The sequence below is a fragment of the Rosa rugosa genome, chromosome 1 (genome assembly GCF_958449725.1).
Source record: "Rosa rugosa chromosome 1, drRosRugo1.1, whole genome shotgun sequence".
NCBI classification, from domain to species: Eukaryota; Viridiplantae; Streptophyta; class Magnoliopsida; order Rosales; family Rosaceae; genus Rosa; species Rosa rugosa.
Genome location: NC_084820.1, coordinates 3,278,923 through 3,386,920, shown reverse-complemented (window position 1 = coordinate 3,386,920; position 107,998 = coordinate 3,278,923). Strand labels below are relative to the sequence as shown.

Below are 107,998 nucleotides of genomic sequence, written 5' to 3'. Positions count from 1 at the left end.
GATGCCTTAACGATCACCGATTTGGCTGAAATTTTGTAGAGGTGATCTATACATTGGGACCTAAAAACTGAACGGTTAAGATGTGAAAATATGATCGAAAAGTGGGTGAAAACCTCAAATCCGCACCGAAGGAAAATCTGCGGACGTCCGCAGCTGAGAAGCGCTGTATATATATATATATATATATATATATATATATATATATATATATATATATATATATATATATATATATATATGATGACGACGACGACGACGACTGAGGCCTGAATTAAGGAGTGGTTTATTTATGACTTGAGCATGACGACTGATAGGGTCTATATATGCTCGTATAATCATATAGTTGCTCAACATTATTAGAGTTCAGGGCTTTATCGTCTCTTGAAGACATTTATATGAACATTAACCTCTTGCAAATCACGTAAAATGCGAAGCTCTTCAATAATTACTTTATGAAATCAGATATAACATGAAAATACAAATACAAATGATCTTTCAAGATTAAATTAAGTATAGGCCGGATATATTACTTTATACAGTATCGGTTATTCTTCGAATGAGGTTTAGTGGGTATTTACTCTCTAGTAGCAGCTCGTTGAATACAAAACTTTTCCTCAGCAATCTTTACTATACCAAAAAGTTTGAATTTAATTTATATCAGATGATCAGCAAAGTGACCGCTTAGAGAAATACATTAGCATTAAAATTAAAAAGAACAGGTAAAGGAAGAGAATATCATAAAGCAGGTGAGCTGAGCTGAGCCATTACAAGAAAGATGGAAAATAACAACTGCATATGAACAATTTTGCTTTCTCCGAGCTCGTCAAGTTGATAATTAAGTACTTTCAATTAGTACATGATTATAAAATCATCCATGTAAAGTATTTCTGTTTAATAATTATATTATCTTAACGCAAATTCACCAATTAAGCGAACTTGCAGATAGGGAAATGAGACTTATTGTGTGCTTGAAATTAATACAGACTTCATTGAAAGGAAACACTGTCCACAAACCACATTTTGCTCATATTAATCTACTTAATTAGCTTCATCCAGTTTCAAACAAAAAAGGTGTTGGAAAATTTAACATTAAATTATTAAATTTCCATAATTTGTGGATGAATAATATAGTGAGAAGGTGTGAAGTTGAATAAATGTAAATGACTATGCAATGAGAAGTCATGACGTACTGTTCACAAAAGAGATAACTTTTGGTGAAAAGTCATCTCTCCTCCAAAAGTCACCTTACATGTATAAAACACTTGCTACACCATATTCTGAATATCACTTCTTGAATTCATCTTTCATCCTCTTCTTTTACATTTGAGTCTTTCCTAGTGTCTTGAAAACCAATTGAGTCTTTTTAAGAGAGAGTTCATATAATCTAAGTTCGATGTTCTTGAGGTTTGAAGTGCTATTACCACAAGAAGAAGGTCGTTGTATCCTGGGAGACGTTTGCCATTAAAACCCTTTAAGCACCGATGAGGATGCAATTTCGTCTTAAGGACATAGAACCAAGTTCTAGACTCGACCATATTGTTTAAGGTTTTTCTAACTTTTATTGGTTTACTTTGATTTGAATTATGCTTTCTGCCTTTTACTTGATCTGCATAAATGAGTTCTTGATTTTATTATAAATATAGCAATTAGACCATATATTTAACAACAAAAGGAAATTGGACAACCATAATTCAATGGTTACTGATAAGACATTGATAGATAATACCCTAACAACTGACGAGCTGCTACAAAGGCAAAAAATACTTAGGGGTTTGCAAAAAACCCCATGATTAACTTGCCACTCTATCATGATATCAAGAATGTAAGCAATATATGACTTGCTAGTTACATAACTCTTATGCGACTGGAGCATAATCATAACCACCATCGTCGTCGCCGCCGCCGTCTTCCATAGAGGCCGCCGGAGCATAGTCATAGTCAGAATCATCATCGTCGCCATCGCCTTCCATGCTTGCTGATGCTGCCGGGGCATAGTCATATCCATCATCACCATCGTCGTCTCCATCTCCATGCTTCTTCCACCATGAGATTGAGGCACTCTTGAACTTTGAAAGGGCAAACATTTTCTCCTTCTAATTTGGACTGCTTGGAGGGTTTGGAGGTTGGTTTTCTAAGAGTCTGAATTAGGAGATGAGGGAAATGGGAGCTTTGGTGTTTATGATTCGGATTGGTTATGAAATTGAAGTTCATGGATGGCCATATATATAGAGGGATGATGCTGCTTGGCGTGTTTCTCCCCAGTGAAGTCGTGTGCTGAGAGTGTGGAATTGTGCTGGAAGAATGTGTTAGCCTAATGCATGTCCAACGTTTCACTTTATATAGCTAGTCTTTGGAAGCATCACATATTTCAATTTGACAAATTTTTATAAAATCATAGATTTAACGGTCGAAAAATTTGGAACATGTACGTATAGCATTATAGTAGTTTTCTACACAAATGCAATATTGTGTGGAATAACTACTTCTTTTTTTTTTTAGTGATCTAAGATGTGCACTTTTTCAAACAATGAGTTTTCTTTACTCTTGGCTTCTTGCACCTTGAACATTTTTACAAATATTTTATCATCATAGATTTCGCATACGCATAGGATGTAAAGATCTTTTATGACCAATAAGAAGTTCAATTTGACTAGTTGTCTACATTTGCTCTTTCTTTGAATTTGCTCTTAATGCGATATTTAATTTGAGGTCATGTGTTCGAGATTCATCAAAGGTAGAGAGGAGTAACCACCACAGGTAGTCGAGTTGGTAAGAGCCTCCAGGTGTGGAACCCCCATACCCGGGTTCGAATCCCGCCGACGCTTATTGGAGTTAAATCTCAATATATTCTTGGTGGCCAGGGGGGAGGAAGCGTTCTGACAAGATCCCCCGAGCACAGATTAGTCTCTGGGCCTAGGAATCATTTGAGGAGATGATTGAAACAATCAAAAAAAAAAAAAAAGGTAGAGAGGGGTGGGGTTAAAAAAAAAATTTATACCTGATGGACAATGATATTGTTGTTTCTCTATCATTTTAATAAGGTATTTGCAAACGAGGAATTCTACCAATCTACCATTCATTTAAGTGTACATGAAGACATTGTAGCCACTAATTTCAGAAATGAACATCAACCAATCAACTTGTGGCTAAGATGTTTCATAGCCAAAAAAGCAAGTTGCAATGCATGGGCACGCACCAAACCAACAGAGTCACACGCCCACCACAACCACCAAATGGCTAGCACACAACTTTCCGACCAAGTTTTCAGGCCAATCCCTGCCGTGTGCGTCAGTTTGCGGCGACTGAGCACCACCAAACCGAATAAACTACCATGCCACCCACGTCCCAAAGCCTTGAAACACAAACACTTGGGGCTTCAAACAGCGCAGAAGTACTACTCAAAGTGGGCTGTTAGACTTAGCTTAGTAGACCAAAGCCCGGCAAAATCAACCGTCGACATGGAACGGTTAGTCGATTTTCTGTACCAGGATTTAGTGCACTTGTTTGATGATCAAGGAATTGATCGGACGGCGTATGATGAACGTGTGAAATTCAGGGATCCAATCACCAAGCATGACTCTATAACTGGCTACTTGTTGAACATTGCCTTCTTGAAGACAGTCTTCACTCCCAAGTTCCAGTTGCATTGGGTCAAACAGGTAACAGTTTAAGGTTTTGCTTAGTTCTGTGTTCTTTCTCTTATTAGATTAACTACTAGATTATTGGGAATTTTAGGCATTGAATTATTGATTATGTTGACCAAATATAAGAATCTAACTGGGCAGTTCAGTGGTTTTCAACTTTTCATAGAATGAAATGATGTAACTTAGAATTTTGGATGATGCATAGCTAAACCCTACATTAATAAAGTTTTAGGGAACCTGTTTTAATATGACTATGTTGAAGATGAAAGAAAATTGTGTATGTTCCTATTCTCATTTATGCTGCATATATATGTTGGATGATGATATGATGTTGACAAGTCAAAGTCAAACTAAAATATTTCATAGTTACTGAGTATTGATATGAGTTCTATACTTCTATTGTTGTTTGATGATCATCTGAGGAAAAGATATTTGATTGCAGTCTCAAACTTTTTAGTTTAAAGTTTTCAATCTATGCATATTCATGTTGATGTCCGCTTAAACATTGTAGTGCTACTGTTTTAGTTTACTGATTAAGTTGCTATATAGTCAGGACCATATGAAATCACTACAAGGTGGACTATGGTTATGAAATTCATCCCTCTGCCTTGGAAACCAGAATTGATCTTCACTGGTACTTCTGTTATGGGAATCAACCCTGAAACCGGGAAGTTCTGCAGCCATGTGGTAACAATCATCCACCTCATGACTCTTCATAGAACAATATATATGATAGAGTGTATTGTCAAAAAAATGTTCATGTATCTATAATGTACATGTAGGACTTCTGGGATTCCATAAGGAAGAATGACTATTTTTCTGTAGAAGGTTTGTTAGATGTATTCAAGCAGGTATTGGCAGACTCGATCATTATTCACTTTCCATTATCATGTATAGAGATTCTTTCTTGCCTTAGTCTCTTCTTGTATGTAAAACCCTGCAGCTGAGGATTTACAAAACTCCAGACTTGGAAACACCAAAATATGAGATACTAAAGAGAACAGCAAATTATGAGGTGTGTTCTCCTTTCAGTGAATGGCCAATGTTGTATTCATTAAAACTTGGGCTTTTAGACTCCATTCTCTTAAGTTAATTCAATTCCAATGAATGAATAGCATTACATTTGAAGGTCTTTTTGTCTATAACTCAATTTGGTTGGAAGGTTTTATTGTTTTAGTTAGTTGATTCCTGGATTGGTTCTACAGGTAAGAAAGTACTCCCCTTTTATAGTGGTAGAAGGAAGTGTAGACAAGCTGTCTGGATCAGCTGGTTTCAATGATGTTACTGGGTGAGTGCTTGCGTTACAGCTTAGCTAATCATGTGCTTTTAAAAAAATAAAAAATAAAAATAAAAATTTTGAACTTTTGTTTCTTCTCTTTGATGATATGGAAAATGGAATTTGTTTAGGTACATCTTCGGAAAGAACTCGAAAATGGAGAAGATACCAATGACAACTCCAGTGTTCACAGAGGCATCTGATGCTGAATTTTCCAAAGTATCCATCAAAGTATGTCTTCCACTAGACAAGGATTTAAGCAGGTGGAGAATTAATAGATGTTAGATATATATTGTACTTACATTGTCCATGTGTTAATAAAAAAACGTGTGCTGTGACCAGTTTACCAGATCCTAATGCAGAAACAATTAGCTTGAAAAAAATGGAAGAAGGCATTGCTGCTGTTACCAAGTTCAGTGGGAAGCCTACCGAAGATGTTGTTCGTGAAAAGGAGAAATTGCTGCGTGCTAGTCTTATTAGAGATGGTCTCAAACCTAAGGCCGGTTGTATGCTTGCTCGTTACAATGACCCCGGCCGAACTTGGAGCTTTATACTGGTATGTAACATCAGTCTGATAATGTGTTCTCAGATATCCCTAATTTTGTATGATATATGGAGAAAACTTCACCAAAGAAAATTCCTACTATTGAAACTTCATCTAATAAGTTACAAGATATCTACCTTTTGACATTGAAGCTTTGAAATTACTGCAAGCAACCGTTTTTGAAGAAAATTTCAACAATTGAAGCTTCATCTAATAAGTCACAAGATATATATCTACCCTTTCGCATTTTGAAGCTTTATAATTACTGCAAGCAACCCTTATTCAAGAAAACTTGAACTAAGAATTGACATCTATTCCGTTTGTTCGACTTTGGCCTGATTTTTAATAGCCCTAGTAGTAGTAATCTTGCTAGCTGTTCCTTGTACTGCCTTCTAGGCAAAGCAAAACCAGTAGCAAGTAACCTTGATCATTAAGCTTTTGTTTGTACTTTTAGTTATCTTTTGGCTATCAAATCCTAGAGAGTTTTGCTTTCTTCACTCTAACGATTGAGTTTTGATTTTGTTTTGGTGCTGATTGCATTTTAGAGAAATGAAGTGCTGATATGGCTGGAGGAATTCACATTGGAGTAGCATGTTCAACATTGCCTATTGTTCAACTAACTTTCCTCTTGTGTCATTTTTCTCCAACGCAAAGTTACTACTGTAAGATTTCTTTTCCTCTATTAAAGTTTGCTTTCCTGTAACCAACTTTGACCAGAATTGCATATGCTTGATACTTAATGCCAACTTAAATTAGTTAGTAACATATCCTTTTCAACTCTTCAAGATTCCATTTCACCCTCACCATTACCTCATAAAACAGTTTGGAATCAAATCTTTCTAAACAAACAGACTTAGAAATTTCCTCATTATTGAAGTTGGTTTGTTCTTTCTGTTATTAGAAGATCATAGCTCATATCAGCCATAGATTGAGTTGAAGAACAGCTTAGCATGTGGAGTCAGCTGACAAGAGGGACAGATCAGGGACAGTGATAGAGAGTTGTACCCTTTATATCCATGTGAACAACTGGTCATCAACCTCGTCGATGGTCCCTCCTCTAAATTGCCTGCCCTATTGTACAACAATACTAGCTAGTTCACTTTTATACCAGTCAAATATAATATAAGCTTCTGGCTTTGTTCTTGACGGCTCCTTAACTGTAATGGGCGGCGCAATTTTATTGTATTTCAATACTCTTCTTGAATCTCACTTCTCATATTTAAGAGAGTTTCTATTGGACCTCTTAATCTACTCACTAGACCTCCCTCAATTTTTAATTATTCAATGACATATGTATCCTTATACAAAAAGACTGTTAAAGACAGCAAACTAATAAGGAAAATATTTTTTTTCTCTACAAAGCTTTATAATAATGGAAACACATTTATAGTACTTTAATTATTAATTTCCATTTTAGTTCTCATTTCATATTTCTCATTTTCTTTGTAAAAGCTTTTAAAAAAGAAAAAATCAAGAGAAAATGCATTTAAAATTACTTGGCGAATTATATAAAAATAAAACTATGATAAAAATGTTTTTCTCTTGGGCTTGAGGATCATGAAACGGGGGATAGAGAGCCCTCATGTAAACTAACCAAATAAGTTTGTAAAGCGCCATATAAGACAAAAATAAATAATAAAAGAATAGAGCGTGAACAAATTTAATATTGCAACCTATCTAAATTCCAGCATGCAACCATAAACCATAAAAACTAAGCTTTGAAAATCCATAATTAAGCATGAAATAGTAGGCTTGAAAAACCCCTAATAAATTTATTTTAATTAGTTACACTATCTTTTTTCAATAATTATCTCTTCTTCTTTTTTTGAACAATGTCAAGTTTATTTTGTGGTAAATAAATAATTATGGGAGCACTAACTCATCTTTAATGCTCCCAAAAATTTTCTTTTATGAGTAAGGTTAAGTTAGGACCTGAGTTTGATTATGGCTTCTCAAAATAGTTTGCAAGTTCGCTATGTTAGTAGGCAGGCCAATGTAGTGGCCCATACGTTAGCTGCTCACGGGGGTAGTTTGATGCAGGATTGTTTTTATGTTTCAGTTTCTAGTTTTTTAGCAGCTGCTATAGCAGCTGAACTTCCAGTGGTGTAATCTTTAGTTTTTTCAATAAAGGGCTTACCTCCTTCTCTAAAAAAAAAAAGTTAGGAATTTGAAAGAGGTTTACTTAGCAAATTTTACTTTTTAAAAAGTAAATAGGAGGTGTAAAGAGATGAGAGGTCAAATGAGCAAATATGGAGGTCCCAATAGAAAAACTCCATATTTAATGAGGGTTTGACATTTTCTTTTCCAATCATCATATTGATCATACCATTTCTATCGTCACTATATTTGTTTCATTTTGAAAAGCAAAATTAAAGGGAAGAACATTTGAGGTATTATTTTCACATATACCAAAGGCCAAAGGATTTTTACTTTTCCCTATTTTTGATAAATATAATGACGGATTTTTTTTTTTTTTTGAATAAGGGAATTATCTTCATATAATAGAAAGACTCAAAGAGTCGATTACAATCGTATTGTAATACATCCAGAAAAGTTCTAGGAGTATTAACAAATGATTTGAAATTTGTGCTAGCCTCAAGCCAAATAGATATAATGACGGATTTTTTGTAACTACTAACCACGAAAAATGAAGAACAATTACATTGTTAGTATCTGATTTTTTATATTTTTCTTTTATATTCGTAATTTTCCAAATAGATATAGACTTAAAATTACGGCATCTTTCCTAGCACTACAATCCCTTCGGAAAAAAAAAAAAAAAACACTAACAAATAACTATATTAGTTAAGTAGTGCGAGAGGATTCGAACACTTGACCACGTGGGAGCAAATTTCGATTAAAAGCTATTCCATCCAACTAAAAATATATCACATCAATATTGGCACATGATTCATGTACTTGTAGACTTAGTTGTTGATGTCTTTTTGGTATATATGTCTTGATTCTCCTCCTCTTAGGCCACGTTTGGTTCGCGGAAAAGAAGCATCAGGAAAGGCGTTTGGGATGCAAAAGGAAGGGAAATTGTTTCCTAAAGGAAGGGAAAATAAGGGGGAAAGTTGTTCCTTCCAAATCTCAAAAGAATCACTTTCCCCTATTATTTTCTTGCATTTATTATTCACAACGTATTATTTTATTACATTATTGACAAACTTTTAACAACTTTCCTGATAACTTTCCTTAGAGCAACTCCAACAGCTTCTCTATAATTTTTGTATTATAGGGAAGCAAAAGTCAAAGCTTTAAGCAATTTTTCTTCTTCAACTCCAACAGATTCCCTAGTTTACAGCAATCTCTAAAATCTCCAAATTCTTCCTTAAAATTTTAGAGATTGCAGTAAATTTAGGGAATTTTGTTTTCTCTCTCCTCAGTTTCCCTAAAATGGAGAAAGTTATAGGGAATTTGTTGGAGCAAAAGAGGCTCGTTTTTCCCTAAAATAGAGAAAAACTAAAATATGGGGAAACTGTTGGAGTTGCTCTTACGTTACCAAACATCGGAATGGAAAGTTGTTGGGAAATGAAATTTCCCTTCCCATGGGAAAGACAAAGAAATTAATTTCATTTCCGTGAACCAAACGAGGCCTTAGATTCACATAAAATGGAAAAAGATAAAGAAAACACGCAGAAATTAGAAAAATCATAAACCAATCACATAGTGTGTTAAGGTTGGTCGAGCGGTCTAATATAAAAATTCATGTCTAGCATTCGAGTCCCAACTCCCATCAATTTGTGGTCAGTAGGTTTGGGGGGCCTTCAACTTCGTGCGCCTTCAGTAGAAGATTCAGTTTAACTTCATTGTAATATCCTCTTAAATCTCGGTCCGCATACTGACTAGGCTTACGAACGTCGCTGAGGTAGCACACCCTGATAAGTCATGACTCAAAAATTCCAAATGAAATTGCCAACACGCAAGGGACAAGTTGCATAAATTTATTGAAGAGAATAATAATCAGAGAAAAAAAAAAAAAAACAGTAGGAGTGTGATAAATACATATATGTGAAGCAGGAGGCTTATAGAGTTTAGAAAAGTCAAAGGTGAAGCTGCTGGCGCCGGCTTTGTAAACGCCGAACCACCACGCGTACACTTCGCCGCTTTCATGGTTTCCCTGCACCTTCTACACCTCATCATCTTCTATTTAAAAACCTTTACAACCCCTCTCTCTCTCTTTCACGCGCTCTCCTATTTTTAGTTTAATATTTCACTTCAAACTTTGAACCTCTCTCATTACCTTTTGCCTCTTCTCTCTCTCTCTCTCTGGTTCTCGTTGGCTGGCGACGACATTCCTCTGAGATCTGGTGGTGGGTTTCGGCAATCAAGGTCAGTCTTTTCGATCTGGGTTTTGCCTCATTATGAAGCTCGCAGCTTTTTTCTACAACGTTCTGTTTTGTATCTTGGAGTTTTGATCTGTTCTTGGATGTGTGAATTTGTATGGATTCTGTGAAAAGTTTGTTTCTTTGTGTGAGACTTTTTCTGGGTTGTGTAGCATTTGTTGTTAATCTGCTGATATGTTTGGAAAGAACCATGCTTTACTGGAAAATCTGATCTGGGGTTGTAGTGGATTGTGTTTAGCTCCAACTTGTAGGGATCAAAGTGTGAAAGAGATGAGCTTCTGTTCTGTTTCCCCGTTTTTTGTAATCTGTATTGGTGCTGAGATTGGGACCATTAGGTGTCATGAGTATGAGTTCTTTCTGCCTTTTCAATATCTCAGTGATATGTAGCTGTAAATCAGAGAGAACCCTCTTTTTGAAAAGCACCATTGGCTTTCCAAAAGTCATTTCTGGTTGGATTTCAATTGAAAAACTATTGCAATTTGCCTTTATGTCGTGGAAAACCACTTTCTACCATTCTTTTTGGTCTGTGGTAGTTTATCTTCTTTGATTAGAATTGTCTATTAATACATTGGTGTTATGATTTTGTTGTGCATTTGATCTGATTCAAGCTTTTGTATATTTATCAGGGAACAATGGCGGAGCCAAAACCAGATACACCCTTGATCCCACCATCATCTACACCCTCATCCAATCGGAACCTCCCCGACTTCAAAAAATCCATTAAGCTAAAATATGTGAAGCTTGGTTACCATATTCTCATCACCCATGGAATGTACCTCTTTCTTTCCCCCCTCGTGGTTGTTATTGCTGCCCAACTCTCAACATTTTCGCTCCAAGATCTTTATGATCTTTGGGAGCATCTCCAATACAACCTGATTTCGGTGATTATCTGCTCGACCCTCCTGGTGTTCCTATCCACTGTCTACTTTCTTACACGCCCTCGCCCTGTGTACCTTGTTAACTTCTCCTGTTACAAGCCAGAAGAAACTCGAAAATGCACCAAAAAGATCTTTATGGAACAGTCTAAGATGACTGGTACATTCTCAGAGGAGAATCTACAGTTCCAGAGAAGGATCCTTGAGAGATCCGGCCTTGGTGATTCAACATACCTTCCAGAGGCTGTACTCAACATTCCTCCAAATCCGTCAATGAAAGAAGCCAGAAAAGAAGCTGAGGCAGTGATGTTTGGTGCCATTGACGAACTTTTTGCCAAGACATCTGTAAAACCCAAGGACATTGGAATATTGATTGTCAACTGCAGTTTGTTCAATCCAACTCCATCTCTTTCTGCCATGGTTATCAACCATTACCAGCTTCGAGGGAACATAGTCAGCTACAATCTTGGTGGAATGGGATGCAGCGCAGGTCTCATCTCAATTGATCTTGCTCAAAAGCTTCTTCAGGTGCATCCTAACTCTTATGCGCTGGTTATCAGCATGGAGAACATCACATTGAACTGGTACTTTGGGAATGATCGCTCAAAGCTTGTTTCAAATTGCTTATTTCGGATGGGAGGGGCTGCTATACTTCTTTCAAACAAAAGCTCAGACAGAAGAAGGTCCAAATACCGATTGGTTCAAACTGTCCGCACGCACAAGGGTGCTGATGACAAGTGCTTTAGCTGTGTTACCCAAGAAGAAGATGATGCTGGGAAGATTGGTGTTACTCTATCAAAGGACCTGATGGCTGTAGCAGGTGATGCTTTGAAGACCAATATCACCACATTGGGGCCTCTTGTTCTTCCAATGTCCGAGCAGCTGCTTTTCTTTGCTACATTGGTGGGTAGGAAACTCTTCAAGATGAAGATCAAACCTTACATCCCAGATTTCAGACTTGCTTTTGAGCATTTCTGCATTCATGCTGGAGGAAGAGCCGTCTTGGATGAATTGGAGAAGAACCTGCATCTATCTGATTGGCATATGGAGCCATCAAGGATGACACTATACCGATTTGGAAACACCTCAAGCAGTTCTCTCTGGTATGAGTTGGCTTACACAGAAGCAAAGGGAAGGATCAAGAAAGGAGATAGAACATGGCAGATAGCTTTTGGGTCGGGATTCAAGTGTAATAGTGCTGTGTGGAAAGCTCTCAAGAGCATAGATCCTGCAAAGGAAAAGAGCCCATGGTTGGCTGAAATTGATCAGTTCCCAGTCGATGTTCCAAGGGTGTCAACCTTCTAAATTTCTAAGTTGGTCTTCCCCCATTCTTATGCCACTACCATTTTGGTGGCTTTTGCTAGATTTTTTCTCTTCTTTTCTTATTAATGAGATGTTTAGAATTGGTTTTCTTTCTTTTCCATGTCTGAGGTTCTAGGGAGGGATTTCCTTGTTTCTTTTAGGGCAGATTATTCGGTGGTTTTAGGGTGGAGTGCAGTGAGTATGGAGAGGGACATGTATTTAGTACAATTGCATTTCGAGCCTTTCAAATAGTTACTGAATTTGAACTGATGATGGAATTGATTGTTGGAACTAAATGATTTTGTCCCGCATAATTAACATTCTGTTGTTGAATCATGGAAACTAATATCTCCAGAGTTTTGCAAAAAGTTTATAGATCTCAATGACATCGGTACGGTTTTCACCTTACAGGTTTCAGAATGAAATAACTACATCTAAAAATCTAAATCGAGAATAATTAGGCCCTCACCAACCGATTTATGCAAAAAGAATGGTAATGGTAGTCCAAAACATGCCCTTGATACCGGGGATGACAATACGACATTATGACAAGGTTCCTAACGTGAGCCTAAGATTAAATAAGTAAAGAAAACGTCTTCCGATCACATTATCCATTACAAATACTATCAGACATGAAGATTAACTAACAAATTAAACACAAATCTAAGGAGAGTCTTCTCATAGAACTTTGGCCATTTCCATTACTCCTTGGTGGACTTGTTGATAAGTGACTTGTGAATGTGAGGGATGACACCTCCACCAGCAATGGTACCTTTAATCAGAGTATCAAGTTCTTCGTCACCACGGATTGCAAGCTGCAAATGCCTGGGAGTGATACGTTTCACCTTCAGATCTTTACTGGCATTGCCTGCCAACTCTAAAACTTCAGCAGTCAGATACTCCAAGATAGCTGCAGAATAAACTGCAGCAGTTGCTCCCACTCTCCCATTAGCTGTGGTCCTTTGCTTCAGGAGACGGTGGATACGACCCACAGGAAACTAGAAATTTTGTCATCACAGAATAAATTAGTAAATGACAGATATCCAGCAACTCTAGCGATGAAAAGTCCATGAACTGACTTGAAAATAATATAAAGACAGAGATTCAAAATCTTAGAGAAGTTCAAAACATCACAGCAGAAGCTGTCTTTACAATGAAGGTCTTAGATAGGTATATTATGAAAAGTTTCTAGTTTACAGTATTCCCAGATAATTGAGTTATGAATTTAGTTAACTATAGGTCGTCTATTGGAATATTCCCATCACAGTAAACGTTCCTTCACCATTAGAGAGTCAACACATGAAAATAAATCTGAATCTGGAGGTTGCAGGTAGATCCTCCCACTCTAACATCATGATCAATCAGTAGGTTCATCACCATTCCAAAAACTTATGCAACTAACATCTTTCATATTCCGACATTAATTATATTGTATTAGCTCAAACCAAGAGATACCAAACATATATCAAACGTATGGTAGAGAACTACACATTAAGGTAGGAATTTAAAAACCCGAAATTGTTAACTAAGCCTAGCGTTTAATTCATGTTTACTGAGACACATGAAGCAAGCAGAGTCTATTCCAGTCTTCTAGATATTCTAATCTTATCGAAACAGTTACCCCCTGAAATTTCATAAACTACATCAATTTCATATGTTTCATGGTTAGCTAGACACTTGAAACTTCAAATTCAACACTCCAATGTATCTAGCTATCTAAATCTCTTTCAAGTCCAAACTCTTCCATTGGATTTCGGTTCTCCCAACTAACAACATGGTTAAAAAAACTAAAAAGATCCTAATTACATCCTCCCTTTTGGTTTTTCTCTAGTAAAAACTAAATCTTTGAGGTTAATCACCAAAATAAGTAAAACCCAATATCAGCACCAACAAAAAGCTCCAATCTTTATCAGATTAAAACCCCCAAAATCAAAACCCACATGGTAATTTCGAAACCCTAACTCGCAAAATTGAGAAAGAAGAAGAAGAAGGCAAATCACCTGAAGGCCAGCTCGTGAGGATCTCGAGGTGGGTTTCTTCTTGTCCTTGTCTTTATTGTTGCTGGCACCTTTGCCCATAATCAAACCCTTCGCGCCCTTCCCTGACATCTTTTCCCGCTAAAAAATTTCCCCCAAAGATTTGATCTTTTTGATTCGAGGATTACAGAGAGAGCTTCTCTTCTCTAGAGAGAGAAACCACCCAAAGAGCCTTTTAGAGAGAGAGAGAGAGAGAGAGAGAGAAACAAAAATCCCCAATTTCACAAATGGTCGGCCAAACCTTTAGAGGCCCCTACTTATTCACCCCACTTTGACTAAAATACCCCTCACTTTTCTTCCAATTTACGATAACTAGCACTCTGATGGTTTTATTCGTTTTCTGAATCTAGAGGTCGGTTGACCATTGACCGCCTTTTGCTTCATCACATATTTATCCAACAAATAGGCACCCGAATTTAGTTTCCTTAATTTTTCTTTGTAGGTTATGTTATGATCCATAATTGTTATACAAGAAATTAAAACCAGAAGCTGACAAGTTCGATTTTATAGGTAATCTGAACAAGCAGTAACAAGAACATGGTCTATATCTCAACAATGCATAAGTGAGAACTAAAAGTTGTACAAAAAATTTGTTTTCAATCTGTCTATGTGACCAAGTAGTAATTTAGCCAGGATAGATCTGAACTGTGCCACGCACGGCTAATACACTCTCTGGACAAAGTCACACGTTCACTGCTGCTGCTGCTGCGGGAGCCTCTTCCTTCTCTTTTGACTTGGCCTCGTCAGAAATTTGGAAGCCCTCAATCTTGCGAGAGACCTCTTCCACAGGTGGCTTCACCTTTCCGACTGCCCCATTTGCTGCCTGTGCCTCGCTTTCTTCGTGAGTCAGAGGACCGGTCTGCCATATTCTGATGGTGCCATCTTCAGATCCAGAGGCATATGACTCCCCTCCTGGTGAAAAACGAACGCAGTGTACAGGACCATGGTGACCCTTATTGCAAGCTGCATTGAGTTGCAATAGATAGTATTGGTAAAGGATCAGGAATGGAAACACAACATAAAATCCGAGGACAGACACAAGGTATAACTTTAACTGACAAGGAGTATAGTCCATACTATCACAGATTAAACATGTCATACTCCTCCAAGAAGATTCAGAAAGAAAGGAATGTTGTTTGGATCACTTACCAATCTCATCACCGGTATGGAAATCAAAAACATGAACCCACATGTCTTCACCACCAGCAATGAACTTGTTCCCAAACTTTGGTTCCAGCGAAACTGATTCTACTGTACAAGGCATGTTGTAGCTCTTCACCAATCCAAAGCTGAAAGCAAGTAAAGGGCATAAGAAAACTGAGCAGAAACTCTGAAAAATAGTGAACACTATAACAAACTCATAACTTACTAATTTGCATCCCAAAACTTCACTGTAGACCCATCAGCAGTTGTGATGTAACGACCATCTTGACTGACTTCAGAGCTAGTTACAGATGACTTGGTATCAAGTGTTTGAACTATTTTCCCAGTTCTTACATCCCATAATCTGTACGTTTACCAATAACTACCAGTCATTTTATAGGAAAAAAATACGTAACTAAATAAACAATGAGTCAATATAACATCAGATGATTTCGTAGAAATGCATACCTGACACCCCCCATATCAGTGCAAGAACTTAAAATGGTCTGATCACTGTGGAGCCATGCAGCGGTTCTAACCGAACCAGGGGATTTGTCCACTTCTCTTGGAGGGGCATCTGGGCGGTTCAAATCATATATACGTATAACTTTCTCTACTCCTCCAGTAAGCAAAAGGTGTGTATCCTATTACCAGATTAAGAGAATAAGATTAAGATACAAAAATACCAAATAAGAAAAGGCATGTCATACAAAATGAGAATTCCAGCATAAATCTCATAAACTATTGATATTCAAACTAGCACTAACTATGATGGCGTCTAAATATTATCATAAAGCTTTAGCTGTTGATGCATGACAGCTGAGGCCCATAGAAACATTCAAAGTCTACCTTTATATTAAAATCCCTCTTTGTATAGCACCAAAGCCACTAGGAAAACATTTTCAAATTAAAGGTAGGCAGATAGCTACTCAATGAATTCAATATCAATCACTGAATACAGTGGAATACACATTAAATTCTACATTATCACATTTAGCATGACTTTCATAACAGATAACACTACACTAACTACAGAAATGGAAAGAGCATAAATTGTATGTTCATTATTCTGTAAGTTCATTTCACTTCTACGGAGCTATCGTGCCAAGAAGATGACTCTACCTCTGAGAATGCACATGCTCGAACAATGTGCTTGTGTTCAAACGAGTGTAGCACATCTCCTGTTAATGCATCCCAAACTTTCCTGCACACGCAAATAACATATGTAAGAAACAGAATTATGGTCTTAATTTTCAGCTAGCATACAGCAAATAAAAGGAAAGCTATTGACCACATCATCTAACAACACAAAATATTGGGAAATTAAAAGACAAAGCCATACGCAGAGAAATCTGCAGAAGCAGTGGCAGCCCTTAGAGCATTAGTATCCAAACAGCAACTCCAGACTGCACCCTTATGTCCTTCAAATGTTCCAATCCAATCTCCGGTCTCTCCATTTCTCAGCATGGGACTAGAATCTAACAACACAAGCAGGCAAAACTTAGGTTTTCCAACTAAATGACTTCAATAGATTAAGTAACAATTTCAATCACAAACCATTAAGGACCAGCTACACAACAATGATTTTAACACCTCATATAATCCAATACCCTCCTTCGTCAATATCAGAAACTCACTACTGTTCAGTACACACTAATAGTGCAATAAATTTCAACTTCTAGTAGCTCTAAGGTTCCTAAACGTGACTTAAACCACTGATCCATAACATTTTCTTTCGGCTGGGACAGCTGGACCATATATCCTAAAAACATATCTCATCACAAGTTTACTTAATCTATGAGAACTTATGATCACACAGACTAGCCAAAACACTAAATCCAAAGTCTCCACCAATCTACATCCAGACTCCATTGCAGAAACAAAAACCCCATCACCTTATACACAAATGATAGACATTTACACAGCATTATACAAAGTAACAGAGGACTATTCAAGCATGTATTTCAATCCAAACACATATACAGAAAGACTGAATCTTCGGATATCGAAACACATACCCTTACTGGCACTGATGAGGAAGAAACCATCGGGAGTGATCGGACTGTAAAACAGATCCACGACCGGCCGGGAATGGCCGTGGCAAACCAGCGGGACGGCCACCTTCTTCTTCTCCATAGCTAATCCGAAACCCAAAAAAAAAAAAAAAAAAAAAAAAGATGCTTTCTTTTTCGTGATCCGAACCTAGAAGATTGAAAGATTCAGAAACCCTAACCCTAATGGAGTTAAATTGCCCTAAAAATCAAAGCTTTGTTAATTTGGGGATTTTGTGCAGAGAAAGAGAAATTGGAAATTGGCGGTATTTGGACACAGGTGGGAAGACGAAAGAATGAGAAGTTGAAACAAATCCACACCTCCTAACCCTCAACAATGGCTGGCTCTGATTGGAATCAAAATCTAAGTACAGAGAGGAAAAACCTAATTTGGAAATCTAAAAGGAAAATGTTAAAAGAGAACAGACTCACAGAGGGCTAGGCGCAAAGACCATGTTTGGCCACTGCTTTACATTATATACACACACACTCACTCTTGGGCCTTCTATTAAGGCTTCTTTCTTAACTGGTCCAACACAGCCCACATTACCCACTCATGTACATGAGTGTCTCTTCTTCTTCTTCTTTTTTTTTTTTTTTTTTTTAATGACAGAAAAAACTAACAACAACTAAAAAACAACGTCTCCACAAACGCCCCTCTAAGCTGATCCAACTGAAATGCTAGGACACTAAAAGGGGTAAACAAAAGAGCCAGACATAAGGATTATTAGAAATCTTTGGCAGCTCATCTAACTGATCTGCTATGAAATTGGCCTCACAATGTGTCGGAAAAGAATCGATTGAAACTGAAGAAAGAGGGAGTTCAGATAAAAAGAAAAAAAGCTGGTGGATTTCAGATAAAAAAAAAGAGAGTAAAGCTTGTGAGTTGTGGCCTGTTCCAACCTCAGATTGCGAATTTCACGAGTTTAAATCTCAATGTTATTTCTAGTTAAAGAGAAAGTGTGCTTGTACTAATACCATGAAGGATGTAAAAATAATGAAATTTATGACAGTTGTTGCATGATACGGATCCTAACATACTAAATTCTTTGTTAAGGATGTCGAATTAGAGTTAAATTACAGTTCTCTTAGTTAAGGACTTCGGTTCATAAAGATAAATAACACGTGTTATGCTTTAGGGTGCGGCTATTGTCACCCTACCATTTTCTTAGTTCACCCTACAAATATTTGAATTATTAAAAGACTATGTTACCCAAGTGCAAAATGATTAATAAGTACAGTAATTTTCTAAAAGCCAAATCTGTAAGGACAGCTAAATACATAACCAATTAAGTAAATAGAAAGACTACTTAATTTCTCATTAGATAACATTGATCTTCATCTTCTCCACCCAAATTTGAATATTTTACTATTTTTTGGTCTTTTTATTATTGACTCCTCATCTTTAATTCATTATTCAATTTGCAAACCATTAGTGTGAACTTCATCAAAATCTTTGCAATACCCTTTGTGAACACTGATGTAAAAGTATAAAACACCCAAAAAAAAAAAACAATCTCTTCTTCATTGCTCATAGTTGTTAACTTACTAATCTTTTGACATGGATTGAAATAGATGAACATTGAAATAAATGGACAAATAAAAAAAATGGAAGTAAATCAGATTATGATTTTATGAGGAAACTTTAATATATTTTAGTTCTTTTATTGGTATAAATTAAATGAGAGATTTTAGTTAAAAAAATTCTTTTTTCAATTGGATATGTCATATAAGGATATTTTTTAGAATGAGAAATGGATTAGATAAGTATATTTAATAATAGAAATTAAAATGTAAGATGTAATGAGCAAGTAGGGTGAACAAAAAAAATGGAAGGGTGGCAATAGCCGCACCCTATGCTTTATTGAAAGGGAGCAACGATTCCTGATCTTTTTATTTTAAAATAAAAATGCATTTATATGTGAATTCAAATAAATCCGTAACAGTTTTATTCATTTGTTAGCACTCTAGAAAAGTTGTCTGATTCATAGATTCAAGATATGTGAAAGCCAAGAATGATGATATTTTCTAGTCAGGTTCTAAGATGAGGGCCCATGAATTTATCACCTTAAGCTCACTCGGCTATCGACTAGTATCTCCTTCTCATCCCTTCTCTATGAGTTTTAGTAGTTAGAAATATTTATTTCCTTTTATTTTATAGTTATTAGTTTTTCTTTATCAGTAATTCTCGACTCATTCGCATACTTCGCTCCCACCCTCAAAACCTAACCTTCCATTATATGCAAGTATTTCTAGTCTAAATAACAAATCATACAACAAGAATTTCAAGTTTTCAACTTCTTTGAGATAAAAATTGTCTTTAATTATTTACCACATAATGTGGTAAGGTTGCCCGAGCGGCTAAGCATGAAACTCCCATATCTAGTGTTCAAGTTCCACTAACCTTCAGTAGATGATTAGTCTGACTTTATTTGAATACTGACCGTATAAATTTACTATATACTAATTCTCAACGCACTGTTCATCGGCTTATGAACAGTGACGGCTCGAGCCGAGCCATTATGTGAAAAGTCTATTTTGCCCCTGCATGCTATTTCACACCTGGCGTACTGCTCCGTGCTATCGTGTCTTTGCTTCTTCGCTCCACACAGGGGTGGAGAAAGAGAGAGAGAGAGATGGCAAAGGAAGTGCTCCTGTCTAGCGTCTCAAAACGTCGGTGTCTTTCTTCTTCGCTCCAGAGGTAGAGAGAGAGAGAGAGAATGAGGGGAATTGAAATCGATGCTTGAGGTAGAGAGAGAGAGAGTATCGGTGCCCAAGTGGGAACAGCTGCATGTTCCGTCCCAGATTCAAATCGACGGCGGCCATGGCTGTTGGGATGAAGAGTCGATCTGTTTTTAGGTCCAACGCTCCACCCATCAATTCATCAAGAAGGTATTAATTGTTGAAGTGGTCTAATTGGAAACATTGAAATTATATTCTTTTTTTTGTTTGATTCAGGATTTTGTGGGTGTTCAGAAAGCGGAGAGTTCAGTGAAAGAGCTCGGTTTCAATCCCAGTGGCTGTTCTTGACCTTGATAATGAAGAAGGTACAGATCATTTTGGGTTTTTTGATTTCTTCCCTGTTTTGAAATTTAAATGCTCAAATTCTTCCTTTCATTGTTCTTTTGTACTGAAATTTGAGTATTTTGATGGGCAGAGTGAGAACGAGAAGATAGACCTGAAATTGTTGTTGTGAATGTAGAAAAGAAAACAGGAGAAGATGAGAAGAAGGGTGAAAGGTCTGGTGCTTCGTGCTCAAGCTCGGATCTTCCTTGCATGGATAAGCTCAGGGATCAGATTTCTTGAGAGGTATGGGCTTGAACTTTATCAACAAATCTTCATATATGATTGATTTAGGATCTTTGATCATTGTTTATATGTCAATTATTATGGTTTTTCTTTGATAAATTCAGTATTTACTGGTGATTTTTTTCCCCCGGATTAGTGATTGGATCGACCAGTTAAGGAATATGATGGCTAACGGCGGAGAGGGATCTGGTGGCGATATTCAAGGCGGTGAGGGAGAAGGAGAGGAAGAAGAGGTGGGCGGTGGAGGAGGAGAAGAAGAAGAAGGAGGCGGAGGTCAAGGCCAAGGAGGAGGCCAAGGTGGTGGAGGAGAAGAAGGACAAGGAGGAGGAGAAGAGTGGAAAGAGAGGTATGGATCATGAGCTTTTTGATTTCAAAGATATAAACTTTTTGTTGTGTTTAGTTATATGGTATGATGTTGTGATTTTGATTGATTGCTGGGGAATTAGGAATGAGGTGTGTAAATTGAAATGTTCATTTGGAATTTTACTGAAGAACAATGTGTTTGTATAGTGTGGAAGATAATGGGATGAAATGTATGAACTCTAGAATTGGTTGGAAATTTTGGTAAAGAACAATGTGTTTATATAGTGTGGAAAGTTTTGAACTTGGAATCTTTTAGCAGATGAGTTGTGGTTTTGCAATGTGATTGTTTCATATGTTTGGATTTTAGGAAATGTGTTAGGATGTAGAGACCGATATGTTCAAAATTCAAAGTGTTAGGGTGATTTGTGTTGAAGATTTTGAAATTGTTGTTCGGTGGCATATTTGGGGGTTTGTAAGAAATTGGTGATTTTGAACCATATGCTTGGGGGGAGAAATTAATGTGACTGTTGTGGTATTGGAATGATGAAGCACAATATATTTGTTGGCATTTTATTCTGTTTCTCATACAAATGCTAATTGTGTTTGCTGCCCCAGGTACATAGAGTATAGTTATATATTCTTGACTTTATAACACTGATTATTTATGTGCAGTTCCAAACAAAGGGAATGGGCTTGATATGGAGAAATACTCATGGACCCAGAGTCTGTAGGAGGTCAATATAATCATTTCAGTGCCTGCTGGAACTAAATCAAGGGATATTGTTTATGAGGCCAAGAAGAACCGTCTGAAGTTTGGACTGAAGGGTCGGTCTCTTATAATTGATGTAAATCTGCTGCTTTATTATTCATATTATTAGTCGGCCGTATATCACAAACAACTAGATATGATATGAATGCATAGAGTAGTTTACTATGGTAACATTTCAAGCATAACTCCAGATATAGTTAGAGATCCTACACATAATCAAAAATAGTGGCAGATTAGAATGTGTGTGCATGAACTATACTAAAACAATGATGGTTCTGGTATATACCCCTTCCATTTATTTCTTTAATTTTGATCCTTCTTAATGGTACAGATGCATAGACTGCATATAGCTGCATTATGCATTAGTGAAAGTACTTGACACCATACAAAACTTGCCTTTCTAATTTAAATGGTATTTAGTAAACTTGGTGCAACTTTTATAACCTACTTTTCTTCGCTTCGCTCAATCATTGGTTTGTAGAGTTTGCTGCATGGTGGCTTGCAAGGAATATATTTATGCTTGAGTGATCACTCGCTTGGGATACTAACTAAAAGTTTTGGAGCCTTAGCAGTTAAATGTTTTGATTATACTTTGGCGTTAGCATGATGTAAAAAGATTTTAAATGTTCTGTATGCAGAATGTGTTCAGTTAATCTGAAATGCAATTTTTATTTTCTGTTGTGTTTTCTTTGCACCTAAAGAGTTTATTGACATTTTATATTACGTTTTGGACTTTTGGGCAAGTAAAAGCTGCATCACTCAGGCTTTAAATTCCCAAATAGTTTGAGAGTATCATACTGGCAATAAATGAGAGGAACATCTATTGAGATTGTGAAAACATCATATGAAAGAGTGATATAAAATTCATTTTTATTAGTGTAATAAGTAACAAAATAAATGCGAGATTGTTTATATGCCTGCAATTTAACAAACATATCATTTTCTATGCGAATTTGGATAGGACAATTATAGTATGAATTGGTTTCAATTGTTTCTTTTCTTTCAGGTTTGTCAACGTCTTCATTCATTTTTTCTGTACTATGCAGCAAAAGATATTCTATCAAGTGTAGGGAAGAAAACGGTGGAGTCCATGGTGCCATTAGCAGAGAAAACTAAAGACATGGCCGTATTTGCAGGTAAGACCACTCTGCATTATGTTGGTCATGTTGCGGTGGATTTGAAAGACAAGGCCGCTGTGGCAGGTTGGACTGTAGCACACGACGGAACTGAGGCACCAGTGGAGGGAACCAAAGCAGCTGCAAGATTAGTTGCCGGAGCAGCAGGGTATGCTGGTCATGAGGCTGTGGATATTGTGTCCATGCCTTTTGAGTGCTGCTAAATATGCTCTGTTGTGGTGACTGGTGAGAAAGCTGAGGAGTTCACTGCTCGGAAGAAGGTAGAGGCGATGAGAGAATATGAGGCCAAGAAAGCAGCTGAAGCAAATAGGCCCAAGGTAGATATGTCATGTCGCCTATAATATGCTTACTGTTATTCATTCTGCAGTTAAACTTTCTGAAAGAGATGGAGAGGAGTAAAATTCTCAAATATATTGAATAAAATGGTTATCTTCTCTTTTCAAAAAAAAAAAAAAAAAGGTTATCTTCAAAGGCCACCAATTACTTACTTACTGATGATTAATTAGTATAAAACTAATTAGTTTATTGCTTGATGTGAACAAGGGTTCTGAGACTACTTATCAAGGAGGATAATCCAAATGCTGGGAGCAAGAGGAGACATGGACGAAACCAGTTCAGAGGGAATCTCAGCATATGCAGAGTGGCAGACCAACTGAAAAAACCAACCAGAAACCGCACAGTTAGAGAGGGAGCGCAAGAGGGCGGTACCTGGGTGCCGGGAACAATCGGCAGGACTTGAGGTGTGATACCGAGAGCTGTTAGTGAGACATTGGTTGAGATAGTTGAGAATACGAAAAACTTTGTTATTGGGTAGGGTGAAAATGGAATGGTTGAGGAGAGCGAGGAAGGGTGGAGCTCAAATGCACAGCAAGGAGGGCAAGAATGGAGCTCAAATGCACAGCAAGGGAAGCAGGGGTGGAGGTCATCTGAGAAGCATGGCAGGCAGGAGGGGAGGTCATCTGTGCTGGTGGTGATGTTACTAGAACATGATCTACTTAATGTTGTAAAACAGGCTAAATCTTTTGTTAATACAATGATTATGTCAACTATATTTTCTATGCTTTTGAATTTAGTCCTTAAATAATGTTGTGTTAGCTCCAAAACCGCGGCAAAGCGCGGGCATACTTTCTAGTGTATTACTAATTCACTAACATAACCGAAAAGAATTCCTCAATTTGCACTAATTCCTAATTTGTGCCCAATCCTTTAAATCCTTCTCCTACCCCTACAAGGGCGTCGTGGCACAACCCAAAGCTGGCTTAACCAAAAAGAAACCCTCCCATAAATAAACAAGCTCTCTCACTTTAGTTGAACCCAAACGACATCAAACTCTGAGAAACCCCCAAATCTCAAATCTCACAGCTTTCGATTTCGATTCGAATAACAACAACAACAACAAGACTAGGGCTTTTGCTTGATCGCGATGGCTGCCGTCGGCGTCGAGACCAAGCCCGTCGAGGCCGTGCCGGAGGACACCTGCTCCGCCAAGCTCGCCGCCTCCAAACTCGGCGAGGGGCTCCGCCCTTACTATCTCCAACACATTCACGAGCTCCAGCTCCAGGTCCGCCAGAAGACCCACAATCTCAATCGACTCGAGGCTCAGCGGAACGAGCTCAATTCCAGAGGTGCGCTTCTATTTTCTAATTGAAAGTTCAATTTTTCGAACCCCTAACCCTAACCCTAACCCTAGTAATTGGTTCTGGAAATTTCAATTCGACTGTTTAGGGTTTGTTTCGATTGGTATTGGTTCTCAATTGAGGCGAATTTTAGATTTTGTTTCTTTAATTTAGTCTGAGTTTAGGGCTTGCTGATATAATTTGATTGGGTTCGTAGCTATTGTTGATTGATTATGAAAAGGTCTGGCTTTTGCTTTCTGTAGGGAGAAATTAGGGCAAAGATTTGATTTTTGGGGTTGGGTTACTGATATCTGGGGTAAAGTTTATATCTTGCTGAATAAGATGAGTAAACAAGTGCACTAGAATTATTCGAGAAGATGTTGGAACCTTTTGTGATCTTTGTTTATGATTTTGCTTTCTTTGGTATATTACTTAACTGAGTTATTGGATTGATCGTTCAATGTTTATGTGTTTTGAACAGTGAGAATGCTCAGGGAAGAACTACAACTTCTTCAGGAGCCTGGGTCCTATGTCGGTGAGGTTGTCAACGTCATGGGAAAGAACAAGGTTTTGGTTAAGGTAAGTTGCTGTGTGTTTTTACTAACAGTGTCATATAGTTTACACTCTTTCTGTAATTGGATAACAATGATATTAGTTACTTGACAGAATTTTGACCTGCTTTGTTTCTTACAATTCCAGGTTCATCCGGAAGGGAAGTATGTGGTTGATATTGATAAGAACATTGATATCACAAAGATCACACCATCTACAAGAGTGGCTCTACGCAATGACAGCTATGTTCTTCATTTAGTGCTGCCAAGCAAAGTAGATCCTCTCGTCAATCTGATGAAAGTGGAAAAGGTTCCAGATTCTACATATGATATGATTGGTGGTCTGGATCAGCAGATTAAAGAAATCAAAGAGGTTTTCTTCTGCACATTCTTACTCTTGAATTTAGATTCTTTGCTTGCTACATTTGTCTAATTTAGCTTGCATTTTGCGATATTACTTTAGTACTGTATATACTACATAGCTATCATTTTCAGTTATCCACCTGTATATACGTTGAGATCTCATATGATATATGCCTAACTAACTAATATCTCCCTCATGCATAAATCAATGTACTTGTATGTCTTCACTCTTACAAATATTGTTTGGATAAATATAAAATATCAACCTTTCAAAAAAAAAAAAAAAAAAAAAAAAAAAAAAAATATATATATATATATATATATATATATATATATATATATATATATATATATATATATATATATATATACGGAGCGGTTCCAAAGAGGACGTCCGCACTATTGTTAAAGTGCGGACGTCGACGCTGCAGCTCGGCTCGGGGCGTGACGGAGCGGCGGAGCTTGCCGGACTGACGCCAGGGGTCGGACGGACGGGTCTGCAGTCGGTGGAGTCGCCGGCGACGTGGTTGCAGCCTTGCCCAGAAACCTGCAGTTGCAGGTGAGCTCGCTACCCAGAAACCTGCAACTCCGACCTCCTCCGACCTCGAACGCTGCCCAGAACCGTCCGCCAAGCCTCCGGCCTCCGTCCGCCAAGCCTCGAGCAGCCGTCGCCGCCTGGAACACCGCCGCTGAGTCGCCGTCCGCACTTTAGCAAAGTGCGGACGTCCGCTTCAGAACCCGCCTGTATATATATATATATATATATATATATATATGTAATGTCGGATTAAACATAGCTTGCAGGCTGACCCTTTTCAGTTTTTTCTTTCTTCTTCTCCCTCTCTTTTCATTTAATCCACAATTCCACATGCATCAAGATCTGCACAACACCTCTCTTCCACAGTTCTGCTTGGCTTTCTTTTCTTTTCTTTGAGCTGCAATTATTGGTTTTATATGACATTAGAAGGATTAAATTGTTCACATATTCCAAGTGTTACTTATTTCTTATAGATGTTACATTATGGTAGATAACTAAGAGCTCATCTAGTAGGTGATAAGATTGTTTCCCTCTTGAGGGTTAATTATCTCTATCATCTCACTGGTTAACCTCAGTCTGTGTTTCAAATTTGGCTTGAATTTAGATTCTTTGCTTGCTTTATTTGTCTAATTTGGCTTGTGTTTATGTGATATTACTTCTGGGCATTCTTTGACATGTCTAAATGATATATGTTCATCTTTGCAGGTCATTGAACTTCCAATTAAACATCCTGAATTGTTTGAAAGTCTTGGAATAGCTCAGCCAAAGGTATAATTATGTTGCCAATTTACTGCCATTTTATTATTTGCTTACCTGGTAGTCACTAATTCCATGGAACTCCTTTCGTACAACAGGGAGTCCTGCTTTATGGTCCCCCTGGCACTGGCAAAACCTTGTTGGCTAGGGCTGTGGCTCATCACACTGACTGTACTTTCATCAGGGTTTCTGGTTCAGAGTTGGTTCAGAAATACATTGGGGAAGGTTCCCGAATGGTTAGAGAACTTTTCGTAATGGCCAGGTTTGTTTTAATCTCTTCTTAAGCATCCTTCTCTTCCAAATGTTGCGCTGTTGACATGTGAATATGCTGCTTGGTTTCAGAATTTTGTTGCTTTTTAAATGAACTTCAGTAGATCCTCAGATTTTATGATGGGACTCTAATTGTGTAGGGAAATTCCAAATTTGAATGAGCTTTCAATTGCAATTTGTATTGTATTGTACACCTAGGATGATTGAAACAAGAGATCTATTTCTTTTGGAGAGTCTCTGCACAATTTAATGCCATTTTCTCAAGAGCCACGTTAAAAAATATAAAACTAAAGCTCTTGATTAGGATATAACACCTTTCTCTACAGCAAAGAGATTATTTGTGGATGGGATCTTTAATCAATTAATAATCTGCTGCTCTTTAGTCCTTATCGTTCTTCCTGTTATATCACCCACCATTTTCTCACATCTTTACTTCTACATTCATACAGGGAACATGCTCCATCTATCATTTTTATGGATGAAATCGATAGTATTGGATCTGCTCGCATGGAATCTGGCAGTGGCAATGGGGACAGTGAGGTGCAGAGGACTATGCTTGAGCTTCTTAACCAACTGGATGGATTTGAGGCCTCAAACAAAATCAAGGTATGCTACATCATGTGGCTTTTGAAAATCTATAATATTTCAGAAGATTATCTTCAATTCTAACCACCACCATTGTATTCCAATTGCACCTTTGACAGGTTTTGATGGCTACAAATCGTATTGATATTCTGGATCAAGCCCTGCTGAGGCCAGGACGCATAGACAGAAAGATCGAATTTCCCAACCCTAACGAAGAGTCTCGTTGGGACATTCTGAAAATCCATTCAAGAAGAATGAATTTAATGCGTGGAATTGACCTGAAGAAGATTGCGGAGAAAATGAACGGCGCCTCTGGCGCTGAGTTGAAGGTATTATCGCGTTTCTTTTTACCGGGGGAAGTCATTTAGGAAGTCGGTGTTTTGTCTGGACATATTTAGATCTAACCATGTTGTTATCTTTTCCTTCTTGCAGGCTGTTTGCACTGAAGCAGGAATGTTTGCACTGAGGGAGAGGAGAGTGCATGTAACCCAAGAAGACTTTGAGATGGCAGTTGCCAAGGTTATGAAGAAGGAGACGGAGAAGAATATGTCCCTGCGTAAGCTGTGGAAGTGATGTGTTAGTTGTTACTGCTTTATCTTGCCAAGTTTTTTAACTGTTGTAAACGCACCAAAGTTCCTTGGTTTGTTTGGGATCTTTTTGGTACAAATTTCAGTGATTACTAGACTTGAATGTCTACATCATCTATTCAGCTTCAATTTCACTTTCCTCTAGTAAACTATTGGATACAGCAATCATTGAATGTGGATGTGATCTGGTTAGTTGGATCATGAATGGAGAAGGCATTGAATTATGAACTGCAAAAAGTCTTTTTTATTCGGTGGAGGATCATTGAATTTCTAAGTTTATATTGTAATATATTCCTGAAACCCCGATAGGAAGCGAAGCATACCCCTCACCAATTTAGATCAGATCTTCATGATTTCTGGATTTAAGAAATGAGTAGTTTGTAGACCATCTCGATAAATATTTCTTAGACTAGATGAAATATGTTTAATAATACATATTTCTTAGACTAAATGAAAGTTCTCTCAAAAATCAAAATAAAATAAAATAAATAATTATTTTATATACCGGCATTTCAAGAGACCTAGCACTTATATTTGTAGTCAACTTTTTATTCTAATAATATAAAAGTGCACTTGTTTGTATCCAACCTTTCTTCACCTATGCACGTCGATGCATAGACTACGACCTTCAATCAGGGAAACAAAAGAGTAAACGTGTAAGATGAGTTCATAACCATGTGGCTTACGCTAACGGCGGAACCCGCGTTATTAGTTGGCCGAGCCGTCAATTCTAAATAAAAATGGATTCCAACTTAAGAAAGGTACTCATTGACTTGGAATAGAATAATAATCACCTCCCATCCAACTACAAAGCTTATCTTCCAACTCCCCAAAACCTTCCGGATTCTGCAGAGAAAAAATGACCAGAACACATCCACAAAATTTGCTATTCCTTTCGTTATTCATCATCCCTTTGTTTACACAGCTTTTCCAAACTTCAAACGGCGACGTTGGCACTGCTGCTCAGTATTCTCCCCCATATCTACGTAAGTTACATCTTAATTTACCTATATATCTTCATGAACCAATTATGTTGTTATGGACATTTCCCTTAAAACAAGTATTGTCCCCTTTAGCCACGGACTGTTATGGAAGCGACTCGTCGCAGTTTCCGTCGAGTAATTTGTTTGCGGCGGCCGGAGATGGAATATGGGACAATGGAGCTTCGTGTGGGAGGCAGTACTTGGTGAGATGCATTAGCGCGGCCGTAACGGGGACGTGTATTCCGGACACGACGATTCAGATAAGAATTGTGGACTATGCTGCCGGCGTTGCTTCGAAGCCATCGGCGGATGGCACCACCATGGTGTTGTCTCAGACGGCTTTCGCTGCTATTGCCAACTCAACGGCTACTTCCATCAACATTGAATTTCAACAGTAAGTAAAAAAGTTAATTTAATTGATAGATTTCATCACATTCATTGAGTTTCACCTAATATGATCTAATATTCTTCAACTTGTCCTTACAGAACAAAAGTACAAAATTGGTAGTGTGATGGTATTATTAATTAACTTGATCCCTAGTTCTTAACGCTGTAATTAATTGAGATGCATTTGGTATATATATAAGTATGATTGTATGAGTATACATTGATATAGCGGTTTCTCCGTCACTTGGTAGCCACTAATTAATTTGTTGCCACCCACTATTGGATCTAAATCTAATGGTAGAGTAAAGATTAGAAAACTAAATTATTAGGGAAAGTTTATGCATTCCTTGGTTTCTTCTTACCCTCGAATTACAAAAGAGATGCAGAAATTTTCTCCAGGTGTGAATATATGGTAGAGAAGTTTATGCACTGAATTTTTTCTTTTTTTATATGCAGGGTGTGATTTGGGTTTAGATTAGGGCTGTCAATTCCGATACGACCCGATAACACGACTCGAAACCCGCACGAAATAAAGCGGGTTGAATCCGCACGATTAAAAAGCGGGTCAGCCGTGGGTCAACCCGCCATGACCCATTTAATAAATGGGTCGGCCACGGGTCAACCCGCCAACACGAAGTGAACCCGTATAACCAAATTATGTTGTACTTCTTCTTGAAATTTTGAACGTTGGGAGTATTTGATCATATGATTAAACAATTTGAAATATTTTGCTTTATAATTATTGGATTTAATTATTTATGAATTATATATAATTATTTATATTTTTCGTCTTGTGGAGTTTTTTGTGAATGTAATCAATTTATGCATTTTTTTAGTTAAATGGGTCATATTGTTAACCTTTAAATGGGTCATTTTGTCTAACACTACACGACCTATTTATTAAATGGGTTAAGCGGGTTGGAAACGGGTAACCCGTTTAATAAATTGGTTGGGTTTGAGTTTAAATTTTTTACACGATTATTAAATGGGTTGAGTTTGAATTTGTCTCTTGCGACAGGACAAATACCTTGACCCGACACGAACTCAACCCGACACGACCCATTGACAGCCCTAGTTTGGATTGTGTTTCATATATTCATCAGCGGAAGGTAACTAGCTGGAGCGATCCATGGCCGTGAAAATGTGTTAAATTTTTGTCAAATGTAATTACGCATTCTAGAAACGCTTTTGATTGGTCAGTAGCGACTTGTACGTTAACGTTTATTAATCGACGGATAGAATTGTCATCTTCAACGAACAAGAAAAATGTCATTTTCATATTTTCGTCTATACAAATAGATTCGTCTACTTTAGTTGTTTGATATACTTTTCTTTAGCGTCACCGAACTTTCCAGGTTACTGCCTCAGCAGCCTCCGCCTTTGGAAGCTTCTGGTCAACTTATGTTTGGTAATCATGGAAATTATGCACGATTACGCGCGTTCAGACTCTTTAATATTAACAAATAAATCAAATTCGATTAATTTGCTTAATCATAATCGAGTTGGTTGAGACTTTGGTATGATGTGGAGATCTGATCAGTACGTGGTTGCAGTCTTGGAAATATCTAGGAAAGGTTAATAATCAGATATATGTCTATTATATAGAGCTCAAGCTTTTTATGATGAGCTTATTTCCAGGCTTGAAAATAATGAACCACGTGAATGTAATCGATCCAAATTAAGAAGGCTCCATCATCATCTAGCTGTGTCAATGTCCATGCCGTTGCAGAGAAATCAATCATGTCTGGAATTGAATCGAGTACGTGGAAATTATTGGCATGCATGGGTCCGTTGAGAGTGAGTAGCAGCTAGTGACGCTCCAACCAGTCAAAAAAGGCAAAGACTCAGGCCATGACTTTAGATGCATTCATACTAGCTAGGGACCAGACTGGTATGCTTCACCGTAGTCAACACGTCCATACCCTACTTCAATTTGTGCTATTGTGAATGTTAGAACCATCTAAGAATTTCAATAATGCTAGAGGTCACCAAATGTACGTGTATCGTATTTGTAATGGTAATGAAGTTTGAGATAGAACTAGGAGGAGGGCTCTCGGTTCTGGGGGCATAATTGCGATCTCTATGGAGATCGTAGATGGCGGAGACGAGTGTTGGTCACGCAGATATGCCGACGAGCCTCAATCGAGTTATTCGATCACCTCTAATGGGTGGCTTTAAATCTGGTTGAAAGTTGAGTGAGGAAGGATTATTGGAAAAAGAGGTGCACATGATGACATGAATCATTCACTTACATATGTTAAAATTCTCATTTTTATAATGATTAAAAAAGTTAATGCATAACATGGTTTCAGTATGCCACCTGTACCGGGAAACATGTCAATCTTGATCATCAGTCACTAGTCAAAACGTATAGAATGCAACGACAAGGACAATTATGATCATTGGTCAATATGAAGTGTGTGGTGATGGCTAAGGTACACGACTGTGGATGTTGAAACTAGTTTCTTGTATTCTAGATTTCTAGCATTTCTGAAACGTATATTGTGCGAAACAAATTAGTACTTCACTTGGCTAGTTAGGACCTTGAGGACGCTTTTGGCTTAGGAATTTGACCCAATCTTTAAGAAATTTTTGCATGTTAATTTCAAAACGCACCATGAATAATCTCTCGCGTGGTGGTTTGTCTTGTTTCCTCAAGTTCCGTCTTGCTCGACGAAGTGAAATTCGAACCACATGCACTTCTATAGTAGCATTATTAATTAGCTGGGGCTAGTACTACATCGACCGCCGGCCTTGAATCTCTTTTTCACACCACCCTTCTCAACATCAATGCCATGCTTTCTGCTACTCAACCTTCAAGCTTGAAAACCCACACCCTCCTCTACATTTACAACATCCCATCTTTGGTGTTCTTCACCTTTTTTCTCTCTTGATTTTGATATATCCCTCGCAACATCTTCCTCATTCCCATATGGGAACATAAATTATAGGAACTGGTGTAGGCCACCATGTCATGAGCCTAAAATGTAATATGTTCCTGCCAGCAAAACACACATTTATCATAGATTGTTTTCCTGTGTGAATGACCATTGGTCGATGATTTATTAAACGTACATAAAACCACTGCAAGTGGCCTAGTGGTTCTTGCTTAGTTGGGTGTGCTCCCTAACCTAGGTTCGAACCCAGAAGCTGTCAAAGTGGTCAGACACTGTGCTGCAATGCATAGTTGGAGCATTTCACATGCGCCGAAGGGTTTATCTTGGGCCTAGGAAGCCTTTGGGTTCCCCTTGACAAAGTCAACAAAAAAAAAAAAAAAAACGTACATAACATATATCCAACTCATTTGGGTCGAAAAAAAAACCCTAGGAGAGATTTTCTCTCTCACCCTAGCTCTCTACGGCGCCCTCGCCTCCTCTTCTCCAAGCTTTCTTCTCTACGTCTCTCGCCCTCAACCCTCACTCAGCCACATGGCCTCCATTGATGCTATCACTGCTAGCTGTGCTGCCTCCCTTGCGCTTGCAGAGGGAGGTAGTGCTCCTGATTTGGGGAGAATTGGTGGCGGCCCTATTCATCGGTTTTCCAAATATTTTCTGATTGGGAAGTCTCTGATCTGCCGACCGGTCAACCCTACGGCCTTCAAGGCTCACCTCTTTTGTACCTGGATAGATGTCACTCTGGTGATGTTGAAGAAGAAGTCAGGCAAGCTACTTGGGAGTAGGAACAAGAATCATCGCCCTAGCAAGAAGTCGAATGTCGTTGCTTTACGACTCTCTTACCCTGCAGTTACTGGTATTGATCCCAGCCCTAGCGACAAGGGCAAGGGAAAGCTTTAGGCTTTTCCAGGTTTCCTTGCCTAATACTAGAAGTTGAGTCTTCTACTACTTTCATCTTAGTTTCTCTAGTTGTATACCAATTGAGGTCTCTAGGCGGTTAGGTTACTACTTCATGGGAAGTTGGTAGGGAGGATTTTCTTTCTTGTGGTTAGGCTCAATAAGTGAGCGAATGTGTTAACAGTGAGGGTCACCTGTCCTTTGTCTGGTAGCTTATATCATTTAGGATTTTGGTGTAAGACAACATTTGATGTACATGCCTTCTGGTCATAGATAAATGAAGGGTTTTTTGCACCAACAGTGTCTGGAGACTTGGGTGACTGACAATATGATACCCGAACTTACAAAGTTATCAAAGTAATACCCAGACTCAATTTTTCTTATCAACGTAGTACCCGCGGCCATTTTCCATCAAGGAGCTGTTAACTTTACCACGTGTGATGCACGTGAGTCGCAAAATGAGGGCAAAAAGACTGATTTACCCTTTATTTGACATTTTACTAATAAGTAAATAATATATACCTATTTACTTCTTTTTTTTATCTTTTTTTTTTTTTTTATCCTCTTCACCTCTCGTCTTCTTCCTCTGCACTCTCGCCCAGTCCCCCTCCCTTCAACTTCCTCTCTTCAACTTTTTCTTTTGATCTAACCAAGAGTTTTAGTGACGCACAAATGGATCAAACAAGTAAGACCCTTTTCTTGCTTCCTCTCTTTCCCAATTTCTGCTTTCAGCTCTTCAATTCTGACCCAAGACGAATTGAAGAAAATCGCCGCCTACAAGGTCGTCGAGTCCGGCATGATCTTCGGTCTCGGCTCCGGCTCCACCGTCAAACACACCGTGGATCGCTTGGGCTAGCTTTTACAACCGGGAAAAGTTCACAACATCATCGGAATTTCCGAGAACTACCAACAAATCATCTCTCCTAGAATTTCATTATCCAACCTCGATGACTACCCGGTCATCGATCTCGCTATCGACGGTGCCGACGAAGTGGATCCCCACCTCAACCTAGTCAAAGGTCGCTGCAAGTTAGAAATTCGTGCTGGGTTCAAGAACATGAACGAATCAAGGATTGCTGAAATTTTCTTCTTTTGCTTTTTAGCCGGGTTCAAGAACATAAATATGATGAATTTCTGGGTTCAAGTGTTGCAATCTAGTTGTTTTCTTGTCCTTTGAATCTCGAATGTTTGTTTTTGTGTCTAATCTTGATGCTGGGGGTGTCTAGCCTTGATAATTTGGATGATAGACTGAAAGGGGAAGGTTTTGGAATTGAAGGAAGAGTTGGACTCTGAATTTGTTAGTGTCCTCAAGTCCTTGAGGTTGGATGTGGAGATAAGATCAAAAGAATCAATTGAGCAAACTTTGCCCTCAGAAGTCAAGGCCAAGATTGAAGTCAAGACCAGATTTTTTTCTGCTGGGTTCAAGAACATGAATGAATCAACATTGTTGTGATTCTTTTTTTGCTGGGTTCAAGAACATGAAGATGAAGAATTGTTGGGTTCAAGTGTTACCAACATGAATCTGCTGATGTGGTAGCCTTTAATGGAATTATTATAGCAGATCTGTTGATCAAATTTACTTGATTTTGTTGTTTGAGTTGTACTGTTGATCAAATTTTCTTCTTTTTTTGTTCTTTAAGTTTGTATCAATTGATTGGAACCCTAGAGAGAGAAAGATGGCATCGTAATGGTTTGCTGGGTTTAAGAAGATGAACTTGAATGGGTTCAAGAACATCAACGTTTGCTGGGATTCGTTTTGTTTTTTTTTTGTTTTGGTTGCTTTTTTGCTGCATTTAAGATGATGAACATGGTTGATCAAAAAAAAAAAAAAAGATGATGAACATGGAGTTTCGGGAGGAGAGAGAAAAACCAATTATTTTTAATTTTGAATTTATTTATTTAGGGTTTGATGGAGTAAAAAAGTCTTTTATGCCCTCATTTTGCGACTCACGTGCGTCACACGTGGTCAAGATTAACGGCTTCTTGATGGAAAATGGCCGCAGGTACTACGTTGATAAGAAAAATTGAGTCTGGGTATTACTTTGATAACTTTGTAAGTTCGGGTATCATATTGTCAGTCACCCAAGTCTCCAGACACTGTTGGTGCAAAAAACCCATAAATGAATGAAGTTATCTATTTTCTCAAAAACTCATTTGGGTCGAAAGCAATATAGGTCACCCTATTAGTACCCTCCGGAAGTTCTTGGTCCAGTATATATATTATAGGTCATCCTATGTTCCCGTCTTCCCGACCCAGTTTTCCACCCCCTTCTACCACCATTTGTTTTAGTTCTTCTGTATTCAACTCCCAAATCAATAGCCTAGCTCCGGTCGTATCGCGGACCTGATCACACACCTTACGCACCAACTGCAGACGTCCTCGATGCAAGCCAAGGCGATAAGGTTTAGGATAAGGAACATCATCATGCTGATCAAATTCAATAACATGAAATTGATAGCATTCATTATCACCATTGGCAGTAGTACTCTTGTTGATGGTCATCACCGGTCCCATTCGTAGCATTCCAATATAGCACTCCATCGGTAGCAACGCCAAATTCAGACCCAAGATGGCCAAAAATAAAGCCTTGTCGACATGACACTACTGAGTCTCTCCATTCACCAGTCTCACTAGAGAAGACTTGAATGTTAAATTCGAAACAATGTTCACTCGGCTCATCAGGAGGAAGAATTCTCACAACCCTGCACTTATACTTGGCATTAGTTTTAATTACCTTCCTTTCTTCTTCTTCTTCTTCTTGTTGTTGATCACTTTCGACGACAACAATACTGTTTTCTTCTTCCTTATAGTAAGGCTCACACATGAATCCCACAGCAGGCTCTAGAGGGCAGTATCGAGGTGTGGGAGGAAGTCTAACCGGTTGCATGGTCCGTGGATTGCCGATGTAATAATCACAGTGATCTTCATTGTCTGTGCAGCAGAGAACCAAGTCATTCCATGTAGCTAGCACTCGTGGAACTTTTTTCATCGAATTGAAGAAACTCTTCATTCTTGGAAACACTTCTGTGTTAAGGAGTAGTTCATTCCTACATTCGTTTATAATAGTACCAAGTATTGCGGTTTGCTTTTTTCTTTGGAGCCACAGAAAGCGGCCAATGAAATAAGGATCCGATATGAGAGTGCACCAACTCTTTGAAACACGCTTGCATCAATAAACAAATTTAGAGCTGGGCAGTCGACAAAGGATTTCAACTAATAATTCTTTTGGGATATCATAAACAGTGGTTGATAATGCTCTTTCTGCTGCTATTATTGTTTTTGATTGTCTCAAGCTATGAGAGGAAGCTGGTTCTGATATTCTGCTGCATATTCTTTTGCTAGCAATATTTCTATCATCGCCTCTCATTGAACTTGACATAGTATGATTATCTCTTAAGCTTGCAACTCAAGATTTTTCTCTGAACCTTCTCTTTTAAATTTTCAATTGATCCACAAATTAGTTGTTTCTAGCATCCTATTATAGACTTTTAAATTTTCAATTGATCCACAATCAATCCCTTTTGAAATAGGATTTAGAGTCATAAAGGATAATTCTTTACTTTGAAGGAAAGGCTCCAAGAGTTCTAAATCGGGTAGGAAACTGTAGGAAAGTATCCTGTAATATAATTGTAATTGAATTAGGAGATTACTGTTTGGACCCAAAATGAGCATTTTTGCCTGACAAGGTACGTCTTTGAGAAATTGAGCCAAAGTCAGTGGCTTAAGCTATATATTGTCGACAAGTTCGAAATATATATTTAGAGGCTAAATAAAGCCTACTATGGAAGCATGAAAAGTCAACTTTAGCACATTTTCCTACTTCGGCTAGGAGAAACCGAGATAAACAAGGAAGGAGGGGTGGCAGACTGATCAAATGAACTCGAAATGAGCTGAAACGCTGCAGATCCATTCTAGACAGCTCAAGGATCATTTCTTATGAAGAGTTCCAGAGCTAGTTTTGAGTGGAAGGCCTTCAAACAATCAGTCCCATTTTCTGCAGAAGCAAAACTGGAAAACTGGACCTGTAAGAGGTCCAGCAGCGTTTCCGGCCCAACCACATGGAAGAAAGCTCTAAAAATTTGCCACAATGATTTACACTCATTGTGGATCATTTGATGTGAAGAGGTCGAAGGCCCATTTTGAGTTCTTGGTGGAGATATAGCTGCAGCAAAATTGGAGCAGTAAGTGCTTAAACCTAACATTCCATTAGTGTTTAAGTGCTTAAACCTAACATTCATTAGTGTTTTAAGTGCTTAAACCTAACATTCCATTAATGTTTAAGTGCTAAAACCTAACCCATTATGAGTTGTTTAAAGGCCAAATAGTGTTGCTTGGTAGCCTATATATAGAGGCTACAACAAGTATCAAAAAAGGACAACAACACAAATCAAAACATCTCTAAGATGATCTAAGTTCTCTCTAGAGCAATCTCTCTAAGAGCAACTCCTCTCATTCTCTTTCTCTTATCGGTGATCACACTCCTAGTCCTAGTCTTCTCAGAAGCCGACTTTCAGTGCCACCAAACCCTTTGTCAACGTGCTTCGGTCCTAGTCTCCTAGGGAGCCGACGGTAGTGCCGCGACCACAACGGTTACAGAACCAGCCAAGCAAGGGTAACACCCTAGCAACCCAGCCAAGCTAAAGTCACGCTTTAGCAAGATCTCAATACTTCCCGGTGATTTCGCTCTGCTCAATCTGCAATATTGAGTATCGACTTGTGAACAAGAAAAAACTTTAGCAAAGTCCTCGCCACGAGGCACAAAGAATCCCACGACGAGGTTGGTGCTCTCCTCGTCTACAATCGCTTGATAGAAGTCAGGTCAAGGGACACCCCCGACGACCGCACCCGAACGGTGCTGGCACGCCCGCGCAGAAAAGAGACTGTTGACCAGCTGCAGCAAAATTGGAGCCAAACAATTACTTTAGGAGATTACGTAGGATTCTTTTCCTGTATTAATTACTAGATTGTAGTAATACTAGTCTTGCAAGCTAAGACATCTCTTGTATGAATTTTCACTGTATGTATTAATGAAAATCATCTTCAACCAATATTCTCTTCTTTCATGGTATCAGAGCGGATATCAAAATCCAAACTCATATCTTAATCCTCCGCACTTTACTTCTCGTGCGTAGTTTTTTTTTATTGTTCTTCAAGAAGGCAGCAAGTCTGACATCTCCAAGTTCACCACTCTTTACTTTGAAGGAAAGGCTCCAAGAGTCCTAAATCGGGTAGGAAACTGAGTTGGGTCACAACGAGCCTAACATTAATTGTAATTGATCCAAATTAAGAAGAATCCATCATGATGTGTCTGTGTCAACGTACATGCAGTTGCAGAGAAATCATGTCTAGTGACTCTTCAGACCAGTCAAAAAGGCCGAAGACTCGAGCCATGACTAGTCATCCAAATTATATAGCTAGGGAGCAAACTGATAAGCACGTACATAATCAACACGTTTATACCCTACTTCAATTTGTGCTTAATGCCTTAATTAGAACCATTTAAGAAGTTCAATAATTCTACAGACAATTATGTAATGATAATGAAGTTTTAAGGAGGGCCTGTGAGTTATGGGGGCTATTTGCGTTCATACTGAACTCAATACGTCACAGATGTGCACATATAATAACCTTATATTCGACAAAAAGTAAATTTTATTGATTACACACTAATTCAAAATGTATGAAAATGCAATAACAATGGTTAATGATACTCATCGAATGGTTCATTATCAAATGTATGATGAATTAGTACTTCACTTAGCTAGGAACTTGAGGGAGCTTTTGGCTTAGGAATTTGACCCAATCTCTAAGGAATTTTTGCATGTTTCCAAAAGCGCGCTATCTCGCATGGTGGTTTGACTTGTTAATTTCCTCATTAATTGGGGATACTGCATCCACCGCCTTGAACCTCTTTGTCGAACCACCCTTCACCACATCAATGTCATGCTTTCTACCACTTGACCTTGAACCTTGAAAACCCACACCCTCCTCTCCATTGACAACACCATTCCCATCTTTGGTCTTCTTTACCTTTTTCACTACTCTTGGTTTTGCTCTATCCCTCAGCGCAGCAACCTCGTCCTCACTCCCATTGATCCCAATATTTCTATTAGGCATGGGAATAGAAATTGTAGGAACTGGTGTAGGCCGCCATGGGAGCATAAATTGTAATGGGCGCCCATCAAAAATTTTCTCTCTCTTGGACCATTCTCCTGTGTGAATGTTGCACTTGTAAATGACAGGTTGGTTATAACCTGCTACATATTCATCTGCTGCCACAAAACATATATCCAAATCATTTGGATCAAAACCTATATACCACACCCTAGTAAAACCTATAGACCTCACCCCAGTAAGTATTACTTGGTCCAGTATATTATAAGTTTTCTGGTGTTTCTGACCCAGTTCTCCACCCCCTTGTACCGCCATTTGTTCTAGTTCTTCTTTTTCCAACTCCCAAACCAATAGCCTAGCGCCTATGGGGAGCTCATTATCCACCGTCTGCACCAACTGCAAACGTCCTCGGTGCTCACGAAGGTAATAAAATGAAGAAAAATGAAGATCAAGCTGCCGATCAAGTTTAATAACATGAAACTGATAGCCAAAATCACCATTAGCAGTAGTACTCTTGTTGTTGATCATCAACGGTCCCAACCCAAGCAGATCACCACGCTTATAATCACACCAATATAGCATTCCATTGGTAGCAACGCCAAATTGGGACACAAGTTGGCTAAAGATAACGCCGCGTGGACATGATACTACTGATTCTCTCCACTCACCAATCTCACTAGAGAAGACCTGAATCTTGAATTCGAAACAAAGTTTTTCCCTGTCAATAGGGGGAAGAATTCTCACAACCTTGCACTTATACTCGGCATGAATTTTAATCACCTTCCTTTCTTCTTCTTTTTTATCACCGTAGGCGGCGGGTCTGTCTTCTTCTTCCTTGGGCTCACAAATGAATCCCACAGCAGCCTCATAGACCCATCTCCATAGAAAGATCGGAGGAAGATGAACCAGTTGCATGGTCCTTGGATTGCAGATGTAGTAATGCAGATACGACTGTTTGAATGTGCAGCAGAGAACCAAGTCATTCCATGTAGCTAGCACTTGTAATTTCTTCATCTTCTTCTTGAGTTTGAAGAATCTCCACAATCTTTTGAACAAATCTGCGGTAAGGAGTTCATCCCCATAATGGTTTATAATAGTACCAGGTATTAGGGTTTGGTTATCTCTTTGGAGCCACAATAAACGGCCGACAAAATAAGGATCCGACGTGAGCGAGCGCCAACTCTTTGACACACACTTGCATTTACAAATAGATTTAGCGCAAGGTAGTCGACAAAGGATTTCAACTAATAATTCCTTTGGGATGTCATATATATTGGTTGACAATGATCTTCTCGATGCTAATCGTTTCGATCTTCTTAAGCCATCAGTTGGTGCTGATATTCTACTGTACTTTCTCTTGGTGGCAGGATTTCTATCACCACCTCGCATGGCGCCAGCCGATATTGAACTTCACAAAAACTTGAAAAGAAGAAGAAGGATCGGAATCGGTAACTTCTTTTATTGAAATCTTTGATCTCTCTCGAGGTCTTCTCTAAACTTTCAATTGATATCGTCCTATATATACTCACAATCAGTCACAATAGGATTTATTCCTAAATATTACATTTTCTTTTACGACTAGGAAACTTGTATTATTTTATTTCTAAGTAAGTAAATATTACCTTTTTTTTACTAGGAAACTTGTGGACCAATCTTTATTCCGTTTAAATTTATGGATTGCTCGAAGATTTTGTTCTAATAAAATTTTTACAAACCAACAATTGTAACCCACAAAAAGCCTTGTTATTGACAGGTTTTCGAGAGTTTCTCGTTGGCACGAAATCGCAGCGGTGTGGGAGGGACCCACTTTTGGGGATGTGTCACAGAAAACTTAGTCGGGTCAAGCGGCCCAACATCCTCGGGCGACGAGGCCCGGCCCAAATTTAAATCTTCGTGGGGGCTCATCTAGACTTTCCCAATATAGTAAAATGCCAATGATTAACAGGCGCGCACGGCACGTCGTCTAGGAAATACCGCTATCCAATATTCCCAAACAAACACCTTCGTCTTCCTCAAGTCTCCGGTTTGTGATTTTCTCCATTGATCGTTTCTCTCTGCAGAAATCCAGGTATTAATTTTTTTTTTCCTTCAAAATTGAAAAAAAAAATCTCCATTTTTTTTTCTTGTTGCCTTTGGCGAATTTTGAAGGTTTTTGATTGGTAATTTTGGGGGTTGATTTTAGGGTTTGAGCGGTTTTCTGAGGCCGATCAATGAAGGGGGAAGTGCAGCTAGAACCAGTAGTTGCGGAACGGGAACCGAACCCTAGTAGTGACTTGGACCCTCTGCTCCAGGACGACGACGACGAGTCGTCGTCTCCGGCGAGCTCCAGTGAGATTAGGAATGAAGACCTTGAGAATGGCTCCTCCATTGCTTGTTGTCGCATTTGCCTCGAAAGCGATGCTGAACCAGGTCGAATTTTCGGGTTAAAGATTTTACATTTTCTTCTGATCATGCTGTTATTTTCGGATCTTTGATGAGATTGTGTTGTTTTTCTGTGCTTGCGGATTTGGGAAATGTGAAAGATTGTATCTTGTTGTTGTTTTTGATGCGAGAAGATGTAATGTTTCGCAGAATGATGTTATTTAGAGATGAAATATAGGACCGGAAGAGGCTTGTCCGGTCTTGGTTATGTTGGTGTTTACCTTTTGCAGTAATGTGATCCGTTCGAAAGTTGAAATGTGTATGATCTGATGCTTTGATGTTTACGAATCTTTATCGGCTATAGGAATTGTTCTTTGTAGGTCTTGAGTTTAGCTGAGTTTAGGGTTGAATAGAACCCTGGTTAATGTTTATGTATCTCTAGCACTCAGTTTTGCTGCTTAGCCATATCCGCATATGCAAATGTTTTATTGCTTACTTTCAACCTTTTTAATTTCACAGGGGATGAGTTGATTTCACCATGCTTGTGCAAAGGCACACAGCAGTTTGTGCATAGCTCCTGTCTTGATCACTGGCGCTCTGTTAAGGTAAACAACCTTTGTCTTTAGAGTATCTCATTTCGGAATTTGGTGACTCTTTTCTCTCAAAGAGTGAGGAAATGGTATAATATTTTCTAATTGCCTGAACTTATTCCCCGGAACTCTGCTTTTCTCTTTCTAGGAAGGATTTGCCTTCTCGCACTGCACTACTTGCAAAGCCCAATTTCATCTTCGAGTTGAATCATATGAGGACAACTCTTGGCGTAAAATAAAATTCAGAATTTTTGTGGCAAGGGATGTTTTCCTTGTATTTGTTGCTGTACAAACAGTAAGTGACCATTCTTTGCATTATGTTATATGAAATGGTTTATACTAGATGGTATTCATTTATTTTTTTACTTTCATATTCTGTTGGAGTTCTTATGATAAGCATTCTTCTTTATAGTTGAATGCTTTATATTTAAAACAAGAAAGTGGTAATTAAAAAAATCCCACCCCTCTCTGATTAGTTACCTTCCAGATAATTGCTGCAATTGGTGGCTTTGCATATCTGATGGACAAAGATGGCGCCTTCAGGAATTCATTCAGTGATGGTTGGGATCGTATCTTGTCAAAACACCCTATACCATTTTATTATTGCATAGGTAAACTCTTACACCTTAAAACTGTTAATAAAATAATGTGGTGTAGTTATTTTTCCTTGCTTCATTGAAATGTTTGAATGATCTGGTGCTCACAAGTCTCTAGTATCCAATTAACAACTCAGGATTAAGTTGTTTATATTCTAGATGCTTATAATGAGAAAAGTCATAATACAGGAGATTGTTATACTTCATATACTGCATCGTAAGTGGCAGAATGGTGGATCTTGAGGGAAAGTAATGGTTTCTGACAAGAATAAAGACAATCATGATATCTATCATTTTCTTTCCCTACAAATACAACTACCCCGTTGTTTGAAGTAATATTTGGACATTGCTGAGTAATATCGACAATAACTGTGTTCTGAAGACCTTAACGTCCATTATTCTTTCTGCTACTGCCGAAAGAATGGTCAAACATGTGACAAAAGATCAAAAGGAATCATGTCTATTTCAGTTAAGCCCATCATTGATTACACGAGCATAATAAGGCAGGATTTCAATCATAGCAATGAACTTTTGTAAGCTCGGGTAAGGCTCAGGAGCACCTAATGCATATGGCATACCCCCTCATGCACAAGCAGCTCTGCCGCCTTTTGTCATTTCATCCTTTATAATACTCGAATCTGTGAAAGCTAATTGTCAGCTGTGTTACTCATCAGTAGTGTCAGGGTTCTATTTCTACTAGTTTTGCATTTGTTTTTAATCTCTTGCATCTATTGACTTGTATTGAATTGCTGCTTTGTGCACTTGTTACCAGGGGTCTTGGCGTTTTTTGTGCTGCTTGGGTTTTTTGGGCTTATACTACACTGTTCAGCCTTCAATAGCAATGACCCACGGATGGCTGGCTGCCAGAACTGTTGTTATGGATGGGGAATATTGGATTGTTTCCCTGCGTCTATGGAGGCATGCTTTGCCCTGGTTATTGTTTTTGTTGTCATCTTTGCTATTCTTGGCATAGCTTATGGTTTCCTGGCTGCTACTATGGCTATTCAGAGAATCTGGCAGAGACATTACCACATCCTGACCAAGAGGGAACTCACGAAGGTTAGTTGCAGACACTCAGTAGTTTTCCATGAACTATTATCTGAAAACTATTAACTTCTGGATAATGTATCATTCAGAAATGGAAGAGTGCTTATAATTTATATTTTCAACATTTTGCAGGAGTACATAGTGGAGGATCTTCATGGTTGTTACACCCCACCAAAGTTGGATCCTGAACATGAAGAGCGTCTGAAAATGCTCAAGTTATTGTAGTGAAAGATGAGGCGTTTCAAATTGTCTTTGGAGTGTTTAATGTATCAGAATATGACATCCGTGATGTATATTTATACTCGGTAACAGTAACTCTATAAAGGAGCAGAGAAGGAAAAGAATAGTTTCATACTTGTATTCACTAAAATGTCATTCTGCTCTAGAAAAGATGATTGACCAGCAGTGGTCATAAATGACGTTTTTGAGAGAGAAGTGTCCTAAAGTAACCGCGAGGCTGTAAATTGTGTTGTTCTCGTCGAAACCTTGAACTTCAAAAATTTTCCTGTTAACAATCAAGTTGTGGGACGGATTTCGGTGTTCTTGTTGAAACTCGCGGACCTACTCCCAGGAATTCTTGGATTTCTTGCAATATGAGATTTAATGCCATGCGCCAGCCACTGTTGGTGGAACTCATGACAGACCTATCTTGAAAGATTTGTATATGATCATATAGTTCATATTCTCAAATTTAACAAAAAAAAAAAAAAAATCCCAAGCCATCAAGAAGTTAAAATTGTTTCGGCAGTACAGTAGGAGTCTGAGTAGGAATAGGATTATGGAAATGTCGGTTCAATCTTGTAAAAAACTAAAAATTGGGATGGTATCGACTTAGAGTATGAGACATGTTGATGCATGGTGATGTTGCAAGGTAGAGTAACAAGAGACATGTTTTGACATGGCATGAGCGCCCCCATAACACCTCTAAAACAACTGTCATCGAATATTTTGTCGGCAAAGAGGTTATATTAGTAGAACAACTTTACTGGACAAGGTAATCGTCGCCAAGATTTTTTCTCTTGAGACAAAATTATGTACATTTGCTGTCAGATTGATATTTGCACATCCTGTTCTCTCTCTCTCTCTCTCTCGGACCTCTTTTGGGTCCAAGGTGTTACATCCAAAAGAAACCAAAGAAACTGGGAGTGCCATATGTCATTGAGTAATGATCAACCATCAATGTTGAAAAAGAGGTTACCCACTTGGCCATATCCTTATCTTCTTCTTAATCCACATCTCTACCCAACATCTTAATCTTCTGGTCGTCTGTGGTACCAAAAGTAGGAAAAGGGTAACAAAAATGTTCTTCCCATGCATGTACTACACATCTTTTTTAGTCGGAGCATCTTCGCTATTACATTCTTGACGTTCATCTTGGCCACTGACAAATATAAGATGATCACCATCTCTAATCACCTCTATATCGTCAATTTCAGCTCCTCCATCTTTGCTCAGAACTTTAGCCGGAGTGAAACCGAATTTCTTAGCACCAACCTCGAGTAACTCCTCAAAACTGGCAGGAAGTAATACAAGTTTCCCTGAAACCTCACCCTTTTCAGGGAAACTAATTGTCACTCTAGCAGGGTTAGGATTACTCCCAATACCCTTAGGAGTGGTTTCGACGGTCTCCCTAACTGAGGAGAAGAACAAATCCTTCTCCCCTGTGTGTGCAGCTGACATCATCCCAAAAAGTGAGTTGTGGAAGTTGTTAGTCCTACGCCTTGGGCGGCTTCGGCCCCATGATCCCCCATCTGCTACTAGAAATGCGCCTCCCTGGGAGGGAGGATGGATATTTGGCTCGCTTGTAAATCTCCCAAGGAAGCGAATTCCAGTCTTTCGCTCAGTAGGAATGGTGATAACAGATTGAACTTTAGGCTGTTTACTAGATTCAAAAAGGTTCTTTATCTCTTCATGTCCTTGTTGCTCGGCTAGAGCTCTCGCGGTCCAGCCATGGAGGTCTGGTTTGTCAATATCTGCCCCTTTGTCCAAAAGGAATTTCACAATTTCAATGTTGTCTTCGGACACTGCAACATGGAGAGCTGTGGTTCCATTGCTTCTAGGAGCTGTGACATCTCCTCCATGTTGAACTATTTCATTGAGCAAGTCCAACCTGTTTTGCTCAGCAGCAGTGCAAGCAAAGTGACCAACATCCCCAGCATTCAAAGTTGCACCGTTGTCCACCAGCAGTTTGGCAATCGATTCATGATCGTTCTGTATTGCCTCCCAAAGTGGTACATTTCCCTCCGAGTCTGTAAATCAAAGAACAGAGTTAAGTTCTTCGTTGAATCTCCAGTAAATAAAAAGAATACATGTTCATGCATTCACACAAACGAATTGCAATTGATTTCATATAGTCAACAGGAATAAACAACTCTTACAACAAAACCAGGCCATTATGCATTGACTTCTTAATTTCACCCTATATAATACGAAGTTACAGCTTGTATGTCGGCAGTTTAGGAAAATCATGTCAAAAAAAAAAAGAAAAAGAATTCTGATTTGTTGCTTAGCTCCTCCACAAAGATATGGGGGACTCCATCTTTAAGATAATATAAATTGGGATAAGATTACCAGATCCCCAAGAGACTCAAATAGGTTTTATATTACTAATCAAGTTACTTATTAAAGCATGAAGTGAGACGCAGATGCATGCCTCCCGCGCACTCCTGTGTATTAAAAGCGATGACGAAGTTGTTTTGGATCAGATTATGAAGTCAACTGGTTTTTCTAATACAACTATATTGGTAATAGGTATGATCTGGTATAATATATTAGAACAGAAAATGAAGCAAATCATTGTATGATATAGTTGGTAGATTGATTAGGAAAGTCAACAGACATAATATTTTTAACTTACTCTTAAGGGAAAGAAAAACTGAAGTCAGGTTAGGCCAATTCCCAATGGTCAACACTTAGGACTTAGATCCCACCCACCCACACACACACACAAGACACTAAAACAAATGCATGAGGCAACATGCCTACAAATATTGAATCTGTACTGGAATTTTATACCAATAGAATAGTTCTGGACTTAAAAGACCATGCAAGCAACATCCCAAAAAGTCCACAAACTGGACCATTATTTCAGTACAAGGCAAAGTTCTCTAAATTAAAAAGATTTTTTGTGTTTTATTATATGATTTAGTCTTCTAGGTGGGCAGCTGAAACATTCACAGAATACTCAATAGCAAGCCAAATGCAAGTAATATGATCAACCTTCTAGCACTAGTATGATTGAACTTCTGATAAAGTTTAATAATGATGGTTTAATTATATTGTAAAGGCCTTGGTCGTACCTCTACTGTTAGGAAGTGCTCCATAGTCCAATAGTAGAAGCACACAGTTCTCACTTCCTTGGGATGCAGCTATATGCTGGTTTTACATAGAAAATGTGAAAGTTAATGTTAGAAAATCATATCCAGAATTTTGTATACTAGGAAATTATAGAATCAGTAGCGGAAGATTTCACACACCAGAGCTGTTCTGCCATTATTGTCTGATTCATTTGGATCCAAACCCCGTCTCAACAACTGATGCAACAGCAAGTCATCTCCTCTAATTGCTGCAAAGCATAGACTGAGAGGTAGATCCAGTCTACCACGTGCTAGCATGTTCTCAGTCTCCAGCAAAACTCCCTCCATATATGGATCCTTGACCTCTTTCAAATGCTGCCCCATTGAAAAAGTGTAGCATGTCAAGATCCATTCAAAATAGAAACCGAGGAAATTTTAAAAGGAGGTTATATCATGTTAACAGACCTGGAGGAGGTTATTCATTATTATAGTTCCATCCCCAACATTAGCTTGAACTATGCTTAAGAATGTAGTTCGGTTCAGCCGGAGTAGCTGACTCAATCTTTTGGTCCTAACGGTAAAAAGCTGTGGCCTATAACAGAGTACCCCAATTTCACCAATAAGATCACCAGTTTTTGCCTCACCAATGACCTGCAATATATTAAAATAGGCAGTCAGACTCTTTAACTATCATGGCTGCCAACATCAATGAAAGGTAGAAACATGTCCATCATGATCAGGTATGGGAGTTTACCTGTTCAACTCCATTCTTGAGGACCACTAAATCCTGTTAAGCAATTCAAACAATAAGTACATTATTCAGAAACTAAATTAGAATAGAAAGAACAGGAAAATGAATAGTGCCTGTGAAATTAAAAGGAAAAAAAAGATCAAATTATTACCGCAGCACCAGTGACAAGTATGTAGAAATCTGTAGGTGCTTCATTCTGCAATATTACATCTTCTTTGGGAGGAAAATACTCAGCTTTCATCTCTGAGACCTTTGATTTGAAAAGGAAAAAAAAAAAAAAAGAATCAGCCAAACATTGAAGAACATACTCTCAAAAGTTCACTGTAAGATAAGCATTTAATGGAAATTTTGAGATTGGTTTGAACTTACCAACTGAAAAAGCAAGTCATTTGAAACACCATGAAACAAGTACACCTTATCGACAAGAGAGTAAAACAGATAATGTGAAATACTTGAGCGTATGGCTTTCGGAAGTGAATCAAGAGTCTCTTGTTGCTGGAGTCCCTCTGCATCTGTCCTGAACTTCAGACACAAGTGGGCAAGCATCTGATCCTGCAGGCGAACAGGCAGTTGGTTCCTTTGTGCAAAACTGGAGGCAGCTTGTATGGTATCCCTCTGAAAAAAAAAATGAAAAAAAGAAAGAAAAAAAGGCAACATGAATTATGAGTTATATTTTGTTAATTTTCTTCCAACAAATCTAAAAAGAAAGCAAGAGTTTACTAACAAATTTTCGTGTTCGACTGGTCCCATGGACAACCAAGTTGGTCATATTTCCAATCAAGTATGATGTCAAGCCAAGGTTGAAAAGCATGTAGAATATGTCAAAGATCATCTCCCTTGTATTGACAGGATGCAAATCTCCGTAGCCAACGGTTGTGAGTGTAGTGATAGACCAATAAACTGTAGTCACATATCGAATCCACAGACTTTGATGAAGAAAATCTTCCATTGTTTTTCCAATCCATGTGTTCTTGGGGTCACGGTAACGGGCTGCAAGAAGGTAATAGAAGCATCCAGCACAGTGAACCGCAAACAGGGTGACCTACAGAAAGATCATCCAAATCCCAGTAAGATGGTACAGCATAAGAAGTGCACTTTTCTCATGTTAGAATCATTAGAAATACTTACACAAATAAGTTTTGCACAACGAACCCAAAAGTAATTATAGTTCCTATCTTTCTCCAATCTGTTAAAACAGAATCATGCAAAGTTAGTACAGAGGAAAATTGCACTTCCCCATCCGCAACTAAATTGAAGAAAACCCTGTACCTGGAAAATAGAGCACTAACTCTTCTAAGACGCCAAAGACGGAGCATGTTGAAAAAGCCATATGACCGGAAAGGTTTAGGGGAAATCTTCCTAGCAAGTTCAGTAGGAATTGTGGATATGACATCAAAGATCAACCACGTACTTGCGTACTTCCAAGCAATCTTCTTTTGATCGTCAACAAGTAGATATGTAGCCTTATCCAGGTAAGCCACAAAGAATGTAAGAACAATATCTATAGCAAAGAAGCCATTGACAATATTGTCAATAATGGAGAGTGGTCCCTGTGGCTTGTTAAGAAAGCCAAATTCGAAGGGGGAGACCCAAGCAGTGTAGATGACCAGAACAACAAGAAATGTCTCCCAAATTCTGCAAATAACAATTTAATCTGAGCCGATTTTAGCAACAAGAGTTATCTTTTTTACTCACAGAACAGTCACCTTATAGCTTTGCATCATATTAGTCAAACCGAGTAGAGAATTCCAGAACTAGTAGAAAATCAAAAATCACAGATAACTAATGCAGATTTCAAAACATCATGCATGTCATGGTCCAGTGACAAGCCAAATCAAAACTTGACTTGGTTTCCTTTTCCACCTAATCAGAATTTGCCGAGAAACCAACAAATGAAACCAAACTGATTGCTTTCCATCCATACAAGTCAAAAAGATTGTTTTCGAGGTCTCCAATTTGGAACTGTTGTTCTCTGACTTGGAGAAACCTTCTTTTTTATTTTCAAAACAAACAATAACACTGAATGTCATAAAATATGAGGAACTGATATGTCAATTTCAGTTTGGTTCAAACTCAATATGAAGAGAGAGCAAACAATCTGAAGTCAAAGAATGAAACTATTAGCCTCTAGAATTTTACAGTGAAAAGCTTTTTCTTTTTTTTTTTCTTTTGTTTTTTGAAAGGGAAAAGCTTTTTCTTAAGAACCACGTTTATCAGAGAGCATTAAAGCAAAACACACTTTAAAGAAAAATAAATTAAAAACTGCAAAAGGTACAAGCAGAAACAAATAAATCTTTTTGATCACTGAAAAAGGCAAATCTGAAGATTCAATGTCGTCTTTTCTCAACCGGCAAACGAAAGAAGAATCAACAAGAACTGAAGAAAGCAAAGTAACAAAGAAACTGCAACTCCAATGAAACGAAAAGAAGAAGACAAATATGAAAAAACGAAAAAAGAAAAGAAAAAAGAAACAGAGCACCAGTTGTAACGCTTTCACTAAAACACGAAAACGAAAGCATGCACAGGCGGTCACCGAGTTTTCAATGCCGTTCTTCTCCGAAACACAAAACCAGAAGAAAAGGAAGCATTAAAATAAAATCGCAGTAAACCTGTTTAGTCAAACCAATTATCCAACTACCCCTGAATATAGTAATACATATACCAGTAGTAAATAACTAATCATAAATAAACTGATTCTGAATCGTTCGACGGAAGTATTCAGAGAGAAAACAAGGACGAACCTGTATCGCCGGTCGTAAGGCGAAACAATAAACCGGCCGAGCTTGACTCTCCGATTACTAGACCTGGCGCCGAGCGACGGCAGTATTCCGGTGGAGAGACTGTAGTGGCTGCCGTCTCTGGACAAGTCTAGCTGCTCTTGGCCGCACATTGAAACACCAGTAAACGCCATTGCTGGACCTGAAGCAAAGTTGGTTTGTGTCGGGATTGTTGGTGGCTTTGAGTTAGAGAAAGAAGAGAGCTCTCGTCTCTCTGGGCCTAGCCCCAAAGATCGCTATAAATAAGGTGCTCGGTCTCCTCGAGACTCCTTGTAATATTTTTGGTATATAATAAAACGGTGCGCTTAATTCGGTTGGGCTCGCTACGCTCACACCGTCACGTCTGTATGTTTCTCTGCGCTGGGTGCCAATATAGCCATCGTTTACGGTTGGTTTCTATATCGGACCCGTCCATACTAAATAGTGGTATTGCTAATATTTATCGAGGGTTTTTGACTATTTTGACCCTATGATTTAGAGTTTTGTCTCCACCGCCGTATACCCTTAGCCGTCAAATAAACAATTCAAGAGTTGGAAGTAGGGGTGGCAAGGAGGTAATTTTGTGAGGGTGGAGGTTTTTGTGTAGGATTGGGGTGATGTAAGGATTGCATGATTAATGAGGCTATCTATGGGCTACAGGGAGTAACGGAGGACGGGGTGACATAACCATTTTGGGGGTAAAAAGCACACTACGTGGAGACCGTGTCAAAGCACGATTTGAGTGTCTGAGGAGTTGTCACTATTAGAAAAATTAGTGACACGCGCAGTAAAAATTGGTACCTACGCGTGTACCCCTGTTATTGCCAATTGTTTTGCATGCTGGATATATTATGTAACAATGTCTAATGCGGACATTAAAAGAATTATTACTTTTTAATATAGCACATATATAGAGTTTGGATTTTTGGCTTTACACGAAATGGTGAAAATGTACGTAAGCTATACAGTGTATTATCACAATCGCCTTTTACATTCTTCATATTCGTATGTCTCATGTTAAGTCATAATTCATTAAAAATGCACTAAATATCATCTATATATGTAATAAATTTACCAATGTTTTTTGGTCAATTTCTCTCATAAAAATCGACCAAGAAGAAAAGTAGAGAAAATTGTGCTTAATAATGTTTGAAAATATCGTGGGATATATATCTATGTATATCAACACTAATTCCATTAATTTTCAACTCAATTCTAAAATGAGATCGTTTTGACCAATTTATTATGTTAACGATCCTTTCCATTTTTACTTCGATACCTATCAAACAGAATTACGAAAGAGATATTTCAGAGAATAAGAGAATAAATTAAAAATCACCTTTGCTCTTGTTTCCTTTTTCCATTCTTTGTCAAAACTCTTCTTTACGAAACAGATTCACATTAATTTGCTCCTCATTGAAACGCGAAATCCATCGCTTTCCCTACATAGAAAGAAAATACAAACATACCTGCTGTAAAAAATTTCACAATGAAGTGAAGACATGTCTGAACACCTGTAGAGACATGTCTGCAAAGGCCAAGCGCCTGTGCTAGATGTTCTTTTTACGTAGAGAGAGCGATGGCTTTTACGTCTCAACGATGAGCCAAAGGGAAACGGGCAAGGGCTTAGCTAGCCTAGGGCGAGAAGGGTCAATTGACCCTTCTTAATTTAAAAAAAATCCTTAATTAGTGTCAATTGACCCTTCTCAATTTTTGAAAAATCCTTAACTAGTCTCAATTTTCGAAATTCAATACAAATTTATCTTAATTAGTTTTAATTATCCTTGAACTTTAATGGAATGTAATAATATTTTACACTATTAATACACTATATATATCTAATTAATACGAATCTTTTCAAGGTTTTCTTACCCTATTGATCGATATATGCCCATATGCGCATATTTACTATTCTTTGCTAATATGCTAAATTGAAGTAACACATAATTTTTTCTATATTTTGATCCCAAAATTTATTCAACATGATTTAAGGATCTTTCAATTTCAGCATTAGTACAAGAAAGATTACACCTAAATTTTCTTAATTATACTAATATTTTTTTTTTGGGCAAAAGATTGTGTTATTTTTAGAAGACGACTGGAAATGAGTATATTTGTTAGTTAATAAAGTTTGACCCTCCTAAGTGATATTTTTAGCTACGCCACTGAAAACGGGCGGCCGCAAATTGGAAATAAATTCAAGAAACTAGTTACGAGCATAAAATTATAGCTTTATTTCTGTTTAGTGGAATCCATGAGGTGAAACAGTTGAGTTTAAAACTAGAAGACAGGTCTGAGATTCCATTTATGACTGCCTTGGTAAAATAGACAAGAATAATTTCGTTCATGATTAGCTAGGTTAACTTGGCATGCAAGATAACAAAGTGATGTCCTTGTCCAAGCAAGTCGAATATAACCTCTACACGAGAAGAATTATTATTACTATTAATGTGGAATGCCTCTATATATAATTTGCATTTTGATGCGAGATGAGTCAAAATTATCCAACTGTCAAAAGACTCAAAACTATCTCTGAAAATTGTGTAAGGAATGATTTTTTGTGTTTAAGCTAGGATTTCCAGGCTATCGATGGAATTGAACAGAAAATGACAAGAATGATCGAGTTGGAGAAATAGTACTGCTCGCCCATTCGAGGAATACTTTGGTATTATCTCTCATACTTGGTTTAATCAATTGGTTCTGTAAATGGAAAGAATCGGTTTACGTGATTATCCTAGATTGTAAGAAGTACGTTGATATGTCCCTACCAACAACCTCTGGAATCTTCATACTTCTTGTATAGGAGTTCGGATTATTAATCTGTCATAGTGGATTCACTAATTAAACACTGATCGATCATCATCTAAATGTGGTGCAAGTCATCAAGTTTATTAATTAATATATTTTTTATTCATTTCATAAGAAGAATCACACCCTTGCTCAAATGGCTTAAAATTCAGAGTTGTTACATTCTTGGCTTTTATACGGGAAGCGATTCTAATCACTAGTTCAATGAAAGTTTTAATTATTCCAAAAAAAAAAAAAAATCAAACTCAAGTAGAAAATTTATTTCACTAGCTAAATCAAATAGTCGTGGACAATTATGCTATAGATTGTATAGTTTTTATTTTATTTTTATTTCCACTAATATTATATCAGGCAAAATATTCGTCATCTCATGTGAGGCCATGCAAGTCTGTCGTCTGCATCTCATTTTTAGGTTTTTTTATCGATTTGATTAAATTGATTCATTTCGTCAACGTTGATATAAAGATATAATCGATTAATTCTAACATATCTCAAGTTGTTATTATTCATTTCTTAATTATTTAACAATGCCAGCATGTATATGATGGAATACCATCGCATGCTTTGTTGTTTAATATACAAAAGCCGTCAGGATGTGCTAAATAAAATTATCCTCATTGAAACTATATTGTCTTAGTTCAAAAATTCTTCTCTTGTTTGTTCAAACCAATAATAAAAGTTGTCGAGTTTCCTGTTTTGGCATGAAGGATATCTATTTAGACTTTAGAGTAAAATTATTACTCAATCCCGTATGAGTGCATAATTACATGCATGCATGTATGACATGTGAAATGATTTCTTCCTGGAAACATGATATTATAAAGGGTGCGGCTATTGCCACCTTACCATTTTCTTAGTTCACCCTACAAACATTTGAATTATTGAAAGACTATATTACCCAAGTGCAAAATGACTAATAAGTACACTAATTTTCTAAAATCCAAATATGTAAGAAAAAAATAAATATATAAGTAATTAATTAAATACAAAGACTACTTAATTTCTCATTGGATAACATTAATCTTTATCTTCTCAACCCAATTTTGAATTTATTACTATTTTCAAAAATTTTGCAAAATTCTTTGTGAACACCAAAAGTAAAAATTTAAAACATGAAAAAAAAAAAATCAATCTCTTCTTCATTGATTATAGTTGTAAATTTACTAATCTTTTTACATAGATTGAAATAGAGAACATTGAAATTCCTGATTAAAAAAAAAATTGAAACTGAAAGAAAAAATTTAAAAAAATGGGAGTAAATCAGATTATGATTTTATTAGGAAACTTTAACAAATTTTAATTTTTTTATGAGTATAGATTAAATAAGAGATTTTCGTTAAAAATATTTATTTTCTAATTGGATATGTCATATAAGGATATTCTTGGAAAGAGAAATGAGTTAAATAAGTAAATTTAATAATTGAAATTAAAATGTATGATGTAATGAGCAAGTAGGGTGAACAAAGAAAATGGTAGGATGGCAATAGCTGCACCCTATTATAAATTTGAAATTACAAGTTCATTTTTTTTAAATAACAAAAGGCAAATCAACAGTAAATTTATTCTTCGTGCAACCTGTTTAAATGAAGGAAAAAAAAAAAACGTGTCTATATATATCCTTTAATCTTATTCGAACGATCTCACTGCTGTTAGTACATTGAGAGTTTCTATTGGGACCTCTAAATCTGCTCACTTGACCTCACTCTATTATGAATCATTAAATGACATATATAATCTACTATAAAATGACTATTAAGGACAATGATTATACCAAAAAATATTATATTTATTTTATGTAGACTTTCCAATTCAATAATATTAGATTGTATTTCTTATTATTTTCCTTATCTGTTTTCATTTTCCAATTTCACTACATACTCATTAAAGCATTCATATATATTTAATAAGAATTAAAAATATGATTAAGATCATGTGACATAAAAATGTATGATATATGTTGAACGCATATTGGTGAGGGAAAACAAAATAAATCCTCTTATGATTTAGGACCTAAATCATAGTCAATCTATTATATTTGCAAAAAAAAAAAAAAAAAAAAAAAAAAAAAATCATGTGGTACAAAAAATATAGAAAAAAAAAACATTAAAAAAACAAATGATTTCTTAATTTGTTTTTGTACAGATAAAATAGAAAAAATATATATAAAAAAAAACATAATAGTTCATGGCATTTTCTTATTGATTAGACATTAATTTTTGAAACTCAAGTTTGATTAAGAAATGTATATTTAGTTAAGATTTATAGAGTGATTAATAATCATTGAAATGACTAAATTTTTTATTTTAAAGATAATAATTTGTTTGCAAATTATATGAGTGAGGTTATTTGAGGAAGTTTAGTGAGGTTTAGTGAGTAAATTTAGTCTTTGAAAATTTGATAAGAGGTGTAGAAAGCATAGAGGTCAAGTGAGTAAATTTGGAGGTTCCAATAGAAAAACTCTTACAATCAAATTCGCTTTCGGATAAGTATGTTTGAATCATTTTTTTCTAAAATCAATCAAGAGCTAAAAAATATGAACACATCATGGAGTATTTTAAAACTAACAAGAAAAGATTTTGAATCTACTTGAATCTTGCTAGTTTTGTATTGAAATAAACATCGAACCCCCTTATGGTAAAACAAAACATTCCATGATAAAAACATATGCAATTCCAAATTGATGGAACACATCATAAATTAACTTGCGTACATTTCACTCTCGCGCAAACCCCGGATGTAAGCTATGCACAAGTTAATTATTGAAGCAAAATGGTGATTTTGTTAGTTAAGTGTGAATACGTGATATACACATTTTCAGTTGAACATCCGTGCAAAACTTGTAAGATTCGAAATGTCATCATCCCTTAGTTGATAGATTCTACATCTATCTACTATGAGTCTTCTAGACTAATTAAGAAGAAGAAGAAGAAGAAAAAACTCTACCAGGCAAATCCAGATTGTCCTTCTAAAATATTAAGGGTCGTAATGTTCAAGAACATGACCATTTATGGAACATGCATGGGTGCATATCATATGCTAGAAAGACGTCCTCCATTTTCCCAGGCAAGTCAACGCACGCACGGAATAGAATGGTTGACTTTTCATACCATTGATAAACCCTAGTTGTTGGTTAGGTGTGGAGTGATGGAATACAAGTTGAAGTTGACAATTTATTTCTTCTTTTGTTAACATTATTTTAAATTGGAAAATGATTTGTGGCCTCAATGAGGCCTAAGATTTGTGGCCTCAATCCTAGGTGTCATGCCATGTCACTTACACACATCACCTATTTCCAAATCATGTCATGTAAGTCTTGAGTAAAAAGACTATAGTATCCTTCTAAAATCTAATGGCTCTAAATTATTTTGGTTTTTATCTAAAAATAAAATATATTATTTTATTTTCTCTTTTTCTTTTTTTCGTTATATATATATATATATATAATTATAATTATATATATATATATATATAATTCGTCTAAGAAAAGAGTGTGTGTGTGTAAATATATACATATATATATATATATATATATATAAAATTCATAAAAAAAAATTATATATAAATATGTATATTTCTATATATATATATAATTCGTCCAAATATATATATATATATATATATATATGTATATATATAATTCGTACAAAAAATTTATATATATATATATAAATTTGATGTAGAATTAATAAGGTATAAATATAAATATAAATATATATATATATATATATATATATATATATATATATATTAATGTCATAATTCTAACCCACAAAAGTAAAAAAAAATTTGATAAAAAAGAAAGTCAAATTTAAAATTGATTCCACAAAAATGGAAAGAAAATATATTAATATCTTAATTATAACCCATCAAATCTGGTAAATTGAAGTAATATTCTACTCTTTTAATAAATAAATTTAATAAAATTAATGGAATATTAGTTTCCTTACACTAACAAATTAATTAGAAAAGTAAAAAATTAAATTGGATCCACAAAAATGGAAAGAAAATGTATTGAAATCGTAATTAAAACCTATGAAATCTAGTAATTGAAGAGGTAAGAAAAAAAACAAAATAATATATATTTTTTAGAAGAAAGCTAAAATAATTTAGAGCCATTAGATTTTAGAATGATAAGATGCTCTTTTCACTCAAGAATTACATGGCATGATTTGACAAATTAGTGATGTGTATAAATGACATAGCTTGACACCTAAGATTGAGGCCACAAATCTTAGGCCTCATTGAGGCCCTATATCATTGCCCTTTTAAATTAATGGATTAAATACTTGTTACTCCTCAAACTTTTACCTGAAAAACAGTTCAGTCCCTCGCCTTTTAAATTAAACTGGATAGTCCTTATTCTCTCTAATTCTCACACAAATGGTCCAAAACAGGTCCAAAATGACTATAATACCCCTCACTTCCTCATTTTATTTTATTTTTTATTTTTTTCTCTATTTTTTTAGTTTTTCTCCCCTTTTTTTATACTCTCTCTCTCCCCCTCCTTCCTACGAGCTTGACTGTACCCATTTATTCTCCCCTAAAACTCTCTCAGCTTTCTCTCTCGCCGAAGCCATTCTCGGCCTTGGATCGGAGCTCAATAGTAGGATGGGGAGGTTGGGGTGAGGATTCAAAAGTAGGATGGCTGATGTTTGCTGGGTCTAGTGATGGTGGCAGCGTGGCGAGGCGGTGGCCGAAAGTCGAAGAAAACATGAGCAGAGGCGTCGAAGTTTTGAGGCGAGCCTGTGGAGGCTGGGATCTATGCCATGCATCGATCCTGCCTGGGCTTGAGTCACCTTCGACCCATCTTTCATTTGGTGGTGGCGGTGTTTTGAGTGGCGGCCGGACGCCGCACTTTCTGGCGTAAACCCTTTTTTTTTATTTTTTTCTCGATCTTCAATCCTGGGTTTGCTAGTGGAGTTGGGGAGGTTGGGGTGGAGCTGACTTCAAGAGCAGCTTGTCGAGATTAATCGACCTCAATCGGAGCCTTGGACCTATCAAAATCTGAGCCAGGCGACGTAATTTGGCAGGGGCTTGGCGGTGAGGAAGGCGTAGTGGTGGGGATGGGTGCCGCCGAGGAGTGCGGCGTTGTTTTGAGTGGAGTGGCCCATCAGAGAATAGGGCAGGGCTGTCGCTGCGGAAAGAGAAAAGATGGGTCGCCGTCTGCGGATGAACTCGAAGTCGGATATGAACTGAGAGAGAGAGAGAGAGAGAGAGAGAGAGAGAGAGAGAGAGAGAGAGAGAAAAGGAAAAAATAAAAAAAGAGAAAAAAAAAATATTTAAAAAAGGAAAAAAAAAAAGAGAAAAATAATATAAAAAAGAAGTGAGGGTATTATAGTCATTTTGGACCTGTTTTGGACCATTTGTGTGAGAATTAGAGAGAATAAGGACTATCCAGTTTAATTTAAAAGGCGAGGGACTGAACTGTTTTTCAGGTAAAAGTTTGAGGAGTAACAAGTATTTAATCCTAAATTAATCAATAACCTAAGCAGAACACTAATATCAGAAGAACGAATTTGACTTGGCAAATACTTTTTCCTTTTTTTGAATAATGGCAAATACTTTTATAGAAATGATTCTTTTTTTTTTTTTTGATAAAAGAAATGATTCTTTTTGTTTACTACAAATATATAAATGATTCTAATATATCCTCACTCAGCGAAAGAGGATATCTCAGAAAATTAAAGCTCAATAATGTTGAAAAGTTAAATTTCTTTTTTTTTCTTTTCTACCTATAAAATGATTGGTAGTTTTTTTTATTTTTTATTTATAAACATGAATTTCATTGGTACGCATGTCAAAATGGTCATTACATATCCTTTCGCTGTTTTCTATAGACGGATCAAGAAGTTGTGAGAATCATTATGATACATACGAATATGCCATTTATATTCGAACTAATCGCTTATTTACTAAAAGCTCAAAAAAAAAAACTAACTAGCAAAAGGAATCAAGGAGGCCTCCGATATTCTTGGAGCGATCTCGGAGTACGAAACCTAGGTTTCGTGTTGCTGGCGGCGGTGTAGCTTCGCTCCCCAGACCAGGCAAGGCTGCGGCGCGCTCTCGGGTGCGACGACGGTGTGGCGGCGGTGTGGACTTTGGTCTAGATCGTGGTGGGTTCGGCGGTGGCGGAGTAGTTTCTGGGTTGGTATAGATCCGGATCTACAGTCGATCGTCCGGTGTAGGGCTGCAGTTTCGGCATAGCACCGTGACGGAGAATTCCTGAGTGGGAGAAAGGCGGCAGTGACGCTTCCAAAGCGGGAGTCGATCGGCGAGACAGGTCGGGGTACCGGCTTCCAGTGGGTATTGCAGGGGATCGGATCCTTTCCGACTGGGTCTGATTGTCGGCGCGTAGCAGAAAGCCTGCGGACCCGGGGACGATGATGCAGTGCTGGAAAGGTCGGCCGCCGGAGAGATTGGCAATGGCGGTGATGGGGCGGCAGCAGAATTGGGTTGCTGCTCACTTTATTCAGAGTTGGGTTTGGGTCTTTGGGCCTGGGCTCAAGTTTGAGTTATTGGGCTTTCTGTTATGGGCCAGTAGGGAGGGTGTTTTACCACCTTCATTTGTCACTTAGTGATGAAGGTGGGTCTGGCCTGAGATGTGGACATTCTTGGGCTTTCAGGTCGACTTATGGTCCAGAACCAATCGTTTCGAATCAAGACTGCTACGGGAGTTGGTAATTATCTGGAACAAGATTGGCGTTCAAGCGGCTTATGGATAAGGAGTTGCTCCTATTTGTTGGCTAGGAAGTGAATTTCTATTGGTACCACAATTGCGTGATTGGCTAATGGGAGGTTAGAATATATGATTTTGCCCTAGAAGACTTTGGAGTTTCTTTGTCTATAAGTTCGCTAATTATAGCGAGCTTATCAGTGACTTGTAATGAGTTTGTTTTGCTTAGATTAGGGTTCCGGATTTTCTTACCGGCTATCTTTTTGTAAGTGCAGCTATTGGCTGAATGTCGGGCTATTGATTCTAATGATATCAATTTCTATTCAAAAAAAAAAAAAATCGCTTATTTACTAAAAGCAAGCCTATAACTATGAAAACTCTAAGACATAGCATATAGACATAGTTCAAAACAAAAGTAAAAACTACAATTTATCCTTGTCCTTCAAGCTAGGGCTAGAAGGTTTTTCGAAGTACAATGTGATCAAGCCTTCATCAACATGTGTCTTTTTTGATTTTGGAGGATTTTTATTCTTCGATCCTAAAGACCTACTAAGCTTTATCTTTTTTATTTAGCTAGTCAACATACACTATATTCTTGGCAGCATCACTTCAGAAGACACCAACATCCGTCTCGGTGTTTCCACTAGCTCGGGAGATTTGCCTGTGAATTTTGAAGTGAATTCATGTATTTTCACTTTCTTTGTGGGAGGCAAAGCACCAATATTCTTTAAGTCGGACGATAGAAACTTCAATTTTGTTTTAGAGAAGAGAAGGGAGATGCAGGGAGTCGATCCCCTCTTCATTATTTATTGCACATCCTCCATTGGCACTAGAGCCAACGTTTCATCGTCACTGGTTGATTTCAAGTCTGCACGTCTAATAACAACAAGATTTTGTGTAATAGCCTTAAATGTTTAAAATAGAAGAAATATTTTTTTATTTATTTATATGTTTGGAATTGTTTAAAGAAAATAAATAAATAAACAATACGTAATTGAAATGAAACCTCTAATGTAAGGGAATGAAAAACAAAGGGGGGAAAGCAGTACTCTCTCACCTCGGGAAACCTTAAGGCCTACGCCGTTCGAATTCTCATTCTCGTCCGGCGGCCCCCGGACTTGGGGGTGGGCCTCCGGCCTTGCCGCAGTCATGGGGTTTGCTGCCGGACGGGAGATCTGATGTCCATAGGACTCAGTCGGAGGATTTGCTCTGGTTTTGTCATAAGGTTTCGGCTAGGAGGTTGGCGACGGCGGGGTTCATGCGTTACTGTTCGGTGGCGATCTGTGTTGTTGGGTTCTTGGATCGGCGTTGCCAGGGATATTGATCGATGGCGGTGGAAATTCGAGGCCTGGATCCAGATTGTTTTTCTGTGCTGGTGTACGTCACTGCAGCGTAGCTCGGGAATGCTTGGATCGCCGGGTGATGGTGTGGCAGGGCGATCGAGACGACGCAGGCCGGGTGATGTGTGTCAACAGGAACTTGGCCGGATGGTGATGCACGTCGGGGGAGGGGAGGAAAAGGTGGACTGCACCGTACCGAATTGATAGGCCTGGTGCAATTTCCTTGCTGGACTACCCTATTGGGCCACAAAATATTGGGCTGGGTTCTGCTTTAGTCCATTACTATTTTGGGCTAGGGTTTTGGCTCTTGGCCCAAACCTATGTTTTTAGCTTTTTGTCTAATTACAATTAGTTCCCTTGTATTAGGAACCTAACGAGTGTTTTGTTTTCGCTTGTCTATTTGCTATGTTTTTTTTTCATAGCTTATAGGCTCACTGTTATGCGAGCGATAAGTTCAAATATAGTTGGTCTATCCTATGTATCACTATGGCTCCTCCACGAAGTCTTGCCTGGCCATTGTTATGTGTCAGCGGATGGGTATGTAATGGCCTTCTTGGCATGCGCTATTATCAATGGAATTACCAATATTTCAAAAAAAAAAACCTCTAATGTAAGGTCTCAAATTTAAAGTAGGGGTCAAAACAAATCTGTATGAATGGTCGTAGAACTTTTTAGACACCTAATTTAATGTTTATGAAATTTATGGGTTGGCAGAAAAAGAAAATTTTATCATCAAAAGCAATATGAGATGTTTCAATGAGGGGGGGAGGGAGGGAGAGAGAGAGGTATTATGGCTCTTTCCCAAGTCCACTCTCTTTCTCAGCTCGCTGGCACACGATGTCGCCAGACTATATATTTTTGTGGTTTGACAATGGTTTCGATTAGGATCATGAAGTGATTATGGTCCTTTCTTACCCTTGCAACCGCTGATGGTGATCAATCGAAGACCATAGGGTCATGAAGTGATTATGGTCCTTTCTTTCCCTTGCAACCGCTGATGGTGATCAATCGAAGACCACGGTAAGATCAGATGATCGATCCAAGTATCAATCTTGTAGATTGTGGGCTTTTGTTTCGTTTTCAATAGATATTCTAGATAATAGTAAGAAGAAACTCAATTTGAAGGATTTGAGTTAGATTAACCACAAGATCAATTCATACAACATGATGCAACAAACAACATACATCAACCACAAGATCAATTCATACAACAACATATCAACAACAATTAAACCAGCTGCACAACTTCTATATAAATCTGCAGAATAGCTTTCCTAGTGGAACTAGCACTCCACCTGGATCAATGGCACTTTGGATCCCTGCAGAAACAACTTGACCAAGGTTAGACATCTTGAGCAACTGGAACGAGGATGAACAGCAGCAAAACTGGAGCAAGAGCCTTCTGTATGTCAACACCAAAAGCTTCAGAATGGGGCTGAACTATATGCTTAAAACCGGTGATGAATACAGGGACTTTGCTCCCTATTTATATTGGCCAAAACCACGAGTTGAACTCATCCCATAAGGAGTCCAACACTGCTTCATGTTTATTTAGATAGGAGACTTAGAATTGATCACAAATACTTAATGTAATACAGGTTGATTACTAATGAGTTTCCTACTTCTATTGAGAGATATACACCTCAATAGATAACCAGAATTAGAGTTGTATTGTTCTTCTTGTTATTTCCATAGGATTAAATCGATTGGCTTTATCTTAATGTATTGTCAGATAATGTTAAGTCCACATATTCTAACATTCTCCCACTTGGACTAACATTGTCTGCATACAACACAATCGAAACAATAACCCTATAAAGACAACAAACTGAAGTGTGCACTGAAGTACATAAAAAACTCATAGCTCATTCAGCTTGGTCGATTTGCAGAAAATAATGCAGAACCTCAAATCAACTTTTATTAAATAACCAGGTTGATTAAAGATTACTAACATTATGCACTGCAATCACATAAGCTTAAAGTGATAATAAGAGCACGATTTAGATAAGTATATCTACCTGTAATATCTATTGCTCATAGTCCTACAGAATGACTTTGATAACTCAAAATCTTACAGCAAAACTGAAAACACTAGTGAACTGGTATTTGCTTAACTGAAAACTGAAACTGAATCTGCAAAAATCCTCAATGCAGAAAAGTTCACTTGATAACACACACTGATATTTTAAAGTTCAAAAACTGTAATTTGCAAGACTGCAGAAACTAAAATAATGCTAAAATCAAAAGATACACATATGTGAAATACTTCATTTTATTCAGAATCAGCAGAACCAAAATTTACAAGCAAGGAACAAAAACGACAATTATTGAAACAAGAATCCTATTACATAGAATAAATTCTAAAAAAATAAAATTTGCTCCCACTGAACTCAAGCCTCCAAATCAGATAGAATTCCCATGTTCTTGGTATGCTTCTGAAAACTTGTAACTGATAATGCTTTAGTGAAGGGATCTGCAAGTTGTGATTCAGTGTCAATATTCAAAACACTTATCTCACCATGTTTCACTCTTTCTCTAACACTATAGAATTTTAAGTCTATGTGTTTTGAGTTGTTGGACCTTTTACTGTTTTTACCAAAAAATACTGCAGCCTCATTATCACAAAATATTTTCAATGCATCTGAAACAATTGAATTTAACACTTTAGTATGCATTAAGAAATTTTTGATCCACAAGCCTTCACAGACTCCTTCATAAATAGCTATGAACTCAGCATGCATGGTGGAGGTTGAAATCAATGACTGTTTTATGGTTTTCCAAGCAACAGCCCCTCCTGCAAGCATGAAGACATAACCAAATGTGGACTTTTTAGAATCTGAATAATGACCTGCAAAATCTGAATCAGTATAGCCAACTAGTTCAAGCTTTTTAACTTGTCTGTAAACCAACATGTGAGATTTAGTTTTTTGCAAGTATCTAAGCACTTTCTTTCCTGCAACCAGTGTTCATGGCTAGGATTAGACTGAAACCTGGACAAAATTCCAACTGCAAATGATAAATCAGGTCTAGTGCAGACCTGTGCATACATTAGGCTACCAATTAACCTAGCATAAGGCTTGCTTTCCATATCAGACATCTTCCCCACATTTTTAGAATTTTTGTTTTTAGACAGTTTGTCACCTTTAGTCATAGGAGCATCACCTGATGCACAAGACTCCATTCCAAATCTCTTTAACACTTTTGTGATGTAATTGTGTTGAGATAAGCCTAATAAGCCTTGTGCCCTGTCTCTCTTAATCTCAATTCCTAAAACATAGGATGCCTCACCCAAATCTTTCATGTCGAAATTTTTAGATAGAAAGGCTTTAGTATCTTTAAGCAATTTAATGTCAGTGCTAGCTAAAAGAATATCATCCACATACAGTATAAGAAAAATAAAATTATTCCCAATTGTCTTAATGTATACACATTCATCTACAATATTTTCTGAAAAGCCAAAAGATGAAATCACTGAATCAAACTTCTTATACCATTGTCTAGAAGCCTGCTTAAGTCCATAAATTGATCTTTTCAGTTTGCATACATGATCTTCTTTTCCTATTTTCACAAAACCTTCAGGTTGTTTCATATATATGACATCATCTAATTCTCCATTCAAAAAAGCTGTTTTCACATCCATTTGATGCAGTTCCATGTTATAATGAGCTACTAGAGCCATTATAATTCTAAGGGAAAAATTCACCAACGGTGTCTGGACACTTAGGGGACTTTCAGAATGATACCTGAATTTACAAAGTTATCAATGTGATACCTGGACTCATTTTTTCGTATCAACGTCGTACCTACAACCAATTTCCATCACGGAGCCGTTAAATTTTGCACGTGCGATGCACGTGAGTTACTTAATGAAGACAAAAAGACCGATTTACCCTTAAAAGTTTTTTTTTTTGGTTTCTTTTCTTTCTTTCTTTATTCTTCTTCTTCTTCTTCTTTTTCGGTTTCTTTATTCTCTCCTTCTCTCCTTGCCAACACCACCGCTTTCGGAGAACCCACCATCGAATATGCAGGAAGGAAAATAGGGGAGAGCCACAACAACCTCCACCACCGCGCAACGACGTCGTCCTCCGCTGCTTCTCGATTGGGTTTGGGGATAAGGATTGCTTCTTCCTCCACCGCCAGCGAAATCGTGGAGGCTCGAGGCCACATTCTAAGGGCCACCGGCCGGAAGGACCGCCACAGCAAGGTTTGCACCGCCAAAAGCCCCATGGACCGCCGCGTCCAGCTCGCCGCCCACACCGCCATTCAATTCTACGACATGCAGGACCGGCTCGGATACGACCGGCCCAGCAAGGCCGTCGATTGGCTCATCAAGAAATCCAAGGCCGCAATCGACGAGCTCGACGAGCTTCCGCCGTGGAACCCGAACTCAATTTTTGTTCAGACAACATCTTCTCTGACGGTGGGGATATCCGCCGCGCAGGACAAGCAGAACGCGAGCCTCCATTTCTCGATGGTAGAGGCTCTGAGTTCTTTGTCTGCTAATCGGCGAGGTGCAATGGTGGGTAGCAGCGGAGTGGCAGAGCTGGTGAATCAGAACAGCTCGAATTTTCTGCAGGCGAGGATAGTGTGAAGGCCGAAGTTGTTAATCTTTGTCTGCCTACAATTGCCTCTGATCGGAGTTGGGCTAGAGGCCGAAGTTGTCGGCTAGACCGATGAAGTTACAGATGAGGATGGCGTGGAGGTGGTGTTGCATGTCGGGAACGACGGAGAGGATGGCGGGGTGGGATTGGAGCTGTGATTTGAGAGTGGAGGGCTGGCGGGGTCTGAGTTTCTGATCAATGGTGTATAAAAGGGGGTCGGAGGAGAGAACGAGAGTGGTGGTGGCTAAGTCGTCGGCGACGGCGGCGGGGATGAACTCGGAGTGAGCAACGAAGCCTCAGTGCACAATTTCAATTTGCTGTAGGATGTGAAGTGGGGGGAACCAGAAACATCTGCGGTGCATGAAGGTGGATTGAGACGCAGCAACGGTGTTTGATCGCCGATCGGTAGTGGGAATCGGACGAGCAAGATTATTTGAATCTTGATGATTCAAATCCGGGGAAGAAGAAACCAAAAAAGAAGAAGAAGAAACCAAAAAAGAAGAAGAAGAAATAAAGAAAGAAAGAAAAGAAAAGGAAAAAAAAAAACTTTTGAGGGTAAATCGGTCCTTTTGTCATCATTAAGTGACTCACGTGCATCGCACGTGCAAAATTTAATGGCTCGGTGATGGAAATTAGTCGTAGGTACGACGTTGATATGAAAAAATGAGTCCAGGTATCACATTGATAACTTTGTAAGTTCAGGTATCATTCTGAAAGTCCCCTAAGTGTCCAGACACCGTTGGTGAATTTTTCCCTAATTCTAAATGAGGCTTTAGTTGAAACTGGAGAGAATGTTTATGTATAGTCTATGCCTTCCTTTTGTGTGAAACCCTTAGCTACTAGCCTGGCTTTATGCCTTTCTATATTACCATTTGCATCTCTCTTTGTCTTAAACACCCACTTGTAGCCTATTGGTTTTTAGTTTGGATTTGGTCTGACTAGTTCCCATACTGAATTTTGCTTCATTGACTCGATCTCAGCCTTCATGGCCTTCTGCCATTCTTCAACTTTGTGGCTCTCAACAGCTTGCTTGAAGCTTAAAGGATCATTATCTTCACCTAGGATATCAGTTTCTTGCAATTATACTACAAAATCACTATCTTCTCCATACACTGGTCTTCTCTCTCTTTGAGATGTCCTAGGCTGAGGTGGAATTTGTTCTTCTGCAGGGTTATTTTCTAAATGGACATCATTCATAGGTTCATCTACATGAGGTTCTAAGGCTACTGGTTCTTCTAAAACTTGATTTTGGCTTTGAGTTTCTGTATCTGCATTATTTAACTGAATTAAAGGCAAGATATTCTGTAAATTTTCGTTTTCAGTAATTTCTTCTAACTCTAAAGACAAGTCTTCAAAATTAGTATTACTGTAACCTTCATCCAAAAATTTTGCTTGATGAATTTCAAAAGTTCTGGTAAAATTTTGAGCTGCATAGAACCTATAGCCTTAGATTTCTCACAGTAGCCAATAAAATGGCAACTGACTGTTTTGGATTCAAGCTTCTGTGTCTGTGCATTTGGCAACTTTGCCTCAGCCTTGCATCCCCACACATGGCAGTGATGCAAGCTAGGTTGCCTTCCACACCACAACTCAAATGGTGTCTTGTCTACTGATTTACTAGGTGATCTATTGCAAATATAATTTGCAATCTTAAGAGCTTCACCCCATAAAAATATAGGTAGACCTGTAGTGCACATCATACTTCTCACCATGTTTAACAAAGTCCTAGTTTTCCTTTCTGCTACTCCATTTTGGGTAGGATTATAGGGAGTTGTGTACTGAGCCTTAATGCCATTTTCCTGTAAATAAAGTGCAAAAGGACCCTTTTGCTGGCCTGCTTCAGTAAGTTTACCATAGAACTCTCCTCCCCTATCAGATCTCACTAACTTAATTTTCTTTTCTAGCTGCAATTCAACTTCAGTTTTATAAATTTGGAATGCATCTAGAGCTTGTGATTTTTCTGACAGTAAATAGATATAACAGTACCTAGAAAAATCGTCTATAAATGTGATGAAGTAAAAATTTCCACAGATAGTTTTGTGTTTAAATGGACCACATATGTCTGTATGTATTAGTTCTAATAGGTTTTGACTTCTCACTACACCAAAAACGTTAACACACAACACTTTTTGCACAACGGAAAAAAAAAAAGTGTTGTGTGATGAAGAAAAGTTAATCACACAACATGTTTAGTAAACTTACGTTGTATAAGGTGGTTAAAATTCTGAAGTTTTTGTTTAGAAAGTCATTGCACAACGGTTACAAGAATAATCTGTTGTGTGAATCAAAAAAAAAATTTGCGGCAGATTTCCCTCCTAGATGGACTCAAATTTGGCTCCAAATTCCAACAACAGTTTAGTTATTTGTGTTGTAGGAGTATACTTGCAAATCATCATACAATGGTTTTTAATGTGCCGTTGTGCAAGTAAGTGGCAGAATTTGGAGAAGTCTCCAAAATGACATTCATTCCGCCTCAAAACAAGCAAATTTGGCTTCAATGGTTTGTCATGCTTGCAACTTCCTACAACATAATGAACTATTTCTGTTGCGTGAATCAGAAATGTCTAACGTGAGCGCCAAAACTGGCATTTTAATTGCACAAGCGGGAAATTTTCATCTTTTTGTTCCCTCAGCTATGTAGCAATTCAGACAACGTAAATGTATCTATACGTTGTCTGAGTAACTTAAAAAAAAAAAAAAAAGCTATTGCTTAATGCCTTAGACAACTGAGGGCACATTTAAACAAAGTTGCTTGGCTATTTTTCATAACCTCTCGATCTCTTCTCTCAGGACGCCCAACACTCACAGCTCTCCATCTCTCTCGCAAAATCTCTGTCCTCCTCATCGTTGAACTCTCACGTTCTACTCTCTCTCTCTCTCTCTCTCTCTCTCTCTCTCTCTCTCTCTCTTCAGATTGCTCCTCTCCCTATCTCACTCTTAGTCATCTCTCGCTCACTTCTTCATCCAACTCTCTTCTTTACCCAGAAATCATAGTCTTCCTCTCTCTTTCATTCTGAAATCCCAAATAGGGAAACCCCAATCTTAGATTCCCCGAAATCAACCAAATCTCTATTGGTCGAACCCTCAATCTGAAACCCAAATTTCATTGACCTAACTCTCGTCTCCACAATTAGCTGGATTTACACCGCACAGCCATGGGCCAGGAACTTGATGAAGAACAAGCAGCGCCGCTGGTCATCCTCCGATGGCAAGATTTGGGCGAGTTGCCAGAAAAACGAGCTGATTATTAAGGTTCCCGAAAAGGCGAGAACGGGGGGTGGAAGATGGTTTGCAGAAGATTGCTCAAGAACAGCGGTGAATCTAGGGTTTTGTAGAAGAATACCCGATATCCATTGCTAGTTCCAGGTGAACTCTCTGCGAGATTGCACAATTTCAAGAACTCCCACTGCTTATTTCTGGGTATGATTCTTTTTCATGTTCTTCCTAGCGATAATTGGCAATTTTTGTTCTTTTTCAATTTCGTCAAATCTCTCGGTTTGATAAGCCTTAGTAATCTAATTTCTGTTTTACGAATCTCATCGATATAGATATATTTTTCTACACTTGGTGGAAACAAAAAGGTCAAGAATTTAAGTAGAATATACAGCAAGGCTTCTTGACAAATAACAATGGCAACTTTGTTGTTCAAGATGCATGTGATGTAATATGGTAGAGTTTTTAACTGATGCATGTGATGTAATATGGCAGTTCCAATACATTGAATATTGGAACTGGGTTAACGAGATGATTACTTTGTGGCAATTTAATCTTTGATTGTTGAGAAGAAAAAGGTGATTACTTTGTGGAAGTTGATGTGTGTGTGAAAATGGGGAGGTAAGTTATTCTGTTACTTAGGTTGGACTTGCAAGGATAGGTGTTTATTATATGTCAGAATGGTCACTCAATTCAGCAATTTTTTACATGCCAATGAGCAGAATTAAAAAGTTTCTTTGGCTTCTGTAGAAAACAAGGAAGGGTAGGAGACTAGGAAATGGAGGATTTCAAACATTTTTACCTAAACACTTGGTGATTTAATTTTGCTCCGCTGTTCAAGCCATTCTTTTGCATATATCAACAGAGGGAAAAGGGTTTTTCTTAATGTTATTTGATTTGAATTTTTTTTTTTTGAATTATAAAACACAATTATGACATGATTACTGTCATGTCAAAAGGGTGAACTCATTGTTAAGGTGGTTGAATTTCCATAGAGACAGCTCTACGATATTCAATATGTAGACCCATAATATTATTTTCGTTTGGTGCAGAACGTCTTCAGTTTTGCTTTTGGGCCTAGAGTTAATTCAATTAAAATTATATCTTCTTCTGTTTTAGAATGTTTCATAATAATCACTTTGATTTGTGTTTTGTCTAGAATCTCTTCTTTCTTGCTTCTGGGGCCTTCTTATTTGCTGATCTCGGTGAGTTGTTTGTGTTTTATTTTCTATTGAGAATGGTATTTTTTTGTTTTGATTATGCTAAATTCAGGTCTAATCAATTATTTTTTATATTTTGTTTCTGGTTTTGCTATTCATTCTCTTTCTGCTGCTGTTGCTGCTATCCGATTTGTTGTTCCCCCTGCATGCATAAATTGGCTCTTCCTTGCCTATTTCGGCGAGTTGCTTTTTATGTTGTCTGTTTTTTTTTCTTGGTCTTCATATTTTTGGTTTGAATCCTTTTGAGTTTGCTTATTTGCATAAGGAGTTTGTGTTATATGCATATGGTGTATATTTGAGCCGAGAATAAATTAGTTAGTTGATGCATATGGTGCAGAAATCTCAAACTGCAGAATGTCTATTTGAAATTGCAGAATGGTTGAATCATTCATAGCAAAGTCATTGAAAAGCTATATATTTCTTGGTCTAAAGGTAGCTAGATGTCTATAAATGAGTTACTGGAAAAAACAATATTGGAATTTCTTTTGCTTCCTGATGCTGTCATTTTGTATTATGTTCATAATGTTTTTCATTTCTCATCTTTTTTTGCTAAGAAATTCTAATTACCTATGTGATTTGTTTTATGACTTTGCAGCATTGTTCTTTTACATGGAACTCCAGGGACTAGAAAAACCGCTTTATGTAAAGCATTAGCTCAAAAACTATCCATCTGATTTAACTCCAGGTTCGTGGATGTATCACTTTTCTCTCCATTAAGTCATGTGTTTGTATATTTGTAGAATGCCCGACTCATGGTTTTATGATTTACAGATACCTACAGTCCCAATTGCTTCAAATTAATGCACATTCTCTATTCAGCAAATGATACTCTGAAAATGGCAAGCTGGTATGTAGTCGACACTATCACTAAATATGACTGCTCTTTGTAAACTAAAGTTGGATTTGGACCATGTGCTCTTTGTAAACCAATCTGATAGTTGTTTTGATTGGTGAAATTTACTGTTACTGTGATTTTGTTTTTTCATCTGGCTTGACTATAAATGTATGATGATATGCAGATCAAGCAAATTTTTTAACAGCAAATCGATGCTGTTAAAAAATTTGCTTGATCGAGTTTGGAACCTTCAGATTCTATTCAGGTACCATGCTCTCCCCTTTTCCTTTTGCAGGCTATTTTCTAAGCTTTTTCATCAGATGTAATACAAAAGATCAAAATTAACATTTTGCATTCAGTTAAGGGTCAAGTTCATATATTCAAGCTTTTCCTAATTCCCTTCAACCATGGCATGTGCCCACAAGCCCTTGACTTGGAGTTACAGGACAGTAGTAAACTAGTAATGGTAGGTATCATAATGAACATAAAGTAGAGGAGTAGTAATGAGCTAGATTCCTAAGGATTCATAGAGTCCTTCCAAACTGTACCATTGAAAATAAGATGAGACAAAAAGAACAAATATAGCACTATCAAAACTGAGATTTGAGGATGGCATTGTCAAGCAATAATTCATGTTATTTCTTATCCTTCATTTGGTTTGGAAGACCTCCATCAATACTATGTTGTCCCTCACCTTTGGTTACATTCACCAAATTGTATAAAGTGGTGAATGAGGCCGACAGATGTATGAGTTTAATTTTTGTTGCTAGAATGAGGCAAGATTAATTAGACTACAGAATACCATTTTGATTAAAAAAGCAACTGAATGTGCAGATGGACCGAAAATATGCAATAATGTCATTGTATAAGTTTCATTCTTTAGAGTATTGTTTTTGGCCATTTAGCTTTCTTTCTTATTTTGTTCAGGAAATTACTAAGGCCCTTTATGTAGTTATCTTGCTTCAATTTTTTTTTCTCTCCCTACTTGACCAGCTTGACTTACTAAACCTAATGCTGACTATAATACAAAACAATATCCGTTTCACCGAACTGAGATTATAGATGAATAGAGGAGAAGAGAGATGCAGGTATTACCTATGGATTACTGATGTAGAGATTAGTTATCAGCTTTATCTGATTCGGAGAATTTCTGGTAGTAGTATATATCAATTAGTTATCAGCTTTACGAATCATATCGAATCTCATCGATATACTCATGCATTTCACTTTTGTTTCATACATAAATGATCACTATATCGATTCGAAGTTTGTAAGTAACATTGGCTGGTATATATTAGCATGTATTAATCAAATCATATTAAGAGTGTAGCAAATGACTAATATACAGCTCAGAGATGTATATGACTTCTATTTGGACAACTTGACTTGCAACTTACAATATTTAAATCATAAGCATAACAATTGGATATATGCACTTTTGGATGGCATGCAGAAATTTGTGTTCAGATGGATAGAGAGTAATTTCAACTTTCTGAAGCTTATTTGTTTGTATATAGGTTTTGGACTGGCTTTTTTGGCTGAGGTGTCTTTGGTTGGACATTTGGACAAAAATTGCAAACCACTCGCTTCAACTTTAAAGGTTTGACACCATGGCTGCACAGATTAAGTTCCTGGAATAGTGGGAAGACAAGAGTTTGTATCAATATGTTGGCTATTGAAACCAAGTTCCTGCACAAACTCTATATGTGGCATGTTTTACGTAGTTGTATCAGCTTTTGGGAAATGCTTTTAACATTAAGAGATATATGGAATAGGTTTGATTACTCATTTGAGCATTTGCAATGTGTTTTCTTTCCAATTGATCAACGATCTAGACGTACCATTATTTACGTAATAATGGAGCATTAATTTTGCCTAATTCTGATCACACAATGATCAGGTAACAAAAATGGGACAAAAATACATTGTAATCAATCATATCACACATCGGTTTTTAACGAATCAGTGTCTTCTGATTTACACTCAGACAACAGAATTAATTGAACTCTGTTGTCCTACAAGTTAATCACACAACAGAAGCAATTGAACCCTGTTGTCCTAAAGTTAATCACACAACAGATATAGTCTAAGAACTGAAGTTTGAAGAGAAATCAGACAACAGACAAAATAAAAAAATGTTGTCTGACATGCTTAACATACAACGGTTGCAAACTGGTATTGTTGTCTGAAGACGCCCCTCAACTGTTGCGTAGCTGCACTGGGCATCTGTCGAGCCATCTGCCGAGCTATCACACAACGGTTATAACACATACCTGTTGTCTGTGTGTTTATCACACAACTGTGTTCCACCATTGTCTGATTTTTCATCAGACAACGGCTCACTCTACAACGGTGGGTCTTCAAATCACACAACGATTTTCTGCCGTTGTCTAATAACAAAATTTGTGTAGTGTCTTAAGGCCTTTTTCTTTCTGAAGTTTGTCAATTTCCCTTTAAAACATTCAATGCAGTCATTCAAATCAGTATAATCCAATGCAGGTAAAATTTTATTTTTCTCGAGTGTTTTCAGTCTTTCTTTGGATATATGGCCTAATCTTCTTTGCCATATATTTGCAGACTTATTATTGAACAATGTTCTTTTTGTACCTGTGACAGTGTTATTCTTTATAGTGTTTTGATTATTTTCAATTGACATAATCTCCTGTTGAGCAACAGAACAGTTTAATTTCAAATAATCATGCATAAACACACCACAGCCAAGATAATTTGAACCCTGAGATAACTTTATTCCACTGAAATCAATAATGAGTTTGCAACCAATCTTAACTAAAAGACCTACTGAAATCAAATTCCTTTTCAAGGAAGGAATATAATAAACACTATCTAGAAAAATAAAATTTCCTAAGCCTAAATCAATTTTCAGGGTCCCAATGGCCTTAATTGCTACTCTCGAGCCATTCCCCACACAGACTTGGACTTCACTTTTATTTGGTGTCCTCCTGTTTGTTAAACCCTGCAAGGAATTTGTAATGTGTATAGGTGAGCCTGAGTCTAACCAGTAAGAGTGAGATGCTATATTAACAAAATTAACTTCTAGAGAAAAGACAGAATTTTGAAAAGACTCACCCTTCTTTATCATCCAAGCCTTGAAACCACTGCAATCTCTCTTCATGTGCCCTATTTTCTTGCAAAAATAGCACTTAAACTTAAAAGGTTTCTCAGCTTTATGTTCTGTAGGTTTGCCAGGTACTTTAGTGGTGGTAGTCTTCTTGGCCTTAAGTTGGTTCCTTTTCTTCCATTTAGGCTTCTCAACTAGGTTTATTGCAGTAGCTGGTCTGCCTTCTTTTCTGATCCTCTCTTCCTCTACTACACATATAGAAATTAACTTGTTCAAGTCCCAGTTAGACTCTTGGGCATGGTAGGAGGTTCTCAGGTTACTGTAGGTGTTAGGCAGTGACTGAAGTGCCATATGCACAACCTGAGAGTCTTTAACTCCCATGTCTAAATCCCTCAGCCTCGAGTTGAGGTCAATAAGCTCCATAATGTGCTCCCTCACACTTCCTTTTCCTGAAAACTCCAGCTCATTAAATCTTTTGGATAGTCTAGCAACCTCAGCTTTGTCACTTTCCTGATACTTATCTCCTATGGCTTCTAGGAAATCCATGGCAAGCTCTGGCTCAATGATTGAACCCCTAACAGTGTCAGACATGGAGGTTCTTATCACATTTTTAGCTTTCCTGTTGGAGCTATACCACTCCTTATAATATTTCCTATCTTCTTCTGTGCTCTCAGTGTCTAGCTCTAATGGTTGTTCCTCAATCAAGCAAAGATCCATATTTTGATGCATAGACAGATAAAATTCAACTTGGTTTCTCCACTTCTTATAATTCCATCCATTAAGTAACTGAATTTGGCCTATAGTGACCACATTTAGACCTAAAAACAAAATAAAGAAAATAAGATTTCTGCAGTAAAACTTTTATCTGTGTGTTAATCTTTAAAACAAAATCATGTATTTGAATAACACAACCAAAATAAAGCAAAAGACATAAAATTCAAAAGCAGTCATGAGCTTTAAAATTAGGCAGATACATGATTAGTTTTCATAAAACCCCATAACTGAAATAATATTAAGTGACACCTTTGTGGCATAAAACTCAATATTCTAAAGTTCTTAATTATCATACTGTATTTAACAAAAATCTGTCATTCCATGAATCAGTCTATATCTTTGGACAAGAAAAGCTTCAAGGTATCTAAATAGATGATTGTATTTACATATGATGCTGTTCTGCATTCAAGATTTCACAGTGAACTACTTCTTTAGAAGACAAAATATAAGTGCAATTTTAGATGCAGAAACACAAGTTGCAGTTTTGTAGTTGCTTAAAATCTTTGAAAATTGATAATGAAAATCTGCTTTGTGCAAAATGATCAAAAACAATCTTTCAAGAATTACAAAACTAGAATTAATAACCATATGCTCAGTTTCTGTATGAACTTATTAATTTATGCTATGACAATAACAATACTGCAGATTTTAATGTTGGTAGACATATTTCGAAAGACTAATTTCAGTTTACCCCCCTGAGGTTAGGGGTCGTCATCATGTTAGTCCCTCTAGTTTCAATTTAATCATGTTAGTCCCTGTACTCTCAAATTTCATCATCCGTGTCCAATTTCTACTATTCCGTCCAATTTGGACCATTAAGTCTGACTTTTGAGGGCTAAAATGGTCATTTCAAGACAAAAAAAAAAACTAAATTTTTTTTTTTTTTTTCGTTTTTTTTTTTGTTTGCATTTTTTTTCTGTTTTTTTTTTTGCATTTTTTTTTTTTCTTGTTTTTTTTTTTTTTCTTTTTCTTCGCTTATTATTATTTTTTTTTATAATTTTGTCTTCACCTATACACCACAAGTTATAATAGGTTTATAAAAACAAAAAAAAAAATACTCTAGATAGTTAAAAAGCCGCTCGCTGGTCTACGATATTTGTGATATATCTCCGATAAAGCGAAGAATTTTAGGATATATCTGTAAAATATAATAGGTTTATAAAGTGAAGAATTTTAAGATATCCTCAATAAAGTGAAGAAATATCTATAAAATATGATTAAAAAATAAATACAGATATTTCTACACTTTATTGGGGATATATCCTAAAATTCTTCGCTTTATCGGAGATGTTCCACAAATATTGTAGACCAGCGAGCGAAGAATTTTAGGATATATCCCCAATAAAGTGAAGAAATATCTGTATTTATTTTTTTAATCATATTTTACAAATATTTCTTCACTTTATTGGGGACATATCCTATTATTCTTCACTTTATAAACCTATTATATTTTATAGATATATTTTACAAATATATCCTAAAATTTTTCACTTTATCGGAGATATATCACAAATATCGTAGACCAGCGAGCGACTTTTTAACCACTTAGAGTATTTTTTTTTTTTTTATAAACCTATTATAACTTGTGGTGTATAGGTTGAAGAAAAAATTTATAAAAATAAAAAATAAAAAAATAAAAAAGAAACACCTAGAGTATTTTTTGTTTTTGTTTTTATAAACCTATTATAACTTGTGGTATATCTCCGATAAAGCGAAGAATTTTAGGATATATCCCCAATAAAGTGAAGAAATATCTGTATTTATTTTTTTAATCATATTTTACAGATATTTCTTCACTTTGTTGGGGATATATCCTATTATTCTTCACTTTATAAACCTATTATATTTTATAAATATATTTTACAGATATATCCTAAAATTTTTCGCTTTATCGGAGATATATCACAAATATCGTAGACCAGCGAGCGGCTTTTTAACCACCTAGAGTATTTTTTTTTTATTTTTTATAAACCTATTATAACTTGTGGTGTATAGGTTGAAGACAAAATTATAAAAAAATAATAATAATAACAAGCGAAGAAAAAGAAAAAAAATGCAAAAAAAAAAAACAGAAAAAAAATGAAAAAAAAAAATCTTTTTTTTTTTTAGTTTTTTTTTGTCTTGAAATGACCATTTTAGCCCTCAAAAGTCAGACTTAACGGTCCAAATTGGACGGAATAGTAGAAATTGGACACGGATGATGAAATTTGAGAGTACAGGGACTAACATGATTAAATTGAAACTAGAGGGACTAACATGATGACGACCCCTAACCTCAGGGGGGTAAACTGAAATTAGTCCTATTTCTAATTGTTAACTAAAAACCATAGCATACTTAAAACAAACAATACTCAATCAAAATCATCATACCATCACAGTAACCATACAATTTCCAAAAACAAAACTTCATATCACACGATTACAGTAAGGCATTCAACCATATATGCAGGATTCCTTCAATATGTATGATCAAGCATTCCAAATATGATTATGACAACCCTTTCCATATGCTAAACAGTAATCCATATGACAACCCTTTCCATATGCAGAAATTGAAATACAAGTTCTGGGATTCCCAATGAACATACCTTGGCCTCTGCTACAGCGTTGCATCAATTATTTTATAGCAGAAGCAAAAGAAAACAAGCAGCAAATTTCAACCCTTCCATATGATTCAATCAATTCTAAAGAGGGGTCTTGAATCCCATAACTGAGAATTCAATCTCAGTAAGCCCTACTCCATCCGATCCCTAAAGCATAAGTGACCGTTATGTTCTAACGGTAATATTCTTTAATTAATATATTAATTTTGGACTCGGGTTTGGGCCTATTTGCTTAATGAATTGGATTAGTACTAAAAACCGGGTTAAAAAAACACTTAAGGCCTACTTCAGTCTAAATAGAAAATATATTTTATTTTCCAGAAAATAATTTTCACAATATGGTTTTCTGAATCAAAACAAAAACGCATGATATGTGTTTTATGAAATTCCTAAGCTCTGATACCATTTGTTAAATCTACATGATGCAACAAACAACATACATCAACCACAAGATCAATTCATACAACAACATATCAACAACAATTAAACCAGCTGCACAACTTCTATATAAATCTGCATAATAGCTTTCCTAGTGGAACTAGGACTCCACCTGGATCAATGGCACTTTGGATCCCTGCAGAAACAACTTGACCAAGGTTAGACATCTTGAGCAACTGGAACGAGGATGAACAGCAACAGAACTGGAGCAAGAGCCTTCTGTATGTCAACACCAAAAGCTTCAAAATGGGGCTGAACTATATGCTTAAAACCGGTGATGAATACATGGACTTTGCTCCCTATTTATATTGGCCAAAACCACGAGTTGAACTCATCCCATAAGGAGTCCAACACTGCTTCATGTTTATCTAGATAGGAGACTTAGAATTGATCACAAATACTTAATGTAATACAGGTTGATTACTAATGAGTTTCCTACTTCTATTGAGAGATATACACCTCAATAGATAACCAGAATTAGAGTTGTATTCATGTTCTTCTTGTTATTTCCATAGGATTAAATCGATTGGCTTTATCTTAATGTAATGTCAGATGATGTTAAGTCCACATATTCTAACATTTGAAATATCGACAACCTCATTACCTGCAATGGCCAACGAGGTAGCAAAACTCTCGGTGACAGCCTCAGTGGTAGACATGATATTGATGGGATGAGAAAGCTCAGGGTTGCTAGCGATACAACAAGTGAATATTGGATACTTCGGCGATGCAAAGCGATTGAGATTAGGGTTCTAGGGTTGGATGTGGCAAACGGCACGCTTAGGGTTTTAACCACAATTGAATAATGCCAATACGATTGGTAGTTGAATTATCAAAATGACCGAAAATTATTATGAAATATATGTAGAAATCCACCTACTTTTTTTTTTTTGAATAGGAATTGATTTCATTAGTAATCAAGTCATGAAGACAGGCCAGAGTCCAACATAACTTACATAAGAAAATTCAGAAAACCAAATAACCTATCTAAGCCAAACTAAACTCATTAAAGTCTAAATGGACGCTCGCATGACGCAAGCCTAGCTAAGCAAGAACAACCTCGCCTCCTAAGGAAAAATCATTCATCTAGTCTAATTTGTCGGCACACAATTGTGGTACAAATCACACCTAGAAACATCGTAGAAAAGCTTATAGAGTTTACCCCTACCTAAACAAGACTTGCATCCAAATGTCTAATAGCAAAAAATTAAAGAATGACAGCTAATAACCTCGGCAACATGTTGGTCTTCTTGCTCATATTTGAATGCTTACTCGAATTGAGCCCAGGCCCAAGCCAAAATCCGAGTTACTAAAACAGAAGCCCAACCACGCTGCCAGGCAGTCGCCGACACCAAATTTTCCAGCGGTCGGCCTTTCCACCACATCATCTCTATTCAATCAGCAAAGCACCAAAACTAGACAAATCTGGTTGAAAACACTAATCCGCCTTTGCCGACTACAATGCCTCCTGGACTCCGCGCAACCAAGCGACACCGAACTCCCAGTCAGGTCCGGCAAAAGTCAACTCCTACATTCTGCCTCCTCGAGCCCGATCAAGAATGCTCTGACTGACCTCCGAGCTAACCCCAACGCCGTTAGTGCTTGCCTCCGATTTGCGATTCCAACCCGGATCCACCAAAACTCAAGCGCCTTCCGACACTAATCGCTACATGTAGTCGACGATGGCAGGAGCCGCCTCTTAGGGCAATCCGCCACCAGCCAACGCTGAGTGCACTCACCACCCACGGCGAGGGGCTTGCCGTTGAGAAAAAGCAACAGCCGCGCCGCGGTATGCTCAAAACCCTAGAGCTAGGTTTTGCTAGTTTTTATAAATGGTTGCATCTTCTTGCACACTACTCATACTTACTTGCAGCTTGAAATCCACCTACTTAATCTAAAGTAACCAGAAAGAATATAAGAAAAAAAAAATCTCGGAAGCATAAAATACCACATCGTGCTTAAATCGTGAAAGACAATAATATATTCTTATAAACTGAACTACTGAAATCGATGTCTTTGAAAAAGTGGTTCTATTCATACCTCCATATTTACTATTTAGACCTCTTTTGATATTTTTGCACAACAAACTTCCAAGTTCCAACTTTGCCCATATTCTTTTCTTCCTCTTCTCTGCAATTTGTGGAGGTGCTACAGCTCTCTAGCTCTCTCTCTCTCTAGGATTTTGGCGTCATTACTGTAAATCAAGACGTTGATGGCTGTCGGGCTTTGATCAAAATCTCTCATCGGTTCCACATACACTCAATCAGAAGTAACTTTAAGAAACCAAAAGTATTAACCATTGATTATGATTAGCAATGTCAATCAAAAGGCAAGCTAAAAGGAAATCAAAATGAATAATTGCAGAAGACAAAATAAAAGGTCTTACCCAAATATGAGATTTTAATAACCTGGCAATATTTCATTAGCAGCATCAAAGAAAGAAAGCTATAAGCTACCAAAAAGCAACGACACAGCGGTGTTCAATTATATATATATATATATATATATTTCAGTTTATATAGAGGTATAAATGAGATTAATTTTTTCCAAAAATCAAGAGTTGGAGATATACCCCTTTGAAATCATAAAAAAAAAAATTCATTTACAGCGTTACCTGTGTTACCTAAGTTAGTGTAAGGGTATATGTTTTTTTTTTGGGGGGGGTTGGTTCTGAGCGTAGCGTAGGGTTCATTAATCATTTTCCCTATGACATTAGCTTTGCTATAGCTCCGACTCCAACAACTTCAACAGCCGACCACCAACTATCGAAATTATATATTTGAGTACTCATTCATTCAACTTTTCACTTTAAATCTTTTGATTTGCACTTTGTTACTTTTGAAGCCACATACATTCTTCTGTGTCACTGTGGAGAATCTGTGGAGAATTTTTTGACCATGGATCGAAGGTTATGCCATATATAAGCTAAGGGCAACGATATAGGATCTTAATGAGGTCTAAGATTTGTATTTTCAATTTTAGGTGTCATGTCATATCATCTGCACACATCATCTATTTGTCAAATCTTGTAATATAATTCTTGAGTAAAAAAAATCATCTTATCATTCCAAAATATAATGGTTCTAAATTAAATTCTTGAGAAATTTTTTTTTTTTTAAAAGAAGGGCCCGTGCGGCTGCCCTCAAGTTTTCATTAATGAAACTGTTGAATACAAAGGGGGGAACGCAAAACCTAAACCCCGAACAATTAGTAACACGAGAACTTCTTGAATAATAACAAGAGCTCCCACTAATCCTATGTATTCAAACATGCACCAACTAGCAAAGGTTGACATACCAGATATATAGGCAACACCATTTGCTTTACAAAAGTGACATATCTTGAGAAATTTAGAAATGATGGAATATAGAATTCCATCAATTTAATCTATTAATAATATTTTCTTACCTCTTTAATTACTAGATTTCGTGGGTTAGAATTACGATTTCAATATATTTTCTTTCCATTTTTGTGGATCCAATTTAATTTTTGACTTTTCTACTTAACTTGTTTTTTTTTAATCGAAGAGATCAACCCAGTTTTATAATTCAGCAAGTAGTACCAAACGACACACCCCTATGGGGTCGACAGAAAGAGCCGTCCTTTAGGACATACAAACCTCATATTCCACGAATAGAAACCCATACACCCAGGGTAAACTCACCTTTTAGGAAGTCCATGCACCATTACTCTAACAAAAACCTAAGTACCTAGAAGAAATAAAATAAAGGAACCAACCGAGTACCGGTTTTCGAGACCAAAACAAAAACTAACAAACATTTTTAGTTGAGGATGCCAGTGCATCCTCCATACCCAAATCTACAGTCTGATGCAACTCCATGTTTCCAGCTGCATCTCCATCTTCCATCCATTTTGGCTCAGGATTATCTTGCTCTAAAGCTGCCTGGGGTTTCCATTTCTTTGTCTTCTTGACCTGTACATCTTTCTCAAGAACTCGAGCGTATTTCGGTTTGTTCTTACTTCCCCTTGGACGCCCCACTTTCTTCTTCCTTGGAGAGACCACCAGTTTGCTATTCTTGTGTTGAAGGACCAATTGTAGCCCATCATCCACTTGAAGCACAGGTTCAGATGGAGTCAAATAACGCTTTCCAGCACGACAAAGGTCAACCACCCGTTTTCTTTTGTACCCTATTATAGGAGGGCGCACGTTAGATATTTCCATGCACATGCTTTCATCACCTCCTACCATTCTCGGGGATGAGATCACCACTAATGGCAACTCACTCCCAGAAGTAATCGCACTAACCTGTTTTGGCATAACTGGATACATCCAGTTTTTCAGAAATGCAGTCATATCAAGACCGGCAAAAACTTAACTCAGGGCAAGTTGAGTATCTACACTCTTGGCCTGCAGATTGTTTGCATCAGTAGCAGCGCTGCCAGTGGAAGTAACATACGCCATTCCAATTTGCACCAGAGTACAACTATTCTTTTCAAACTGATATGCTTCCCCCTACCTCATGTCTAAGGTTGCTGAGCTGCGAACTCAAAGCAAAGGTTTGTCCAGCCAAAGCTGCTACAGGCGGCTTTGCTAGGATTTCTTATTTCTCCTTCACCAACAAGTAATCGCAACCCGATGCATCATGTTCAAAAAAAAGCCACAATTTCAGCTGCAACAACCTTTGATCTTTTCATAAACAAAATGCAATTCAGGTTTTACTACCGGTGAGACTTCGAACAATTTTCAGAAACGGACTCGACATCGCACATCAAATATCAGTCTAATATGTTGTTCCTCCTCCTTCCTATGAAGAGCAGTCTGATCGAACCGAAGTACATGTCCGATCGTAGAACCTATTAGATGCAAGGCCGTTTTGTTGCGTAGGATTAAAGGCAACCCCTTTACCGCAACCCAGGTCTCCAAGAGATTCAAAGGGACCTCCGACAGCGAGCCCATTCCATCAAATTTTCGAGTACGAGCATAGTGTTCCTATAGAACCACTGACCACCATGCAAGATCTTATTTCGCTCTGCTTCACGTTCAAATTAGAACACGAAGCGATCTCCCACATCCTGTATAGTCAAACCAGATTTGATCTTCCAGATGATGGAATTGTGCCTTTGAAACCGGGAAACATGGCTTTAGGTCCAAGGAATCTCCCCACCATGTACCAACGATCGATTTGCAGAGCTTCCAGCCCCGCCGATCCAAGAGAAACCCACGCAGAGTCAACATGAGGAAGGGCTGCCATTAAGGCTAGCCATGGAGGAGGCCATTGAGGCGTGAGATTTGGTAGTTTTTGTCGAAGGCAATTCCACAAGAAAACCCTAGCAAACGACGACTAATCTAAACTTCTACTTAACCTGTTAGTGTAAGGTAACTAACCTTCCATTAATTTTATTAAATTCATTTATTAAAAAAGTTTAATATTACTTCAGTTACAATATTAATATATTTTCTTTTCATTTTTGTGGAAACAATTTTAATTTTTGACCTTTTTTTTATCAATTTTTTTTTTACTTTTGTGGGTTAGAATTACGATATTAATATGTATACTTATATCATATTAATTTTACATTGAATATATGTATATATGGTGTGTATATATCAGGGCAGGCCCTGGGGTAGTTCAACTGGTACAGCCGCACAAGGCCTCCGAGTTTTGGAGGCCTCCGATCTTATAATTGATTGAGTAGATATATAGGTTCACTCATAACAAATATCATGCTCAACAGAATTGTCAACGTGGCTGATAGAAATGACTCTTGGTTGTGGGTTTAATTCACTACCCCCACTCTCCTATCAATTATGTTTATTTATTTTTTTTCTTTTTTTCTCTCTCCTTTTTCCATCTCCCATTTAGTGGCCTTTTGGAAAGATTTTCTTTCTTCCCCTTTTATGATCTCTCCTTCTTTCCTATTTTTCCTTTTCCTCTAGCTATTTTTTTTTCTCTTTACTCTCTCAATTTTTGCCGCTGTTTTTTTGAAAATACCAAATTGGAGGATATAGGCCTTACAACAAACAAGGAAACTGAAACTCAACAAAAATGAACTTTATATTCAGTACTTAATAGTCATTTTCAAGTTATCAAACTTATTTTACTTTTTCTGTGGCACCAAAATTGTCCAAGTGTTTTAATGGATACACAATTAGTAAGCCTTGTTATTATTATCGCTCTAGGCCTCCGAAATCTCAGGACCGGCCCTGGTATATATACACTTTATTAAAGCTTGAGGACAGCCGCACCATCCCTTTATTTCAAAAAATATATATACACTTTTTTTTTTATGAATTAAAAAACCAAAACACTATATATATATATATATATATATATATATATATATATATATTTAAGAAAGTCAAAATAATTTTGGGCTATTGGAATGATATGATAACTGATAAGATAGTCAATTTACTCAATAATTATATGACATGAGTTAGCAAATAGGTGATGTGTGTAGGTGACATGACATGACACCTGGAATTGAAGTCACAAAAGCTATTCAAAATTAACGATAAATACAAAACCATCTAACACCGTTGCATGTGCGACACGTTTACCTTGGTGATTTTCATGTCGATCAGAGGGTGTGAAAGAAACAAACCTTTTCTTCCTTTCAAGTGAAGAAATTCATTGACATAGTTATGACTGATAAGAAAGTTAAATTACTTCAATAGGCACCACCGGTAGCCATTGGAATTTGGACATTGTTTTGTTCTTTCCTCTGCCTGGACTATTAAGAAGCAACATGCACCGTTGAAAATCATGATGTGGTAGATGGATCTGGTAGGCAGGAGAAATTAATTAAATTCGAGAATCATGACTACAGATGCTTCCATGAAGCTGTTGATGATTACCAAAAAGATTACTGGGTTCCCAATTTTGACAAGCACAGAAATAAAGTGACTGATTGTCATGTTTTGTCTCAATTTTGTCCAAGAAAAGGCAAATCCACTCTGCCCTACCATTTTTAGTGGCAAAATCTTGAATCGGTGAAATACTATATGGTTTCGTTTGGTTCGCGGAAAATAAATGTTGGGAAAGAAAAATTGTTCATTTCCTGCGTTTGAAATGCAAAAGCAAAGGAATGTTTTCCTGAAGCAAAGGAAATGTTTTCCTGAAGCAAAGGAAAATTAGGGGGAAAATGGGTTCATTCCATATTTCAAATGAATCACTTTTTCTCATTCTTTTCTTGTATTTATTACTCACAACACATTATTTTATTGCATTAGTTATAAACTTTTTAACAACTTTTCAGATAACTTTCATTATGTTACCAAATATCAGAATTGAAAGTTTTTCATAAATTTCATTTCCCTTTCTATGGAAAAGACAAAGGAATTGCTTTTTTTTTCGCAAACCAAACGAGGCCTATATCTAGCTAGTTCCAAGCTTCTAATACATAGATGAGATTCATTTCTTTAATTTTGGATGTTTTAACCAAGTAACAGTTAATAGGTACGTGGATAACTGGATATATGCCAATCAATCGCTTCCAACTAGCAACATATATGCTTGTACTTGTACAAGTATTTAACAACAAAACATTTAGGTTTTTTTTTTTGGGCAATGATATGGGGCCTCAATGAGGCCTAAGATTTGTGACCTCAAATCCTAGGTGTCATGCCATGTAAGCAAATACAAATTTTATTTTCAATTCCACATAATATATCTTGCCACATCATACTATTGCAACACCAACTTTACCCTTTTACATTTCCTTTTAGATGTTAGGGGGTGAATCAATTATATTAATGAATTTAATTAGGTGACGAAAAAAATATTAGTTATTAATTATGTATTAATTTAAGAGATATGTCTACAGATTTTTTGACCAATATTTTTCTTCATTTAGTTAAATTCTTTCCTTTAATATTTCTTTCCAAATGGTATTATTATATTGAATTGTGCGCCAAGAAATAGACGTTAACTTTTCTTTCCAAATATTGATTAATTTCATCCAAAAAAAATAACATAAATAAATTGAATTTGGGAAATACTTATGTCTAAATTAAGAGGTAAGAAAAAATTCCCACGTTAGCACCCATTAATTAACATCTACAATCTAGATATAAGGGAAAAACAAACAAAAATAAATAAATTCAAATCTAATGTTTAAACCCTAGCTACATAAAGAGAAAACAATGAACAAAAGAATGTAGACAATCATATGAATATGTATTTTTCACATTATTTTTGCAAAATTTGCAGGAACCCAACAAAAGTTGAATTCATATACATGTGTTATGCAAATCTATTAATCGAACGTATGTGCAAATCTATTAACTGAATTACATGAAATTTTTGGTACTCTTGAAGTCTTGATTGAAGAAAAAAAAAATTGTTGTTTAAATCTAAGCATGAGTGTAATGAAAAGAAAAAAAAATGAAAGAAGGCCAAAATTCTTTTTCTTTAGAAGAAAGCCAAAATAATTTAGAGTCATTAGATTTTGGAATGATAAGATGATATTTTTATCAAGAATTACATAACATGATTTGACAAATAGGTGATGTGTGTGGATGACATGACATGACACCTAAGATTGAGGCCACAAATCTTAGGTCTCATTGAAGCCACAAATAATTTTCCTTTTCTTTTAACAAGCTAATTTGTCAGTAAAGTGTTTTTACGTAAATTACGGTTTGATAAAAACAAATTTATAAATCGAATCCACTGCGGATTGAATCCTATTCACTTTCATCGGGTTTGATCATCATCACTTCTAGCTTATTTCTTTTTTTTGGCAAGAACTTCTAGCTTATTTCTGAACATCTAGCTTAGGGTTGAAGAAAAAGAACAGGTATGTTCGATCGAAATTGTCCAGAAATGTTATATTACATCATCCATGACAGCAGATGATTTCACGGTCGATGTTTGTGTCTGTAGATCAATGTAGAACTGTAGATAGAGGCGGAAAAGGAAAGGAAGCAAATTTAATAAGGGTGTTTAGATTCTCTTTCAGAATCGATAGATATAGCCAAAGTAGGAAGCTAGGGCAAATTTTAATTTTGGAGAGAATCTTGCGTAGGGCACCCGCACGGACACGTGGTGGGGAGAACCAATCACTGTCCAGAAGGAGGGTGTTTTGGGTATTGCACTTCAGGGAGCAGGGGTATTTTTGGAAAAGATAGAAAATTTCATCTCTTTTGATTGAGGGGCCGTAAAGACACGTGGTGGGGAAACCCTACCTAAGAATTTCTCTTAATTTTGATAATCGAGTTGAACGAACACAAAGAAGTATCTACCTGGTCCCAGTTTGATCTCACGGGTCCACGCACTCTTTGAACAAATTTCAAGGGGTTAAGTTGTCTTTTTCATTGAAAAGAGTCTTAAACCCAGTATCGAAGTTCTGCTTTGCATGTAGGCACACGGGTTTTAACTGGACCAGTCTTTTCTGGAGCTAGCAAAGGGTTGCATCACTGCATGCATAATTTCCATGCTAGAGTTTCACACTTTTGATTAATATCTCGAGGAAAAATGGACTGCAATACAGACCAATCTTACTTTAACAGGTGTGTTGAACTGTTACCTCTGTCAATCTGTCATTGAAGAAAATGATCAAGCTAGATTATTCTTAAAGCATATTCTTTCTTCCCCAGGCCTTAGAAGCAAAGGTTCTGTTTTTTTTTTTTTAATTAATTATTTTATGTATGTATATGGTGATTGTATTGTAATTAACTTCAAACACAAACAAAGTAGATTACTAATCGAAAATAAAACAAGGTAGATTAGAAAATGATGTGTATATAGGTATAGTATACAACGATCGATTGCGCAAGGGAGGCCTAAAGGTTCTGCAGCAGATCGAAATGCAAAGCTTTGAATCCTTTTGGTTTAGTATGAATTCTTTAAATCCTATATATGGGGGCTATTTGACTATAAGTAGACTTGATTAACCGTACGTAGTATATAATCCAAGTATAGATATGACCTCAATTATAGGGCACTATGCACCACTGAAATTTAAAGAGCGCAGTGCTAGTATGTCTAGCTATATATGTAGCTAGGAACCAAACAAGCTTGCATGTAGTTATAGCTAGCTAGCTAGATTCAAATGACTTTCAATTATGAGACGCGGCCGACCATGTGAATTGCATTCAGGCATTATAGAACTTAAAGTCAATTAGGTACTACCCCCCTTCCCTCATAATAAGTTAGGCCTCAGAAGTCAGAAACACAGATCCATGTATTAATAAAGCTATGATGACACAAAAAAGCTAGCTATGTATTAAAATGAATCGTAACTGGTGTGTTTTGTTTCTGTGAGTCTGGAGATTAGGTTACACAAATCCATCCCCGGGACTAAAGTGTTAAAAAGAGCGAGCTAGTGAATCCCGGTCGGCAAGGTCACGATGATCGGGGGACGATCACAGCTTTCCTTTCAACAATTAACACCCGTTATACTGTTGGGTCAATTAGATTAGTGTTTAATTCCGACTTGTAAACATAAACAAATAACAATATAAATCGGTCATTGATAGAGAAGTGGGTCGGTGGTTGAGAAGCTGAAAGTGAAAGGGGATAGGACAAGAAAAATTGGAAGAAGCAATGAAGCAGCAGCTAAGATAAACCCGGCCAGTGAGCTCATGGAGCCCGGCCCATAGACCTAGAACTCGCCATAAGGACTAACTTGCCGATTGGGGACCTAAGTTGGGACCCTTTCCAAAGTTCCAATTGAGGACCTCAATGATTAAATGTCCCAGTTCCCTCCCACCACCTTAATAATTCATTCATTTGAGTCAAAACCTTACATAAAGATCTGAGAAGCATTATTGGAGAATTGACAAAAGCCTAGCTAGCTGCCTAGCTAGCTACAGAAGATCAATGTCACAATGTGTTTCATGCCAACTAGGGGAGAGTCCTATCAGTTGTCCCTGTATGAATTCTTCAACAGTTCAACGTCTTAAATTCTGCATGTGGGTTTGTGGTCTCAAAATTTTGGGGAGCGGACCAAGGTTTTAAATATTGGTATCTTCATATCTATCGGTACTTTGAAAAATGAAGATATCATAAATATCAGGGATAGAGGAAAAAATATATCGTTTTTGAAAAAAAATCAATTTATTAGAAATTTATAATTACATATAAATACATATGAATGTCAACTTCATCTACATCTAAAAAGAAACTCTAGGCCGCTCGCTAGTCTACGAAAATGCAATAAAATCTGCTGAATGTCTAGGCTGCTTCTAAAATCTGCTGTCAATGACCTATAATTTTTAATTAAAGCTGTTTTTTATTTATTTACCAAACACAATAAAATCTAAAATTTTAAACAAAAGCTGATTTTTTTAAAAGCGAAGCAATCCCAAACGGGGTCATAGTCACATACTACACAGTACCAAATCTCTCCTCACACAGATTTGCATTTAGAGAATTACTTCTCACCCAAAATCACTTTGAGGGTATTTCTCCTCACCTAGATTCGCCTTGAGGGGTTTTTCTACTCACCTAGATTCACCTTGAGGGGATTTTTCCTCACTCAGATTTGCCTTGAGGAGATCTCTCTTCACACAGATTTTCATTTAGAGAATTACTGAATTTTTTTTATAATTTTTATATCAAAATTTACAGATATTTCTTCACTTTATCGGGGATATATAGCAAATATCTAATATATCGGGAATATTTAACGATGTCGGATAAATTTCACAGAAACAGTAGAAGATAATATATTTACTCCCCAACATATATCGGTCCGTCGAAAAAAGAAGATATCGGGGGGATATATCGGAAATATCACATATATTTAAAACCTTGGAGCGGACCACCCAAGTTGCATGGCAGGGCATGTGAGACTAATATTAGGTTAGCTTCTTCAATAAACCAACATGTAACCACTACAACTGACCGTCACACTGATGCTTCAATTAGTCGTGACTCTCGACTTGGCTGATAGCTTGGGTTCGTATATAGCAATTTTTCGATACATGTATGTGGTATTCTCATCTTTTATTCGAGATCGAGACTAGGACTAATCTTCTATAAATCTTTGTTTTACTATTATAAAAAGAGAAAGATCTTTTAAATTTGGATAACAGTAGCTATGTATGTCTTGCCAACCGTGATATACATTATGTGATGAGCTAATAGAAACTATGATGGAGCAACTTCCATAAAAAAAAAAACTATGATGGAGCAACAACTACTTGATAGGCACAAAGCTGGTCCAAAGAGAAAATTGTAGATTTAGACCTATGATCGGAGATGGCCTTAGAAGCCCAACTTTATTCAACTTTTGCTTCATTTAATTAAAAATAAGGCTCTCTTGTGGAACATTGGGGAAGTTTTCCTCTTACCTAATAACTTTGAGACCACACATGACCCTGATGATGGGCTTCAAAGGTTGATGGGTGAAGTAATGGGCCTTGCTTTGGTTTAGACGAGTTGGGCCGTCAGGTAAGACTTTCGGTAATGTACACCCTCTCTATTAGGGCCTCAACCTATTCCATATTTCCACAGGCAATTTAGTTATGCACTTCTCTTTGCTATTGCAGGCCTACTTGGGCCACCTTCTGCTATTTTCGGCCTTCTAAAGTCCCATCCAACGCATACACCCATCAATAAGCTCAACACACCCAATTTTCTCAGAAACCCCTTACAGTCAAGTCTCGGCGTACATCCCACTTTGCACTAAAAGTCGAAAATGAAGCAACGTTGTTCGCAGCTTCCAAGTTGGGTGGCTGAGAGAATTGTGCCAATTACTCATTTAGCATCGTTCAAAATTGTCAAGTTTCTACACCGGCCATCGACAGTGATTAGTAAGTTTGTATTATGTGCCAGATTACTTTTACAGCTCCAAAACTAACACCAAGAGATTGAAAACTTACCGCCAGCTGAACCAGAACTAAAACGTGGGCGCGTGTCGTATTCGCCTACAGGAAAAGCAAGGGCCGAGGTCGTTCTGAATCTTTAGGGTTTGAATAGACTGATAGGAATGCGATCGACTTTTTGCGTTTTAGGCCGAGACAAACGGACGATTCAAATGAAGGACAGAGACGACAGAGAGCATCTGGGAATCTTCCTCCTTATATATCAACGATGCTACACTGTTTTGTACCAATTTGAATCATACTTTGGCCTCTTTCTTCCCTACTTTGAAAGGTCAGTCGGGGGAATAAGTCCAGCAAACGAGACCAAATTTTCGGGGAAGCTCCAATTTTCGGTTTTCATGATCGTTGACGACAAGTCATTCGTTCTGGCATTTGCATGTGCATGGGATATTTTCATTTCTTGCTCTCTAAGTTGGGTTGAAGAAGGTATCATTTACCATATGCTGTTTGGAACTTTGGACTGAGTAGCTTGACGACGTACTCTTGCATATATTCAATGATGGCCTGCTACATGCGTCGGATAAAATTGTAAGAATTTCATATTGTGCAATTGAGGAGTGATCCAATGGTACATGCTCGAATATATTTAGGTATGCATGAGTTATCTATACTATTAAGAGAATAGGTTTTGTTAGCCAAAATTAAAAATTTTAATAGAAATGATCCTAAAGGATTAAAAAACTTTGAGAATTAATTAAATCATAAAGGTCATTATGACAATTACAAATTATATTTTTATTAACAAAAATAAACAAAATAAGTCCCACTACCCAATTTTCTCTCCCACTTACTTCTCTCTGCAATAACCGTTTTTTTCATTATCTTTTCTTTTTTATTTTCTGAAAATGCAGAACATGTGTGGAGGAAGGCTAGTATGCTCGAGCAATTGAAAGACTTATTCATAAAATGAATGAAAATATTGACATGTATGATGTGTCTAAATCTAAATAGGTATTTGATCAAACAACAGGCTTCCACACAACAATTATCAAGAGGAGTTGCATGATATACAAAACCAGAATCCTAGAATGTGAATTTGCTATAACAATAAGGGAGCCAAGAACTCAAGATGCAACGATAAAAATTATTGTAAGTGGCCTAGTTGTTCAAGTGTACTGGTTAGGTATTTCCCTACCCGCGTTTGATTCACGAAAGCTGTCAAAGTGGTCTTGCACTGTATTGTACTGCAATGCACAGTTGAAGCATTTCACATGCGTCGATAAATTAATCTTTAACTAGCCGCCTAAAAAATGCAACACTAAAAAAACGAAACGTTAATTTTAGCGAGGCTATTATGGTCCATTCCCCGTCGGAGGCATCGGAGACCAAATCTAAACGGAGACCGGAATAGCCGGTGAAAGTTCCTTCAAAAGCCGAACGTGGGTCCCCCCACACACGGGCCTCAACTTGTTTAATAAACGACCACGTGTCGGTCCTTATCCGTTTCTCCCACAGTTCCCCTTTAAATTCGCAACCTGCAAACTGGCACAATACTCTTTACGTTGTCCATCTTTACTTTTGAAAAAGCTCTCCTCTCTTTCTCTCTCTCTCTCTAAAAATGTCCACCAATCTCATCCACTTCCGGCCAGCCCTCACCGCCCCTTGCGCCGCCGCGAACCGGAAGCCCGAGCAGGCCCGCACCTCCAAGTGGTGGAGCCCTCTCTTCGGCTGGTCCGCCGAACCGGACTACATTGACTCCAACAACTCCAAATCCTCCTCCGAGCCGGCCGAGGACGGACCGGAGTCCAACCAGCGGCGATCTCGGTTCGCGCCGGGCTGCTTCACGGAGGAGAAGGCCAAGCAGCTCCGGCTCAAGACCATCGAAACGGAGACGTTTCACGACGCCATGTACCACTCATCGATCGCCACCAGACTCGCCTCCGATTTCAAGAACCGGTCCGATCTCTGAGCCGGCGAGAACAAGGCTTGGGTTTTAGATCGTCCGAGAGCCCCAGATCATCTATTTTTCGTTTTTTTATGAAGTAGATTTAGGGGTTGAAAATGTTAAAAGATGGTGATGGCATAAATGTATTTTACTTTTTTAGTTTTATATTGAATTTATTGTGTGATTTAGCTTATTAAGAATGTAATTATTGACTTGTATATTCTATAAATCTCTATCCTTTGCGTCCAAATTGAATCGGATCAGCAATTTCCATTGGTTTATTCGCCTGTCCGATCTGTTCATGTCTCTATAAGGATGATGAAGAATGAGACCTAATTAGTTATATTAATCTCTAATCAGTGGGCAAGTGACCTATGCTAACTTTAGGCCATGTTTGTTTCCCAGAATCTGGGCATTGGAAAAGGAAAGTGTTTCATTTACTGCATTTGGGACAGCCAAGGAAGAGAAATTGGTTCCCAAAGGAAAGGATAAAGTCAAGATTTGATGTTGGGATTAAAAGTCAAGTTGGATACAGAATAATTGGATCTTGGTTAAGATACTGAATCTTACAAAGTATACCATATCGGAATATGCCTCTGTGAATCACAACTATCCTGCTGAATGCATGTAGCTCATGAAATGTCCATGACTTGATGATAATGACAGCTTGCGACGGCTACGAATAACCCTAACCAGATATTTGGAGTCGGAATGTTCTAAAATTAGGGACAGATGTGAGGAATCAGAGCCAAACTCTTTTGAAGGAAGACTGTTCCAACAGATTTTAGGTCGAACAAATTCTTGCTAGCCATCCAAATGTAGGACACATCGATTAGATTGCTATCAATTCCAAATAGTAATAGTATGCTAAGGCAAACCGCAAAGTCCCCTACCGTATATCAACATCCACAACTAACAACACGAGAAAGCTTAACAGAACAGTCTCAATGTGTGTTTATTGTAATCAGTAAAACAGTCTTGAAAACTTGTTGAGAGCCGGTGAAAAGGAAAAGAAATGTACTTGTAAATACATAATAATAACTGGATACAATCTGCAAATGATCCGGAGACAGTATCAAAATTGCCTTAACATACTATGGGAGCCATTGAAGCATTGAGCTGCAAAGAATCAGCAAACCAATTCAAAGTTGTTGAAGAGATGTAAACTACCTCGTATCTCAAACTATGCTCTGCAAATTTACTTGCTCTCGATATCATAAAGATCCGTCCTGAACAAGTCTGTTAAGGGTCAACATGAGAATACCGACAAGAAAATAAAAGACAGGAGAGAGAGTTGCAAAAAGTTAACAACAGTGAAAGATTCTTGAGTAGAAATTTACATCAACATAACTCTGATACTGTATCATTTTGAGAGAGAATTTTTGCTTAAACATGGTAAAATGCAAATGACTACTTCAGAACAACAGAATGCCAATTCTCCCTAGGAACCACATGAAGATGCAGTGACGAACTTTTACTTCATGCACAAAAGAAAAAATGAGGCACTCTATTATCTATTTAACTGAGCTAGACAGTAACCTATTCCAAAATCTCAAATCCATTACCATATCACCAATACAAATTTGAGCTTGTGATTCAAATAAATTTTCGAAAACAAACTATCCTACCACCTTCTTCCTCCTATGAAATACCATCAGAAGATACCTGATAAACAATGAACAACTGGGACAAAATACAGAAAGCAATTGAAACTTCACACAACTATACAAAGATCTATTCATCTTTTGCTCTCAATCATTGTAAACTGTCTATGCAGATGTCTACAGACACTCTTAAAGATCTATCCTCCTTTTTCCTACGAACTACCACCAGAACTTACCTGGTAGATAGTGCTCATTGGTAACACAGATGAACACATTTACATAAGGGACTTCAACTATACAAAGAAATGTGCTTTATCATGCTGTTTTCCTCACAAACGTCGTAAACTCTCTGTGCTAACATTCACATACACTCTTAGAGATTTTTTTTTTTTTTTTTTGAAATAAACTCTTAGAGATTTAAAACCATGTAGTTGTGCCTTTCCCTAAGTTCAGTTACAATTCTTAGTCTATAGCCAGTCATTGCAAAATGCAAATGCATGCCGTAACAATCCAAAATTGCTTATGGAAAAGCGAAAACAAACACCTTAAGACATCAGAATACTAAAATCTATAAACACTTAGTTCCAAACTTCCAATTTCTCAATTAACATCCTCAACCATTCCAATGCAAAGATCAATACTTGTGTATTCTTAATTTCTTAAAGCATAGTAATTTCTTAGCAGCAGCATATACCAGAGTAACAATCATAACGGAATTCGATATCAATAAAAGGATACACCAAATAAGAGCCATGAGCAAATGCTCCAACCAACACAGCAGTAAACAAGCGGTCCCGCACAACCGGATTCTTCCGCAGTGTGAGTCGAACTGACCAAGAAAAACAAAAACCCAGATGTTAAACACGACCAAGATCACAAATTGAATCGCAAAAGCTGAGCAGAATTGCGAAACTTACTGAGGGGAAGAACAGGGGCGTAGATGAGAGGAATCAAGAACTTAATTTGATCAGACTTGTTTCTCTTCCTTATTGCAACAGCTTCCCTTTCAATAGATTCATGCATGCAACAAATTCATAATCAATATTATTGATATGGCTAATAAGTTTCAATGAATACATGATGTTGTTTTCGGAGGACTTACTGATTAGAAGGATCGGATGAGGAGGGCCAGGTGGCCATGGCTTTGAGATCTGAAGAGGGTTTGGGTTTGCAGTGGGTTCTGTTCTTCGCTTCAAAACCAGAATCGGGTCATCTATGGTCTCTCTACTCCCGGGTTTATGCGCCCACTGTTTTTCTCTTTTTCTATTTTATACGGACACTCTTTTTCTTTTTCTTTTTTCTTTTAATTTAGATCCACCTTAAAGTGTAAATTTTAAAATATTTTTTTTAAAAAAAAATAAGAACTTCGAATCATGTTTTTTTTTTTTTAAAAGGCTTCGAATCATGCTTTTTGAAGTGGACTGGAGGTTTGTACTTTTGAAACGTCGTTCATATTTTTGTGACCATTTTTTTATAAGAAGTCATCTAAACTCAATAGTGTTTATATGCTCACCGGTGATCAAGAAATTTATGATCATTCACGCTTAGATTTAATATTAAATATTGTGATTAAATAAATGATTTTAAAGTGATCTAATCTCTACCCTTGAAAATAAACTCAATGGTGGATGACTAAACAATTGTGACCATGTGAACACTATTTTGAGGGGTCTCAACCCTTCATCGGAACTACCAATAAAATTTTTGATAGCTTCATCTTATTGTCCACTCATTTTAAAAACACGATTTTGAGGGGGTCTTGAAATCCCCACCATCAGGGCAACCACAATATTGGCTAGATGAGAGCAATCAATTTGATAAAGCTCTACCCTCAACTCTCCAACACAATGTTCATCATATTGTTCGATAATATTAATATTATCATATTATTCAACTAAAATTATTATTGAAAGGTGGTTCAAGTTAGCCTTTTAACGGTGGGTTATGTCATATTAGGTGGTTCAAGTCGTCCTTTTAATAGGGAGTGATAATAGTCTAATAACTTTTGTTGTTGGATTATTTGAAGTTCCTCATTCATTGTTATTTTTATTAGAAAATTATAAATTAGGGAAAAAATCATGAATAGTATTCAAAGTAAGGCCCATTACGAATTTCAGTACATAAATTTCCAAAACATAAACTTTGGTACATCAAATATGAAGCTCAACCCAATATACGTACACGACGTCAATGACTCCGTCAGACGTCGTGCCATTACACATATAATGAAGGGCAAAATAGATTTTTCATTTGTCAATGGTTTCCTCTCTCTCTCTCTCTCTCTCTCTCTCTCTCTCTCTCTCTCTCTCTCTCTCTCTCTCTCTCTCTCTCTCTCTCTCTCTCTCTCTCTCTCTCTCTCTCTCTCTCTCTCGAAATGGCTCTGCAACTCTGGGATCTCTTTTCCTTCTTCTTTTTGTTGTCATCGATAACCACGCTTCTGCACCGCCTTTCACCACCTCCGATTACAACCCCTCACCTCAACATCCACAACCGCTTCAGCCGCCTCGAGGGTCGATCTTCACTGTGCCCAGGCTCTCACTGAGTCCAGCCCGGCCTCAATTCAAGCCCTCCTTCTTTTCTCACCCTCCATGGCCGTAAGCCTGTGACTCGAGACGCCTCCGCGACCCAACCCGGCCGGCGCGCTACCATCCGACCACCAATAGACGATGGACGACCACCATCTTCTTCGTCTCGCCGTCGCCAATAGCCTACTATCCTTGGATCGTCCATGCATTGAACGGAAAAGGAAACCCGACGACGAGGAGCCCGAACCTTCACCGGCAACCTCTGCAATTTCTGGCGGCAGATTAGGTTGCATCTGGTATGGAAACTCATCTTCATGCCATTCTCTACGTGTTAGGCTAATTGGTTTTCAAAATTGATGGAGTTTTGTCGACTTGGTTTCTGGGTTAGCTCGGGTTCGATGCTGTTTCTACGTTGGCAACTTCTCCGACGCGTCTGGGCTTAGTTTCTGGTTCGACTGATTCCCTGGACGAGGCCTGACCTTGAGTGGAAGTTAAACTTCGAAGATTTCTAGGTTGTGCACAGTGAGGCTTAGACACCAGTTCATCACCGAGTTCTCCTTCTAGTTTTTTAGAAAGCTGTTGCGAGGGAGTCCAAACCCAGACTGCAAATCTGACTTGTTGAAGGTAAATTCAAAGTTCTAGAAGGAATTGTTTCTTGTTTTGTGTCTGGCTTGAGAAATTGTTCGAGTAGTGTTGAATGGGATATTGAATGAAATTGATTGTTGGTTATGGATAAGTTATTGGTGAGAGTCCCATTGTGTTGTCTAGATTCGTCTCGGGAAAGAGAACCATGTTTGTTTTGGTGGGAATCGATCCGAATAGAGAGGGGAGGGCCTGCCGATCGAGTTATGAAGAGAGGAGAGAGAGAGAAGGATAGAGGAGACAGAGGGAGGACGAGAAAGGGGCGAGACCAGGTCAGGAAGAAGAGGCCAAAGTCGGTGTGGTCGAGACAGGTGGTGAGGTTAGGGGCAGAGGCGTCGGTGACGGCGGCGGTGGTTATGAGCAGAGGGGCTTGGGATTTAAGAGGCAAAATGACAAAGTAAAGTGAGGAAGGGGAAGAGAGAGACAGAGAGACCGTTTTACCCCTCAAAATATGACAAACTAACGACGTCATTGACGTCGTGTATGTATATTGGGTCGGGCTTCTAATTTGATGTACCAAAGTTTATGTTTTAGAATTTTATGTACTGAAATTCGTAGTGGTCCATAGTTCAGGTTCAATTACCAAAATTTTCCCTATAAATTATTCAAAAAAATACTCACTAAGCAAATATTTTACGTAAAACATGCACCATGTCCTACATAACCCATAAAGAAACCTTTACGTGAGCAATAAAAAGCCGATTTGAAGCACCTTTAATGGTATAGCATATTGGGACAAAAAATAAAACGCTTGAAAAACAAATGTTAAAAGCAATCAACCTAAATTGGCGAACACTAATCTCTGAAAAATTTCTTCATTCTGCTTTTGAATTTCGCGCCATCGAGTATGGAGAGGGTGGCTCCACCACCGCCATCAGATATCGAGAGTGTGACTCCACTAACGCCATATTTCGTAAGATTTTTTAGATGATATTTACGGTTCTGCGTTCTACATACGTTGATGGTAGAACTCCGATAAAAAAACTCCACTTCTCCATTTCAGATCAAAATTGAATTGACACGGCATTTATAATAATAATTTATGTCTTTTCATAATTGAAAAAAAAAAAAAAATCTTTGCATTCTAAATTAAAAAATTAAAAAAAGCATCACCAAATTCAAAAATTCCCAATATAAAGCTATTCCAAAAAAAAAAGCTTTGGGATTAGGGATTCAAAATTCAAAAATTCAAAATAAGGTTAAATATCTCTCAACACCCTTCTTTCCACTCTCCCCACCCAGCGGCTTTTTATTTTTTCCCTTTCCTAATTAAACAAAACGGTGGTTCTAGAACACCCTCAAATCAGATGGCCGAGATAGTCGCGTCAATTTAAAGCCACGCGCCCCCCCCCTCATAGCCATATAAGTACTCCCCTCGCTCTCTACCTACTTCTAAACCCCATCGCCGTCTTCTTCTTCCTCCTCCGCTCTCTCTCATCTCGCCGCCGTCACCAATCCAATGGTAAGTCTCTCTCACTGATCCTCTCTCTCTCTCTCTTAGGGTTTTAGCTCCGCATCAATTTTTTTTTGGTTTAGGGTTTAGTCTTGATCGATTGGATTCTAATGATTTCGATTTTGTTGTGTAGGCTTTGCCGAACCAACAGACTGTGGATTATCCGAGCTTCAAGCTCGTCATCGTTGGCGACGGAGGCACCGGTAAATTCTCCGATCGATCCCTAATTTGTTACTGCTCTCGTTTTTTGTGTAAATATTAGATCTTTAGAATTTTGTTCTGATAGGATTTAAGGTTTGATCGATTTGATTTACGTTATTAATAATAACAGGCGAGACTGTTTTTTTTATCAGTGATTTTTACTGTGGTGCTCCCATGTTAAAAGACTATTTATTTGTAAAAAGATTTTTTTATTTTTTAAGGTGTAATGATGTTCATGAGTTTTTTTCCCCTGAAATGAATCCGGAGTGTATTTGTATGTTACTCTAGCCGGTTAATTTTGGCTTAGGGGTGAATTTCTGGAGCTAGAATAATTATGTATGCATTGGGGCTGAATGGTGTTGCATTGTACAGGAAAGACCACTTTCGTGAAGAGACATCTTACCGGAGAATTTGAGAAGAAATATGAACGTAAGAGTCTTTGTCGACGCCTTGTTCTGAATTTTGAAAATTAGGGTTCTTTGGTGACAGTTGTCTCCAATGTTGAACTTCGGGTTTTTTTTATTGACATTTGTTTTCTTTTTTCATTTGAAAACAGCAACTATTGGTGTGGAGGTTCATCCTCTAGACTTCTTCACAAATTGTGGAAAGATCCGCTTTTACTGCTGGGATACTGCTGGCCAAGAGAAATTTGGTGGTCTTAGAGATGGTTACTAGTAAGTGACGCTGGTTGTTGATATTTCACATAGGAGCATTCAATTGACTTGAGTATGATATTTTTCTATATATGCTGTCTTTTAAAACCTTTTGCTTTTTACTTGTTATTTTGATTATTGACAATTTGAAAACAATCGAGGGACTATATGTGTCTGATTTGAGTGACAGAATGCGCAATGAATACATATAAAAACAAAAAAGTAAACTATTAGGGAAGATGTGATTACATGGCTTTTTCATCTTCTTTGAACAGAACTTAGGTACCATTACTACTTCTTTGTCTCTATGGTATCTTGCTCTGTCTCTTTTAACGGTCATGATTTGGTTTTATTGTTATTTTGTACTAAGGGCTGTAATTCTTGTGGTTTAAAACTTTTTCCTCTAACCTTTCTATATAATTTTGCAGCATCCATGGGCAATGTGCAATTATTATGTTTGATGTTACTGCAAGATTGACATACAAGAATGTTCCTACATGGCACCGTGATCTTTGCAGGTGAGTTTCTTGAATCAAAGGATTGAAATTCTTGTTTTTATTGTTTTCTTTAACCACTTCTTGACAAATTGTTACATTTGTCTTTTAAAATATCAGGGTTTGTGAGAACATACCCATTGTTCTCTGTGGAAACAAGGTTGATGTGAAGAACAGGCAGGTTAAAGCTAAGCAGGTGACCTTTCATAGGAAGAAGAACCTGCAGTACTATGAGATATCTGCAAAGAGCAACTACAATTTCGAGAAACCTTTCCTCTACCTGGCCAGGAAGCTTGCAGGGTAATTAAGTATAGTCTCATTTTGTTTTATTAGTATACAAGTTTTGACATTCATACTTAATATTAGTATTGCCTTTATTTCAGTGACACCAATCTTCATTTCGTCGAGTCTCCAGCTCTTGCTCCCCCAGAAGTCCAGATTGACATGGCTACTCAACAACAGTAAGACTCAATTCATTCGTGAACTTGCTATTTAATTTTCTCTTATATTAAGATATTTTGAAGCTAGATTAGTTATATGACATTAGAATGAAAATTTGGTATAGAAGTATATCATCTCACCTTGGAGTTTGTTGATGTTCTTTCAGGCACGAGGCTGAGCTTGTAGCTGCAGCTGCCCAACCTCTTCCCGATGACGATGATGATGCATTTGACTAGGGTCCTTGTTAGAAAGGCTTTGCTTCATTCAATCCCCATTGTTTCTTTTCGGGATCCTTCTGGAAATTTCAGCCATAGAGGCAGAATTTGGATTTGGTTTTGAGCATAATATTTATGTATTGAATACAGTGGATCGTTTTAGTTAAGATGTTACTTTTACTTGTTTTATAAAGCCTGTTCAAATTTGCTGCATCCTAGATGAGTAGTTCCAAGTTGGCTGGGAAGCTCAACTTTTTAGAATTTTGTATTTGCATTAATGGGTCGGGGCTGCGGTTGGGTACTTGGGTTAGTGTGGACTGGAGCCCATTGGTCTTAAAGAGTTTGTGAGCAATTGGATGTGCACTGGGCCTTGCTTTAATGGCTTTTGAACAATTGCATATTACTTGGGTGGTATTGCAGTAGTTGCATTTTGCTAAATGTAGCTGATGGGCTTGTGGGAATGGGATCTCATTCCCTGCACAAAAAATGAATTGGCAGAGGTGAGGCGAAACCCGCTGTGACATCACAAATGAATCACAACTGATTAGAATGTTGACCTGAGCAAAGATTGTATCTGCCCCATTGCAGAAATAGAAGTGTTGGTGGAGGTGAGGCAAAACTTGCTGCGACTTCACCACTGATTAAAATGTAGACGATGAGCATCATAAAATGAAGATTGTATCTGCTCCATTGTAGAAAACTAGAAATAGAACAGTGTTGCTGGAGGTGAGGCGAAACCCACTGCGACATCACAACTGATTAGAATGTCAACATTGAGCATGATAAGACGAAGATTGTGTCTGCTCCATTGTAGAAATACAACAGTGTTGCTGGAGGTGAGGCGAAACCCGCTGCAACATCAAAACTGATTAGAATGCTGAAGCTGAGCATGATAAGAGGAAGATTGTATCTGCAGAGGTTGTAATTGCTGAATGCTTGATGACCCGACCCAGATCAGGAACAGGATCTTCTGAGCTTAGGTGATGATTGATGTTGATTTTTCTAGTACTGTTTTAATGTTGCAATAACAAGCGCAGTTGGTATGGTAGTACTTTTAGGTCTGTCGTCGTGTCACGAGTTAGTTAGGACTCGGAAGGTGTAAATGTGTTTGGTTTGTGCTCCAGTGATGTTGTTATTGTGTTATGTACTATTTGTGAATCGGGAACAAGATAACATCAGTTAACTGTATTAGACAGTACTATAATCATTATAACCGTAACATGTGAAGTCCACATGGCCAAGGAGATGCATAGATGTCCTTTGGTTTTTTTAAGGAAAATTGTTTTGGTAGGGTAGAACGTAGAAGTGTCGTTGAAAATCCTCAAAATATTATTACCTCATATATTAATACTCTTTTTGTTGCATTGAACGTTGTACTTGTGTTGTTGCGTAATTTACTGATTGGACTACCCTAATAGTCCGATGGCATGATTGAGAACTCACTTCATTTTTTCTTTCAAATTAAACTTGAGACTTCTATCAATACTAGTTAGTAAATTGCTTTATCACCAAACCTAATGAATCCAACCAGGAAAACGCACTCTTCCTCTGGAATCCTGTTGGTTTTGGGAGCATCAAGCACAAAGGCACAAAAGGCACAAAGACAAGGACCCAAACAAAAGCCACTTGCTGGGTCTCAGACGCTGAAGGCGCAAGCAAGCATAGTGAATAGTACGCGTGCCTGTGCTTCATTGAAACGACAACAGTGGCTTCCCGGTCTCACCCTAGTGTGATTTCCCAATTGCAGAAGGACTTGTCCTTATCCATGTCTGTTCCAAGCAACACTGGGCACTATGCAAACCGAAACAGAACCGACCCTCTTATATGGGTTTCCACTGTGGGTACTATTGGGACATCCACATCATTCCAACCGGGACTCCCTATATAACACTTGTGGAGAGGGGCATGTGAAAGCTGCTCGTCTTGGCCTAACTTTGCCAGCATGTCTCTCTTGTCTATCATGACCTCGACACTGTCCAAAACTTCAGGGGGCTCTATCTCCCTATATCTATGATCAAATTCCACAAGAACCTCACGTCATTGAAGCTCACTAGATAACATATATTCCTGACGACTAAGTAAAGAAGGGGTGGCCCTTTGGAGCTGGTAAATCGTCGATTTTGAAATGAGGGTGGCTTTCGGTGTCGGTAGGTGGTCGGGTAGATTGGCTTCATATAATATGTGATATCAATGTGTCTGGCTTTGGGCAATGTGGGCTATCAGAAGCAGCACTAGTAGCACTAGCAGGGCCACAACGAATGTGATATCGATTCCAAAGCTAAGAAGCTGCTGCTGCTGCAAACTGCATAAAGCCCTCTTCCTCACATGAGTCATATCTTTTCGAAAAGTTTGTTTCCATTGCTATTATCCATGAATGGGCTCTCCTAGCAATGACTTCTCTGTCTTGCTTTTTTTTGGTGAAATGGCTCCATCCCGTCTTTCTTTTTCTGTTTTATTGCTAGCTAGGTATATTCTATCATTGCCCTCTGCAATTTTTATTTATGTCTAGTACAAAAAACTCAACCCATTTGTACAATTTTTTTAGGGAAAATCGCTCAAACAGTGTCTGAACTTTTCCAGACTATTAATTTTCATATCTATACTTTGAAAAACATCAAAATGGTACCTGACGATTTAAGCCCGACCCAATATTCATACCTAGGAACAGTAAAACTGTTAACTCTGTTAAATTTTTAGGGGTAAATTGGTACTTCCGATTTTTTTTTTTTTTTGGGTTGACCCCCTTGTTCCAGCTGCTTTCGAATTATTTTCTCTCTCTTTCTCTGATTGATTGATTCGCTTCACAATAGTGCTCTTTTCTCCATCTCCCCCTTCAATTCTAGATGTGAAGACGGGTCTTGGTGTTGAAGAACAACCTCCTTGCTCTCACTTTCACCTTCTTCATCTTCGTCCTCTCTCTCTTTGCTCTCGGCTCAATCACCTACAGTGTCTTCCACGGCTTCTATGGCCGCCCGGTCAAGTTCATATCAGCTGTCCAATCCGTCAAGGTTTCGTTCTGGCCAATATTGGGTACTGCTCTTGCTTTCCAGATCGTGTTTTTATTGGTTGTTCTTGTTGCTGGGATGTTCTTGTTCGTGTCTTTGATGGTGTTTTTCGGGGCGTTGACTGGGATTCTGCAACTCGGTTTCGGAGCTGGGTTTGGATGGGCCACTGATGGGCGGAAGAATTGGAAGAGTTTGGCATTTACTCCTTCAGCTCCGGCGTTGGTTGTGTAGGTGGTGGATGCGTTGAAGCAAAATTACAAGTTCTATCAGGAGAAAAAATTGAACTCGAGTTCTTTACTCCTAATGGAAGCTCTGGTACTAGAAGATATGTCGGAATTTGGTATTACAGATCAAATCCACAGTGTGAGGCGTCAACCACCCAATTATTCCCTCTCAGTGATGGCTTCGCCGGCAACCTGATCTTCTCCAGCATCTTCTCTGCTTCGATTTCAATCATGGCTTCGCCGGCAACCCGATCTTCTCCAGCATCTTCTCCGCTTCGATTTCAATCATGGCTTCACCAGCAACCCGATCTTCTCCAGCATCTTCTCTGCTTCGATTTCAATCAAAAATCCCAATACCCACAATCCAAAAAATCAAATTCAATTATTTGCAGCTAAAATCAATTTCAATTTTTCTTTTTTTTGATGGGTTTGGGAGAAGAGAACAGAGAAGAAGGAAAGAAAAGTCGTGATTAGGTAGATGCATGAGGAAATTTTGGTAGCTGTAACAGCAAAAATGGTTTGGTTTGCAATTGTTTGCTCGGTTTTAAGCCTAGTTCACCGGATAATTGGAATCATGGAGATTATTCGGGTGGATGCACAAGAAAATTTTGATGCTTTAGGTCGGAATCCGATGAGCCTAATAGCAAGGGAATCTGAAATTTCGGTAATTCCACTTTGGGTCAAGTCTGGGTTCGATCTCTGTCGGAAATGGAATGGCAAAGCAATTCCGATCTCTGTCGAAATGGGACGTCGTAGTTTGGGAAATCTGCTGGTCAGCCTTGATGTGGGACCCTAAGTCAGGTTTTGGGATGTCGGAGGACGTTTCCGAATTCAGGTCGTCGATGTAGATGAAGGTCGGGTTCCGATCAAGTATGGGTCTGAGCATGGCTGTTGCACATTCTTGGAATCATGACAGTGGCTGTTGGCGGTGGTCTGGCATTGTACACCGATCTTCCTGAGTTCTTCTGGATACGGGTATACGAGTATTTGGATCTTGTATACCATTTTGATATTGGTATTTGAATCTCGTATTAGGCATGGTAGTTATTGGCATACTTTTCCGGTACTGGTATGAGAACAAACAAAGTTGTTCTTCGTATGGGGTTGTTCTTCGTATGGTATAGGTACGAAGAACTCCAAATTTTTTTATTTGTTTTTGTTTCAGAAGTACCAGTTTTACCCCTGAAAATTTAACGGAGTTAACGGTTTTACTGTTCCTAGGTATGAATATTGGGTCGGGCTTAAATCGTCAGGTACCATTTTGATGTTTTTCAAAGTATAGGTATGAAAATTAATAGTCTGGAAAAGTTCAGACACTGTTTGGACGATTTTCCCATTTTTTTACAAGAGTTGATAAAAGAGTGACTTCGATTAAAACTTTAGTAATCCGACATTGGAAAAGTGAAAATCATGTATTGGCTCCTAAAGAATTATACACTGTCAAGGCCTTTGGTAAACTTTATATTGGTCTAGACATTTCAAATGGCTAAACTCGAGAAATATCAGCATGTTCGATATATATGTAATACATTTAATTTGTGTACATAATAATTGAAACCCCATCATATCAGCATGTTCGATACGTACGTATATATACTCCATTAATACATTAATTTGTGTGCATTATAAATGAAACCCCATCATAACCCTCATGATCTTTAAGGCCTCGTTTGCTTCACGGAATGGAAATCAATTCCCTTGTCTTTCCCGTGGGGAAGGGAAACTAAAGTTCCTGTCAGATTACCACTGCAAGTGGCCTAGTGGTTCTTGCCTAGTTGGGTATGCTCCCCAACCTAGGTTCGAATCCCGAAGCTGTCAAAGTGGCTAGGCACTGTGCTGCAATGCACAGTTGGAGCATTTCACATGCGCCGAAGGGGTTTATCTTAGGCCTAGGAAGCCTTTGGGTTCCCCCCGAAGGGGTTTATCTTGGGCCTAGGAAGCCTTTGGGTTCCCCTTGACAAAGTCAAAAAAAAAAAAAAAAAAAAAAAAAGTTCATGTCAGATTTCATTTCCTGTGTTTGGTAAAGCAGGGAAAGCATCCAGGAAAGACCATTTGATTTCCCTTCCGATGTTTGGTTGGTGCAGGAAAGGAAAGTAAAAATATATCAATGTTTCAATAATACCCTTCTATTTTAAAATAAAAACAACCTAGAATGAATTTTCAACACTACCAAGGGTACTCAAGCAATTAATGCTGGCCTATTATTGTCCAAAATTATTGCAATTAATGCTGGGAAATGAGAATGGAAACTCAATCCCATGAAGTTTGAGTGGAATGAGTTTACCCCCAACTTTCCCCTATGTGAGGAAAGCATTTCCGGACTTTGTGGTTACCAAACAAAGGAAAGGAATAATTTTCCTTTCCCAAGTCCTTAAATCTGCGAAACAAACGAGGCCTAAAGGGTAGGATAACAAGTGTTTGATGAGATGTGTCAAAAAGAATCCTCTTCATCACTCTTCTGTTGTGCATGTATTTGAGTATTGTGTAGATGCATTTAGAGCAACTCCACCGGTGCCCTCTTGACCGGTCTCCAGCTGGGCAAGGTGAGGTGGTGACCTCCATTTCAGAAAAAATGGCTTCCACCGGTTGAAGTTTGACTGGCTGAATCATGGCTTCTGGCATCCCAGGCGAAGAAAAAGGGCAGCTGCTTGACTGAAAACTTGACATTTCTTGGTCGGCTGCCAGCTCGGCACAATGGCAACGTGGGTGACGTTGGCGTGATCGGTGGAGAGAAGGGACGCGAGAAGCAATGCGCGTCTTCTACAGATTCTTGGCGTGTAGCGGCAAAAAGTCAGGCGCGTGATGGCAGCGTGTTCCAGAATTGAATGGTCAGTGGTGCTACATGTGGAAGCTAGCCGTTGGCTAGTTTAGAAAATTGAATCCAACGGTCAATTAATCTGAACCGTTGGTTTCAATTAATGTGAGGATCCAACGGCTTGTAATTAATATGTAGGAATATTAATGTAACAGTAACAAACGGTAACTAAAAAAATTCTATAATTTTTCCTATAAATACCTATCATTTATTTTACCTCTCACACCCAAAAAATTATATTTCATAGTTACACAAAGTTGTTCTTCCTCCTCTTCCTATAGTTCTCTTCCTAGCGTCGTTCCCATTCCAAAAAGCTATAGCAATCACAATTCTGACATTAATTATCCATAAATCTCAATTATTACCATCTATTTACATCAAATCTATTTCAATTTTCCAATAATTTTTTTTTTCAATGAACAGTAAATCTAACTGGTCAAGAAACAGAACGGGTGGAAATCCATGTCCGGTGGCAGTGAACAGTTTCTTGACTGGTCGACCCATTGACATTTCTTGACTACGGGTGAAGTTGCTCTTACCTACTTGTATGTCTATGTTAGTCTTGGCTAGCTAATATATTTGAGTGCAACAGTGAATGAGGATTGCGACTCATCGTCAACTGGCCCATCATATGAGTAGATACGAAATTCAAATAGATGAAGGGAGGGAGGGGAGCATAAGTATTTAAGTAGAGAGAAGCTAAACTGCCAAAGCAAGCTAGCTAGGCCTCATCTGCTTCATACTCATAAGTATATTTCCATGGTGGGGCAAGGAGGGGCATGAAT

At 37.6% G+C, this 107,998-nt stretch overlaps 11 protein-coding genes and 3 long non-coding RNA genes across 23 annotated transcripts; 9 read left to right on the top strand and 5 right to left on the bottom strand.

Annotated features, from left to right (window-relative positions):
- The first annotated feature begins 3,137 nt into the window (after positions 1 to 3,137).
- On the top strand, positions 3,138 to 6,719 carry LOC133710870 (uncharacterized). The gene is made up of 10 exons (XM_062137006.1): positions 3,138 to 3,466; positions 3,557 to 3,659; positions 4,194 to 4,331; positions 4,427 to 4,495; positions 4,588 to 4,659; positions 4,850 to 4,932; positions 5,052 to 5,183; positions 5,263 to 5,476; positions 6,010 to 6,126; positions 6,366 to 6,719. Exons 1-9 carry the CDS (start codon positions 3,234 to 3,236, stop codon positions 6,052 to 6,054), a joined length of 1,089 nt encoding a protein of 362 aa, XP_061992990.1. The 5' UTR covers positions 3,138 to 3,233; the 3' UTR covers positions 6,055 to 6,126; positions 6,366 to 6,719.
- Positions 6,720 to 9,502: 2,783 nt separating this feature from the next.
- LOC133710861 (3-ketoacyl-CoA synthase 11) lies at positions 9,503 to 12,260 on the top strand. Its single transcript, XM_062136999.1, has 2 exons — positions 9,503 to 9,799; positions 10,440 to 12,260. Exon 2 carries the CDS (start codon positions 10,446 to 10,448, stop codon positions 11,991 to 11,993), a length of 1,548 nt encoding a protein of 515 aa, XP_061992983.1. The 5' UTR covers positions 9,503 to 9,799; positions 10,440 to 10,445; the 3' UTR covers positions 11,994 to 12,260.
- Positions 12,261 to 12,437: 177 nt separating this feature from the next.
- Positions 12,438 to 14,253, bottom strand: LOC133710889 (probable histone H2A variant 3). Its single transcript, XM_062137027.1, has 2 exons — positions 13,991 to 14,253; positions 12,438 to 12,988 (listed from the first exon to the last, which is right to left on the bottom strand). Exons 1-2 carry the CDS (start codon positions 14,096 to 14,098, stop codon positions 12,692 to 12,694), a joined length of 405 nt encoding a protein of 134 aa, XP_061993011.1. The 5' UTR covers positions 14,099 to 14,253; the 3' UTR covers positions 12,438 to 12,691.
- A 249-nt stretch (positions 14,254 to 14,502) lies between these two features.
- Positions 14,503 to 17,677, bottom strand: LOC133710880 (uncharacterized). Its single transcript, XM_062137016.1, has 7 exons — positions 17,188 to 17,677; positions 16,512 to 16,647; positions 16,292 to 16,373; positions 15,638 to 15,813; positions 15,396 to 15,533; positions 15,176 to 15,315; positions 14,503 to 14,989 (listed from the first exon to the last, which is right to left on the bottom strand). The coding sequence occupies exons 1-7, from the start codon at positions 17,303 to 17,305 to the stop codon at positions 14,709 to 14,711; spliced, it is 1,071 nt and encodes a 356-aa protein (XP_061993000.1). The 5' UTR covers positions 17,306 to 17,677; the 3' UTR covers positions 14,503 to 14,708.
- A 2,141-nt stretch (positions 17,678 to 19,818) lies between these two features.
- LOC133710843 (uncharacterized) lies at positions 19,819 to 23,843 on the top strand. 7 transcript variants are annotated; one of them, XR_009846914.1, is made up of 8 exons: positions 19,819 to 20,079; positions 20,179 to 20,267; positions 20,378 to 20,529; positions 20,666 to 20,875; positions 21,505 to 21,677; positions 22,648 to 22,737; positions 22,804 to 23,054; positions 23,281 to 23,835. It is a non-coding gene; the product is annotated as an uncharacterized LOC133710843 (long non-coding RNA). The 7 variants fall into 7 exon arrangements; XR_009846894.1 differs by having other exon boundaries at positions 21,505 to 21,657; positions 23,281 to 23,827; XR_009846933.1 differs by having other exon boundaries at positions 22,608 to 23,054; positions 23,281 to 23,843.
- A 128-nt stretch (positions 23,844 to 23,971) lies between these two features.
- LOC133710833 (26S proteasome regulatory subunit 8 homolog A) lies at positions 23,972 to 28,152 on the top strand. Its single transcript, XM_062136977.1, has 8 exons — positions 23,972 to 24,362; positions 24,835 to 24,932; positions 25,053 to 25,277; positions 26,511 to 26,573; positions 26,660 to 26,823; positions 27,281 to 27,437; positions 27,536 to 27,745; positions 27,849 to 28,152. The coding sequence occupies exons 1-8, from the start codon at positions 24,161 to 24,163 to the stop codon at positions 27,987 to 27,989; spliced, it is 1,260 nt and encodes a 419-aa protein (XP_061992961.1). The 5' UTR covers positions 23,972 to 24,160; the 3' UTR covers positions 27,990 to 28,152.
- A 609-nt stretch (positions 28,153 to 28,761) lies between these two features.
- On the top strand, positions 28,762 to 30,695 carry LOC133726978 (EG45-like domain containing protein). Of its 2 annotated transcripts, none has more exons than XM_062154607.1 (3): positions 28,762 to 28,989; positions 29,080 to 29,380; positions 30,392 to 30,695. In XM_062154607.1, exons 1-3 carry the CDS (start codon positions 28,863 to 28,865, stop codon positions 30,510 to 30,512), a joined length of 549 nt encoding a protein of 182 aa, XP_062010591.1. In that variant the 5' UTR covers positions 28,762 to 28,862; the 3' UTR covers positions 30,513 to 30,695. The 2 variants fall into 2 exon arrangements, with proteins under 2 accessions (XP_062010591.1, XP_062010592.1); XM_062154608.1 differs by lacking the exon at positions 30,392 to 30,695 and adding an exon at positions 29,830 to 30,164 and having other exon boundaries at positions 28,765 to 28,989.
- A 10,521-nt stretch (positions 30,696 to 41,216) lies between these two features.
- LOC133710824 (uncharacterized) lies at positions 41,217 to 44,243 on the top strand. 2 transcript variants are annotated; one of them, XM_062136967.1, is made up of 7 exons: positions 41,217 to 41,347; positions 41,462 to 41,688; positions 42,160 to 42,245; positions 42,379 to 42,525; positions 42,718 to 42,841; positions 43,599 to 43,885; positions 44,006 to 44,243. In XM_062136967.1, exons 2-7 carry the CDS (start codon positions 41,490 to 41,492, stop codon positions 44,096 to 44,098), a joined length of 936 nt encoding a protein of 311 aa, XP_061992951.1. In that variant the 5' UTR covers positions 41,217 to 41,347; positions 41,462 to 41,489; the 3' UTR covers positions 44,099 to 44,243. The 2 variants fall into 2 exon arrangements, with proteins under 2 accessions (XP_061992951.1, XP_061992941.1); XM_062136957.1 differs by having other exon boundaries at positions 41,252 to 41,347; positions 41,428 to 41,688.
- A 574-nt stretch (positions 44,244 to 44,817) lies between these two features.
- On the bottom strand, positions 44,818 to 51,104 carry LOC133710816 (potassium channel AKT1). Its single transcript, XM_062136943.1, has 11 exons — positions 50,662 to 51,104; positions 49,190 to 49,555; positions 49,049 to 49,106; positions 48,645 to 48,962; positions 48,290 to 48,535; positions 48,072 to 48,170; positions 47,924 to 47,956; positions 47,635 to 47,820; positions 47,350 to 47,544; positions 47,173 to 47,248; positions 44,818 to 46,122 (listed from the first exon to the last, which is right to left on the bottom strand). Exons 1-11 carry the CDS (start codon positions 50,829 to 50,831, stop codon positions 45,194 to 45,196), a joined length of 2,676 nt encoding a protein of 891 aa, XP_061992927.1. The 5' UTR covers positions 50,832 to 51,104; the 3' UTR covers positions 44,818 to 45,193.
- Positions 51,105 to 65,722: 14,618 nt separating this feature from the next.
- On the top strand, positions 65,723 to 66,088 carry LOC133727113 (transcription factor TCP10-like). Its single transcript, XM_062154738.1, has one exon. The coding sequence runs from the start codon at positions 65,723 to 65,725 to the stop codon at positions 66,086 to 66,088; it is 366 nt and encodes a 121-aa protein (XP_062010722.1).
- A 3,665-nt stretch (positions 66,089 to 69,753) lies between these two features.
- On the top strand, positions 69,754 to 71,380 carry LOC133727550 (uncharacterized). The gene is made up of 3 exons (XR_009855237.1): positions 69,754 to 70,516; positions 71,127 to 71,216; positions 71,303 to 71,380. It is a non-coding gene; the product is annotated as an uncharacterized LOC133727550 (long non-coding RNA).
- Positions 71,381 to 90,424: 19,044 nt separating this feature from the next.
- LOC133741323 (uncharacterized) lies at positions 90,425 to 91,364 on the bottom strand. Its single transcript, XR_009861807.1, has 2 exons — positions 91,054 to 91,364; positions 90,425 to 90,959 (listed from the first exon to the last, which is right to left on the bottom strand). It is a non-coding gene; the product is annotated as an uncharacterized LOC133741323 (long non-coding RNA).
- A 2,507-nt stretch (positions 91,365 to 93,871) lies between these two features.
- Positions 93,872 to 95,806, bottom strand: LOC133710803 (uncharacterized). Of its 2 annotated transcripts, none has more exons than XM_062136933.1 (4): positions 95,648 to 95,806; positions 95,463 to 95,548; positions 95,240 to 95,374; positions 93,872 to 94,180 (listed from the first exon to the last, which is right to left on the bottom strand). In XM_062136933.1, the coding sequence occupies exons 1-4, from the start codon at positions 95,683 to 95,685 to the stop codon at positions 94,140 to 94,142; spliced, it is 300 nt and encodes a 99-aa protein (XP_061992917.1). In that variant the 5' UTR covers positions 95,686 to 95,806; the 3' UTR covers positions 93,872 to 94,139. The 2 variants fall into 2 exon arrangements, with proteins under 2 accessions (XP_061992917.1, XP_061992920.1); XM_062136936.1 differs by having other exon boundaries at positions 93,872 to 94,170; positions 95,284 to 95,374.
- Positions 95,807 to 99,040: 3,234 nt separating this feature from the next.
- LOC133710791 (GTP-binding nuclear protein Ran-3-like) lies at positions 99,041 to 101,382 on the top strand. Its single transcript, XM_062136924.1, has 8 exons — positions 99,041 to 99,174; positions 99,299 to 99,368; positions 99,739 to 99,795; positions 99,923 to 100,040; positions 100,448 to 100,537; positions 100,634 to 100,813; positions 100,897 to 100,974; positions 101,121 to 101,382. The coding sequence occupies exons 1-8, from the start codon at positions 99,172 to 99,174 to the stop codon at positions 101,188 to 101,190; spliced, it is 666 nt and encodes a 221-aa protein (XP_061992908.1). The 5' UTR covers positions 99,041 to 99,171; the 3' UTR covers positions 101,191 to 101,382.
- The last annotated feature ends 6,616 nt before the right edge of the window (positions 101,383 to 107,998 follow it).

Excerpts from the sequence above, each read along its gene's own strand:
- LOC133710880 (XM_062137016.1), bottom strand. The coding sequence starts at position 17,305 with ATGGAGAAGAAGAAGGTGGCCGTCCCGCTGGTTTGCCACGGCCATTCC. Across the intron at positions 15,534-15,637 it reads ACTGATATGGGGGGTGTCAG|ATTATGGGATGTAAGAACTG; the intron begins GTATGCATTTCT and ends GTAAACGTACAG. Across the intron at positions 15,316-15,395 it reads AAGTTTTGGGATGCAAATTA|CTTTGGATTGGTGAAGAGCT; the intron begins GTAAGTTATGAG and ends ACTTGCTTTCAG.
- LOC133710833 (XM_062136977.1), top strand. The coding sequence starts at position 24,161 with ATGGCTGCCGTCGGCGTCGAGACCAAGCCCGTCGAGGCCGTGCCGGAG. Across the intron at positions 25,278-26,510 it reads AGATTAAAGAAATCAAAGAG|GTCATTGAACTTCCAATTAA; the intron begins GTTTTCTTCTGC and ends TCATCTTTGCAG. Across the intron at positions 26,824-27,280 it reads GAACTTTTCGTAATGGCCAG|GGAACATGCTCCATCTATCA; the intron begins GTTTGTTTTAAT and ends ACATTCATACAG.
- LOC133727113 (XM_062154738.1), top strand. The coding sequence starts at position 65,723 with ATGGACCGCCGCGTCCAGCTCGCCGCCCACACCGCCATTCAATTCTAC.
- LOC133726978 (XM_062154607.1), top strand. The coding sequence starts at position 28,863 with ATGACCAGAACACATCCACAAAATTTGCTATTCCTTTCGTTATTCATC. Across the intron at positions 28,990-29,079 it reads GTATTCTCCCCCATATCTAC|CCACGGACTGTTATGGAAGC; the intron begins GTAAGTTACATC and ends TGTCCCCTTTAG. Across the intron at positions 29,381-30,391 it reads ATCAACATTGAATTTCAACA|GACAAATACCTTGACCCGAC; the intron begins GTAAGTAAAAAA and ends CTCTTGCGACAG.
- LOC133710816 (XM_062136943.1), bottom strand. The coding sequence starts at position 50,831 with ATGGCGTTTACTGGTGTTTCAATGTGCGGCCAAGAGCAGCTAGACTTG. Across the intron at positions 48,963-49,048 it reads GTTGTGCAAAACTTATTTGT|GTCACCCTGTTTGCGGTTCA; the intron begins GTAAGTATTTCT and ends ATCTTTCTGTAG. Across the intron at positions 47,821-47,923 it reads TCAAGAATGGAGTTGAACAG|GTCATTGGTGAGGCAAAAAC; the intron begins GTAAACTCCCAT and ends AATATATTGCAG.
- LOC133710889 (XM_062137027.1), bottom strand. The coding sequence starts at position 14,098 with ATGTCAGGGAAGGGCGCGAAGGGTTTGATTATGGGCAAAGGTGCCAGC. Across the intron at positions 12,989-13,990 it reads CCTCACGAGCTGGCCTTCAG|TTTCCTGTGGGTCGTATCCA; the intron begins GTGATTTGCCTT and ends CAAAATTTCTAG.
- LOC133710824 (XM_062136967.1), top strand. The coding sequence starts at position 41,490 with ATGAAGGGGGAAGTGCAGCTAGAACCAGTAGTTGCGGAACGGGAACCG. Across the intron at positions 41,689-42,159 it reads CGAAAGCGATGCTGAACCAG|GGGATGAGTTGATTTCACCA; the intron begins GTCGAATTTTCG and ends TTAATTTCACAG. Across the intron at positions 42,842-43,598 it reads ACCATTTTATTATTGCATAG|GGGTCTTGGCGTTTTTTGTG; the intron begins GTAAACTCTTAC and ends ACTTGTTACCAG.
- LOC133710861 (XM_062136999.1), top strand. The coding sequence starts at position 10,446 with ATGGCGGAGCCAAAACCAGATACACCCTTGATCCCACCATCATCTACA.
- LOC133710791 (XM_062136924.1), top strand. Across the intron at positions 99,369-99,738 it reads CGTTGGCGACGGAGGCACCG|GAAAGACCACTTTCGTGAAG; the intron begins GTAAATTCTCCG and ends TGCATTGTACAG. Across the intron at positions 100,041-100,447 it reads GGTCTTAGAGATGGTTACTA|CATCCATGGGCAATGTGCAA; the intron begins GTAAGTGACGCT and ends ATAATTTTGCAG.
- LOC133710870 (XM_062137006.1), top strand. The coding sequence starts at position 3,234 with ATGGCTAGCACACAACTTTCCGACCAAGTTTTCAGGCCAATCCCTGCC. Across the intron at positions 3,660-4,193 it reads AGTTGCATTGGGTCAAACAG|TCAGGACCATATGAAATCAC; the intron begins GTAACAGTTTAA and ends GTTGCTATATAG. Across the intron at positions 4,933-5,051 it reads GGTTTCAATGATGTTACTGG|GTACATCTTCGGAAAGAACT; the intron begins GTGAGTGCTTGC and ends GAATTTGTTTAG.
- LOC133710803 (XM_062136933.1), bottom strand. The coding sequence starts at position 95,685 with ATGGCCACCTGGCCCTCCTCATCCGATCCTTCTAATCA. Across the intron at positions 95,549-95,647 it reads TCATCCGATCCTTCTAATCA|GGAAGCTGTTGCAATAAGGA; the intron begins GTAAGTCCTCCG and ends ATCTATTGAAAG. Across the intron at positions 94,181-95,239 it reads CCGTTATGATTGTTACTCTG|ACTTGTTCAGGACGGATCTT; the intron begins GTATATGCTGCT and ends GACCCTTAACAG.